Raw genomic sequence first — 135162 nt, forward strand, 5'->3', positions numbered from 1 at the left:
CCAAAGTTTTCAAAACTCTGTTTAATCCCAGTAAAATATGTCGTTTTTTATTAGAATATTTTTCCTCTTGTTAAAAGAGATTTTTCATACATCCCTGGAAACACCTTCATTTCTGTTGTTGAATCATTGTTTCTCTGTAAATGACCGAAAAGAACAATGGAACATTACGACACCATTTAATTTACATGTAAATTGAAACTTGATAATAAGAGTTGATAAGATGGAGCGATATTTGTAGTGCCGCGTGGCTTGCTAATTAAACCTGGATTAAGAAGACACGCGAGCCGAACATCTCGGACTCCACGAGACCTGTCAACGAGATCTGTCAAACACTGGCTCTTGGTGCCAAGGTCAATTTGTTTTAACATTATTCTAACCAGATTGTACAAACAATGCATACGAGGTGGTTAATGAAGCGTCTTTGTTAGGGATTCCGGTCGCCCTCCGCCCGCAGTGACGTATCCGGAATACCCGGGGTATGTGGACTCAGCTGCCGGTAAAACCGGAAGTTTGTGGATCACTGTAAACAAAAAACCTCGATATGTAAACGAACCGGATACATGTATTTGTTAAGCGTTTGCCAATCTTTGTTCTCGGGAATTATAAACAACTTAACACAGTTCGTCCATCAGATACTTGATTTACCAACTTTATTTACAAATACAACGTGTTCATTGTCTTTTTCTGTAACAAGGCTTTCTAATAGCAAGGTTCTCTAGAAAAATACATACAGTATCTCCATAGCATTACGCAACGTTTTAAAAAATGTGTGTCTCTACTGCATGTTTGTTTGCTTATAACTTCGTGATGAATAAAAAAACAAAATAGCATGTATCGGGATATGGGATTGATGCAATCGCATTGACTTAAATACTCGGACCCTTCCGGCAGAGCTCGGGGAAACATCATCGATGTTAGAATTTTTAAGTCTAGCTTACATCTCAACAGATTGTAAAATGTTTTGTATTTTAACCAAGTTTTTTTAAAAAAAAAAAGGGGGGGGGTTCTTTCTGTAATCATTCGATGTGTTTTTCCGAGTTTTGCCGGAAAGGCCTGAAAAGTTGCGATTTGGAATCGATGCGGTGAGTTATCACCCCTTGGTTGATGCGCCAACAAATTGGTGTACAGGGCTTTTTGAAATAATTATTTGATTTCTGAACAATCCAAACAAAGCTCAATACGGAGATCAAAAAGAGAGAAGTAGATCCATTACTTCTTCTAATATAGACATAATAGTTCAAATCGGAAAAGTGGCCATTAAGATTTGAGTTTAATTAGAAAAGTGACCTATTTGATCAGGTCTGGCACTTCTGGCTCTTGTTATCGGGCCGGCGTGCCGCTGCTCTTTGTGTATTGGTCAATACGGCCCCGGTCCGGTCACCCCTCACAATACACCGGCCAGGTAATGCGACCTGTTCAAATAGACATCAAAGGGGCCGCCGCAAGCCGATACAAACCGAGTATCGTGCGCGGAATAAAGAGGATATATAATGGAATTTTTAATCTGCGGGCTGATAATGGGGAAAATCAGTTGTACACACAGTATTTCAAGTGTCCTAATGTGTATATTTATATGTTGATGTTGAAACAATAAGATCAAAAGGCGGCTAATGGCGAGGCCGCTTAGGTAGGGTTTGCCGCTTATGTCCAAGATAAATATTTTAGCACTGGTATATCTGTCAGATTTACACAAAAACTTGTAAGCTTTTACATAGGGCTCCGGTTGTTTTGATCACCTAAAAGTGTGTGTAGAAAGTGTAATATATAAAGCGATTGAGTCACCAAAATAGGACACTTGAAAATATATCACCAAACGTATAAAACAAATTTGGTTAACATCGGTGGCTGTTGAAAGAGTATCTAACCCCTTGAGTTGGACTGCTGTATTAAGTTCTACCGAGTGTTTTGTTTACAATCAACGGTTCTTAGTCTACAAATGGTACGATCAAAACGAACTTGGAAGTACTCGCTTAGGAAGTCACACATGTAGATTATTTATTCGTCATTCATTTAACCATGTACATATGGACAGTTGAAACTTGTTCAATTTAATTTTCCAGTTTTTTTTAAAATACCAATCACAACGTTACTGTAATATTTTTTTTTCAATCATTAAGAAATGGGGTTGTTACTGAGTGTTGTACCTGGTAAACTCTGGTAGATCCATATTCAGATGTCATTTTTCATACACACAGAAAACCAGCAACCAATACACATGTACATGTTATCCCTAAAATTACTTACATATAAGCCCCAAATTACAGTTTACATGTTATCCCCAAAATTAAAATTTACATGTAAGCCCCAAAATTACAATTTACATAGGCGTCGGAACCGGGGGGGGCTAGGGGGGCACATAGCATGATAGAGGGTTCAGCCCCCCCCCCCCCCCCCCCACTTTTATTCGGAGGAAAGATTATTGTACCTAAATTTACCTTGAAAGATTGAGAAGTTAGATTCAGAGGTATATTAGCCCCCCCCCCCCCCCCCCCCCCCCGGATTAGGAATTTCATGATTTGTGGGAAAAAAATTGGTATAGGGAAGATTTTTTTTTGAAGTATAGGTATCTCCCCCCCCCCCCTACGGATTGGGATTTCTAGAATTAGTTTTTTTTCTCAATATTTCTGAGGATTACTCTAGCCTTGCATGTAGACCAATTAAATACTAACATTCTTATAGAAAGGGGTTTGGAGCAAAAATGTAAAGACAATAAAGAATAAACATTCGTTTTGTGTTTGCTCTTACGACTACCTTTCCTTCATAACATACCGTTAGATTACAGTAATTCACGCAGTCAATATCTGAGGAAGCGGCTCCTTTGTGTGGTTTTAATTAATCTTAATCCGATCCTTTAATGCTTGATCTTATAATCCATGCAACTATGAACATGCTCCAGATCTGTGAATCAAAGGTGCAAATGATACACCTAACGCCTTGTACAGAAATATGCATACATGTACATTCCGATACACCTTATACAGAAACTAATGATCGTGAAGTGGGGGGGGGGGGTGGGGGTGGGGGGAGGAAACATGCTACACTATTCTTAGTCATAAACATGGTATTGTTGATTGCAATTAGTACAAGCAAATGCAATTATCATTGTACTGTAACATGTTAAAGAAAATTACAACAGGAAATTCTATATACATTTAATGTTATAGTTATTTACAACGGGTACCTGTATGTACATGGTAATTACCACGTGTATCTACACACAGAATCACTACTGTACAATTACACATCGAGGTATTTCTGTACAAACAGATACATGTATATAGAATACCATTGCGAATAACTTCTTAAGACGCTATCTTGCAATTAATTGACGATTCAAAATCATATTTGGTTTTTTTTTAAATAGGTATAATTTTTATGTTTTTTTTAAAAAATCCCTAAATACGTGTTAATGCCATTCGATATTTTTCTGAAGTTTATTAGCAAAAAAACACAAGGACAGGTTTTTTTTGGAAATGTTAAATCTCAGAGGAGTTGGCCTGCAGTGATAGTCACACGAGTTCTGTGAAATATCGTCAGAGGTTTGGCACCTCAGCACTTGGCCGACGATATTTCTATTCTAAACTAATATACTGTCTGCTTTGTTTTCCACGCTTCTTACATGTAACAAATGCATTTGGCAAACAAATAATGAGATAAAAGCCGGGAAATTTCACCTAAACGTTTTCCATCATCGTCTGATGGAGCAAGGCACTTGCTCGGCTGTTACTAATCACCCGGCGGTAGGCGCTGGACATCTCTCAGTGCGCCGAACACACGGACGAGGTAGTTACCGCTGAATTATTAATGACAGCCAATGGCCGCCGTCGACGCGTCGCGATCCATCGTCCCTCCGGATCTACAGCTAGAAGTGACAGGAACGACATCGGCAGTCCGTTACTTTCTGATCGCCTCGCCGTAAATTGCGTCCTAACGACTTAGTGGAAATAATCTACATGGTTGGGTGTTGCTGTAGATATCAAGATATAATATTCGTTCGGAAATCCCTCATCACCTCGCCATATTGATTACGGCAGAGGGTGTCCACATGGCGCGGTTGAGATCCGTACAGTAATTGTCTTGATCCGGGCAGTTGGTCAGACTATCAGAGCTACGGTGCCAACCACTTAAGTAAAACTGGACAGTTAGAATACTATACTAGACATGCATGCACGTTATTCGGAATGGGAGGGAGTAACTAAAGAACTTCGTACATAACTTGATATGTTCATAGTCATTTCAGAAATATTTTTGTAAAACGGGATATATTTTAATTGAAGGAGATAAACTGAGAGCGTGTATGTGCCGGCTGTTTTGGAATCGTTAACCCATCTTATCATTTTATACAAAGATCAAACGAAACAGTGGCCGCTACATTGAGGAGAGGGTTAGAGGGAGATTACTTTTTAATTTCCGTTTGATTCCAACTTGGTGAGTTTTGGCTACCGATACCCAAAGACATTCATGCATCTTACACTTTGCAAACTTCTACAAGTGATAAATATGAAAATATCCGTAAATAAAATTCTTACGGACTGATTCGTTAAAACCCAGGGGGACACGAAGTCTACAGCGAATTCAGTGATTGATATCGATAATTAAGGATTTGGATGTTCGCTAAATAGCACGGTTTCGCAAGTTTGGGATTTTAGGAAAAGTTTTGAGTTAATAAGACACTGTGCGTCTGATTGTGTTTACATGATTTCGATTCTTGTGGTGGTTTTCCGAGCATCTATTTATTGATTGGGACTTGAATTAACATCTTGTCGAGTTCATATTGCTATCATTGCGATATCCAGATCCCCAGTATATAAAGAGGCGCTGTCGGAGACAGTGATTGGGCATCCTCCAGTCAGCGGTCCCCAGACAAACAGTGCTGCCTCTGTTCGGGTCCCCTGCTGTTTGACTCTGAACAGTCCGGCCTACGTTGTAGTGATAGCTATACTAGCCCTTTTTCTCCCCAGTCTGTTTAAATAGAGATTTGTGTACTTTAATTATTTTCACCTGTGATATACCTTTGGCAAGGATTACCATGAATTCCGCACCTCGTCACTTGAATGTTATTGTCAATATGTAAACAAGGACCGTGATTGTAGCGTTTTTACCTTGTAACATCTCATCATGGACACAGGTCGTATAATTCTTGTCATAATTCCTGTTGTTTAAGACTCACGGAATGGGGTTTGATGTGGATGCTTTTGTGTCCACTGTTGGCGAGGAGTTGCGCTGTGAGATATGCCGCGGGGTGCTAGATAACCCGCTACGGACCGCGTGCAGCCATGTCTTCTGTTCGGGGTGCATCCTTCCCTGGGTGGTCAGTACCGGGCGTTGCCCCAGGGGCTGTCAGCGCCTGACCCCCGAGGATCTCGGTAACGAGTTAGAATTACGAGACTGCATACTGAATCTGAGCGTTCACTGTGAGTACAGGGACAGAGGCTGTAAGAGGTTAGTCCGTCTGAGGGAGATGGGGGTACACAGGGCGGACTGTGACCACAGGCCCGTGCCCTGCAAAAACGACGGCTGCAAACTGGTCCTCAGCTCCAGGGAGATGGAGAAACACGTGACCGGGGACTGCCCATATAAGGAAGTGGGGGTCTGCCCCAAGGGTTGTAGCCTGGTCTTGTTACAGAGTACCGTGGGCTCCCACGACTGTGTGTCCGCCCTCAGGGCCTACATCGCCGGGCAGGAGAACAGGATCAACACAATGGAGACGGAGCTACAGAGGGCTGGGATGATGGCCTCCAAGAGAGAACGGGAGCTGGTGAATCAAATCACTCTACTCCAGAACGAAAATCAACTGCAGTCTCTGGAATTTCAACGGAAGTTGAGTGAAATTTCAACCAAGTTGAAAAAGAGCAGTAACAAATGCGCTGATGTTTCAACGGTAAGTTGTTATGTGAATTATTTATTTATCATTTGCTTAAACAAATAAAATCAATTTGCAACTGACGTTTCATGATCAAATTATCAAACGAATGTGTTGTTGAAAGTATCCGTATGATAGTACATGTATATTGAAAAATGTGTTGCATTTTCCAATTTGAGAGAGAGAGAGAGAGAGAGAGAGAGAGAGAGAGAGAGAGAGAGAGAGAGAGAGAGAGAGAGAGAGAGAGAACGTAAGAGCACCTGTTTGGAAGCACTAGTTTTAAAAATCATGAAATATATATATCTGTAGGTATAGATCTATTAGGAGGTGTTGAGTTTCACCTGCTCACTGCGTTTGATAAGACACAAGATCAAAGCTAGCAGTTTGAGATAAAACAGTCATTCACTGATTTCTCACTTGCTTGTGGAGGGGTCGTGTTTACAATTAAAACAATCACATTCAGATACCCCTGCTCTACATCCAGCCAAGATTTTACAGGGTAGCGTTGATTACAGGTTCCGTTGAACCTCACCAACTATTTCGGACAGGGGCCATACCGTAGATTGATTTTTGTTTTTTCTCTCGACAACCAAAAAGTGAGTGCTCGCATTAATCAAGTTGGACAAAGCCACATTTCTGGCTTCCCTCACGAATGCGGGTGGCTCGATTTTCACTTGAGCGATAGTGTATTGGCGCTATTGACATTCTTAAAGAGGCGAGACGGTCAACCGATTATCCATCAAATTTAGAGACTTGTTTATCCATTAACTAATATGAAAAAAAACACCTCTTAATAAATATAATTTTTCTGTATCTTTATACAAAGCTGCAGTATTTATCCGTTAATTACAAGTAAGTCGTAAATATTTTTTAAAAAAAATTCAAATACGATATCAGTTTTGGCAGAGACATAAATAACATATTCATGGCTCTGCTTTTGGGAATTAATTTTTATATTCTTCACGAACAATTGATGCAAAACATTTATATTTCAAACTTCTATAGCCTCAATAAGTCTGCTTTACTGGACTAAACATTTGGTAACTGGAAACTTTTCGTCGAACTTGAAAATGTTATTGCGAGTCATTTTACAGCGATCTAAAAACCGTATTAATTACGTGGTAAAATACGCTTTATTTATGAAGTATCGCAAATGAGGCTCGCTTTCATCAGGAATAGCTAGGATTGAACACTGTTGAATGGCGAAATAATGTAATATTTCAAAGCAACATATAACAGATTTTATACATGTATTTTAAGCATATACATGAATTATAGTGGTTTGTTTGGCGAGTCATGACAGTCAGACTCTTCCGTTAATTAGCTTCTTTTTTGTGGCCAATGGACAGATTGCGTTGAAGTTGATGTCACGTGGTTTGTTTCAGAACACGGACGATGCTGTTTGGCGGGCTCTGACCGTGACACTGCAGAGACAGGGCGGTGCCCTGGGCTTCAACATCATGGGCGGATTCACGGTGAGTCACGGGCGGGTGGCAGAAAAAGTGACTTGGGAGGGGGGGGGCTTGCTAAGGACTAATGACAGAGACATAAATAACTTATATATGTCTCTGATAATGAAAACCTCCCAAAATTAAATTGTCATAGCTTTAAAATTGGAACGTTTTGTAATTCCTATAAATATAATTGTAGTGTACAGATTTATTTTTTAGCCGAAATATTAGAGTTTATGAATGCATTGCATTTGGAGTCTCACTCCTTCCCATATCACGTGCACACCCAGAGCAGGGGCTATAACTCTACTAAGTCTCAGTTTCTACACATACTTGTGTAAGCCTTAAATATGTACCCATTCTCTCGGAGAACCCTACAGTGATATTGTACAATTGTAAAAGGATATTCATTCACTGGAGCCTTCTTATTTTGCTATTTACTGGCATCATTTCATTTAAATCTCTAATCTAAGTTTTGTCAACAAATGCAATCAAAATCCAACAATTAATTCCATTAATCAGGGACACCGGGGCCTTTGATCCTTGCATCAACAATCTGTTTTATCGGGGGACAAAAACTAAGTGGCTCTCAGAGTGGGTCCTTTCTGTGGGAGAGAACTTGGACGAACACAATGGACGGTCAGAGAGGGAGGGGGGAGGGAGAGGGAGAGGGGGTATAATCGCGACCTGTAGAGGAATTATCTTGAGTGGGTAATATATAGGCAGCCAGTAATGGCCAGGTTTTTATTGCTGGCAGCAGATTCAAACTTCAACACAAAGGGATAGAATCTATTACTATTCTCGGTATTATCAATAGAGATTATAAGTATAAATAGGAAAGGAGCTGATGTGTACACTAAGGCAGAGTGCATTGTGTCCAGGAATAAACATCAGTTTGTGGGAAACTTGGCCGATGCTCCTCTGCTGATTTTGGGGGTTGGGGATTGGTAGGGTCGAGTGGACCTCTAAATAAAACTGTAGTGTTAATGTTTAAAAGTAGTGTATGGAACCATAAGCAAGATGACACTGCCCTAGCTTCCTCTTCTTGTACAATTTGTTTGTATACAAGTCAAGACCAATAGTTTTTGGAATGGATTTACAAAATGATGAAACAATTTGATATCAAAATCCTATATAATATTTAGCAATTACATGTTGAAATAATTTTGAAAGTTAAGAAAATATAAATTATTTTGTGTAAAATTCTTCTGTCAAAGTGACAAATTTCCCCCCCCCCACCAATTTTTATGTCCTAGCCAGGTGACTACAATTTATGACTTGATTAATAATTAACACAGGGGTGATTTTCTATAGGTTTAACTGCATTTTTTTTTTTGGGGGGGGGGGGGTGGGGAGGGGGATTATCAAGGGGTCTGACTAAGAGTTGTTGGCCCTGTTGTTAATGAAGTAGTCACCACATTCAGTGTGATTCATCCATTACAGTCAATCAGACCTTCCTCCTAACCTCGTTTAAAATCCATCATCTGAACGCTGCGTTAATGATTCTATTTGTCCTTTAATGTTCTGTAAAATCACTTGATTTCTTAGAATTTTCATCACTGAATTCCATTTCTCTTGTTGGCACTAACCAGAAATTGTTTTATGTTTAGTCAAAACAAAAAAACCCGGAAAAAAATTGGGTTTTTTTATGCTACCTTTGATATGCAAAAAATTACTAACATTATTTTAACTGTATTGAGAAATGCATATCTAGTTGTGACAGTGAAAATTAATTACATGAGTAAAAGCACAGTATCTTGGTGCAAATGTAATATACAAGTTATAATGCCATTTGATATATGTAATTATATAATTATGTTGATTATTAGGTCTTCTCTTATATACACAGTCCTTGCAGTATAAAGCTCTAACACAAGGCAATCACTTCAACAAATTACAAAGAAGTCTCAGTCAATCAATAGTTGATGCATTAAAAATTTTAATCAAAATTATGCAAGTTTTAATATCCTGCAGAAAGCTTTTGCCTGTAGAGATCTAATAAAATCAAAAAACAATTTTTTATGGGAACATTTAATACTGTTCTAATTAATTGTTGTCGAAATATAGAAGGCTGAAACAAAACCACTGTGCTTGATGTCGCAATCTTTCTGCAGAATATTAGAACGTAATTCATCAGTAAACGGCTGCAAGTCATGATGGGAAGAGAAGACTGTCTCCCGTCTTCTTTTTGTGTCCAACTTGTCTGCCCTTTGTTTGTCATCTGATATAGCTCAGGGAATTATTTTAACAAGTTGATCAATGGTTCAATTGCCGATCACGAACAAAAATGGTCGTTTTGTTTGAAGCTGGAGACAGGAGGAAGAGGCAATATTTGCGATGTCCCCCGTTTTGGTCGCCAAGCAAGTCGCTCTGAATTAATTTGGCTTCACATTAACTTCCTCTGCAGGATCTGCTTTTATTTCGAGGGTGAAATCAATCCCTAATTTTTTTTTGCAGTAGAGATTAAGTTAATTCAGGAAAACCGCATCTCCCTAGAAACTTGACCAAAGTGCTGTGTTTTTGACAGGACAAAAGAATTCCCTTTGTGCCGTGAACTCATCACATAATGTTGACTGTTTTTTATGTGGGTGAATTTTTTTGTCAGCCGGAACCCAACAACAATGAGACAGAGAAACGTGGCGAGATGGCGGGAGGGGTGGAGGTTTCCAGGGTAACGGAGAACAGCCCCGCAGAAAAGAATGGACTCAAGATCCATGACATCATCACTCAGGTAGGGTATTTAATGACATCATTCATAAATGACATCATTACTTAGTTTAGGGAAAGTAATGACATCATCACTTAAGTTGAAATTTAATGACATCATCACTTAGATTAGTAAGATAATGACTTATCACTTAGATTGGGTAAAATGACATCATCTATGAGATGAGGAGGTTGGGGTGAATCTGATATCGCTCAGATTTGTGAGGGGATAATGTCATGAAAAAATAAGGATGTAATTATATGTTCTCTGATGTACAAATAAGTTAAGCAAGTGTAGAATCCCTACTGTTAGTACATCAGTAGTATTGTTACCAGTGAGATTACTTGGTACTTGAGACCTGATAGTCTTTAAGGTTTTACCAGTATCTGTAACAACAGTATGTCTGCCTATGTGCAGATACTGTGCCGTGTATGAATGTATATTGTGTGGTGAATCTCAAGCAACATCTACTCTCAGTGAAGTCATCAGTAATAACTTGTAATAACAGATAATTGATGCTAGGAATGAAGTCATTTCCTCAAGTAAATGAGCAACATAATGTAGAGTTGTGCATTTGTTGATATTTGACTTTGGGAATGTTAGAGTACAGTTGACATATTGCAGTCAAAGATGGCATTGTATAACGACAAACATGTCAATTTCTTGTTTACCAAAACAGTGCCCAAAATACCAAATTACACAGTAACTCGTTTTCCGGGTTAGCATTCGGTATTGTAAAGTATATATACTTGGAAAAGGATTGACTTTAGATTGGAGTGGAATAAACACATCATTAATATTGTTAATATTTACACCCTGTTTAAGTTGTGATCCTGGTTTGGTGAGGGTAACTGATTTCTTTATCTGCACTGACTCTCAGGTGTGAACTTTTGTCAGACTGGGGTAGGTCTCCTCCCCTCATTGCGGTGATTAGGGGGCCCAAGAACCCGCTACAGTGGCAACATTATGAGTTTAAAAGGTCTCGGTATTTGAATTTCCTGAAAAAAAATTAATTGTGTTCAATTTTGCTCTTATGGAAATAAAAAGATACCAGTAATATAAGGGTTGGATTTGTCAATGTAATTACGCTATTTAATGAATCCATGTTCCTGCTAATGTGTTCAGAGTTAGGGGACATTTGTCTGCATCGCTTCATAAATGGTATCAGGTATGTGTCATTTCGTCCCTCTTTAGTCCATTCCTTGATGAAATGGTGTTAAATAGGAGGAAGAGGTGGTTGATTGTTCTGAACAAAGATGAAGAATGTGTATTGTAGTATCAAAATTCTTAATTCGTAAAAGAAAAACTATAAATTTTTTAGAGAAATGTTAAACATGGAAACACTTCAAATTTTCCTTGAAATTTATAATTTTTCTTCATTTTTTTTTACTAAATTTTTTTTTTCAGTCTGAATCAAAATAGATTTTTAAATGCATTAAAGTTATATTAGTAAGATTTTTTTTTTCATTTGGAAAAAAGGTAAAACTGAAAGCAGTTTATAAAAAAGTGTAGCCTTTCCCGTGTAATATGTTATACTCATATAAACTTTTTGATATTTGTTTTAAGAAATGAAATTTGTCATTGACTTACAAATTCAGACATATAGAAAAAAAACAACTTTTAAGATTGTATCAGACTGGGCTATAGTTGTTTGCCACTATTAATTCCTTCTTGTTGGGGTTATTAAGAATCATTCACAAAAGAATCTCATAACATGAACAGGGCCAAGAGACAACCTGTGACAGAAAAAGATTGCATTTTCCTGTTGTGTAAAGAGAAAATAAAACACAATTCTGTCATTATGAACTGCACTCAAAAAAATTTGTGAATGGAATTTAAATTCCATTGAATCTAAGCCTCCATTCATACAAAACATAGAGAATTAAGCTGATCCAGGGCTCTTTCTCAGATCGGGCAGATAAGGGAATTTTCTTAAAGCCGCCGACTTTTATTTAATATTGACTGGAGTCGTAGACTTTTGACATATTTGACGGCTGATGTCTGTGAGAACAATAAACCATACAGGTAAAGTTGGTGGGGGTCTTGTTCAGGAACAGTGGAGGGTGAAATCGTGGGGACAGGTGGAGACGATCGACCCCCAAGGGTCAAGGTTACACACAGACGTACAGACCCAAGGTCCAAGGTCTAAGGCTTCAAAAGTTCCACATTGACATCTAACTAATATACAACTAGAATACACAAACAAACCTAATACATTGTATGCAGAGAGAGAGAGAGAGAGAGAGAGAGAGAGAGAGAGAGAGAGAGAGATTTTATGTTTTAATTTAAAATTAAACAGGATTGGAGAATTGGGAACTTTATCATTGTATGTCATCCTGCCATCTGTGAGTTTTCATCATCAGTGGATAGTAGTAAAGTTTAGTGGACAAGAAAAAGTGGGGGGAGGGGTGGGGATGTCAGCTACATGTATCGGAAGCTTATGCAGCTGTATTAAGATTTTAAACTGTTAGCTTAAAATCAAGCAAAATCAAAATATGAGTCGGTTTAGTAAGAAGTAAATCATATACATTAGATTTTATGTCTTTGAAACAAATCTTTCATGAATCTGTTCTTTTACAAGGAAAGAAAGTTAATCATTGTGATGATTGTGTGATGATAACAAAACGTATGCTGATGATAGATTCTTAGAATGACAGATGGTGGGAATCAAGAGAAAGAGAGATCTGTGTAGCCATTTCTGTTTCTATGGGTCTGTCTGTTGTGTTTCCCAGGAATTTATCCCAATCAGGTGCAGTCATCATAATTAGAATCTAACAAGATCAGATAAGATTGAATTTAATTGCAGACATGACAGAACAAACCATTTCCTTATGCTCATTCCTGTTTCCTTTCATCTCCGTGGAGACCAAATTTACCCAACATGCCCCTCTCCCTCAATGTTCCATAATTGGTCATAAAAATTCATGGAAGGCTCCGTAATTGATGGGGATTAGGGAATGACGCTGTTCCTCCCTCCATCTGTTCCCCGAGGCTGTCTGAAGGGGGCAGGCATTCTCTGCTGTAGGGGTCGCACGAGGTGATGACCCCAATGTCAGGTCATTGCACAGCCTCAATACACAGGCTCTTGACCAGGGGACCAATGAATGAATTATGGGTAAATCTGATTACAGGATGAGGGGTCTGACAGATGTACAAGGAATTATGGGATATCAAAGTAGACCTGTAATCACATTACTGGACATTAAAGGGCTTGATGAATGAGCTTTTAATTGCTCTGTCCTTGATGCCTTGTGTTGTTGTTCAGAAGAACATGACAAGAGGAGGACATTTTATACCCTGCTGCTGAATTACTGTTCTCTCTGGCCTTGTCGTACAAGTGCATGTCTAATTATTTCTGTGACAGTAGTCGATGAATTGACGTTTAGAGCTGAATTTTATGATTTTATTTTATTTATCCTTCAATAGCAAAAAAGATTTGAGTAAACGTGTTTGATATTCCTGAAGTATGAAAGCAAAAGCTTCAACCACAAAAATACAGAGTAATTTGTTACCAGAAGTGGAATCTTTATGTAAGAACTACATTCTCCCCATTTATAACAGCTTAATAATCTGTCATATATTGCTCTCTTATGGAGATTGAAAACCGACATGATAAATACATAGGATGATAAATACACAGGATGAGTTCATGATTGGGTCTCCAGGGATTACCATAGACAGTGGGAGCAGATCCCTGGCTTTATCCTGACTACCGAGTCTTACTGATGTTGACACAGACCCTCCGCTGACATCCGACATCACTGTCGAGTTTCTCGGTTGCTGCCTGAGTGAGGGGACCTTTGGTTGGGGTGATGCGGTGTTGTACATCGACTGATGACTTTATAACAGAGAGGGATCATTTACACAGGGCTATGTCACAAGTTGACAGTCTAATCCCAAGGTCTGGAGATTAGGATAATCTATAGGACGCTGACCTTAGCTCATCTATCAAAACAAAATGAAAGGTGGTGGTGGTGGTGGTGGTGGTGGGGGGTGTCTTCTGAAGGTATGCTGGTACAGTGTATCCACTATTGACTGTAAAGGATTCAGTACTTCTAAAACAAAATCCCCCTCTCTCCTCCACTCTCAGTTTCTTTCAGTAGCTTCATCCTATTCATGTATTCAATAAGAGTTTGTCTTTTTAAAGATTGACAATAATAATGGTTTATTGAAGCAGTTGGAAAAAGTGTTTACATATGACTTTTTTAAGACATTAAATTTTTCAGGAGTAAGATTTGCTATATATAAAATCAATTTTTGGTATTATTTCATTGCAGTTTTTTTTATTGCAAGATTATTAACAAACTGCATCTGTTTCAGTTTTAACTGTTTTAATGGATTTAAATTTAATTGCAAGATTCTAGGGACAAAGTGGTTCTAAATCAGATTTTTATTGTTCTGGTGAGCGTTTAGTGATTAATATTGCTGACGCCACATTGTCTTTTTATTCAGAGAAATCTCTTGTTTTTCACACATCTACTTTTTCAATGTGACAGTTATTTTTCAAGCTTTAATTGAAGACTTTATATTTTTTCATTATTGTGTGTCAAAGCAGTGCATTTCCTGGTATTTTCTGTGCACTAAATTTTAGCATATCTTTGATAAAGATGTTACGGCATAAGTCAGGTTTAGCGGTCGTTGACAGGACAGGATCACATGTATTTAATATCCAGTGGTGTTGGATAAGATGTCCGTCTGACATCGGTCGGCGACAGAGCTAATTCAGACAATGATACAGGGCACTTTGATATGACAGAACAACCATCAGACATTACACTTTCTTTGATTTAAACACAAGGAAATAATTTCAAATTAAAAAGAAAATTGTTTTCAATGTTTCCAGTGTATTGGTATATATCAAGGAAATGTATGCATTTACCTACAGAATTATCCCTGACTATAATGAACAATGAATTTCTAGATATTATGAAGAATTCAATATCTGTACAGTACATTTATATACATCGTATTATATATATTCCATATTGTTGTTTGAATCTGAAAAAAAGGACTAGGTATAAACAGAACTCTGCATGACAGTAGATTGACTTAATGTAAGGTATTGAACTTGTAACATGGAGGAGGTTTGTTTTATCGGTATATTGTTTGAGGTGAGACTGTTTTATCAACCCTATCAGCATCAGCAATATTGTTTTAAAGGGAAGTCACTCTTATAATCTTCTGAAACAGAAATATTTTCTATTGAAGTACTGGTGAACATATTTAAATAAACAAGAGAGAAATAGTTCTCTTCAAATAAATCCAGATCTGTAAACATAGAAGGCTATTAGTGAGGGGGTCTATCCAAGGCCTATTCTCATTAAATGGTGTTGATTTTACAATAAATGCTGTTTAACTCTGTATTATATCCTTATCAAATATTCATGATTCTATTGGTGGAGCTAGCAGATAGGTAGAGCACTTGTTGAGTCCCCGCCATTGTTTGGAACAATACTTTGACCACTTCAGTCCTTGGATTGTAGATGGGCCATCTTAGCATGGGGTGGACTAATTTGTTTTATATATATACAAACCTACGTGGAGAGCCCTCCAGATTTAGCGATGCCTTTGAAGTCTGTGGGATCAGAGTTTGGAGGGTGTGTGATGTAATATATAAGTGTTGTTGATGAATTGTAATGGTGGGACAGAGGGACGGGCTATAAACAGAAGACAACAATGGACCTTATTAATCGCAAGAAACCTTGAAGTTTCAAGGGCACTCTTTACTCATACACATAAAAGTAGCCGTAAAACTTCACCAAATCAGTATCAAGCAATTTTAAAATTCAGAAAAAACTTAACTGTCCTCAGAATAATTTTTTTTCTGGAGAGGCAGGTTATTGTAAAAGATAAGATAATATGATAGGGGTGATAAACTTATTCATAAACTGTAAAGTGGGGTAACTCCTGCAGTCCTCAGCATCATTGACATCACTGGATCAGTCTGTATCTGAAGCTGACAGAGTAAAGGGCACTAACTCCTACAGTCTTCAGCACTGGTTGTGTCATCAGTGTTAATGCATGCATGATTATAGCAGCTTCGTGTTACCGGGAGAGACCGGGGATGCAGCCCGATAATCTAAGCGTGGACAGCAGGTGCTTGTTGACACAAGACGTGTTAATCTCGTTACTGTGTACACGTTTATAATTAATGAAATGCACCTTATTACAATATGATGGATCGTCTCCAGGTAATATTACCTGTTTCTAATTAAGTTTGTTGACAGTGCATTGATACTGTCAGAATCTCCGAAACAGAACTTCAAACAGTCTGTGATTGAAATAAATCTGTTAAACATCAGAGGACGATGGTAAAATAGCGAGATGTCTGCTTAATTATAATTGATTTGCAGACAAAATGAAGCAAGAGTTTGTCTATTGTAAACATTTCACTAGGAATCTGTTTGTTAGAATTTTTCCTTTGTTACCGAACTGTTCCAGTAGAAAGTTTCATTTAAAAGTTTCTGACATTTCAAATTTCCTATTCATCATCTAAACAAACTGTGAGGGTAACCTGAGAACTTGTTAATTGACTTTGGGTGTAAGGAGAGTCCAGCCTGAATTTACTCTGACCTCTCACACTGTATCGCCACAATCACACAGTGTGTTTATTTACAGAAGGAATTTGACAGCCAAGTGTGGCCTTCATTAAAATGTTACATTTTGCTGAGAATGTTTATTCCTCTTCTGAAAATTCCTAGGTTTTGATGGGGTTGTAAGAATATCTTAAATGCTCTATAGAAGTGAAAGGTTAGAAATTAAGATAGATTGGTTATGTAACATGTCTGATATGGAATGAAATGATTTACAAGATAATTAAATGTTTGCTGTGGAGAAAATTAGCAAATGATTGAATGTGCACACAAATTAAGTCAATGAATTCTTCCTAGCTGGTGCTTGGTTGAATCTATATTGTAAAATCTGACACCCCCAGAATTTTAATAGAGAATTGAGAACTTCATAAACATCATATCTACACCAGGTGCTATAATAGGCTGGGGTAAAAACAAATGAACTTAGGATTCCTATAGAGAGAGCCTTGGGGAGATTTGAAAAGAATCAATACCAACACCTGTATTGGAGGTGCTGGCCCACGTGTAATTACCGTAAGGTGCTGGCCCACGTGTAATTACCGTAAGGATCCTATCGGGGAATTCTTGGCAGCTTACTGGAATCTCATATATGATTTAGCTGTCAATTCATCTATAGTAGTTTAGGTTTTAAATTCCATCATAAAAATTTTACAAATTTTTAGAGTTCTCAAAACATGTTACATTGTAATGATGGTGTGGAGCCAGGGTTGAAGTTCAGTGGTAGAGGCTTTAGATAGGAAGGTTATGGGTTTGACTCCAGTTAACGCTGTCTCCTCCCATGTAATACTGAAATTGACCAATAAAAAAACAAAAAAAAACCAGGACCTTTAAAGTCAGGGTAACATATAACTGTAAATGAGGAGGGGGGGGGGGGGGGTGGGGGGGTGGGTGGGGGGGGGTAGTTGGGGATGAAGATGACTTGGGTAGCCAAGGGTTTTACAGCACCATGTGCAGAAACTGAACCTGTGATGTACATGTAAATGAACTGAACACTGTTTATGATGACTCCATTGTTGAACAGAATATCCCAGCATCATTAGGTCTGATTTTGTTACATGATACTCTGCCTCCAGTCTGTCATAGACATTGTACAATATGGCAGTGTCCGTAGTTGGGTGGTTTCCATAGCAACAGCAGATCTTGACTTATTGACCCTGGTGTTTTTCTGTGATTTTTCCTCATTGAGGAGGGATAATTAATCTGCCTGCTCAGACACTGGAGAATTCCTTATCATGCTCAGGTTCCACTTGTATTGGTCAGACATCAAAGACCCCCGAAGGCGGTGAGGCTTGGAGGTGTCAATGTAATGCCAGGGACTGTGTTGCAGCTCCTACTGAGGACTGGAGGGGAGGGGGGAGGGGAGGGGGGCGCTTGGTCACTGACCAAAAGTACTGATATACTATATAAGGATACATGTGTTATATATTCAGACTATGTCTAGTGTCTATTACTGTGAAACTAATATAATAGAAGACAATCTTTTTCCTGCATGCTGACAATTGTTAGAGAGCGACCATAAGAAAGAAATGTCTAACTGCTAACTTATTTATTTTATGAGGGCTTAAATGTCTGGTTACTATACGACAAATTGAATTTTACAATTATGGAGTGGGTGCTACATTTTATTTTGGATTTTGTAAATGCTTGTAGATTTTCTAAGAATATTTCTGGCTATACATCTGGTACCCTGGTACTCTACCGATATGTACTCTACCGATATGGTAATCAAAGAAAATTACTCTCATGAATCACAATATAACCTATTTGATAGGGGCAACTTATTTTTACATTTTTGTGAAACTGAATCTTTGCCATACACAAACTTTATGATGAATGAATGAGCTGCAGTTCATTGAGACAAATGAAAAGTGTGATTACAATTAAGTGGAGTTCCTTGTTCCGCACCCCCCTCCTAGTTGCTGGGAATTTTCTAGGGGGAGATAAGGGGAGGGAATTATGATAGGGGGGATACCTATCAATGAACGCTGATTGAGAACCTCCCAGGGTCGTAAAGATTAGGGTAATGTAGCCAGATCCCAGAAATTTCTGTAACTGGAATACGACCTCTGACAGATCGCCATTTTGTGACTTATCTAACCCAGCTTCAGGAAGCCCTGTAAGTTTTCTGTGTGTCATTTCTTTGTTTAATGTTAAATTGACTTCCGAGACAAGATAACTTATAAAAAATCTTAATCATAATTGATTTTTGTTTTGCGCATTTTATATCTGTCTGATTCTTGCTGCTTTTCCCCCGCTGGGTTTCTGGGTTTACATTTAACAGGGTGTGGGTCATTTTCAGTGTAGAAGAATGTGGTTTATAGCTGAATGATAGTCATTCTTTGTCTGGTATCTGGTGTTAGATACTTTGTGTTTTTGGTGTAGTTACCGGATTGTGATGAACATCACTCTTTTTTATCTTGCAGAAAGTTATTTAGGTACCTAACATTTGGGTCTATAGAGTATAGAGACCAAAATAAATTCATTACATCAATTGTTTTCAGGGAAAGTTTTTATTAAAATCTATTTCATTTACTTATCTTCACTTAACTTACTTTTTCAACTTTACTTTTTTTTTTTTAATATAAAAAGTGTAGATAATTAAAAATCAAGTCAACCATAGATTGTATTGTTTTGATACTGACTGATCTAAATTTGTAGTAGTTCCAGAGAATGTAGAGTTACCTCCCCTTCTGTGACTCTCTTGACCATCTCATCTTTTCTGTGTGAGATTCTGTACATCTCTGGACAGCTGAGATATCTCGCGTGTCACATCTACAGATGGACTGTATTAACCTTTACCCTTGAGATTAAAATCACTGATAAAGCTGATTCACATCTCGTTAGAAACCTCCGATAATTTCGATGCTCGTATCAGACTCTGTAGAAGTGGAATAGAGTCAGAGGTGTAGTTGGATACAGGATGCTTATACATGTAGAGGTGCAGGGATGTGTGACATAGTGCTACATGTAAGTATAGATAAGTACTACCAGCTGGTTCAGTAGTGGGTTCCCGGGGTCAGGTGTTAAGATGTTGACAGAAAACATCATTATGACTTATCAGCTCCGGCCTCATCTTCTGTGATGGCCATTAAGAAGAGTAGCCATTGTTTACTTAGAAACAGAAAATTGTCTCAGGCTAATAGAAACAAATGATGGAGTCCCCCGCTCTGACATAACACATTCCTCATCCCTGTCCTTCTCTGGGGCTGGAGAGGCTACTCTAGGGGTGGAGAGAGCGTGGCGGGGCAGATAAAGGTGTTTACTTTTACGGACTGTTACTAATATGCTGTTTCTGTGGTAAGTTACTCAGTCCAAGGGATTTCTACTTCTTTACTTTGTACCATCACAGCTTGACATTTTAACTGTCAGATGTTTAATTTTCCATTAGCTATTTACATGTTCAGCTTTTGTTTAACTTTTTGTACAGTATTAATTCTCTAGTTCAAGAAATCTATGATCTTAATTGAAAAGTTTGTCAAGGGCCAGAATGTTTCACTAATTAGGGAAAATTGTGCAGCATTTATGTCAGTGAGTTAACTTTCATCTCCGCTGAAAAGTTCAAAGTGACTGTGGATTCTAACAACCCTATGTTTTGTCTATTTAAAAGCAGATTTCATCTTTAATATTCTGTATCATCAGCCATTCTGATCTGTAGAATCGTCACTCATTTTTATCATCTATTGTCTTCAGTCGAAAGACTTCAAAGGAATTTCCTGAAAATCTGCAGCCATAAAGAAAATTAGGTCTGCCGTATTAATGCTCCAATTGATTGCCATTTTCGTGTTGAAGGGAACAGTGCCATCCCGAAGGCCTGTTATTCTGCCCTGAAAGGAAATCTTTGAAATGTTTGAGTTAGATTGAACACCTACAACTATTGAACAGCCTGTGGTTCAGGTCACTGACAACAAAATTCAGTCCTTAGAACTTCGCCATTCTATAAAGCATTAAATAGCGGGGTAAAGGGTTAAAATGAATTTAATAGATTAACTAACCCCATTTGTTAATTATAAATATGTTGTACAATATTTTCACTGAAAATGAGACTATGATACATTATATAAAGTTTGATAAGGCTTATGTTGTACAGCATATTTATAATTTACTAATTATTAAACTCATTAAAACACTTTACACTGCTATTTAATGCTTTATAGAATGGCAAAGTTCTAAGGTAAGTAATCATAAATGTGTGGAAAATGTTTTTGTCCTGTTATTTTTTTCTCTTTTTTACTACATTTGAACATTTGATTATGTGAGCAACTCAACAATGAAACCCAATAAATAGGTGTTTAACATACAATGATGAACTCACCATAAGCTTTATCTGTAGGCACTGCTGTTAATGTGATTTTTGGTAGAAATTTATTTACATTGGAGGGGGAATCAGGAAATGAGCTAAAATTTCCATTTAATTGGTGCTAACTTTTCTATCAGGACATCAAAAGCTACAGAGCAGTCATAGAGCCAGTTTGGTTCAGGGCCCGACTGTAGCATGCTGTAATATGTCTTTTTTATCAGATATATATTGGGGATTGCAAGTTATGCTTACATAAAGATATAATTCATAAACAAAATGAAAGGAGGAGCCAGACCAAATTCATCATCTTGTGTAATATGCCCCATCATCGGCCTCTAATTTGATGGAATTTGTGTATTCACACAGAGTCGTTTATTACGGGGAATTATGTGTGAAAATTCAATTTCAGACTCATTTTTTCATTTGCATGCTTCATCTAGACAAATAAATGGAAGGTTTATGAAGACTCTGACAAAATAATTTTCATTAAGTCGAGAGAAAGAGTTAGCCTGCCTCACAGAATGGGGTTATAATCTGGGATCAATGAAGATTAGGACAGCCTCGGTATCAATGGTGATTACTGGGACAGCATCAGTTTCCCTGCATTAATGATACATTCTGATGACACATCACAGGGACACGAGAGGGGGAAAGGTTACTGTTAGTAGATACCTGATTGAAAACCAGCAATTAGATCCACAGCCCTATTTATACCGGATACTAGGTACACTCGCATGGAACAGCCATGATGTCATCAACTTCTGATTGTGTTTCAAATGTACTACCCTACCCTGCCTTAAAGCTTTATTTCTCTCTCCCTCCTTTCCTCTATTATAGCTTGTTGTCCAGTTTGGCAGAAAACTCTCTCTCCCTCTGTCTGTTTCTCTCTCTGTCTGTTTCTCTCTCTGTCAGTCTGTCTGTCTGTCTCTCTCTCTCTCTCTCTCTCTCTCTCTCTCTCTCTCTCTCTCTGACCAGTGAACTACTGTAAATGTCGCTCTGTCTGACTAACACTTAATAATCCAATTATTTAACAGCTTTCCCATTTCATTCTGGTAGTCCCCAAGGAAAAGAAATGGTGTTTTTTAATATTTTTATTTTGTAAAAAATTGAAATAATGACACATATCTTTTGGGCCGTTCTGGTGTCTAGAAATGTCACTGTAACTGCGAACCTCTTGTGGTTACTGTGGAAGCCTACCGCCTGATATTTCAGATTTTTATGGCTGTTGGATCCCAATTAAATGGTGGTTGATGAAATAATTGAGTGATGGAACATGCTCAATTATTGTATCTGAGGGCTCCAGTAAAAAATATCCTCTTTGTCTGGACACACATTGAAAGGTCTAACATTTCTCAATAAATGTTATATAGCTCACTATGAGGTAATGACCCGTTTTTAATGTCATTTGAAGTGTTTGACAGCATCATACATTATTCATTGTCTGTGGATTCTACCCTCTATCCCATATTGTCATCCTGTCTGTCATCAAACCCTGTCAGCTGATATAGTGTAAATACACATAGGTATAAGGTAACATCACAGCCCGAGTACAATCTATCCTTGCATTTCTCCATGCAGTATGTTCTACCACTAAAACTGCAAAGGTAAGGGATGTTCCTAAACAGCTGAAGAGATTTTAACAGAAAAGGGAGAAAATCTGTTTTGTCACAATGACTTTGAAAAACAGGAAAAGATTATAAGAAAATCTGATGAATGCAAATAAAGGAAGCGGCAAATGAAAGGAGTCGTTGGTTCATTGATAGCGTGAGAAGTCCTGGGGCTGTATGTGTTGGAGATTTCAGTAACACCCAGCAGACGGATTATGTCCCTTCTCTCTGTGATGCTGGGCCCTCTGTTTACATTTCCCACAAGCCCCTGTTGATTACCTGAGACGGTAATTTGTTTGATTGGCTGGACCATTAGGGTATCAGATGGATCATGTAACAGATCATCCTATTGGTTTATAGATCATGTAACAGATCATCCTATTGGTTAAACCGATTTGAGTCTCTGATCAGAGATATCTGTTTGGACTAAAGATTGTGAACGCTTGTCTGATTTAATCAGCTTGTGGTAAAACATAATGTCCATTCTGTAACACTTTTGTGTTGACCTCTGTTTATGTCTTGTCTCCATTGAGAGATTCCCACCCAGGATAACATAGCATCAACTGTAAATATTTCTTTGATCTGGCTCCCAAGTTTGTAAACAAGTTGGCAATATTAACGGTGTGCATGAGTGATGGACGTTTGGCTTGAGTGATGTCCCTTGGATTCCCTCCACCGGTCAGAGATGGGACCACACACAGGGGGAGGTCTTATCTAGGATTCTGATTGGTCAGTAATCACCCCTCCTGATTGACCACCAAGGCGTTCAGTCTGTAAAGTTTGTGTATGACCTCAGCACTGCGTTAATGGATGTGTAAATTAATGTTGTATCAGGCCCTTAAAAAGATAAAATAATGAGAGAATGGGGGATATGCTGAGGTGTTTCAGTGAATAGAGATGCCCCAGGGAATTCCTCCAATACTTGTAATGTTTACAGGATGAAAGACAATGAATTTGGTTTGTCTTGAAATTGATAAACTGTATCCAAAATAAAACTGGCAACTGAAACATTTATTTCCCTAGGGCACATTTAAATAAAAGCTTTCCTTTGAAAGACAAATAGTTTCCCTCTGTTATGAAGACAAATTTTGACTTCTTCCTGAGTACAGAGGTTCCGTCTTTGCCGGTGTTGAGAGAGAGATCAATATTCTACATTTGTTAATCCCCTCCCAGAGTTCACATTGACAACTTAGCTACAGGACTTTAATGGTTTCATTAATACATCTTTTTTCTGTACAAAATAATCAGTGGTAGCAATAAAAACTTGTAATCATCAGAGAACCTTCATTAGCCTCTGCAGTTCATTGATGAAGGGCTGGGGCTGTAACTCAGTGTTAAACAGGTCTTGTGTGAAGGAGGACCCATAAAGAGACTCAATTACTTCAGAATCAATAAACAACCGATCTATCTGATGTGATATGTTGGGTGTCCATTGGAGCAAAGACAGAACACCATCTAAAGGTGTTTAGGGTTATCTGCCATCAGGAAATAAAAAACCTGAATGCTTCAATTTCTGGCATTGATAATCAGCTGATCTGTGAGCTGTGTCCCGATGGAGGCAGGAGAATCCAATAATGACATACCTGTACACGCGCTGCCACCCCGCGGACAGGTGAATCACCGCCAATGTTTTATGTATCTGTGATTTCTCTATCTCCTTCTTCATCGCCATCCCATTTACATAACGGACCGCTGGAACTGACACAAGACTTAGATTCCCGGGTGCCCTGTCGATTTTAGATGAAGCTGTGATGTTGCTATAGGAGTCGGAGCAACCTACATCTCTCTCCCGGCGGCCCGATCAAAAGATTACTCTCTCGGTGCTCCGATTGGATTGGTCCTTTGGAATCTGTTGCATGATGTGAGGTAGCAGGTCTAGTCGGGCAGTGAGAGAGATTAAGTCGGTACATGGAAGACAATTGATTTTGGATGCCTTGTTTGTATATAAAACAGTCCTCACCATTCAAGACACCACAGTCTAAGTCAGGCCTCATGTCCACAAATATTAAGTGGTGCTTGATGCTTACTTGATTTTCACTTAAATAATACTTGAATAGACTTGAGCAGTCCTGAATTAAAACATTTTTGTCTAGGATATCAGAGGTGTGTTGTAGGAATGGAATCAAAGGTAGGACCATTTTTATTCTTTAGAAATAGAAAAGCACTTTTTATAGTGACTTTTAAGTTAAAAAAAATCCTTTATGCATAACAATTAAGTCCTAGGAAATTATTTTTGTATTATTTTATTAAAAGATTTTAGGATTTTAGAATAAATGTACAACTTTGTCAAGTGATAATTAAAAGTCAAAAATAAGAAAAGATAGTCAAACCGCAAAGAAATGAGTTAAAACAAGCAATACTTGATTTAAATGAAAATTGATTTGACCATTAAAGTTTCAAACTTTCATTTGAAGAGGGCCTATTCATTTTTACTTTGAATTATACATGCTATATATTTGTACTTTTCACCATTGTATTTTAACAATTTTTTGATAATCATTTTTTTTAAGGAGTTTGTCTAATGATTGATTATTGGAGGAATCACTTTTTGATGGGTTTTTTTTCTGGCACAGTATGTATTTGTATTGGTAGTCTTAGAGTTAATGAGGTTTGATGATATTATAAGAGAGAGAGAGAGAGAGAGAGAGAGAGAGAGAGAGTTGATTGTAACTCACTGGTCACTTACTTCTGATCCTCTGAGCTGGGATGTTGTTCTGGTGTACTTTGAGGATTATATAAGTCTGTAATGATAAACTGACCTAAAAAATCAATGTGTTTTCTGTGAAATAAAATGCAAATATTTTCCGATTTAATTAATGGCTCTGCTCTGCAGGCACCTTAAAGTTATCTGTTTGTCCGTCAATCCATCGGACATCACTTGTCCAGAGCTTACCTTTTCTCCTCTTGGCCCAATCTGACTCATATATACAAAGGGGTTTGAAAAAACAATCTGCAGTAACCTTGGACCTAGTTTCTAGGTCAAGTTTCTAAGTTATGGTCATAGCAGTATAAAGTGATTATTTTATTTAATAATGATCATATATTCTCTAACTTTTACCCCAATTTGGCTCATACTTTACCCAAAGAGTTCCTTTCGTCATTTAGTGTGCAATGATTTTGAACTAAGATTCTAAGTCAAAGGTCAACTTCAAATCATGCTTTGTTTTAAAAAAGAACAACAAATGTAATCTCTATTCCTACCTATATGTAATGCTCCTACTTAACAGAAAGACTAAGGTTGGGTAAAGAGTGGACAGTGACCTTAAGCTAATGTAAAGGTCATAGACAATCTCCTTGAAATCCAGTTTTGAACTGTAATTTCTCTCTCTTTGTCACATTTTTGCTCAAATTTAATCAAATAGAATATAATATAGAACTGTGCTCAGGGAAGTTATAGAACTGTGCTTAGGGAGCCTTAGGCTTTGGTGCTGTGCTGTGCTCAGGAAAAGCATTATACTTCTTATGCTGAATACTACGCTGCACTGTGATGTGCTAATAGGGGCTTATAATGCTGTGATATTGAGCTGGTGTTTATTTTGAGTGGAATGGGTATTGTTGTGAGTATATGCTAGATTAGATTTAAAACAGGAGTGTCCTAGCTGACTTTTTTTTTTGGGGGGGGGGGGAGAGTATGAAGTGATATGAGTACTGGTATGTACCGGTATTGGGGAAAGCACTGTGATACCAGTGCCTCAAGGTAGCTTTCGGTCGTAAAGTAGTATTCTTTGTAGATCTTGATGAAAAAGCTGTGTCGTGTGACAAAACATGTATATATGAAACGGAGATCCTCACAGAGAAATCAATTTTTAATCAAGACATTAAGAATGTGAAAAGGGATAATTGTACAGAAAACACAGATTGATAAAGAGCCATCATGGAAGCTAGTTGTCTTCACAGCAATTTACAGTTCAAGTTAATTGTCAGGCGATATTGATTCAACATAAAACTGCAGATTTACTTTTGCTTAAATAACAATAAATAAGACTTATTACAGAATAGGTGGGACTAAGGCTTTCCTCAGTCAATAGAAAACGCAAAAAAAATGCTTAAATGATGAGACAGGATTATCGGGACCTAACGAATGGAGATTAAGTCGGAGGCAGGAATTTGACCCCTCAGGAAAAGAAATTACATTTATTAGACAACAAAACTGTTTTGTATATTTTAATCCACTTTACATTCAGATTTCTTGGAATTTTTGTGTTATATGCAATGAATGGGATTTGGTTAACTGTATATGCATGCAAATACATATGATATCAGAAATTTGACATACAAAAATGAAATCATTTTATTGGTTTTGATGTTCTTCATCTCTATATAAAAGTTCAAAAAACAGACTGAGCGTATTTCAGAAAAAGTGGTTTTTGTACAGTAAATGGTAATATTTACAAGATATTTCTGTACTACATCTGCATTCTTGGATTTATCGAGAATGAAAAATTGATTTAGACAATAGCATTATGTTTTACAGTGTTTTTCATCATTTGTAATTTTACTCTGGTGCAAACCGCTTGAATATTGATTTGAAGGTTTAATCAAATCTATTCAAAATGATCAAACAGTAAAACCCAAGTTTTGGATAATTTTACCCAAAATATTGGTATATTTTGACTCTCATTCATATTTTGTGAATAATTACCTGATTAGAAAAGTTTTTCTTCAGGGTTAATGAGTATACAATAAATAGTACAGTAAAGCAGAACTTTATCAAATTGTATTTTTCAAGTGGTTAAAAAAAGTATTTTCCTCTACCAGGTGCATGTACGAATGAAATCCTTCATGGTCACTTGTTATATGACAGTGACATCTAAATGTTGGCCATTATTATATGACAGTGACATCTAAATGTTGGTCAGTTATTATATGACAGTGACTTCTATATGTTGGTCAGCTATTAAATGACAGTGGCATCTATATGTTGGTCAGTTATTATATGACAGTGACTTCTAAATGTTGGTCAGTTATTATATGACAGTGACTTCAATATGTTGGTCAGTTATTATATGACAGTTACTTCAATATGTTGGTCAGTTATTTTATGACAGTGACCTCTTAATGTTGATCAGTTATTATATGATGATGACTTCTATATGTTGGTCAGTTATTATATGACAGTGACTTCTGACTGTTGGTCAGTTATCATATGACAGTGACTTCTATATGCTGGTCAGTTATCATATGACAGTGACATCTAAATGTTGGTCAGTTATTATATGACAGTTACTTCTAAAAGTTGGTCAGTTATTATATGACAGTTACTTCTGACTGTTGGTCAGTTATCATATAACAGTGACTTCTATATGCTGGTCAGTTATCATATGACAGTGACATCTAAATGTTGGTCAGTTATCATATGACAGTGACATCTAAAAGTTGGTCAGTTATCATATGACAGTGACTACTAAATGTTGGTCAGTTATTATATGACAGTGACATCTAAATATTGGTCAGTTATTATATGACAGTGACATCTAAATGTTGGTCAGTTATTATATGACAGTTACCTCTAAATGTTGGTCAGTTATTATATGACAGTGACATCTGACTGTTGGTCAGTTATTGTATGACAGTGACTTCTATATGGTGGTCAGTTATTATATGACAGTAACTTCAATATGTTGGTCAGTTATTACATGACAGTGACTTCTATATATGTTGGTCAGTTATTATTTGACAGTGACTTCTTAATGTTCTATAGCTCTCTTTACTTGGTGATGCTGTTATGGCTTCAGGATCTTGAAGGTAAAAATAAACTTTGAAGAGAAAGCTGCTCATTTATCATAGGCTTGAGATTTAGAAAGGATGACAGGAAAAAAATCATAGGCTGCAAAAGGAAACACTTATTGAATCGTTGGCCTCATATTGGAGAGTGGGGTGCCCCTAAGCCATGCTTGACTTTTGCTGCGGCGTGCTGCTTTGATCAGAGTTGACAGACAATTGTGCATGCAGGTACTTAGAGCAAAGCATCTTTGTCATCATCAAGCTGTGATGATGCAGACTTAATATCTAAGGCAAAGCTGTTTTGAATATTAATATTCAAACAGTTTGAGTTTGTGAGCAGTGTTGTGTGATGGGGGGGGGGGGGGGGGGGACTTGCGCCTTAATAAACCAAACTAATTTTAACTCGAGAGTGCTTATAATGAAGTACAACAATTTCCCATAAGTCTCTCAATGAATCAGCCTTTATATGTATTTGCCTTATTACCTTATTAGTGCTAAACCAAGTAATTGTTGCAGTAATGATAGAGTTGTCTCAGTGATGATAGTATAGACCTTTCTACAACATGTTTCCAAGGACAACTGTTGGACCACGAGGGAGTCTGCATCAGATTAATGTGTCACTCAGGTCTATCCTCTTTTTGTGGTCACCTGAGAACCCCAGAGAGTTTTGATAGATAGAAAATGAGACATGTAGACGATTAGACATGTATATTTTATAAACGATTAATTGAATCAACAGGGAACCCAACCCTGTCTAGGATATACTGCTCAGCATGTATGATCAGATTCCGCACAATATGACTTCCGATCAGAGTCTGTGGGATACAACATCCAGAAAACTTGTAGCTCATTTCCAATGTTTCAGTATGGTCTCAGGAAGCGATCATGACAACCTGGCCTTTGTAGTTATGACTTGTTTACGGCCGGACATTAAACCGCTCCAATATCTCTTCCCTCAGGACTACTGTCTGCTGGCAGCCATTTTGTTATGAACTTTATTTTTTTCCATATTGGCAGATATTATATCATCTCCCTATAGACTCATCAGTGTATATTCTGAAAACCGCTGCTCAGATCGGGTTGATACCGGGGAACTTGTTTATTGGACGTATGATTTTACGGCCTGCCTTGTCGCTAGCATCAGGCAGATTGGAGAGAGACACCGTAGGAATTTGTTCATTAAAAATTATTATCATGATGACTGCAGGGGATGTATTTTTTAATCCAATAAAAACATCACCAAAGCAGCGCTCCTCGGTACTAGGAGAACTATCCCATGGTCCTCTAGGATTCCAATTTAGCCTGGACGGACTCCAAGCCCCGGAATTTTCCTATGAAAATAATGTTCGTGAAGTTCACAAAATTAAGTATATCTACCGATAGCTAAAGGGGCGTAGATTCATTTGGTTGATGAAAACGAAAGACTCATGGCACATTGCATCACAGACGATTCCATGCTCCGATTTATTTATGTCTTTCTTTATTATCGTCCTGGCAAATTGCTTGAAATCCTTTCAGCCGTAGATCCCGGGATTTTCCTTATTTCCTTTTTAATAAAAGATAACATTATTGGACCATTTGTGTATAGCTTTACAGAGCTTTAATGACTTGGTTATTCAGGAGTTAGTGATATTGGGCAAATTGTTTGTGATTTCCATCTCTTTGCCAGACCATTTGATGACCAAATGACCAGATAATGGAAAGAAAACAGTAATACTGCGTGCACTAGTCTTCTATCGCACAAACCAATATGGGGGACTGTCTGGTCACAGAACAGAATGGGCATACCTAATGTGTTCACCCATTTATGGAGACAGAATATGATCTATTTGGAAAAGATCTTTATGTAGATTTGTTTTTTGGTTTTGTCGCTAGAGGCCAACTTCCGTGATCACTTGAGAAAAGTATAGAATGCTTTTAAAATCTGTTCCTCTTTGGTCGTATAATGTGGGAATGACAACAAAAAAGACTTTCCTAATTGCGAGTGAAGATTAATCTGTTTTAGTTATTAGGATTTTAAGTCGATTTTCCAGACCTGTGGCCATAGGGGACTCATCTGAAAATTGTAATAGTCCACTGGACTGTTTATTGCTGCATGTAATGTCAAAGAAATTCATTGCATTGTTAAGTTTTCTTGTAACAAGGAGCTCATGGTGGGATAAAATAAACGCCAATAAAACAAACCACATTCCCCCTTTACTTATTTCTCTCCGATTCAGCTCAGCACTAAAGCTTCAAATCTCAAGCTAATTGACATCATAAATTTTACCACAAGAACCTGGTGGAAAGAAAAAAGCTCATTTCTGCCTGAAGAAATTCCCAATAAGTCAAGAAAATGCTGGATTTCCATCAGTAGAAGCCAGCTAAGTTAAAGAGGATAGAGCTTGGTGAGGAATTGAAGCTTGAGTAACATACGTTTACAGTTTGTCCCTCTGACTTGGTTAGGGTAATGGAAGAGTTTGTTCAATTGAAAAACAAATTATGGTCTGTATTTTACTTGCTGTTGGTGGACCCTTGGCACTAGGCAGAGGGGCAATAAGGCAGGATGATTGCTGGTTAAAATGGGGCCCCCCCCCCCCAGTCTTGTTCAGTGTAATTGCGACACCAATAAGTTTTATACTGATGTGTTCTGTCAAAGACCAGAAGTAATTTATCAGGAGACACTAATAAGAATAGGATTGCAATATATAGGAGCAATTTGGTCAAAATGATTTTAAGCTTTACATGTTCAAATGTTTCAAAATTTGATAGCTTTTGTGAAATATTGCAGTGTCACAAATGGAGACTTGAAAGAAATTAAGAACAGGTTTGTCTGAACTAGAGTAACGAACTTCAGTTAATAAGAATATGTGTATAATAATTCAAAAAGTGAAAATTAAATGAAATTCTGACTTGCTGATTTTATAATGTGCATGAAAATCAAGAAAACTTTATTTTATTATCATAATTGAAACATTCAAATTGGAAACAGGTTAATACTGAGTAAATCCAGAGACCAAGCAGATCTATTGGGGCAAAATGTGAAATTTGTTCTGTGTAAAAAAATCTAATGAAGGAAAATCACCATTGTGTTGCGTTTGTGGAATAGGTCTACTGGGGAAATTTGATATAAAAAACCAGAACATGACAATAAAAATACATGAAGTAATTGTTTGCCCGGAGAATGATGGAAGTACAGGCTCAAACTCAGATTTCTGAATTACTTGGTTCCTAGAATTTCAGAGGATGACAATTAATGAACATGGAAATTTAGTTTCTACTTGAATTTGGCATCATTGAGAATCACAAAGTAGGCAATGCCATGAATAGTATCAACTAGTGACATCTTTGTTTTTGTGTTGTGGCTACAAAGTATTTCATTATTTTGTTGGCTGCAGAATCTTATAATCTGAAAATAAAGTATTTCCACTGAAGGCGAGTTAATCATCATAAAATAGTACAAATTTTGTATTGATTGTCAGAAAAGCTTTATCACTTTGTGAGATCTGACAATACAATGTCCTCCCTGTCTGATATTACAAACATTTCTGTACCTCCAACATTCAGCTCAGTGTGAGGGAAAGGAAAAATCAGAGCAGGATTAATATCGGAGAACAGAAAACAATAAACGCTCTGATGGACAGGGAGATAGGGGTCTATCGGGGACAGGTGAGTCAGGGGGAGTCTTTGATGGGGGGGTTATCTGAGATCAGCAGCAGGGGTATAGACACCTCGCACAATTAATGGATCAATTGTAGAGTGGGGGGGGGGGGCACATACACCTCGCACAATTAATGGATCAATTGTAGAGTGGGGGAGGGGGGGGGGGGGACATACACCTCACACAATTAATGGATCAATTGTAGAGTGTGTGTGTGTGTGGGTGGGGGGGGGGGGGCACATACACCTCACACAATTAATGGATCATGTATGGGGGGGGGGGGGCTTACACTATTAATGGATCAATTGTAGAATGGGGAGGGGGGGGGGGCACATACAGCATATACAATAAATTGATCAATTGTAGAGTGGGGGTGGGGGGGCACATACAGCATATACAATTAATGGATCAATTGTAGAGTGGGGGGGACATACATCTCGCACAATTAATGGATTAATTGTAGAGTGGGGGGGGGGGGGCACATACACCATATACAATTAATGGATCAATTACAATTATAGAGGGGGGCACATACTCCTCGCACAATTAACGAATCATCTATAAGGTGGGGGGGGGGGGGGCTCACACAATTATTGGATCATCTATAAGAGGGGGGGGGGGGTCACACAACTAATGGATCATCTGTAGAGGGGGACACATACACCTCACACAATTAATGGATCAATTGTAGAGGGGGGGGGGGGGGGGCACATACACCTCACACAATTAATGGATCAATTAGCATCAGGGATGCATAAGGTGAGCTAAAACAATAAAATGGTAAAATGGATCAACAATCAGAAATGATGTTTAGATGTGGGGGGGGGGGGGGGGGGCTCAGACACAAGCAAATAATGAATCCGACCTAATTTAGGGGTGGATCTTATTCACCTCAAACAATCAATAAATCACTGAGCACCTGAGATCAGATTCCCTTACATCTATTAAAGGGTGGATCTAAAACACCAGAACCTTTAATGAATCATCAATCAAGACAGATGAGATATATAGAGGGGTGGACCTAAGTAATTGAAAATTATAGAGGTGGATGTAAACACTAAGGGGGGTGCATCAAATTACTGGGAAATATGGTTAAATTTATGAATTAGCAAACTCGACATGTTGTGAATTACAAATGAGAAGTAATCATTTATTGGTGCATTTGAAGTGAAGGGCCTATATGTTTAAGTTATTATCATAGTGAAAGGTGCTAAATGTGATTATCTCTAAATTAATTTTGTTTGCAAGTAAATACTGAGCAATCTGTAACAAGTAGGGAACAGATTAATCAGTAGAGGGAGCTAACTCTGACTGAGGGGTGAGATTAATCAGTAGAGGGAGCTAACTCTGACTGAGGGGACAGATTAATCAGTAGAGGGAGCTAACTCTGACTGAGGGGTGAGATGGAACAATTAGTGATGTAGAGGGGGTAATTGTGTAGAGATTCTTAGTGTGTTGATCAATTAGGGTTGAAGCATAGAGAAGGGATCAGATTTATTTTCACTAAGAAATGCAGGGATTTACAAGTGTTTAAGAACGTCAGAAGTACCCTGATTCAAACCCTTATGCTGTAATGTCTTTTCTCTGTGTGCAGTTCTTCAATGACAGGGCAATGCTGTTGTTGTCGGTGACACGAGGGGTCTTGTTAATATGAAAATTACCGTAAAAAATGTCATCAATTCCGCAGATTGCCTCCATATCTATCATTAAAATAACAATTTGTGAAATTTGAATGCTCCCAATATTGTGTTGCTTTACATTGATATAAAGCGATCTCTGCACACTGTCACAATCTGTTGTAATGAAGTAGATGGAGAGGTATGTCATTGATAATGAAGATCACAGGTTAAAATGTTCTGTCAATGATTGTCTATGAGGACCAACCCCCTCCAGTCATTTTATATTATTTGATCATTTTTCTGTTGTAACCTGATTACAATAGCAAGTTTTCTTAACTTCCAATAGCAATTGGAATTAAAGTTTTACATTACTAACTAGCGTGAATAAGGGAATGGTAAATATTCCAGGAGATTGGTGTATGTTAGGTATTATAGTGAAAAGACTGGCAGCCTACTTCAAGGTTCATATGAATTACAGTCCTCAGCCTGATAGAGAGATATGTATGACAGGTTAATAATTTTATATTTTGATTGGGTCGTGCTAAAACTGTATCTGTTGGTCAGAGATTGGACCGTTTGAAGCAATCCAATTACACCGGGCATTCTGAGTGACAGGACTCTAACGGTGCCCTCCGATCCACAAAAAAATCTAAAAAGGGGGAGAAGAAATGTTTTTGTTGTGTGGACATGTGTTGATCTTGCATTGTTTGCTCCTTGTTGTTGAGACGGGGTGTGAATTAAGTAAAGGTCCATGATTGGGGCTCTCAGAGAGCTTTAGGAGCCTGTTTGATTAAGTTTTGTGTAGACCAAGTTTGATTAAGCTCTGTAGGGATGGGGATGGGGGAATTGATGGGGCTAGAGAAGTACTCGGAAGGTTCTGGGCTCTGTTGTAGCAATGTTTGAAGGGATAAGTGAGTGGTTAATTCCGTAATGTAATGACGGAGCACGGAGCAGTCCGCAGCCAATGAGAGTGTTTTATAGAAAGATGATAAGTAATTCTTCTTGGGCTTTCTGACAGTGGTTTGGTATAATTTACTTAAGAGGGAAAATCAATGTCCTTTTATGTGGTGAAGTCTCGGTGTTACCCGATGGTAGACAGATTCGTGGAAGTGAAATGATTGGAGTTTATTAGGTATGGACTCAATATGTCAACACAACAACAGCTATGATCTATGTGGAGAGCTAATGACGGGTAGAATTAATGTGAAGATTAAAATTATAGGTACAATCTCTGCACATCAAATACAAACGGGTATGATCAAAGGATTTCATGTACCAACAGACTGCATGAAGTTGGTATTGTCAATCTGTAGAATGAGCTAGTCCAAGGATGTTAGGAATGTTGATCCACAAAAATGTGCTCCCACAAATTCTGATGATTCCATAGTATTGCATGTTTACTGTAAAAGTGGTTATTTATGCGTAGGGGAAATTTGCGGAAAGCTTAAAACCACATAAATACCCCCACCCACCCACTCCCCTTGTATGGTAAAAAAATCAAAACATTAGTGTGGCAAATCATACATCCGCATATTTATACCCCCGCAAACGAAGTTTAGGGGGGTATATTGGTTTCACCCTGTCCGTCTGTCCGTCTGTCCGTCTGTCTGTCTGTCTGTCTGTCCGTCTGTCCGTCTGTCTGTAGACGCAACTTTGTCCCCCCTATAGAATTTTTTATTACTGCATGGAACAGTTTGAAAATTTGTACATATGTTGAACACCATCTGAAGATGTGCACCTGCAATTTTTTTTAAGATCAGACAAGAATTAATGATTTTATGACAGTTTTCATTTTCCTTATTCTATATATTGTACACTAATGTTGAAAAGTAAGGGAGGTAATCCTTACAGATTTTATTAATTAATTAATAGAAAACACTCTAAAATATATTTATATAAATACATCCAGATGGAGTTTTTTGTCTTTATGTCTTAATTAATAAAAAAAAAATTATTTTTTATAAGTATTCTATCAACTGACAATGCAAAGTTTTTGTTTGTCAATGATAAATTCTTAGGAGCTAATGAGAACATCAAAGACAAGTGTGGCTGAATTCATTTGTCCCAAGGGAGCCATTATCTGAGCCATGGTTCAGATGGAGCATGTGTTTAGGGGAAATTGATAATCTGTACAATGGGTGATGGTTTTGGGGCTATTTTAAAACTGTTTCATGTAAACCAAAAGGTCTATTATTATAAGGAAATAAATAATATAATTATTAATAAAGAAGTTAAACTATTTTTAGAGGTTGTTTAAATTTATTTGTCAAGTAATTTGATGAAGTGACCCTATTGGGCATTAATTTAAATGAAATTCAAAATTACTGATATGATTGAAGTGTTTTGGCAATTTTAAAATTGTTTGTAATATTAAATTTTCTTTTTTACATATTTTTACATAGTATGGTAATTATGGTAATGTTTTGGGAGTTTATTAAATTTAACAAGCTCATCAAAGAAAATCATAGTCCTATGGGATCAATTTTCTGATATGGAGTTCAATTGTGCCATAGGAGAAAGTGAGGAAAATCTATGAATCTATCTATATACAGACCCTGAAACGTACTACTACACCAAAAAAGCGTGCGACTTTCGTGCGAGAAACGTTTCGTGTAAACCGTTTAGCGTTTCGTGTAAACCGTTTAGCGTTTCGTGTGAATCGTGAAGCGTTTCGTGTAAACCGTTTAGCGTTTCGGGCAAAGCGTGCAGCGTTTCAGGCAAAGCGTGTAAATCGTTTCGGGCAAAGCGTGCGAGAACCGTGTGAAACGTTCATCAGATTTCATTCGGAACTCTCTGACAATTTAATTGTTTCAAAATAGCGCTCGTGTTTAACATTACTTTAAACTGATTGGCAAAACTCCTTTGAGATATTCTCGTGAAAAATTTTTTTTTTACAAAATTGAATTTATTTTTAACAAACAAAAGAAAAGTACGCGTATTGAAAGAAGACTAGTTATAGAGACTATTCGGCTATGTACAACCAGTACACATAACCTCGGACATCGGGTAAGACCTGCACCTGGCTGAACCTGTCAATCAAACTCTGTGTATTCGTTTTCATTGGATGGTCACGCGTCTTTTTTTTTGCCAATAGCCAATAGAAATTTAATGACTTCAAGGTAGTCGGAATTGGTATTTGATGATGCACACAATTTCAATGATAGATTATTTAACATTAATTTTAACAAAATTAAATGTAATCATAGAAAAAAAATATTCTGTTCATTTCTATGAAATGCGGGAAGTAAATTCTTCTGAATCCCGATTAAATATATTTCTACAAGTTATTATTTTAATTATTTAAACACTGATAACGGAAAACAACAAGTAATTAACAAACTGAAATTTTCATAAAATGTACACATGCAATTAATTATTATGGGAATCTATATGCATGATACTTAATTCAAATAGATTATGATAGATAAATTGTACGCCGATATATTGTACGCCATCATGCGGGGCGCCGGTTATGTATACGAATATTGAGACAAAAATCTAAATCATTTTTTATTTTTTGTTCTTTCATAAATCCAAAATAGTAATGACAACTTTCTTTATTGTTTAATCCATTGATTTTTCTCTGTGATGTTATGTACGGAACATTTATTTACGCGAATGATTCGACATCGGTTGTTTTATAGCATTTTTCTAACTTATGTGACTAATTTTATTTTACATAACTTTCAAAATTTTCAATGTCAGTAATTACCGATTTTTTTTACAGTTAGTATGTTTACATCGTATTCTCTGAAACCAATAAAAATATTAATGTGAGAAGAAAAAACAAATCCCGCCGAATACTGAAAAACAAAATTATCAATGTAAATAATTACAGCTTTATTTAAAGTTAGTATTTTTATATTGTATTCTCTGAAACCAATAAAAATATTAAACTTAGAAGAAAAAACAAATCCCGCCGAATACTGAAAAATCGATTTCAGTTTGTAATCATACGGATTTTATTTTTGGTATTGAATATTGTGTTACGGTAACTTTTTTCTCTGGAATTTTTATTATTAACGGGACTAATAGGAATCATGGATATTTCTTTTGAGCAATAAATATAATTATAGAAGTAATATTTTTGGCTAATTCTGTGAATAAATAATTTTTTGCTTTAAATATAAGTACCAAATCAATTTAATTAATCAATTCAATACTTATGTACATATATGTTTCTAATATCAGTATTTCTATTATTTCGTGTTTTCTTAAAATTAATTCTTACTAATAGAGTCAGGGTAAAAATCCGAGAGGACCCGAATCGATCAGGATAAAAGCGTGTCCAAAGCGTGTGAAAAGCGAGCAAATCGTTTCGTGCGAGAATCGTTTCGTGTAAACCGTTCAGCGTTTCGTGTAAATCGTTTAGCGTTTCGGGCAAAGCGTGCAGCGTTTCGTGTAAACCGTTCAGCGTTTCGTGTGAACCGTTTAGCGAGCGTGCAGCGAGCGTGTGGTGTAGTAGTACGTTTCAGGGTCTGTATCAGTATCTATGAAAAGGCTAGGTCAGATAGTGTTGGTAATGTCCATTGACTTTTGGACTTTTTGTGACTTTGGGACACGTCATGACTTCGGAACATATTTTGAGTCCTGTATTTGATACATGGTGTGTTTGGGACAGTGTAGAGGTGGTCTGTGGACTTTCTGGGAGGCCCATTCGGTGCCTGTAGTAATGGAAGCAAGCTTTGTCACCTTGTATAGAGCAGAAGATGTATGGCTTGATCTCCAGGAGTTAAACGAGACCTCCAGCACCTTCAGTTAATTTATAAGGTGCTCTGTACTGCCTTCCTTACAAGATATAGCAATCAAGAAGTCTTGTTGAATTTGATTTAAACCATTAAATTACCAAGGAGGTCTAATACATTGGTTAAATGGTGTATTGGCTTCTGAAAAGCCCACCCATTTAGTTTGGTGTTTTTCTGTTAATTAATTTTTCATTGGACTATCAGAGTTTCTAATTTAAACTGCTTTATAAGTAAGATAATCCCAAGTGAATTTTGTGCTAAAAATAGAATCCTGTACTTCATGTGGTCCATAATCTTCTGATTTATTTGCACCTTGATTAGAAAATATTTGAATTTGGTGCAAAGATTCCATTTCTTTGAAGTTGATAAAAGGTGCAGGAGAAAAATTAAAGTTTAAGCTTCCAGTGAGACTTCAAAGGAGGGTCGATTTGAACTGTGGAGATTTGTGCATTTGATGAAAACGGAGCCCAGCGGAAAGCCAGATACAAAAAAGAGAAAATCTAATGGCTTCCAAAATGTCTTGAAATCTGTTGGCAGAAATCTGTGTGCTGGCAAATATGAGTAAACTGTAAAATTACTGTAGAGTGGATCACAACAGTATCAATGTATAGTAGCTACATGTACTATGGCTGTCTTACAGATGTCTGTAATAGTGTATATATGAATGTGTCAAATGTGTATGTCACAAAGTTTATCACTCTAAGCATTGAGTGACAAAAACTCCATCACTTCATGAGAAATACATAGAAGTGAAACACACAGAGTCAGCATGTCATTGATAATTGTACTGATAAACCAACGCGTCTTCACTAATGTTGTGTCACCTTAAAGTATGTAATTTGCAAGAAAAGACAATTCCCACATCCGTTTTCATATATTCTTTTTTTCACTTATATGATTCAACCATTTCTATACTAAATCACCCCCAGTGTTTATACAAAGATTGCAATTAATCTCTACTTGTTGCATTGTTGAATTCTTAATTGCCTCCGAGTTTCTTTCCCCTGGTGTTGAGTAAAACTTGTTTTTCTATTTTTTTTTACTGGTAATCATGCTTTTTATTAAAAGATAATTGATTTAAAAATAAACGCCCTGAAGTCAGTAGTTAATCTGGTGATTGTAATGATCGTCTGGCCTGAGGGCAGTCCAAGACAGTGAAATAAAAGTTAATTAATTGAATCAATGTTTTGACTCCAAACTTCCAGCTTATCTGCTCTGTTAATAAACACAGTGATAATTGTTTTGCAGATTAAAGTAATGTTTACATTTCAGGAGGTACATCTTAACCTTTTTCTGTGAAGATCAAACGGAATTATAGAATTATAGCACATTTAGGGGTAAGCTCTCCCAGGGAATCAAAACTCGGGATTTAATCCTTGATTGGTCAGAGAGAAACAGGTTATCTGGGGAGAATGAGGGGAGATAACTGGAGTCTGATCGGGGCTGATTACAGGGCACGGTCTTGTCAGTTCCCCACAAAAACAAACAAAGAGATGCAGCAGGATCCAACGATCTGTTTACGTGCTGTCACAGCAAGGAGTCTCACAGAGAGAGAGAGAGAGAGAGAGAGAGAGAGAGAGAGAGGAAGACAAAGAGAGAGGAGAGAGAGAGAGGAGAGAGAGAGAGAGAGTAGGATTCATCCTCTGAAGATGTGAGCCTTACATGCTACAAACTAGAGTTTTCTCTCTGCTCTCTAACATAGCTATTCCAAGTCTTTTAATGAGATAAAACTTGCAATAGAGTTATTTCCCTTTAAACATATAGCAATATTTAATAAAAAATCAAATGCCATAAAATTTCAACCTGTCATAGTTGTACACTTGTTGTGATTTATTTCATGAATGATGAACTTAAAACCTGCTTTACACAAGCTCAACTGCATAGGAATCTGTTTATAGATGCAGTAAATATTTTAAACGTTCTAAAATTACCCGGGTGATTAAGAGTTTTTGGAGTCCGAAATATTCAGACATATTGCAATGAAACTGAATTCTTGTTGGTGCCAACACAATCCTACAGGTTTATTTTTCTCCCTAAGAAAATTTTAAAAAGATTTGTCTATGAGGAATTACATGACAGACAGTGCAATGATCATTACTGATGTATAAACCCTGTTTTTTGTTGTTGATGGAATGACTTTAGAAATATCTGAGTTAACCTCGGGATGAGGGATTCTTGGTAATAGAGACGCATTTAAGAGGAGACAAGATTCGTTTTAATGTTTATTTGCTAACATTGGATTTCATTAAAACATGAATTAAGGTTTTTATTGAGGAGATGAGCCATGTCATTGGTTTTTATGGCTATTGAAGACTCCACTAGGTAGAGCTGGGGTCCCGGATTCAGGTAGTCTCTGTGATCTTACCCTCCCTAGTCCCCTCTGATCCCTTTATTGGGCAGGTCAAAGATTCACTCACATTCATTTCTGATCCAGGTGATAAAATGCAAAATCATAACTTAATATACACAGCGGTGAAAATCCACGGCTTTCACTTGGACAGAAGGCCAGGAGATTAGGATGGGTGGGGGATTCCCGGCACCGCTTTGATCTCGCAGGGAAACCGGAGGTCAAATGCTCGGACTAATCACAGGAATTTCATGCAGTACTTGAGCAGGGGAATCAGATTACAGATTTCAACACTTTTCATTTTCTGTTAATGATTTGTGGAGATTATGGGATTAGAGCTTCCACTATTACCAGTTTTACAGGATTATTCTGTTCCCACCTGCACAGGTTGATTTTATTTTGACTGGACATGTGGACTCGCTGTGGTCAGCGGTGTGTGATCGGTCCATTGTAATGACTGGCCCCTCTCTGGATGTGATGGACTGTAGGCAGACTGGGACACCTCGGACATTGTGTCAGCTCTAGACCAATACAAGCCTAGGTCAATGTTTACTCTCCGGATTGACACCAAAGACTTTCTCTCTGATGTCCACAAGCAGTAAATCTATTGGTCAACATTGTGATTTGGTCACACTTCATTGGCTGCAGGGCTCAGAATTTGTCAGATGTAGTCTGCTGAAACCGAAAAGTGAAACCCAATTTAATAACTATATGTGAAAAGCATTGACTATTGGACAGTCAGGGGTGGAACGTTTGTCTCTTTATTGGGAAAACAGTGATTTAATGTTAAGTGTAGGGACAATAAGCTGGTCAGTCCCGGCTAGATTTATGTCCTTGTTATAGTGATCTGAAGGTCGCTGAGAGACGGAGTTCTTCACTGGTCACTTCACAGCCCTTGGTCATTACTGCCCCGTGTTAGGTGATATTAATTACCTTAATTATGACCTGCATTACCTGACAGATCAGGTGTCATTTCTGTAATCACACTTGACAGGTACAAGGAAGCAAGCTGGTCCCTGATACAGGCAGGACAGGTACATCAGGTATACGACAGGTACATCAGGTATACCGCAGGTACATCAGGTATACGGCAGGTACATCAGAAGTTATCATAGGTAAAACCCGCTCCATCTCTCTACTCTCGCTGGGATCCAAAGAATGTTTACTCAAACTTTTCTTCAAAGATTTGTTTTATGACTTTTGTGCAGCAGTAGATTGCCAAGGTTTTGTGGAATTCAACAGAAATTTGCCTACTGCTGGCGAAGCAGTTCGGGACTTAATTGTTTCATTGGGGAGTTTTTACTGGAGAGAAACTTTGTTGTTGTTGGAAAGTCATTCAGGGATTAATTCTGGGAGATAATTTTGGAGAAAATTAGGAAAGTATTCCAACTAGATAATTCTGTGAGAAAACTGGTTTATCTAGATTGCTTTCTGGAGCTTGAAGATGTCTGGGGAGTAAAGGAATAGTGAGTGAAAATGTCCCTTTATTTGTGATTCTTTGTGTGGACTTAGTGGTGGTATCGGCAGTATATGTATAGACCTATAGGTAAATACCTGCCATTCAGTGTTCAAGTCCTTATCAATAAACACTGACTATCACTTTTACAAGAGAGTGTTGTGGCCTTTCCTTAAAGGGACAGTTTACCTGCGGATACCTGCTCACCTGAGTGTTTGTAGTAAACACCGGTCCACAACTCGGCAAACGAGACAAATTCATCACAGACTCTCGCTCCACGGACGACCTGACGAATATTTCAGCAGGAAATTTTAGTGAATGAAAAATCTGCTGAATTTCGTACCTGTGGATAACGAGCATTGAGGGAGAAGTAACGCAGAGGAAGGGTTTATGACCGTGAAATCTTCTGATCTCCCGACAAAAAAACAAACTTTGTGGTGCAGTAGACATCGCGAGAAGGGAGTGCTCCAGTTGTTTACCTAATGACAGCCTTGAGTCCATTTTTTGGACCATTCCAATTAGGACACAAAAGCACACCTATTGTAGCAGGTGAGGAGTCGGTTACATCCCTGTATCTTATCTACCGACCAGAGAGAGGCCTCAATTAAAGGGAGCTAACGGACTGTAAAATCGGACCTGTCGTAAATTTTAGGTGGAATCTGGAAGTTTAGACAAACAGAAGGCAAGGTAAACTCTCCCTGTAAGAGTTGGTGTGTTGTGAAGGGAGGGAGCTTGCAGGCAGCTAACGTAGATAAACATAGGTATAGAGAAGGCGAGATTACACGGGCAGCAGTTGGACTCGCAGGATCAGGGCTTCTGTGTTAATGTTCAGAACTCTTGTAAAACAACAGAATCTACTGGAAATTTCATAGCCTGGGATTTAAATCTTTTTTAATTTTTTTTAAAAGAATTTCTGTGCTGCAGCTAACAAAGGAGAGAGAACGGTAGATTAACTGGGGAAAAAAGTGAAATTTGAGAAATTGAGTTTTTTACCTAGTATGATAAGGCTTGCTTCCTGAGTGTTGTTACATAAATAGCCAGTGGAATAACATCGGATGTGTATGATACTGACGGTGATACAGGCCTGTACAATGCTGGAGAGTGAAGCATGAGGAGAGAAATCGTCCATTATTCTGTGTCCTTCTCTCACTCCACCCACAGAACTCAGAAAAAATTCACCCAGCAAGGAAATGTCGCCCCGTGTCCCCAGTTCATCCTAGCCTGTCCCAGAACTCTTAAACGGAGATTGATGCCAACCTCAGTGGATAATACTCGCCCCATTGCTAGCCCAACATGGATTTTATCATTTTAAAGGTAAGGAAAAGTTTACCAATGTAGGTTTGTAGAGTATGTGTTTTATGTATGCCTCATGGAGTTTTGGTATTTAGAATACTAGTGCGACATGCAATGTTTTGATGTTCGAGGACTGTTTGTATTTAGTCACGCCCTGTTAATTATCTGTATTATGAGGAAATTAAAAGTGATTGACAACTTACAAGCAAAGAAAATGCTAAGCTACAACCGTGGAATGTCATAGTAAACAGGAGTGACCGCCCTTGGTGAAGCAATCTACTAAAATTGTCTCCAACTGTCAAGCTGTTTGTGTAAAAACACTTAATGAAATTCAAATTAGATTGAAATTCTATTCCTTTGATGTGGCCATAAATTTAAATGCAGGTTTCTTAAGCTTCTCTAAGTTTCGCATGATTCTGTAGGAGTTTTGATATCTAGGAATTACATTTTGTCTGGCGTTGAGTTCGTGAGATATGATTTTGTTTTACCCTGAGTTATACGGCCCAGGAAGCTCGTTGTCAGGGATCCTGTGTAACTCAACTCACACTCCTGTTCTAGGTTTTCATGATTTAGGTACATACAGATCATTTCAGGGGCCCCTTCAGGGGAGATAACTCAGATTGAGGTTTACCATCCTTAATCCCGCAACATTGATGGGAATTCCACGTTAGATTATTCATGCATTAGTTTTTAAAACCTGTGTAATTCGAATTTGATAAATTTGGCTTGGGCAGACTGTTGCAGAGCGGGGAGGTGATCCCTGTGGGGAGCCCCCTAATAGATAGATCTTTTCTGTTAAATGTATCTTTAAGACATACTCTTATGTACAGGAGTCTGCAAATGCTTTCCTTCTTCAAAAAATCTTACTTCTTAAACAGCTGTTGGGAGCTGGGATGAGTCGGGAGGAAAAAAACAACAAAAAACTTGATTTGAGGGTGAACAGAAAACACAGAAAACACAGAAAACACAGCTCCTGCTTGAACTTATTTCTGGATTTAAATTTATTTGATACAAGTATATATAATTTCTCTATGTTATGATTTTCCTTTGTGTCCTGATAAATAATCAGTGAATGCTTTAAAAAAAAATTTAACAGGGACACTTAAAACATTTGATGGCTTTGGTTTGGAATTGGGGGTTAATTTGATGTATTTTTATTTGATTGTTGCATCCCGCCCTTCTTATATCAGACTAAAGTGGAAGAAAAACTAACTGTAAAGAAAAAACCCCAGCACAGCCGTTCCTAATTGATACCAGCAGCTAATGATGGAGAAATAATAAAAAGAAATTCCCCCTTATTATGAAGCATTTATTTTCATGCAGAGTTCCTCACCGCTCTTGTTAAGAGAGATTTTCCGCAAATGATGGCACAGTGTTTTTTTTCCCCGCTCCCTTCACATTTTTTTCTCCCTCGGACATGGGTGTTCGTTCTTCTAATTGCCAATCCTCGCCACGAATGGAAGCCAAGAAAAATTCATATTAATTAATCTTTATAGCAAGTCGTGTTTCTGCTCTGATGGGCTTTATGAAAACAAATTGTTTGCTAATTGTGGAGAATCAGAGAATCTTTGGTAACTGCAAATTCCCCAGTAGATGTGATTGGAATCGGCCCTCGTCTGTTGGACTAGTAGATCTGATGTCATTAAGTTCTAACTTCTGTTTTAATGACAGTCTGCATGAAACCCTGCTTCCAGCCAATTCATTAATTAACTCCCTGTAAATAGTCACAGCTAAGTCACATGTACTAATGTCAGTTGTTACTCTGATGAATGCATGGGGAGGAGGAATCAATCACAACTAAAACCTGCTAGTTATTTTGATTGATTAATTGATTGATTCAATAGGAGACAAGATTGTGACAATTCTATAATGGGAGTTGTCAGAAGATGTAGCATGTAGCAGAAGTGTCTTACAAGTCTGCATCTGTTGGTCTGAGATTTTATAAGCTTTTGTTGTGTCTTAAAGTTAACAGGAACTAGTGCTGTTATAATGGCAATTTGAATTTGACAGTCATAACACCAAAGGAGGAGTAAGCTCATTACAGCTAGGAAGGAGCTGAGCCCTCCTCCCCTCCCCCCCCCCCCCCCCCCCCCCACACACACACACACTGACAGATGGACGGCTACAGGTATCTGACAGCAGAAGATGCTGTCACAGAGGCCTTAATCTGTCCAAACAATGACGAGAGCTCCATAAGTGTGTAATCTGTTAGAGACCTGGCATTATTGATAAATATATTGACTGTGCAGATGTAACAAGTCGACCGAGTGTCATAATCACATTGTGTGTTTGACAAAGCATTGATAAGAGACAAGATATAGGAGGGCCGGTCCTTCACGGGGTGTATACACTGCACTCCGCACCGTGTTTACCCGAGGAAGCATTCAATGGCCGCTCTCTGTAATACCCTACATGGAGAAACGCTCCGTTTAAGTGCACTAATTGTCTCGTAATTGATATATTGAATGGTCCTGAGTGCAGTTTCTCTTGTGTCAACAGTGAAAAGGAAAGGAATTTCCTACACACAGTCACAGACAAGAGGGGGTGGCATACAAATTATTACATACTTTGTCTAATATTATTATCATGTATCGACAGCTGAGTAAAATCTGACCAAAATTAATCAGCCTAAGGCTTGTTTGAACCTGATTAGATTCAACTCAATCATTCTAACTTCTACCCTTGGTCCCAAATCATCTAACTCATGTGGTACCTGCTCTTGTCCTGAAGTGGCTGATTCTGTGGTCACCACTGGTTCCGACCAAGGACACAGTTATTTACTGGCTCTGTTAGGTGGTATATGACTACGTTACACTGTACAGATTAGCTGGTAGGTGTGGAGTCATGTTTTGTAACCGACTGATATAACAGTGAGCATCCTCTCTTTGTCTGAATTAAGTATTTCTGGATCCTGAGGCTGGCTGGAATAGCTCTGTTTACACTGAAGGCTCTGGTTCCTGCACAGAAGTCCAGGTATTTAGTGTTATCCTGAAACAACAGCAGAAAAATAACAAAAGCCCCTCTTGTCTGGGGAACAGTTTACAAACACTGTGAGGGTTGGAAGGGAAATGTAAACTGTGGCATATGTAGGGAATTTCTTATACACTCAATGTAATTTCCTCCATATATCCACTTGGGATTTATTTTGGGAAAGGGGGAGGGCTGGGATTAAGGCACAGAAACAAAAACGCAATAAAACTGGGCTGATTCAAGATTGATCAGTGTTGGTCAGTGTTGGGGCTTCCATCCTTTAATGGGCATTGACTTTTTTTTTTTTTAATGTTGATCATGTTTTCAACAGTTATAAGAGTCACCTTTATTAACTTGATTGTAACACATTGACCACTCTTGAATGAATTACTTTAACTAGTCTTGTTCTTGGAAAACAAGTGCTTGTTGAGCTGACCAAAAATCAGAGAATGCTGAATCCGAGGCCGTAGTCCGAGGTCAATCTGAGAACAGACAATGGAGCTTGATAAACCGGACCGTGGAACGGAGACCATTGAAGCGGCCGGCAGTAAGAGGCTTTACTGAGTACTCAGTACTTCTCTACAGTGTATTGGTTTGATTGAGAGTCATAGTACAACTTAGTGTGTGTGCTGGGCTAAGGATATTTAACCGTGGACCACTGTAATCCATTAGTCTCCACTCTTTAACATTCACTGCTCCGCAAGTCAAAATCACAGAAATCGTAGGGACTGGATTGGTCTGAATACTTTTGAAATTAAATTGTTTTTTTTCTGATGAAAGTAAACAATAACCCATAAAAACAAATATTTGTTGGCTGACAGAGGTAATGAGCTTAATTAGCCGGCTATTTAGATGTATTGATAGCTGTAAGACCCAAAACATTGATGTATTGATAGAAAAAAATGAAGCTGTTTGTCGTTGTAAATGGAGAGAATACAAGCATTAAATGGATATAAAAGTTCTTTAAGTGGCAAATTAAATGCTAAGAAGTGGACACAAATCACTCCGCTGTCTGATGTCATCTGTTGACGGTGTGATGTCATCAGTCACCGACGGAAGCTTGGTTTTAACTAACACATACTAAGAGTCCGTTCCATTATCACCGGATTGATAAGCACTTCATTACATATTTGTCACCAGATTATCACCAAACACGGCCAATGGTGGAAGTTCATTAAATATTTTTACTGTTTCTTAATTATGTGTGGGGAAAGAAAACTAATGTTTATTGAATCAACAGGTTGTGTTTTTCTACTTTCTGATGTCTGTGTTGACTTGCTGGGCCGTAAGTCCTGGCCATTCTTAGAAGACAATACAGAAGCGCTTGGTTTTACACCATTCATTAGAATTTGTAAGAGGACTTCAATAATCTTGGGAATCAATTTTCCTATTCAATAGACAATCATACTCGGACAGGAATAAAAAAAAAATTAATGAAGTCCAAATATTGGTTCTATTTACTTGGATTTTTGTTGAAGTAGTAAAATGAAACTTTTATTCTTTAGATTTAATGAAATAAAATTGATTTCCACCTTAGCATTTTTATAGAAATATCAGAGAAAGTACGAAGTAATTTGAAATCAAATTCAATTTATATTTATATATACTAATTATTTTTGCTTAAAATGTAAATATCTCAAGAAACAAATGAAAGCTGATCTGACTACACAGAGGGTTTGATTGAATTTTACACACTCTTCTGTAACCAGGCAAGTCTCAGCAAAGCAAACATTTCTCTTGCCTCCACTGCTCAGCCATCTTTTCTGTTAAGTCAAGGGTCTGTTAGTTTCTAACAGATTTAAAAACCCTCGTCCCAAACATGCTCATGTTGTATGGAAGAATGAAATGGCTTTGCACACTGTTTGGAATAAACAGGTCTTTTGAAGTCGCATTGAATGTGTCAAAAGTCAGAGTAAACCCGGCCGCGATGACATGATGAAAATGTAATGTTTACTTGAGACCTGCCGATCTCGGCTCATTCATGATTTTCCGTTGTTTTGAGGTTTGAAATACGGTACAAAGGAGAGTGATTCTGAAGTATACAGCAAACTGAGGTCTATTTGGATGGGTGTTCATTTGTCTTTGATTGTGTTGGCTTGCATTTGATCCCCTAATTTTGAGTTTGGTCTCCGATTGTCTGACGATGAAGTCCTTCAGGGGTCAGAATCGTGTCGACGTTGTTGCGAGGGAGGCACTATTTATAGAGCAAATTATTAAAGAATTCTTTAAAACAAACTCAAGTTTTGATGCCCCCGGTTCAGATATAAGACTTAATTTGCAAACATATAATGTGATGACTGAAAATGCATGATATTTAAATGTTTAGATGAATCACAGGTTTTTTTCTTTTTTTACTTATGTGCAAAACAATCTTGGCTGTTGTTGGCGATGCAGTCTGTTCCTTTCAGCAGCCGTGGTATCAAACAGAGGTATTGTGTCATGATGATGATAGCCGAAGCTGTAAGACACTGAACAAAATGATACATAAAATTAGTTCTTAAAGAAACAATGAAATGCATGTGTTGTTACTTAGCTAACCAAATTGTTTGTATATTAACAATAAAATGCATGTGTTGCTGCCAATCTCACAAAAGATGCAATAGTCTCACTATTTTATGATGGAGCTGACCTGCCAGAGTTCGTTCCCCTTAAACAGATACTGTGGGCCGAGGGAGGGTGTTATAATTACTTACGTGTATATCTCCGGGGAGATAGGATTTCTCAAGTTCACCCTGAGGTCACTCATCAAATATGGAGTCGGACCTGTTAGCTTTCACGGCCCAGCTTTGGCCGTTTGCCTGGACTGAGGAGGTACCCCCTGTGACCTTTGTAGCGGGGTTTAAATTGTCCCCTGGGTCTTATCGAGGTGTATGGGCTATCTATAATTTTGTGGCTGTTTGGATAAGATATAGCAGTAATGAACACATCCAGCTTATCAGGGGATCATTGAAATGTTTGTGTGCACAGGCAGACTGGTGGTGATAATTGAACAGAATACACACAGAAACAAGGCGGGTTCATTTCAATCAGATCCAAATCTATAATTAGCTCATGCATTGGAGATGAATATGTGCCTGTATCTAACTTTTAAAGAAAATTTTTTTGTGAAATCTTAGAACTGTTTGGCAAATTTGAAGTCATGATGTTTTTAGACTCTGAAGTATGTGTATGTATTGATTCATCAAGGAAAGGAAACTTTGATGAGATGAAGCTAGTGTATCCATGAGAGAGTGAAGGGTATCTCATGTCATGTAGCCTGTAGATGGTGATGGATGGAGTGATAGGGCCACTGGTTAGTGGGGGTCTATTGACGGGAGGAATCAGGACTTCCTCACCGGTCATCCATCACCCCCAGAGCCCCTCTGTTGACCTAACCCACCGGACAGGAGTATTAATTAGCGGGAATCTGATGGATGAGCCAGCCCCTACAACCATTGATTAACATGTTTCTCTGCTTGTACACAGAGTAGCTGTCTTGTTAAGTTGGACTCCAGATTGACCCTCTGAACGGATCTATAGATGGACAGATAGAAAGATAGATAGAGATAGATAGAGAGATAGATAGACAGAAAGAAAGATAGATAGATCTGTAGATAGGTGTCAGAGCCCAGAGATGTTGTACAATCCACTCCATGGCATCCATTGATTCTGTTCTTTACCAGACACATAGCACATATACTAGCAATTACATGTACCTGCGTGGCTTGGTTTACTTAAATTCACTTGATATGACATGTTTATTTGAGTTAAATAAGGACTCCAGCTAAGATAACTTTTTGACCCAGCGATAAAAAGGGGAAACACCATACCATGTAGATGACCCTGACCTTTGATGTTGACCCCTGACCCCTGGGTGAGATGATTTCTGTAATCATGAGGTTGTGTAAGGACAGTCCATCACTCAAATGTTGAGGGATTGATGGCTGACAGAAATAAATCAAAAGTTGTGTGTTTGTAGGTTGTCAGTGATCATTTACAGTATAAAGTTAATGCATCACCAATATAATGTAAAGAACTCTAGGATCAAGAGAAGTAATTTGTGTGGAATGAAGAGGGGGGACAAGGCAAAGGAAGGCACATGGGCAAATTCCTACATCATGGTCCCATGAATTTTGACTATGGCCTGGAGCCTCCATTGTAACAATGCTGGTAAACTCTTTTTGTTTCCCCCACCCAGCTAAAAGGTCAGACTGCCAAATCCACAGATTAAGGATACATTTCCGTGCGGAGCTGGCTTTTATCAATTCTGATCCCTGAACACGAGCCGTGTACATATACATGTCGACCAGATGCAGTCAAAATTTCTCAAATACCTTTTTATAAGAATAGATGATGGATGTAGAAAGTGGAACAACGTGGGCCAGCGGTCAGTAATGGAGAGGTGTGTCACTGATACAGCGACCATTGAGAGGCTGAGGGACAGATTACAGGGGCCAGGAACCCTGTACGATGTTAATGTGTGTTGTGGTGTCAGACAATTGTTCTCGGGGGCTCTGTAGCTCCAGGTCCATTGTTAGGCAGCCATCAAATGTAGATTGGATGACTGTAGACGGCCTCTAGCACGATTAAAATGATAGGTAGTCTACTGATCGTGTTTAAGTTTGTCCATCACAAGTGTATCCCAGCATAAAATATATTCCTTACTGAAGCGCAAGTAATGACCGGAAAATTGCCACCGAAAAAACGCAAAGGACACTGTTTTTATTTTCATCTGATATTTGAAAATTGAGAAGGGTTATTAATACTGTGATAAGACCACAAAAAAAAAAAAGAAATGAAAGAAAAATCAAGGTTTTGGATGGGGAACATAATGACAGATTTAATAGGGACAGAGCAATATATGCAATTTGTATATGAGATGACGTATATGTATGTGTGGAGATTTTATTATTTGTTGTTTTCTTATCGTGCACTTCCACTACTCGCAGTGGAGCTTTTGAAGTAAAACAATATTTTGAATATTTTTGTATTTCGCTGAATAACAATAAGCCAAGAGCTATCAGAATAAGGATCAAAGATTTCATTGAATAACTCATGATTTCAAAGAGAGTCATCAAAGTGTTTAAATAGTTTGATTTACACATATATTAGGTATTATAGTGGTGATGGGGAGGGGGGGGGGGGGGTAGCTAGAGAAGGCTAATATTCTATTCCAATGGTGATATGCAAAATCTAATATTAGTGGTCTTCTTTATGAAGATTTTTGGCATATTGTACAGAGGAATTCTTTGGGATAAGAACCAATTAAAATTACAGTGCAATGAATCCAGATGTTGGCTGGGAGATCTCCTGAGATAGTCTTATCAGTTAGTGGAGAGAGGTAGCCCTCACTGGGCCAGACACCATCATGAGGGTGATGAGGGCCGGTAATTGGGGATAATTAGGGCAGACAATGGGGGCAGGAGGGATGTAATAGCAACCCTGACCTTAATCAGGTCACGGAGGAGGGAGGGTGCAAGATAAAATAACTGACCACTCTTCTTCAGAAAGAATTGTCTGTAGTTTTGTATAATGTTTGATAATAATACATTCACAAAAGACAATATAATATGACAATTACAGTAGACCAGACACAGCAGGCTGAATGCTGACGTTGGATGTTTCCTTTATGGATCAGAATAGGAGCAGTCTGCCAAGTTTGGTCGATGTTGACATATTGTTTAAGAGTGTTGAGTTTTTGGCGTTTTACATCAGACATCTGGAGAGAGCTTCACCCTCCCCTGAATCCAGTGTATGTACTGATAAAGGAGAGGTGACTTATCTCCTCCAAACTCACTCAGGTGTGTCCATTTCTGGCATGGGCCCCTAATTGTTCCCGACAGGAAATGCAGCAGAGCCTGGTGCCTGTATTGTTGAAGCGTAATTCTGTCATATAACACAGTCTAAGTCACAGACAGCTTACAGCTAGAACTCTAGTGTATAACTTTGTCCACTAGTATACACACTAAACTGTATACACTAGTATTAACACTAAACACCTGTATACACTAGTATAGACTACACACTAGTATACACTACTAAACAACTGTATACACTAGTATAGAGACACTAATGCTCTACAATACCTAAGTCAGGGGACTCATGAAACGGCTGCCAGGTCAGAGGTCATGGCTGTCAGTTTGTGGGTTTGTTGGTCAGTTTGGAGAATGAAGTGGAAGTTTGTATCTTGTATTGGGAATCTGTTGGAAGGTACAGGTGTGAGGGTTAGGCTTACCTTAGTTTAATACTTTGTCATTTATTTTTTAGAGTTTTGTGGGTTTGTTTGTCTTTTTGAAAAATAAGTGAGCTAGCCCCTGTTTTATATCTTGTATCGTGAATCTGTTGCCAGCTCTATCTGAATCCTAAGATGGGGCGTTTGATGTTTTCAGATAGATTAATAGTCAGATACATCATAGATTCACCTTGATAGAAAAATGCAAGATCTGAAAAGGAGTTCAATTTTTACAACTTAAAAGCATAATCTCATCAAAGGGGGATTAAGGATGCTTCAGATAATAATTTCCTGTCATAAAAGTATATTTTATACTTTATTAATGCATATATCAGTTTGGTATCAGCCTTTGAACTTGTAGGTAATTTTGTCTGAACAGATAAGTAGTTCAAATATGACCTTATAATGACTGATATGTGGGGTGGACTTGTCTGTAGGGTCACTTGGAGAAGTTTCCTTGTTTTTTGTTTTTTTTTTGGGGGGGGGGGGGGGGGGTGATGATATGGGAGGGGTCAGGCAGACCAGGAATCTGTACCTGTGTGTCGCTAGGTGTGTATCAGAATTACCTGGTGCTGTAAACAGCAGCTTCCACAGGTGCGAGATGCATTTTGTCACACCTGTCCTCAAGTGTAAGATATCAGGTCACTTCACAGGTGTTTGCTCAAACCGACCACAGAAAACACCAGCCAAGTGTATTGAAGACATTACATCCCGATATAATGGGAATTTTTGCCCAAGCGTGCACCTTGAAATTTGGGCCTTGAAGAGAAAGTCTATACATGTTTAGGATAGGGCGAGTCTATAACACTGGGGAATGGGCCAGTCCTTCTATATTCCTCCACAGAAACAGCTGATCCATTGTCACCAGAGATTTAGAGTAAATACAGGCCAAAAGAGACGTTTCATGAAAATAAAAAATCTCTGCGTAATTCATTTTACTACCTTCTTTGATCGTAGTTGAAGATTTACGAGGTTTTTAGTGGAATTATCAGTAGGGAGCAGGTCGATGGACCGTGACCGTCAAATGTCAGAAACGCTGGGCCACAACACGGAGCTAGGAGATAGTGCCCGCTGATTGTGATCTCATTACCTGGGCTTCCTTATCATGCTAATGAAATGTGCTGGTCGCAGTGGAATGTTCCTGATGCATGCTTAGACCAGGAAACGATGTCAGATCAGAATTTAAGAATGGTTGCTAATTAGGGAAGGAAAAGTGGAACTTCTTCATTATGTAACATGAGTTTGACCATTCGTACAGGAAAAGATGATGGGGGTTTTCCCAGACTATCTTTGTTCAGGACAGTTATTGAGGCATAAGGAAACTGTATTAAAATAGATGGTGTCTTAACCTCAGTGATAATGAAAGCCAATATTTAATTGCACTCCAAGAAGTTTTCACCTGGTGATCCTGAGTTATGATAGCAGTAATTCAGGCTGTAAGTACATAAATACAATAAATACGATGATCACACTTTATCCTCCGACCTTGAGCCCAAATATATTATATAAACTTGATTTTTTTTTGGTGTTGCCAAGATTTTTTTTCTGATTGATTTATATACAGTTAATCATTATAAAGGAGAATCCATGAATTTTGTGATAAAAAAGGAGTATTTGTTCCGACTTATAATTGGGTAATTTTATACCCTGGGTGTCTTCTAATAATGTAATATTTGTACAGTTTAGTGGTAGAGATCGAGGTCAATGGGACTCAAAATTAACATTGTTCACTTTGTTAATGAACAAATACAGACATGAATATGCTGTGTGTATTTTTAAATCAAGATTGGAATAATTGAATGACAGACTTTTATTTGCTGTGAGATGCACCGAGATAAGATTAGATCTCGAGATCTACACTGAAGTGTCTCATTGTCAGCCGTGATGTGTTTTTTGCTGTAGACACACACATGAATGGACAGCTTTCTATTGCTCTCTCCATGGAATCAGATTGGGGGTGGGTCACCATTCATGATGACTGTCAGTATGCCTGGTCCTATCCCTAGCCCTGTCCCTGCCTGTCTCGCTGTCTGTCCCCCCGACGTATCACGCCGAATTAACAGACAATATACCATGATTGTGCAGATCACAAACCAGGTTTCTATTTTCCTGACATTAAGATCCTGGGTCCTGGTTTCTTTTGTCAGTATTGGGATTTTAATAAATGGTATATACATGGCTCTTTCAGCTTGCATGCATCTCTTGCTGTGGTGTTTAGATTTGGAGATGGTGATGTTATAGCTTGAGGTGTTTTTTTAACAAGATCATATAGCCCCTCTGTAATAATTCTCCCTGTGTAGCTGTGACACCCCACCACGCGAACTAATCAGGTCAAGTATCCCATGATTCCTATCCAGGAGAACTTTTGTCAGTGGTGACAAAGCCACAGAGTGTACATTGTTCACGCTGACAAATTCCTAGACATGCAGTACTTTAGTGTATGCATTTGATGTCAGATAAAGTGACTTTTGAATAATTTGTATGAAATTGAAGATAGGAAATAATCTGTGGTGTGCGTCCCGGGTCATGCTAGGATCACGGTCCCTAGGGGGATCATCTCATCATGCTGGATTAAGGGGTCAAAGGTTATTAAACATGCATACCAATAAACGGTCTTATAGCTATGCCCAAAAAATGAATAAAAACTTCAGAGAGAGTGAGAGAAAGAGAGGAGATAGAGAAAGAGAGGAGATAGAGAGGAGAGAGAGAGAAGAGAGAGGAGATAGAGAGAAGAGAGAGGAGATAGAGAGAAGAGAGATTTTGACTGTGCAAGGACCGGAGATGAATATTCTGATCCTTGGATTACTTTTTACAATAAGGCCTAAACAAAAAAATTGTGTGTTTAGGGTAACACTGATGAAAAAATTAGGTTAAGTAGGTAGGGATTTTTTTTTATTTTATCACATTTTTTCTGCATAAACCCGAGGAATTTTTGTTTGGGTCATATTTAAAAACAGATTTTTTAATAAAAATAATATAAAATTCTCAATCGGATAAACACAGACATCTAAAAATGTTAGGTCGGATTACCTTTATAAACACACAACTTTTTTTTTAGGCCTAACCTAATGGCACAGTGAGGCATCCACTTTTTCAAAGATGGAATTCCAGAGTGATAGACAATTACGCTGCATAAAATGGCCTGCTTATTGAAGTTAATTAGAACGAAACGAATGTCCTGTGTTTCCGACTTGGTATAGAAATATCTGGTTCAGATGTAACAGATTAGTAGGCTGTATACAGCATAGACCTGTCAGGGATTTTTTGTTGACAATGCAGAAACGATGATTATCTTGTCATGGTGTAATTAGTGCGTCAGTAAGAGACAATGCATCCATATGTGTGTAAACTGCAACTAGCAAGCTGTAGAGATGGCCAATAAAGAGGTGGGGTTGGAGTGGGGGGGGGGGGGGTGGGGGTCCTCAATCTTAATGTCTTACTTTACTCCATGGTAAGCTTTACATCCTGTAGCTAGAGCAGTTGTCCCTCGATTGTCTACGGTGTCCAAATTGTCTTGGACTGAGTGACCCATTGTTGATAACTTTTAATCTTCTCCAGATGTGTAGATCCGTTTTTTATCTGTCCACGTATTTACACTTGATCAACTTCCTAAAGACACTTGTAAGGCCTCAGTGTATTCTCTTGGACAACAGAGTTAAGAGACGGAGAATGTCCGCTTGGTAAACAGCATATAAGTACATAGACTGTCACCGGTCCAAGACTGAACGCGAGTTTATCTGTTGTTGTGGTCACTTCTAGAATTCAGAACTAAGGTATGATGACTATTATCCTCCTAACTATGGTCAGGGAGTGACATAATACGGCCTTGTAATGCAGATTTGGTGTGAGTAATTGGGCTGTCGCTTTGTTTGAGCATCAATTTTAGAACCAAAGATTTAGAATATAAACAAAACGAATATGATCTGTCACTATCATAATATCAAATGTAGGAACATTAAAGACAAAGGATTTGTGGGAACTTCAAAAGATGTAACTGTCAGCTGTGGTAATGCGTTGCCTTTTAAGTTCTGTCGGTGTCACTGCTTTGACGCGACATATAGGGTGTGAAAGTTAGTAAATAAATTGGAGCAACTTTGCAACTGTCAATCAAATCAATGCCATTATTTGTTGTTGAAAAGGAGAGGGTCTAATTAAGTTATCATTAAGAATGAATGAATTGATCAGATTTAATAGCTTCAATTTCCGATTTTATTTTCTCGGATGGTGACGTATTCACATTCAATAGTAGTAGAATTGTAAGCGTGTCTTTATTTAGATGCGTTCAGATAAGAAACAGACAGGATCAATATATTGTGGAACAGAATGACAGGTGAAGAATCGGGGCTGTGTTTGGAAATTGTCAAAGAGAATTCCTATCTATATTGAATCTGAATGTGTCAAAAAAAACTTTAAAAAGGAAGAGTTATTTCTCCATCGAACTAAAGATTGATGTATCAAACTGATGATATAAGCCATTGTCAACAAACATTTCTTCAGGTCTTTGTGTTGTTGTGGAGTTTTATATTTTTTGATAATTCAAAGAGGAAATTGTTTATCATATATAAAGCACATCTTGATATTTTTCACTTTTTTCAATAGTGCAAGTTTACAGTTGTTGTAATGCTTAAGAAGACATTTCCTCGTAACCTCTGTCACATCACATGATGGAGTCGGGGATCTGCTGTTGGACTTCAATGATGCCGCTCAGTACACCAACAAATAAAAACATTGCAGCACTTTAAGATCTCTTAGATGTTTTAAAATGAAAAGTGTGTTGAGTCTGTCGGTCCACTTCTGTATGTGTTCTCTGAGAGTTAATGAGGTACTGCGAGATTTGACAGGGCTCTTGTTTTGATCCTGTAGATAATAATTCATAAAGGTTGACCAGGAAACACATTAACAAGAGTTCATGAATACTCAAAAAATCCCGTCAAGTCACACCTCCCCAAATCTGGAGCACACGTCACAGGAAGACCAAACCAATTGTGACGGTGCTCATACAAACGCTAGGCTGACAGCCGGGGCCATTTAAACTTTTGGAGTTTTCTTCTGTTGTGACAGTTAGATAACATAAGGAAGCGAGGTCGTACTAATTGTTTGTATGCAGTAATTAGAGGCTTGATTAACGAGCGCTGTTAATTAAACGCTCTTTCTAGGAATATAAGTTGAAGTTGTTGCATGATATTGCAAAAAGGACAACTACTCCAAGACAGAAGGACAGTGCTATCTTTAGAAGCACAAAGATCAGATGCTCTTTTTAATTGGATTATCTGATGAGCAGTCACCTTAGACAAGAGGATTAAGGGATTATCACGGATCAGACAAAGAACTTGAGTTTGTTGCTTTCTGATGAGAAGAGATAGCTGACAGTTTGAGAGAGTGATCGGTTTAGCAAAGTTGTTTTTGAGAAGCATTTAGTAGTAGGGTGGCTGACATGAGAACATTACGTTGTGTTGGCAACCACTCTCTGTGTACAGTGATTTGAGGGGTTCTGTTACTGAGTGCAATATGAAGGACTTGGCAGGGATCCTGTGTTGTCTGGGACTGGGGGAGAAGAGCCACATCCTACAGATCAGGGATTTCTGGGAGGGAATTGTTCTCACCAAGGTAAGGCTCTTGTAATAACGCTGGAAGTTACTGGGGTTTGTTTATAATGACCACAAATATATTACTACTGTATACTTGTGATGTTTATGGACTTTCTGTGGAAGTTTCAAAGTTTCTGTGGGTATTTACTGCTGCTCATTTGTTGACTTGTGGTAAAGCTACATGTAGAGGCCATCATATTAGACACCAGTTTGATATAATAATAGAAATTGTATTAATTGGGACTAGGACTGTCCTTTTATTGTCAAAGTTCCTCTACTGATTGGGAAGTTATAGTGTATCTTTGGATTCAATGAATGAATACTTCATCATATGACTACAGCCCCATCCCATGTTTCAAGTGAAGAGGGCATCACTGTAGAAAGTTTTTGGAAACAGCAGCTGTTGCTTGCAATGAGGATATCTTGTAGTCTGTTGTAATGTGTATATGTTGGATGGATTGTGTATCTTGCCAATCTTAATTGATAGATTTCAATGGCACTATAACCTAGATGTTCTGGTCTAGTTGTGTCATATGATTTTGAATGGATCTGTGGGTATTTACAGAATGTGTAGAATTTGATCTCTCAGCAGAACACAAGATTTGATGTTATTGTTAAGTCTAGAGTAGATATAGTGATACCTTTGTGCACTTACAACAGGACTGGTAATGGGTAGTTTGTGATCTGTGAAACACAGCTGGTATTATCTGAGAGAGAGAGAGAGAGAGAGAGAGAGAGAGAGAGAGAGAGAGAGAGAGAGAGAGAGAGATGATTTAATAGAGAGAAATATGTCATCATTAATATATTCAAGGATTCACTTGAAAGTTTTCTTACTACATGTTCAGCATCTTAGTCTAAATAACCTAAATGATATTGAACAGTGAGCCTTTTAACTGTTCTAGTCTTATAAGAAGAAATAATGAAGGAAAAATCCCACTATTAAAATATATTTTAAAGGAGCACCAATTTAGTTTGAGACTTACATTTTCAAATGCTATAAAAATTTATTTTATTATCATGAAAAGATTATTAAATAAAGTAGGTTTTTAAGTCCTAATGATTTTCGGGATAATTTAAAAGGAAATGAGGAAAGAGATTTTTCACTTTTCAGATTAACATAAAGATTATGATTCATGACATTCCACAGCGTTAGTCTTAATTAAATCAGTGATACTGGTAGACACCTAGCTGAAAGGTTACGTTGAATTGCCGGATTACTTATTTTACTGGTACAAATTGTTTGGATATTTCACATTGCTCCTAACTGTATCATTTTACTGATGTAATGTCATTAGATATCTATAATTGTACATGGATATACCTTGATATCCTCACTAGAGTAAAGAAAGAAGATTAAGTTATTTCCAGTGGTATTCCACTGATCAATTGTACAAGTTGAACACCTGTATTTATACCTTTGCATTGTAAAGATGTTTTACAGTAATGAATTTTACCTCCTGAATGCCTTCACAGAACTGTCACAACCTGTGATGATTTCTTGACCTTTTGCTACTAAAATGTGATATCTTGACCTTTTAGTACCAAAATATGCACAGGTGGTGCTTCTTTTTTTTGGGGGGGGAGGGGGGCTGAATGTAAATATTTGGCAGTTTTGATAGGCTAGGATAATAAGACCCCCAAAAATTCCAAGCAGCTCAGAGAAAACATTCAAACACTCAATTATATATACATTATCAGAGAGATTGGGGGGAAGTATATAAATAATCATTAATATTGAGATGAGGGCTATCGGTGTTAAACGGCCTGCAGTCAGCAGATTTAGATGATGGGAGGAGATAGCATGCTGCCATAGATTTATTACAGGGCTTTATTGGTCTGGCTGTAATACACAATTATCTGGTTACCATATATATACAGACCCTGAACTCTGGAGCAGCACAGGTTACACTATTTGTTCAACTTGTTAGGTATGTGTATACTGTTTATAGGGAGGGGATAGTGGTATATGTGTACTGTTTATAGGGAGGGGATAGTGGTATATGTGTACTGTTTATAGGGAGGGGATAGTGGTATATGTGTACTGTTTATAGGGAGGGGATAGTGGTATATGTGTACTGTTTATAGGGAGGGGATAGTGGTATATGTGTACTGTTTATAGGGAGGGGATAGTGGTATATGTGTACTGTTTATAGGGGGGGATAGTGGTATATGCATGGAATTTAGTCTTGCTGAATTCTTTCTCTTTCACCAAGGTCAAGGTTATGGTTATTTCTCTACATTCTACAAGGACACAACAACACAAACAACCTCCAGTGCAATTTCTGCTTCAAAGGACATTCTGTTTATGTATATATAAAGACAGGGGTTTCTATATACATTGATCAAAACAAGAACTCACTTTTGTTCTAAAACAATTGCCCAAGGTTGGTTTGATTGTGTTTATGGTTTCTCTGTGGCCTGGCATGGCCCCGTTGCTTGTTTTCGTCTTTGCGGCAGCGATTTTGGAAATCTGCGACACCGCGGGGGAATGTGGTGACAATGGAAACTGTCAGAACTTTTGTTTTGTGTCAGTTCCAGAAATAAAGCAAGAATTTCAGGTCATTGAATAACGGCTTGGTATGAGGCCCGTGTGACATTTTGAGTGGAAGGTGTCAGTATAAGGGACATGTTGTCAGATATAGAACGCTGTGTACTGTTACCTTAGTATCACCAATACTGTATTCTCTCTTCAAAGTCACTGAGAATAAGATACTGAGGGAGAACAGGTGCTTGTTTCTCTTGCTAAAAGGATGACCTAACAAGTAGGCCTAACTTCCAATATCTATCTTCTTCTCTTGAGTCAAATGTTATAGGACAAAATCATTTTTAATTGTAATGATTTTGTCATTCCTAAGTTTTATAGGCTAATTCATACACTGCCATTATAACGGTGATGATTCTGCTTGGTAACCTGTGGTTTTGTCTTTTTACATTATTTAGTCATCACGGATCTTAGAACAGCACAAAGAGTTGTCATTCCATGTAAAGTGGAGTTTTATTGGCTATAATCATATCACTTTAATGGATTTCCCATTTGTAAATGTTCTTTTTAAAATTTTATAAAATGACATGAAGATGCCTATCGCCCCCTCGTCGCTTCAGGCGGCACACGCTTTGAATTCTTTGTCTCTATCCTTGTTGTGGGTGGATCTAGGGGGCCCAAACTCTGACCCCCACCAAGTCACCAGTCAGTCATAATGCTTCAAGTTATTTGTCTCTTCAAAATAAAAAGTTGAAATCAATCGGTGATCTTAAGGATGACGTTTACTCAGAATGAAAAAAAAATTCCACTGATGATAATGACAAACCATCTACTGTGTGTTATAGACCTTACATAGTAGTGTTATTCTTCACTTTCAAAAAAGTAGGTCAATGACCTACTTTTTGAGTTAATGTCCATTGAATATTTTTTGAAAATTTAAGAAAAATCCTTAAAAATATTACACTATGATTGAGAGTTTCTTAATTGTGAAAATAATACAAATTGCTTAACTCTTTAACAAATGAAATACAGTATATGAATGGTAGTGACATTAAATGGATACAAAGCATTAAGTTTTCATTCACAATTTTTATAGATATTCTAGTCCGAATTTCCTCTATCAGTTTTCAAATTACTTCCCATTTTTGATTCAATATAACAAAAAACTGAATGATGATAATGCTAAAACATTTATAGTATTAAACTAAGTATATTGACCTTTTTCTGTTGGCATAAAATGTATATGAGATCAATGATCAAAATTTTGAGATATGGTGTCTTTTATCATTTTTAAGCATTTTTAAATATTTTTGTAGTGTGTGCCATACGATTATCTAAACGAAAAAGCAAGATAAAACCAACAGAAAATATGCAAAATTATGTTGACTAACAGATAAAATCTTTACTTTAAATATTATAGTACTACCAAGATTATTTCAGTGGAAAACAAAATCTGAAAAATTAAGCCCGAATTTCCTCTGTTTTGCTAAAAGTCAAAATTTGTCAGAGCCTTATTCCATAATTTGGTAAACATATCAATTCTTATGTCAATAATAATTCATTTCATAAATGCTTTTTGTATTTAAAACAAATTTTACTCGTGAAATTTAACTACTTAACAATCCGGATTTGAGAACTCAAATCCTGAGTAAACAACGTCCTTAATGCAATGTATAATGAAGCATTACAATGCAAAAACTTCAGAGAAAAATGTTCAATTCATCTCTGACTCCTATAACTGAAGTTAAAAACCTTATAACTGAAGTTAAAGCCTTTGTAGATTTGATATTTTTTACCGTTCGTAATTGTTTTAATGTTATAACTGTCCAGTCATTGTTTTATGTATTGAAGAACCACCCATGTTAATGATCGTAACTCGTTGAACCACAGATATGATGGATGGTTGTAGTAAAGAATTCGAATCGGTGGACTTTAAGTGACGTCCCCTGACCAATGGAAGCAGAGCGCCTATGCCAATGATGGCCTGCTCCACATTCAAACATTTTACACTCGTACCTTTCATTTATTAAGTCATGATTTTATTATGTGGTTCTGGCCCTTTATTAATTATTCAGTCATTCTGGGGACATTAAACCTTTAGATTCTCTCTGTTGATTGGTTCAGCTTTGTGACCCTATGTCAAGTCTCTAATAGTCTTCATGATAACTTCTTAAGTATATTAAGCCAGCTCCTAGTAAACGGTTAGTACTCTTATACAATGTACATTAATGACCACATAAAAAAGAGAGTTTAACGAGGTTGTCTCCTGGTCTATTAGACAATTAACTCTCATTAACATGGGGTCAGAATTTCAAAGATTTTACACCAGGAAAAGTCAAAGCACAAGCTTCAAAATGATTAATGACCTTATCTACACTCTCCATCAAGGGAGACAACTTTTCCTTCTTCTGCTAATTAGCTCCCTTAACAGACTGTTTATATTTAGAGAATGTGCTGTTTAAATAAATATAAACCTGTCATTGGCCAAGAGAGTCATTAAAAGTACAGGTAGTTAAAACTAATGTTAAAAGTACGGGCTAGTTAATTTGGATCTCAATCTTTTTCCTTATTAAGGTGTTAGAAATAGATGCATGCTTAATTATAGATGGCTTTTATTTAATTAATTTTCATTTTTTACCACTTGATACCTATTAAAGGAATAATTGAATTGAATTGAATTGCCTTTTTAAGGAGATAGTTTTCATCTGATGCCATGGATTTTTGTACACCTTCAATTATGTTTTCAATTCATTCATAAAACCAACAAAAATGTGGGAATGTGTGAGAGAGAGAGAGAGAGAGAGAGAGAGAGAGAGAGAGAGAGAGAGAGAGAGACTTTCATTGAAATGATTTGTTGTATACCTTCAATTATATTTTCTCAATGAATTCATTAAAACAATGCAATGAGAGAGAGAGAGAGAGAGAGAGAGAGAGAGAGAGAGAGATGTGATGTAGTTGAGGTGGACAGGGAGGATATTATATTACATGGCCGTTTGGTTACTTTATCCCATTGAGCTGTCCAGATGAATAAACCTCCTCATCTCCACAGAATAGGGGAGTTCATTTACTCCCCAAAATCAATAGCTGATTTGTAGGAAATGACAAAGAATGAGCTCTCTGACACGGGGGACGAGTAAATGGAGTAGAAGAAGGGGATGAAGGAGAGAGGGATAATTCAGCCCTGGTAGGAAGCTGTAGTAAGCAGTCTGACTGTGATGAGGTCTATAGATGGGGTTTCTCTCGGAATCCAAGCCCGAGTCCAAGTGCTTCACGGAAAACAATCTTAGAGGATGCAATATTGGAATTATTACATAGTGAACAGTGGAGACATCAGTGGGTGTAGGAGATTTGTGATAGGGTCGGGTGGTGTATGATTGCATCCTGTGTGATAGATCTCTAGGAGTCAGTTGTAGGATGTAGGCACGGAGAGATGCTAAGACTCTGTAGATGCTGACTGTGAATCACCAACACCATTTCTGTAAAGTTTCTGATATCAAAAAGTAAAAGTGTCGGGATATGCCGGTGAATATTGATTGGAGTTACCTTTGTCTCTTAATATCACGGCTAACCAGGGGTTTATAGAAACCTGAAGTCACGCCACTGTGACAAAACGAACAACAGGTGTGGGATGGGAGACAGCAACATGTTACTGACGGTGATCGCATCGCTGAGGTTGGTCAATTATACCTACTTTGGAATCTTAATCTTGAGGTGTTTTTGCCTTTGGGAGATTGGCCTTGTACAGTTACTTGCAAGTTCCAATTTTCTATCTAGATTTCTAGTGGTAGAATTCATTCTTGTGGAGATGTCATAAACGAATGCAATTGTCTTGGGAAGATTTTGATGGGGATAGCAGCATGTTGGAAAATGCCAGCATGTATAATGATTTATATGGCAGAGAACTGGATTCAGCTTTGTAAGATTGTCAATAATCGAGTCTTATTGTCAAACTGGTGGTAGTTAGCATGTCATAAAAAAGGCTGAAAACCTAAACCAAATTGGAAAACAAAGACAATTTAGGAAGAAAACGAATGTAATTGCTCATCGATTCCATCATAGGATGGGTTTTGTGAACCACTAGCCAGTGATTGATGCTGCAATATTTGTTGCTCTCTGTCAAGATAAGCTTCTTCATCCCAATTGAATAGGAGCATTAACTCGGGGTGGTTGGGGGGAGGGTGTCCGATTTGTTTTATTTTTTACAAAATATTGAGGTTGTATGGAATATATGTTTGAACCAAAAGGTCAGTATAATTGATGTACCTCAACTCTTCTTTGAATTTTGTGAATGACAGTGGAGGTTTAAAATCACTTTCACAATCTGTGTCATCAAACTTTGAGAGGGTATTAATTATCTCGTTACAACTTTAGACTACCCATTAAGTCTAATTGGAATCTTTCTATTATATGAAAAAAACTCAGGTTATCAAATAATGTACATTTATGGTTTTTCATTTTAAATATAGAAAATACTTGTGGTGAAAAGATTGAGTAATTTAGAAAATGTGCGGATGGTTTGGAATATGAGAGGAATGTTTCCTGATTTGCATAGACTTGTGTGTGGTAACAGGTCCACATAGCTGTCAGCAGTAGATATCAAATCAGTCCACGTTTCTCCTTCTCTTTGATCTATAATTAACGCTATAGATACAATGGTATCATACACAACAGCTTCACTGCTAGTGGCCATAAGGACTGAAATGTTAGTTTAGAGATGTAGAAAAGGGAAAAAAAAAGGTTTGGAATGATTTCAGCAGCCATGTGTGTTGTGGATGGCTGGGCTGTAGGGGGTATGCATCGGAGCAAGATCTGTCGTGGAGATTGTGGCTACAGTGATGATGTCACTGATACAGTCCTCATTTATCATTATTCATTTTTTCCCCTCATTGAAAATAATGTATGACAGCCCTAAGGAGGCCGAACAATGAGACAAAAAAGGGGAGAGCCATCTGTTGATGGTCGTAGATATCCATCAGTTCTGATATCATCATTGATATCCAAGGTATATGTCCCCCAGTTGTAATGCTTACCATTGATATCTAAGATATCCAGGTATTGTAATGCTTGCAATTCATATCTTTAAGATATCCAGGAATTGTAATAGATGCTGATATCAGATATGCTGATATATTTAGTTAATTCTGATATATGTACATCCAAATTACTGGTACTAATTGTCTGAGAGTGTAATTTTTGCTATAGATTAAATAAATTGGATGAATCTTGGATAAAAAAGCATGGAGGTATCTTTAGCATGCGTATATTTTGATACTGATGTGTAGCAAGATGTGTGCAGGGAGATACAGCCAGTCTGTGCAGCATTATCTAGTAAAAACATGGAGGCCTGACGTTCCATGATGAAGGAAGGAACTTGTCGATTTATGCAACAGAGGAGATGATCCGCTGCATCAGGAGCATTCTGTAGGGTGTATTATGGTCAGTGATCTGTAATGTACTGAGTCAGTAATGTAGATTCCTTGAGAGACATTGACCACTAAGGGAGATCACTCTGTATAGATGGTATTGGACCCAGTGATACTAAGATCATTAGTTGATTCATATTGCTATACTATTACATCCACAAAGTGTAAAAACAACAACCTGACCAGCTCTCACAGAGTACCATATATTGCAGCCATTGTGTTGTAGCAGACTTACAATCAGTTTACCATCACAAGACAGTGCCCCCTCTCCCTCGCTGGAATCTGCCGTGCAGACATCCAGTTATTTCCCCAATTACATTACATACTGTTTTATTAATTTGTGTGGAATTGTTCCAATCAGGCCCTAATTATGATTGGCGCTAGTTTGAATTATCAGATTTAAATATAGAACAGAGCCCGTGCTCTCTCCTCTCTCTCGGATTTCTGGTGTTGGAGACAGCTTGCAAACTGCCAAAGAGTAATTGTACAAGAAATTGAATGCATGATTTGCAATGTTACTCTGCAAACCCTCTGCAAATTTGTCATAGCCAAACTATTTAGTATTGTGTTTAATCTCCGGGTTTCAGCATTTATCTGCCGGTGGTAAGGGGTGATGCGCTGGCTCCACTGCTCAATCTTGTTTGTGGTTATTACAAAGAAAGTAAAATTGATTTGGTGCTAATTACTGTATATTTATACAAGTTGTCTTGATGTTTGGTCAGTAGCCACAGAGGGGGCAAGTTCTCAGAAACACCTGATGTTTAATTGGTGGACCAGCAAGGAGAGTGCTTCAGATGTTGCAGAGGGATTTTACTGACACTGAGTTAGTATTAAGTGAATCTATGGTGTTACAACTCAGGTAGAAATAACTTTAAAAATATTGGAAGAAGTCATATTTTTTTTTCACTTTTTATTTTTATAATAGTGCATTAGTGTGTTCATCAAATAATTGAATTTACCAAATCGATGTGTCAAAGGCAACTAAAGAGTAATGAATAATTTATGAAATAGCATATATCAATTTGTATTAAAAAAAATTGTGTCAGAAATGTCAAAAGATCGACACACTTACTTCTTCCTTGACACGGGCACGGTTCATTAATTAGCATGAAGTGTTAAGTGAATTAACGTGCAGCAAATATTTGTACCTTGGTGTGTATTGATCATATTGGACGTGTTTTTAGCATTGTTACCATTTAAATTTTAAATTCTGTACCTTTATCATAAAGCATGTCATCGTAATGTCAAGGGGGTGGCTAATGTCCCGTATAGCTGGCCCCTAGGGGACCACAGTCAATAAACTTGGGGGAGAGACCAGTCAAAGGGAGGAGGGAACCAGCTACAGGGGAAAAGGACCAGTCAGAGATAGCTGGACTTGTTATTGATGACCTCATAAAATTAGCTTATACGTTATTAAATTTTAGTACATGATTATTAATGTGATTATCATATCCATACCTGTGATGAATTTTAAGTGAACTTTTAATTACGTTGTCTGTGTGTTCAATGAAGAACTCCCCTGAGGATCCGTATGAACTTCATTGATGAATCCTCGATAATTTCTGTTCTTGGTGTTTAGGATGTACCATCATTTGTTCATCGCACCACTGGGTGTTTAGCCTGTGTATTTATTAATGAGGTATGGAATGATAGGCTTCCATCTTACTGTAATGATTTAATAGACACTCTCCTGAGACCTTTGGTGCTATAGACGGGTCTAGGGAACCAGTAATTAGTCATTTATTGGCTGCCATTGTTTGTGGGGTTTGATGGTAGCGAGTCAGTATCAATGATTCATAGTTCTAAGTACCCAGCATAAGTAACTGGTGCTGTTATATTAGTAACCAAGGCATCCAACACCTGTCAGGAAGCTGTGAGTCAGTGGAACTCTGGGATACATCGTGGCTCCCCGCTCCGATTGGACAGATGCTGGTGACTGTGTAAATGTAGCTCTGTTGACTCGGGCTGTCAGCCATCTATACTCCATCTCTGTGTAGATTAAAGATTTATGTAACACTGATATTACCTGTTTGCCAGTCTTCATCACTCATTACTGTTTGATGGCCCTGTGATTACAGTAGCTTTTTATATAATAAGTTGGTGATATATTAGGGCATTATTTAATTTCACTTCTCGGCATATGTCCTCACACCTGCCTTGGATGCAAAAGGTTACCTGTTAATGTAATCAGATTAAATAATTTGCATGCAACATCAATGAAAGAATTCTGTTAATGTGTATTATACCAGTACTGTAGAATGACAAGTCAGTCTTTACAAGTATGGGTATGTTATATGGGTGTGAGAGTGTTCAGTCTTACAGAGTATATTTGTGGATACGAGAGTGTTCAGTCTTACATAGTATGTTTGTGGATACGAGTGTTCTGTGTTACAGAGTATATTTGGTTGCTTACCTGTAATGATGTTGTTTGTTCTGTGTTTCAGGTAAATGGTCAGGATCTGTCACAAGCCAGTCACGAGGAGGCCGTAGAAGCGTTCCGCGCGGCTGCTGAGCCAATCACAGTGGAGGTTCTACGACGCGTCAGCAAGACGAAGATGAAGAACACGCCCCCAGCAATGGTGTCCACATCTACCCAGACAGAGGAGGAGCTGTACAGCCGACCCCCCACCCCGCCATTCTTCACCTACCCCCCAGGGTAAGCATCGTCTTATAACCAAGTCTGACCCCCCTTCCCACCTCGCCATTCTTCACCAACCCCCCAGGGTAAGACACCCCCCACCCCACCCCACCCTGCCATTCTTCACCTACCCCCCAGGGTAAGCATCGTCTTATAACCAAGTCTGACCCCCCTTCCCACCCCACCATTCTTCACCTACCCTCAGGGTAAGACACCCCCCAAGACTCATATAACAGACACCCCCCCCCCCCCCCCCATGGTAAGGTATTTCCCATTGTAACAGTCTACCCTTTACCTGCTGGTAAAGATGTTGTGGGATATCATTGCCCAATAATTACTTTTTATTCTCTCACCAACCCTCAACCCCCAGCCTCACTACTCTCGCCAACCCTCAACCCCCAGCCTCACTACTCTCGCCAACCCTCAACCCCCAGCCTCACTACTCTCGCCAACCCTCAACCCAGCCTCACTACTCTCACCAACCCTCAACCCAGCCTCACTACTCTCACCAACCCTCAACCCAGCCTCACTACTCTCACCAACCCTCGACCCCCAGCCTCACTACTCTCGCCAACCCTCAACCCCCAGCCTCACTACTCTCACCAACCCTCAACCCAGCCTCACTACTCTCACCAACCCTCAACCCAGCCTCACTACTCTCACCAACCCTCAACCCCCAGCCTCACTACTCTCGCCAACCCTCAACCCCCAGCCTCACTACTCTCACCAACCCTCAACCCCCAGCCTCACTACTCTCACCAACCCTCAACCCCCAGCCTCACTACTCTCACCAACCCTCAACCCAGCCTCACTACTCTCACCAACCCTCAACCCCCAGCCTCACTACTCTCACCAACCCTCAACCCCCAGCCTCACTACTCTCACCAACCCTCAACCCAGCCTCACTACTCTCACCAACCCTCAACCCCCAGCCTCACTACTCTCACCAACCCTCAACCCAGCCTCACTACTCTCACCAACCCTCGACCCCCAGCCTCACTACTCTCGCCAACCCTCAACCCCCAGCCTCACTACTCTCACCAACCCTCAACCCAGCCTCACTACTCTCACCAACCCTCAACCCAGCCTCACTACTCTCGCCAACCCTCAACCCAGCCTCACTACTCTCACCAACCCTCAACCCCCAGCCTCACTACTCTCACCAACCCTCGACCCCCAGCCTCACTACTCTCACCAACCCTCGACCCCCAGCCTCACTACTCTCACCAACCCTCGACCCCCAGCCTCACTACTCTCACCAACCCTCAACCCCCAGCCTCACTACTCTCACCAACCCTCGACCCCCAGCCTCACTACTCTCACCAACCCTCGACCCCCAGCCTCACTACTCTCACCAACCCTCAACCCCCAGCCTCACTACTCTCACCAACCCTCAACCCCCAGCCTCACTACTCTCACCAACCCTCAACCCAGCCTCACTACTCTCACCAACCCTCGACCCCCAGCCTCACTACTCTCACCAACCCTCAACCCAGCCTCACTACTCTCACCAACCCTCGACCCCCAGCCTCACTACTCTCACCAACCCTCAACCCAGCCTCACTACTCTCACCAACCCTCAACCCAGCCTCACTACTCTCACCAACCCTCAACCCCCAGCCTCACTACTCTCACCAACCCTCGACCCCCAGCCTCACTACTCTCACCAACCCTCAACCCAGCCTCACTACTCTCACCAACCCTCGACCCCCAGCCTCACTACTCTCACCAACCCTCGACCCCCAGCCTCACTACTCTCACCAACCCTCAACCCCCAGCCTCACTACTCTCACCAACCCTCGACCCCCAGCCTCACTACTCTCACCAACCCTCAACCCAGCCTCACTACTCTCACCAACCCTCGACCCCCAGCCTCACTACTCTCACCAACCCTCAACCCAGCCTCAATACTCTCACCAACCCTCAACCCAGCCTCACTACTCTCACCAACCCTCAACCCCCAGCCTCACTACTCTCACCAACCCTCAACCCAGCCTCACTACTCTCACCAACCCTCAACCCAGCCTCACTACTCTCACCAACCCTCAACCCAGCCTCACTACTCTCACCAACCCTCGACCCCCAGCCTCACTACTCTCACCAACCCTCGACCCCCAGCCTCACTACTCTCACCAACCCTCAACCCCCAGCCTCACTACTCTCACCAACCCTCAACCCCCAGCCTCACTACTCTCACCAACCCTCAACCCAGCCTCACTACTCTCACCAACCCTCAACCCAGCCTCACTACTCTCACCAACCCTCGACCCCCAGCCTCACTACTCTCACCAACCCTCAACCCCCAGCCTCACTACTCTCACCAACCCTCAACCCAGCCTCACTACTCTCACCAACCCTCAACCCAGCCTCACTACTCTCACCAACCCTCGACCCCCAGCCTCACTACTCTCACCAACCCTCAACCCAGCCTCACTACTCTCACCAACCCTCAACCCAGCCTCACTACTCTCACCAACCCTCAACCCCCAGCCTCACTACTCTCACCAACCCTCAACCCCCAGCCTCACTACTCTCACCAACCCTCAACCCCCAGCCTCACTACTCTCACCAACCCTCAACCCAGCCTCACTACTCTCACCAACCCTCAACCCAGCCTCACTACTCTCACCAACCCTCAACCCAGCCTCACTACTCTCACCAACCCTCAACCCAGCCTCACTACTCTCACCAACCCTCGACCCCCAGCCTCACTACTCTCACCAACCCTCAACCCCCAGCCTCACTACTCTCACCAACCCTCAACCCAGCCTCACTACTCTCACCAACCCTCGACCCCCAGCCTCACTACTCTCACCAACCCTCGACCCCCAGCCTCACTACTCTCACCAACCCTCAACCCAGCCTCACTACTCTCACCAACCCTCAACCCCCAGCCTCACTACTCTCGCCAACCCTCAACCCAGCCTCACTACTCTCACCAACCCTCAACCCAGCCTCACTACTCTCACCAACCCTCAACCCAGCCTCACTACTCTCACAAACCCTCAACCCCCAGCCTCACTACTCTCACCAACCCTCAACCCCCAGCCTCACTACTCTCACCAACCCTCAACCCCCAGCCTCACTACTCTCACCAACCCTCAACCCAGCCTCACTACTCTCACAAACCCTCAACCCCCAGCCTCACTACTCTCACCAACCCTCAACCCCCAGCCTCACTACTCTCACCAACCCTCAACCCCCAGCCTCACTACTCTCACCAACCCTCAACCCAGCCTCACTACTCTCACCAACCCTCAACCCCCAGCCTCACTACTCTCACCAACCCTCAACCCAGCCTCACTACTCTCACCAACCCTCGACCCCCAGCCTCACTACTCTCACCAACCCTCAACCCCCAGCCTCACTACTCTCACCAACCCTCAACCCCCAGCCTCACTACTCTCACCAACCCTCAACCCCCAGCCTCACTACTCTCACCAACCCTCAACCCAGCCTCACTACTCTCACCAACCCTCAACCCAGCCTCACTACTCTCACCAACCCTCAACCCAGCCTCACTACTCTCACCAACCCTCAACCCAGCCTCACTACTCTCACCAACCCTCAACCCCCAGCCTCACTACTCTCACCAACCCTCAACCCAGCCTCACTACTCTCACCAACCCTCAACCCCCAGCCTCACTACTCTCACCAACCCTCAACCCAGCCTCACTACTCTCACCAACCCTCGACCCCCAGCCTCACTACTCTCACCAACCCTCAACCCCCAGCCTCACTACTCTCACCAACCCTCAACCCCCAGCCTCACTACTCTCACCAACCCTCAACCCCCAGCCTCACTACTCTCACCAACCCTCAACCCAGCCTCACTACTCTCACCAACCCTCAACCCAGCCTCACTACTCTCACCAACCCTCAACCCAGCCTCACTACTCTCACCAACCCTCAACCCAGCCTCACTACTCTCACCAACCCTCAACCCCCAGCCTCACTACTCTCACCAACCCTCAACCCAGCCTCACTACTCTCACCAACCCTCAACCCCCAGCCTCACTACTCTCACCAACCCTCGACCCCCAGCCTCACTACTCTCGCCAACCCTCAACCCAGCCTCACTACTCTCACCAACCCTCGACCCCCAGCCTCACTACTCTCACCAACCCTCAACCCCCAGCCTCACTACTCTCACCAACCCTCGACCCCCAGCCTCACTCTTTGGTCAGTTTCTGTCCTACCGGAGATTATGATGTTACAGAAAGGATAACCCTGTTATAACTATGAGGGAATTAATTTGTTCATCATCTACAAAGATATCCCCTCTCTTTGTAATTATCTCTGGTGCTTATTGGGAACAGAGATTATTTGAAGCTTTGTGGAGTCTGAACAGAAACTAAAGAAAAGGGGGGAAATTATTATAGATGATTTCATCAGGGGTTAATTGAAGCAAGGGAATGAAGCCTAACGTCTTATAATCGTTTCTTAACCACCCTCCCTAAGAACTTTAGAGTCTAGTAATTATATTTTATAACCAGCTTTTTGATTGGCACTTCGGTGCCGTAACTTGGGAAAAGAGCTTAATTACCATGGTAACTATAGGTCGGAAAGAACAGATGCCCCTAGCGTTTATGTTCAGGTTTTTTAATGTATAGAAAACAGATAAAATTTGAAGTTTTTTGCATGCACTAAGAGAATCTTTCCAAGCCCCTCACGTCTGTTGATGAGGTAATGGTGCTGACTAGAGCCGCCAGAATCAAGACTTTGTGCCGGACCAGATTGAAACGTTTTATGTACAGATTATCTTCTTATTATCGAGATCAATCACAAAAGGCTGCCAGATTCCACCTTTTTTTACACGAGGCTTATCTGCGGAATTGGTTGTATGTGTTCATCTAAATGTTGACTGATGGATTTCAAATAACATGTTTTTATTTTGTTAAGAAAAATGATACATGCATTTTAGTGGAAGGAATTTGTTCAGATTTAAATTTTTTTTATACATGCATCAAACTTTAGAAGTAAAAAGATTAAGTAAGTATGAAAGAAGACATTTATTGAAGGATTGATGGGTTCCTCTCTAGATGTAAGTAAATCTTGGCTGGAGCCTGAGGGATCAGAGATCCTTTGGGGGCTTTAACTTTTTGCCAGAATCCAGGAGAATTGAGTGCTATACAAACAATGTAGGGGAAACAACACACACGGCTGATGTTTGAATTAAGAGATAGCAAGAGACTCCCACAGATGCTGTATAAGCCTTCTATCAACTCCACAAACATTTTGCCTCTTTTATTTCAATGTTTGCTGTGTTCAACCCAATCTTTTTCATTACAAGTTGTTGAGGGAAATGGAACAGTCTGTGATGCTGAAGAGCCAGTCCTGACAGCTTCATACAATTTTAAATTTGTGTTTTTATTAATTTCAAGATTTGACATACTCATTCATTTCTGGTCCTGTCAATTAATTGGAAAACATGAGAGAGTTTTTTTTATGCTAGATTGCTGTAGTTATCGTTGTTTATAAGACAGGTGCAACAGGTAGAGTTTACAGGTAGGCCTGTATGATATAGCTACCTGACATTGGCAGTACAATTATCAACCATTAGTCCACAAACGAATGCATTAACTCATAAAACCCCCACATCAAAGCATCCAGCTAAATGTTACATTAACTTTCATTTGACATTTTTATATGGGATTCCAGATTCAGCCTTCTCCTGCACACAAGGTTAAAAGCTTTCTTTCCTCGGTGCTCCATTTCGATGATGTTGGTCTGTCTTCTTATTTCGCAACAAAAGTGGATATAATGAACTTGTTGCTTTATCTGAGTCAGAAATCTGTGTACGCTATTGTAATAGGTATTATAAATGCTGATTAGGCGGCCGGTATCAAATATTACATCAGAATCTTCAGTATCTCCAGTCCCTCTCTATGATGTGTAATTACATTCATCTTATCACGATGACACTCAGGTTAGAGAGAAAGAATTCGTAAGATTTGAATAGTTGCGTTTTTATGACATTTTCTCCAGAAAAATACATAACCCAAGCAGAATAGTTGTGTGATATTCAGATAAGAGTAAATGGATCAGTAGATATGTAAAACTCCAAACCTCCACAGGCTGTTGTAACAGACAGGGGGAATCAAACAAAGCGGGCTGGTCGGTTTATTCTAATGGCCGTAGTCTCCAAATCTTTCCAAAAGGTTAGGTCCCTCAGTTGCCTTTTCACTTAAACTCATTTATCATATTTAATTAAACAGACATTCTGAAATTTGATCTGTCTAGTTGTTTCAACACAACAGAGGGCTGTTATCAAGGACAGGGAGAGAGAGGAAAAGGGGGACAAGATATTTCTCCAGGCCTGTACAATGTAGGTTTTTGAATATTATATGATCAGCTGAGAAAGGTAATGCACTCAGAGGCCCTAGAATTATTTACATTGCACGACAAATCACATAATATTTCAGATAAATTAAACCTTGTCAAAAATCCTTGATGTGATGATTTAATGCACGTAACACTGACCTGGATTCTTAACACTGTCTCACTCGTACAAAAACCCTGGGTCCCTCCCCCCCCCCCCCCCCCCAAAAAAAAAAAATAAACCCCTGGGTAACCCTGCACTGTCATGGTTACCAGGACTCTACATGGCCAGGGCAGGCGCCTTACTTCCTGTTAGAAATGCAATTGTCAAATAAATTTAAAACTAGATTTGTATCTTTTATTTCTCTCAATGTTTCCCACACCGACAGATAAGGCTTAATGGAGGAAAGTTGTTGCTGATTAATCTGGCTGCTTTTACAGTGGAGGCAGTCTCGGCTGACACTAGCAGTGGCATGAGTGATGGGGATTAATTTACAGTCCAAAATATATTAACCCAGGTCCTTATGTCATGAATCGAGGCAATGGGTGTAGCTGTAATGGGGTGCTGTGTTAACATGTATGTCTCATGGTTTCAGTAACTTGGCTGTGAGGTTGTACTAAGTTTAGATGGTTTGTGATCCTGCGTGTCCTGTCTGTTATTTTTTGCTTTCAGACTGTTTGTAGGTTGTATGTGGATGGTATCTGCTGTTCCTTAGCTTTATCCCCGAGTACAATGATATGATGCTTTGTCCTTTGTTTGTCTGTCTGTCTGTAGATTCTATATTTTATGTTTTCTGTTTGTAGGTTGTATGTAGATGGTATCTTCTGTTCCCTTAGCTTCTCCCCGAGTACAATGATACGATGCTTTGTCCTTTGTTTGTCTGTCTGTAGGTTCTATATTCTATGTTTTCTGTTTGTAGGTTGTACGAGGCCGGGACCCGCCGCCCCATGGCTTTCTCCCCGAGTACAGACATGGGTCTCACCGACATAGAGATGGCCCACAACATGGATTATGACGACCCTTACTTTGACGACAGAGTAGGATACGAAATGGAGTATGAGGTAACTATCAGCTTCAGTGGACATTGTCCGTGGATGCCCAGTGTAGTCCAATGGCCAATCAATGCTTTTACATGCAGCGTTATTTTAACCTTCGCAAAATTGTACAATCATTTGCCTCTCTGAATTTTTTATGAAGGATATAACTTGGTGATTAAACTTAAGGCCAGCTGATTGATATTTAGGCTATTTTTCTGTTTGTATTGTACATTAATAAATTGTATAGTAGTTATTTATTCAAAAGCATTGCAAACAAAGAACGGAAAAACAAGTTCTCCTTTAATTGTCTCGTAGCTGGGAATAGATTGAGTCACTGGAATATGTTTTGACTGATGGTTTGGTGCCCCTGTGCCTGAATGATTTACACAATATCGGCCTGCTACTGATATTATGAGACGTCTGAAGAAAGGAATTATATTGCTAGTGGTATCAAACGACCACAAATAGTATCAAAAGATAATTGTTTAATGGCGCTTTAATATGGCTATTTTTCTGCTGTCATTGGGAAGAAAGAGTTGGTGATTCTGTGTTTGACTAATGGTGTTTAATTGGACTAAAGTTGACACTGGAGCGTCAGATATCAAAACTCTCTCACTCCTGAAGTCTGCTAGAATTACGCCTGGTGCAGAATTACCGCAGATAGTGATAAATTTTTATTGCATTTAATAAGGCGCCTTTTTTGTCCCCGCAGAAATCCATTTTTATTGCAGTTGGATTGTTGATTGATTGACAAGAGCAGTCTACTTTTTTGGTGCAGAATCATTTAGTAACGAGCCTGGTGAATCCTCCTGTGTCTTTATCCTCAGCAGCCATTACTGAGTCAGTATGACAATGGTATTATGGCTGGTATTGAAATGAAATATGTTCATTTGCTCCACTCTATTCGACTTATTTACATCATTTAGCCTCAATGTGATGCCGTTTTGTGGAGATTTCTGGTTTTGGGGTCAGGGGTAATGACCTTGGTGCATATCGATGGTTAGATGCCCCTCCCTGTTAAGACGGATGAATTACCAGTTTCATGCGGAATCGCAAGATAAATCGGAGTTAGAGTCAGCTAGGGTTGTGGGCATTGGTGTGATTTAATGTGTAAGGGTTTTACTGTTGCATGTCTTTTTCTAGTCTCCTTACAATTAAATTCACAGCTTGTAATTGATTACTTCAAGATAAATGGGGGTCTTTGTTCAGTGGTGAAATAGACACCTAAATGCTCGTTTTAATTCAGATGTTTTTTTTTTCAAAACTCATTCAAAAAATTACATTTGTCAAAGACAAGTGAAATGTTAGCTCTCAGATACTCTGTGCCTGGTATAAAACAGACACTGAAGGGGAACGGGTGCTTGCTTTTTGTTGATGCAGCACAGAAACTAAACAAAACACAGTAAGGTATGGATGGGGCAGATTGTACAGATGGGGTTAGGAATGTATGTAGAAATAAAATTTTTTAATATTCTTTTAATTTTGGAGGTTTTTTTCAAGGTATAAGAAGGTTGATATACAATTGTAAATATGACCTACATTTTGATCTAATTAAAGGGTCAACCAGTTCAAATAGGTCCTCAGATTTTTGTTTGGTCCAAAAAGCGGTAGTGCTTCACTAAATATAGATCAAGACATAAAAGTGTTCAGCAAAACTGTTGAAAGAGAAAAGGCTTCAATCCAATCTACAAACTCAAATAAGTTCAAATTTATTTGAAAGTAATTCAAACAAGCTCTCTAGATCATGTTCCGATGGTTTGAAGTTGATGAACTCCCTTAATCCAGGATATTTACTGACTTGAAAGTTTGTTTTAATTACAATAACCCTCTCCTGTTTCGGTCCTTTGAGCGGCCCTTGTTGCGGTGAATTATCAACTCTGCTGTGTTTACTCTTGGGATCGAGCGACAGCTCTAGAGCTCCTACATCTCGCACCGTGTACAGAAGAACACACAGAGGCCCTGCCACTGTTGACAGAGGTGTTTTATTAACACTTGGACCCTCTCCTAAACAACTTGAGCAAACACCGTCTATTGATTGCAATAGATATTGTTAATTATTAGCCAGGCCATTGACAGGCTGATAGCAGGCTATTACACTCCTCTGTTTTAAAAAGAACAACATCAAAAGCAAGCAGAAGTAGCCATTACAGATGAAGGGTCTTCATTTACTGTGAGAGAAGGGTCTGTTTATTTGACAATCCTCGGGAACATTGTCTAAAAAAGCAGCAGATCATCTTGTATCAAGTCAAAACTGAGTGTGTCCTTGTTGTTTCCATATTCTTAGAGACTTGCTGATCTGAGAAAAATGAAGGCAATACAGAGTAAGGTGGTGAGGTAGCTGACTGTTATATATACGTGTATGGTATAAACTTGTCTTGCTTTGTTGATGTGATATGTGATGAAGTCCTCTTTTTTCTGCCTACAGGAAGTGATCCTTCACCGATCGGTGGAGCACCAGAAGTTAGGACTGACCTTGTGTTATGGTTCCCTAGAAGACGAGACGACAGACATATTTATTAGTGAGGTAAGTGGCCCCCAAATCCTTACTCTCATTGAGAAGCTTGCTTATTGTACGATTCAGTGAGTATAGAGTTTTCTATCATTCGTCCACAACATAATATAATGGTGACATTATTTACCCTTAGTTTTAGCTATTTTCAAGGGTAGGGGGGATCAAGTACTGCCCTTAGTTTTAGCTATTTCCATGGGTAGGGGGGATCAAGTAGTACCCTTAGTTTTAGCTATTTCCATGGGTAGGGGGGATCAAGTACTACCCTTAGTTTTAGCTATTTCCATGGGTAGGGGGGATCAAGTAGTACCCTTAGTTTTAGCTATTTCCATGGGTAGGGGGGATCAAGTAGTACCCTTAGTTTTAGCTATTTCCATGGGTAGGGGGGATCAAGTACTGCCCTTAGTTTTAGCTATTTCCATGGGTAGGGGGGATCAAGCACTACCCTTGGTATTAGCTATTTCCATGGAGCGGGGGTATCAAATACTACACTTGGGGATCAAATGTCCAAATCATTGGTTCATGTGTCCACCCTCTATTTCCAAGCAATCAGTCGCAAAGCGATGATGTTACCAATCAGGAAAAACTCTTTCTGGAGAAGGATCAGCTGTACCCTAATACTGGACAACAGTCACTTGTTATTACAAGACACAGAGCTCCTTCCTCGATTACACTAGCTGCAGTCTGTGGGAGGAGGATATCTGGGCTAGATTTGGTCTGTGAGTGGATTGTACATGTTTTCTGGGCTAGATTAGGTCTGTGAGTGGATCGTACATGTTTTCTGGGCTAGATTTGGTCTGTGAGTGGATTGTACATGTTTTCTGGGCTAGATTTGGTCTGTGAGTGGATTGTACATGTTTTCTGGGCTAGATTTGGTCTGTGAGTGGATCGTACATGTTTTCTGGGCTAGATTTGGTCTGTGAGTGGATCGTACATGTTTTCTGGACTAGATTTGGTCTGTGAGTGGATCGTACATGTTTTCTGGACTAGATTTGGTCTGTGAGTGGATTGTACATGTTTTCTGGGCTAGATTTGGTCTGTGAGTGGATTGTACATGTTTTCTGGGCTAGATTTGGTCTGTGAGTGGATTGTACATGTTTTCTGGGCTAGATTTGGTCTGTGAGTGGATTGTACATGTTTTCTGGGCTAGATTTGGTCTGTGAGTGGATTGTACATGTTTTCTGGGCTAGATTTGGTCTGTGAGTGGATTGTACATGTTTTCTGGGCTAGATTTGGCCTGTGAGTGGATTGTACACATTTCATGTACAAGGTTGCCATCAGGTGTCTGTCCTTGGGAAGAAGTCGGTAGTCTGGGGGAGATGATAGCTTGTTATTGCAGGGAAACCATTCTCCAGAGGTGGAGGCGAGGTCAAGAGAACCATTAAGTCAGGCGATGACGTCTGTAATATCCTAGCCTTCTGTGTAATACTGATAGCCGGCCCCAGGTAAGGCTTACCTGGTGTAAACTGATCACCATAATAAGAGCTGTGATAGATGGTGGGTCCCTGTATCCCAGTCTGTGTACCACTAGCCTTGTTGATGGGGGGAGCACGGGGTCCCTGTGTTATTAATGAGTTCGCTCCTCCCCCCTCATCCTGATTAACGACCCTCAGGTCAGTGATCAACCTTCAAGGATTGAAGATATTAAAAAACTCCAACTCGGCTATTAAATTATCTGATTACTTCTTGCCTCTAACAATTCACTACAGAAATATGTATGTTAGCAGACACTCTGTCAATTAGAAAAATGATGTGCATATAGTAAAGGAGAGGGATTGTTGATGCTTGATATTGGAGAATGCAGAGAGGGGCTCCATTATTGATGAGTTTTGTCTCCCTCTGAGCCTGCTGCACACACTTTGTGGTTGTAGCTCAGCATCCTTCAGGCCTCGGTGTGTGACTGATGGAGCAGGAAGCAGTCATTGGCGGGGAGCACCTGCCGTCAGCCCAGGGCACCTGCTGCTGGAAGCTCCCTCTACAGGCTAACGGCCTCAGATTATAACGGCCTCTGATACAGTGACAGGTCTTTTGTTTCTATTAGAATTTCCTTTATTTTGGTTTTGCTGTGTCAGATAGGCTAGACTCTCTTGAGAGCCCCTCAAGTCCTGCTGATTTATGATCCAAGTATCGGCTTCTCATGAGGGACAGCGCTCCAGATTTGACACTCTGGGGGAGAGAGGAATTCCATGAACCAATTTGACAGGCTAGCTGTAAATTCTCTGACATTCTTGACAGGTTGACATCTTGGGAACCTGGTGATGCATGTCGGAACTGACCAGGACTGGAGGAGAGGCGGAGATCGTGCCCCTCACCCACATAAATGTTGTCTGTTGTTAGTTTGCTGTTAGAACTTGCCACAGAGAAAGAAATAACATGTGCTCTTGTTTATAGAAAATTGCCACGAAAGAAAGGAGCATGGGCTGAAATAATGTGTTTCTGATCATGTAAAATTAATAAAGGCTCATTTTCCTTTAACCCATTAGATTGTTGAGCTCCTTAGATTGGTGAGCTCCTTAGATTGGTGAGCTCGTTAGATTGGTGAGCCCGCCTGTGTATTAGACCCTATGATAAGTTGTGACTGTAGGTATACACCAGGGGGGCTCAGCCAATTAATTTAATATCAAATTAAGGCTGCTAATTGGTTTGATTATCCTGTGTTGAGGCAGAAGATGTGTATTGGTGATGTAACGGTTCTGTCTTCTGAGCTGTGCTTCCTAGGATAGCAACATTAATAAAAAGAACATACCACATTACTGTCAATGTTCAATGTACAACTATTTTATATATACAGACAAGTTGGACCTACACTTGCTCTCGGTGACCGGGAGGGGATCAATATTTGTGTCCCCAGGTCTTTGTACCTTAATTAACTTCCACCCCATTAACTCCTTCCATTATAAGAAATCTATAGTTCTTATTGAAAGCAGAAATAACTTATGACATTCTGTTTAGAGAGTTTATTAATTTCTAAGGGGCTTTAAACGACTGATTTCTTCCTTATGTGTTGATTGAGTTATTATATCACTCAGACTTTGTAAGACTAATGAACCCTCTCTGCTGAGAGTTATTTATATATATGAAGGATGGTGTATATCAAAATTTTTTTCTGACTCTTTTTGTTGACTATTTTTTGGGATAATCTTTACCGATATTGAAATATCATGAAAGCAAAAATAGGAAATTATAAATCTGGGTGTCAATCTATAGAACTTGCCAAGCTAATGACCTTTTTGTGTTAGGGTGCTAATCCATACGGGTCTGGGATAGATTTGTGAGTACAAAGAATGTTCACTCAGATTTTGAATTATGATTCTGTCAGCACTAATAGCAGAACCAAAGATAAAATCAAACAGCACAATCATTCTATAAATCCTCTGTTTAGAGATAATTTATTGCACTGAGTGGAAATAAGATAATTTTTTTCTACCTCCCAAGACAGGAGAGCAGAAAAAGGCCATTTCTAATGGATTTATACTAAGGGTCTTTTTCCTGTTTTACTGGGTGAGAGGTCAGTGAACTCGGAGGATTTTATGAATTCTCCATCATGATTCTACAATTCCTTATCAGAATAGATTTTTGCTCTAAGTAAATCAATCATGTTTTCCACCCAGCAAAGTTTTGTAGACTGTAACAGATGTAGATGAGGGACAAACCTTACACAGAAAACTAATACAATCAAGTTCTTAATGAGGTCTCTTTACTGATTGTTGATAATACTGACGCTTTACTGATAATGGCCATCTCTTGTCCTGCACAGATTAGTTAATCCAATCCCAGTTTCTGCAGAGTTTTCTCCCCTGGAGACCGGGCCCACCATTGTTTTGTAAACACATGACTAACAAACTCTTTGCTGGTCCTTCCAACATGGAGAAGTTGCTTTAATTCATGAGGATGCATTTGCTAGCTGTCTTTGAAGTGAGATAATAGAGTTAGTGAGATTATCATCATGTATACACCAGGCCTCAGTATTTCCTAAACACCCCACTTCTTAATGAGCGGCCTATAATATAGGCTAATGCAATAATCAATTTCAGGCCTCTTTGAAATCAAATCATCCGCCTGATAAAATCTGAGAGGAGAGAAGTGACCACGTCATTTTGACTGTATGGCATCTGTCTCAAACTTCACGCTGGGGTCTTGACAAGCGCTGGTCAATATAACGGATCCTGGGTCAGGTCTGGGGGTCAGAGTGGCCTGAGAGAACCAGCAGTTGTTGTCTGTAAACATCGGGAAAACACGCTCTCTGTTTAAATGGGAATCTTTCTGTGAGCAGTATGAAACTCAAGTGGGATTTTTTTCAGGATTACATTATACCTCATCCTAAGGTAAACTATGATATCCTAGCACTGTCTTCTCCGTCAAGCTCTGACTGTGTACAATGTAGGTTTGTTGTGTGTTTTGTGTATTGGGGATATAGTGCTTGGCCACTCAAAGTTTACATCTCCCTGGATGTACTCTGTCTCCCACAAAACAGCTACAGTACGGGGATTATACATCTGAGTGAACTCGGGGTAGATAACAGCTCATTATTGTAGGCTCACATTTCAGTGGAAAATGATATCAAATTGAGAAGAAGCAGATCTAAGTGGGGAGTTAATCTATCCTTTGTTGTCGGAATTTCCATTACACGCATAGACTCTGAAAAAATAAAACCCTGCACCAAGATCGTAAACAAATAACCCCCAAAGCTGATGTAGAATAGGAAACCTAGAGTGTTGATGTTGAAGATTTCTTAGTGTGAATTTCACAGTGTGACATTGTGAAGATGAATCTAATGACCCCATTACCTGAAGCTCCAGCCATTGATTTGATTTTTATTGATAAAATTCTGTTGTTGCAGGGCCGTGGACTTTTACATCAAGTTTAATGTTTCTCTCTGTTTGAAGTTCTCACATAAATTTTATAACTGACGTAATGTGCCCAAATAAAATTCATAAACACTTTACATCATCTGCTCCCTAAAATAGCTCAGGATCAAGTAGAAGTGGGTGATTTAAAACAAGATCGTAATAACAGGCAACATTAACTGATGGAAGTTTAAATACTAGATTGATTAGTCCTCATGAATGGGAGTATTCACTTTATTGTGGGTTCCAAGTTTGATTCCTCCAGAAAATTTTAAAGGACTTATTTAAAAGCATGCAGAGATCCCCTGACTGTTGGGAGGTAACTGAAGTTGAGATGTTTTGGAGCGAGATGTTTGAGATGTGTATCGGTTTGGTGCATGCTCTCACAGATCAATGAATAGTTACTGCGATCAGCACCTTGTTTTTGAAGCCCAAGATTGGAGAAGGTTGCTGTTTAAGAAGGAAGGCATCAATTGCTTTTATCTGTCTCTCTCTTGTTCAGTTCTCTCAGATCAAAGGAAAGTTTATCTCGGAGGTATGCCAGTCTACCTCATCATCCGACAGCTGCAAACTGTTGTCTTCTCAAAAGTTAAGGAGTTAAATCGAACTCGGACATGTTGTGGTCGGTACAGAGGTGAGACAGTGAGCTTTGATTGGCTCAGTCTCTCCTTGACCAGAAATGGACGGATTGCTGTAGACTAGCTCTGTAGTGTGTGGTAGAAAACAAGAATGTTATTGAAAAATCTACATTGCTTCTGCTCTACACAATTTGTCAGTAATAATCTCTGACAAAACAATTTGCAGGAGTTATTTTAAAGCAAACTTCTTATTGCAGATAGAAACATTCACTGCTTTTGGCAGATCCCCGATCTCGCTTGGCAATGTCGACAAATTGCTGATTTTCATTACGTCAGTACTTCTAAAATTCTCTACAACCCAAGAGTATAAGCTTGAAGATGAAAGGGCTTTTTCTCTAAATGCCCCACAAAATGGGATTAGTGACTGAATGACAATCAAGGGAGGTATGTACAGAGAATTAGACGGCCAAGTCCAGGAGTTTGCTGTATTCTGTAACACTCCGTAACACAGGGGCTAGAAAGCATCAGCCCAGCACGCTGCAACAGTTATTGCATGCTGGGATTGCTAGAACATGCAGTTGATTGGATGCATAAGCTGCCATGCCTGCAGATACATGCACTCGATGATGTCTGGAGATGTATGATGTCACAACAAGTTTCTTTTGATTGGGTTTCTAAACAAATCAGCAGCCAACTGCACCTGTATCGCTGAACAGACTATGAAAGCTAGAATGTACGAGCCTATATTTCATTAATCAAAAGATGCATGAGAGTAATTATCGTTTGCAGAGGTAGAGGAAACAGGTTTAGGGGTTAAAGAATCCATTTTTACTTGTATGTGTCAGACAATGACAGCCATTTCTTTTGATGAGGAAGAAAAATCTGAAAACGATGAAGCTGCGGAATGGACAGGTGTTAGAAGAATCCTTTGGGGGGGGGGGGGGGGGGTAACCTTATACTGTAACATTGCTCTACAATTCTGGTGGTTTACTGGGGTTTACTGGGGAGGGTGGTGGGAACCTCTCGCTGCCAAGCATTAAGTTGCTATCATTATTTAGACATACTAAGGTAGACATCAAAGGCTCTGGTTACCCATCAATGCAGGAGGAGAGTAAGAGAGTCGTAAATCCAGGTCATTAGCACCATCAACTGACTTCTGGAAGGGGGAAGGGGGAAACTTAATGGAATCAAGATTAGATAAAACAAAATCTGCAGAAACGTATGATAGAGGGAATGTTGCAGAGACTAGAAATAAAGTGATGAATTGACCCCATGATGATCCAGTGTTGTAGATTTTTTTTTTTTTTTTTCAGGTTGAGGCTCACAGTATAGCTGCTCAGGATGGACGGATCAGGGAGGGGGACCAAGTTCTCCAGGTAACCAGTCAACAACATATAACCCGATTTAACCTCTCTCCCTAATGTACAATGCCATAAAGGGCTCTTAATCTCTTGGGCCTGACAATGCTACTATCATTTCATGATGATGAATTTAAATGTAGATAAAGAAAACTTATGTTTCATTGATTTCATTACAAGCAGGCTTGTCATTTCAATTTTCTGCCAAATTTCAACAAAGTTTTGATTAAACGATGACAAGAAAGATTTATTTGGGTCCTAACCTCCAGCTTAGATCAGACGATTTTATCATCTGAATCTACAGGATGTTTAACAGTTCATATCTCCTATCTGTCTCGTCAGACACATACAAACAAATGGACATGGATTTAATCGGGAATATAATTGATATTTATCATCAGGATTCATGCAAGATTACCTCTTCATTTTCTAACTTCAAATTTTATTGGATCACTTTATGGTGACCCGTTTTAAATGGGGGCTTAGAATTATATACATTGATTCAGGAAAACCAGCCATGGTGAGATTATGAAAGTACAAGGGTGCATCTCTTAGTGACAATATTGACATTAAATGTAGCCATTAAAATGATTTTCTGAGCAGCCTTCCTTCTATACCCACATAAAGCTGTTAAATGATGTTGCGTAAATCTTTCCTCCAAAGCTATTGTCAGGGAAAGGAAATCTATAGTCTCCAGAATAGGTGTAGGCTGATTCTCTCTGGCGCAAAAAGAAACGATTTTGTGCAATTTCCTGTAATTTTGCAGACACTGAGTGTGTTTCTTATGCTTTTAATTACTGACGGAGGTGAGATTTGTTTGATGCGACTGTTTAAATATAGATAGCATTTAGGACTGCAGCTAGTGATGTGTGATTGGACAAAAAATGAAAAAATGCCATTAAAATTTGACGACTCCATCAACACTCCCATTATCTGACACTGCATCAGTGCTGGAGAAAGATTGTTAGGCTCATGTCAAACTGGGAGACTAAGATTATATTGAAAATTATGAAATAATAATTCCCCGAAACACCGCTATTGACACATGGACAATTTGTGGGAATGGTGTGTTGCCACGGCGGCACTGGCGTCATGTGTGTGATGGCTGCCCAATACAACAGACAAATCATTGTGGAGGGTCTGGGCACACTGTGACAGAGTGCAGCTAATGCAGAATGCAGTGAGAAAACACAGCCGTAATACATCATAATTCCATTCACTTAGGTGGCCATTCAGATGGCTCTATTCATGTGTTTGTGGGTTTTATCCCCCAGCTCACTATAGAACAAACACATAGTCTTAGATTACTTTGGGATCGTTCCTGCTCTCTTACATGCAATAGTCTCCTAATTACTCCTAACAGTGCACATCATAGACAGTATTACCTACAGTTGTTGGAATTTGAACAAGTAGTAAATGGAGAAATGTCCATTATATGTAAAGAGTTCAGAAGAGCAGGCATGTGGTAGCGATCAAAATCCGTACAAAAATGTCAGCCATGCTAAAAACTGGGTGAAAGAACTTAATTGTTTTGGCAGGAAAGAAGATAGGGGAGCAATCTGCAGCAGCTCAACTTACATGTATACACAGAAACCAGTCTAATTTTGTCTTCAGTAATTATTTTTTTCTAATTTTAGGTGAATGGGGTGGATGTTCGGAGCAGGGACCAGGCGATTCAGCTGTTCTCAGACCGAGGGGCAGACATCAGGCTTCTGTTGGCCAGACCACACCTCCAGGTAAATACAGGGACAGTCAGGTCCACGATGACTTCCTGACATTAGTCTGAGCAGGACAAAAATAACAGTTTTCTATACACCCCTACATTTTGCAACAAGGGCGGTAGATATTCTGAGCGGTCTGGTATTTGTACGTGAAGCTGTATAGTTGTGGCCCTAGCTGTAGTTCCCTGATTCTCAGAGAATGGTGAGATATGTCAAGTCCCCCATTATGTGTCAGTGTATCGGGTTGTTTCTCTCCAGGAGTTCAGATTGTACTGGAAACAGACCTTGGCTGGGATAGCACTCAGGGACTATGGTTGTATTACTGAACCCCAAAAGCAACAATTAACTGGCTCTGCTGTGCTCCTTCGTATGTTCACATCAAGGTATCCGCATTGTTGACACAAGGCACCATGATGTAGTAAGCTTGTACACGGAGACTGTGTAAAGATTGAGGTATCCCACATCAAGGGGCTCCAGTTCCTGGAGAAAACTCTGGCACAACTCTGACAGAATAGAGGTGAACCCTGGCGTTTGTTTAGGCTTGATATAAACAGTTGTTTTAATGTCTTTCATGTTTTAGAGGGTGAGATTAGTGAAGGAACAGGTGTTGTCTGTAGATCTCTGTCCGTTGTGTGGTACCTAGTGGTGTATTGTTGGTCGTGACTCCCGGTCACCTAGAGCCGCTAGCCCGCTGGGCCGTCAAGAGTCGGGAGATCAGGTGTTGTTCAAAGTTAGGTGTAACTGATAGACAAAGAGCTTGTACGGGATCAAGGTATTAAGATAGGCCGTGTGTATTCCATTAGACACCTGCTTCAGAGACTACATGTGTACTGCCATAGAGACAGAGAAAACCCATCAAGGGGGGGGGGGGGGGGGGGGATTACATTCATCACCCCGAAACATGACATTGTGTCAAACACAAAACACTAATTTGTAGTTGGTGAAAAACAGAATGTTTTGATATCAATATCCTTGAGATTTTAAAAAATTTCTTGTCAATTATTTCAATCGATATTATGAAAGTGAAACATTTATTTCTTGATTGATTCAGCTGTGCATTCTAAAAAAGATAAATATTTTTATGGAAATGAAACAGATGGCGGATTTACAGATAAGCTAAGCCGAGTCAGTAGATAAAGTTTGTGATCTCCCACACACCTGAGGCAAACGCTTGCCACAGTGCATCTATTACTGCTACCTTACGAAAGAGCTGAACTTTTTACAATTGTTTAAAGTGCAAAAAATCTGGCATTATGTCCTTATGACAAAACATAGAGCAGGTGTTTGGATGATGAGGGAAGAGGCATGGCCTGTGGAAGAGATCCCGAGTACCACCAGAGAATTACTAGGTCGTCTTGACCCCATTCTGACATGGTAGTTATGTTTTTATAAATCAGGAGGTTTCTGTGTAATGAGACTGGCAATGAGTTGCTGTGTGGCCCAGCATCAGATGATGACAGCTTCTGATAGGAGGAGAATTAACCCCTCACCCCCAAACCTCCCTTAGAGATAGACAGAGAATTAACCCCTCACCCCCCAAACCTCCCTTAGAGATAGACAGAGAATTAACCCCTCACCCCCCAAACCCCCCTTAGAGATATACACAGACCTAACCCCTTAACCCCTTCCCCCAGTAAAGAATTAACCCGTAAACCCCCCCCCCCCCCTTTCTCATTCACTGTACCCTTGAGAAAGAACATAAATAATCAAATATTAAACTTATGTTTTGTGTATAGATATAATATGTATGATTCAGATGCATAGAATTAGGCCCTGACTTCCACTGTTGACTAAGGACATCTGCCTGCTAACTATTCAGACCTTGTAGATACAATATGTAAGATTCAGATAGGCATAGAATTAGGCCCTGACTTCCACTGTTGACTAAGGACATCTGCCTGCTAACTATTCAGACCTTATAGATACAATATGTAAGATTCAGAAAGGCATAGAATTAGGCCCTGACTTCCACTGTTGCACTGTTGACTAAGGACATCTGCCTGCTAACTATTCAGACCTTATCGATACAATATGTAAGATTCAGCTTCCATGAAATGGCTGCCATTTGCTACCACTGGTGCAAGTGGAAACCGTGCCTTCTGTACTTGTTTGCCCCTTGATGAGTTTGACCACAAAACTCCAGCATCTTCATGGCCGATTAACACTTTCCAAACAGCTTTCTGTTAACATGGCTGACCTGGGAGCCGGAGATCAAAGGGACGGGTCTATCTGTTGATTGCACTACATGGTGTGGACATGCACATAATGGCATCGAGAACACACCTCTCTGCATTCTCCTCCGACACTTTATCTCTCTGTTTTGCCTTTCATGCTGGGTTTTTCTTAGCTCTAAATGTTTACAGTCTGTTTTATGTACACACAATTCTCCTGTACTGACAGAATCTAAGTGATCAGCAGGGGTGTATGTAAAGCTAATGGTGCAAACTGTAGCACCACTATAAACCAGAGTCACTAGATCGTCTCAGACTGTCCCATTGTCATTTGTCTCCGACTCTTTGATCTGTCAGCAGAAATTAATAAACTGTAAAGACCCTGCCCTCCCTCATTAGCATGGCTCAGTGGCTGCTGTCAGTCGGTGTATCACATGTGTTGTACATTTCATTGTTGAAACCTTATTAGGTGAAAATAGATAATACATTATTTGTAGCTACTTTATTCTGTTTTCTAACAAAGGTGCACATATTGTAATAGACTATTCCCCCTCAGGATTTAGTTTGACTGAAACAGATTGTATGTGTATTGTCTGGCAGTAATTATGCTTTATAGATTGATTTTCAAGTTAATGTGATTTTATTATGAGACAACTCATTTCTTTTTAAACACAAGTACAGATGTTTTTATCAGGGGGGTCAATCAAAGTAGGTACATTTATTGGAATCACTTGATCTTAAAATGTCTCGATTTGCCCTATCTGTGCACGTTTTTTGTTGCTCCAATTTTAAACATGACTTAGATAAAGCTGTTTCATCTGTAACATCAAAGAGATGTCGGTAATGATCTGTTTTGACATGGCCATATGGGGCGATATTACAGATGACTTTAATTGTTTGCCAGGTAAGCGCTGCGTCACTGCTCTAGTGGAGCTCTCCTGTCTTTGTGATCAGCTGATGATGTCACTGCTCTAGTGGAGCTCTCCTGTCTTTGTGATCAGCTGATGATGTCACTGCTCTAGTGGAGCTCTCCTGTCTTTGTGATCAGCTGATGATGTCACTGCTGACTTAATGTGTTGTCAGAAATCAGTGATGTTTCAGATGAATGCAACTACTTAAAAAAGTGCTTCTTTATTTGGTGCATGGTGACATTAGCTAAGTAACGAAATTGTGTGCAGTGCGGCACTTTTATACAGTTGATGATGATTTATCTCCGTTTAAATGTCTCTGAGTATTGCGACCAATGAGTGAAGATTTGTCTCCCTTTGTAGCTGGATGATGGGTTCATGGAAGACCAGAATGTGAGTCTGGATGATTTACACATGGACATCCTAGAGAAGCATCACCGTGACAACATGCAAATCATGGCGTCCATGTTGGCTCGGGTAGGTTCCGCACGGCATGTGTACTCTCAATGTATCCGGATGTATTCGCTACATGATATATCCCCTGTATATTTATATACTCCAAGATATGTTGTATAGCTGAAGTATAGCTGAATTGTGTACTCCCTTGTATATTGGTGTAGCTACAAATTAACACCCTGTGTATACTCCTGTGTGTATTGTATAGCATGACTGAGTTTGATCCAGTGTGTGTGTGTACCTTATTACTTCCTGTTGTCTGTATGTGTGTATTATTATAACCTCCCTTTGTGTGTGTTTATATTACCTCCCTTTGTCTGTGTGTGTGTGTACCTTATTACTTCCTGTTGTCTGTATGTGTGTATTATTATAACCTCCCTTTGTGTGTGTTTATATTACCTCCCTTTGTCTGTGTGTGTATTACCTCCCTTTGTATTGTGTAACCAGCCCCTGTCTCTAACAGAGTCTGTAGTAACCCAGTTTGCCATTTATTCAATGCTTTGACTCCCAGGAAACTGCCATTACCATTAAGCTTTTTGAGTAGAATTCTCCAAATTTATAGACCTGCCTGGTCATTTTAAATGAAAGAGATAAAATATAATGCAAATGCACGTCAATCTGAAGATATTTTGTATCTTTGTGATTGTCTTTCATTTATTTTTAATTATGAGGTTAATGAATGCCATAATTGAGCAGGGTAATTAGTCATGCCTTTAGATGTTGTGACAGTAAGGCTTAATGGCGCAATACTAACATTGATTTTTGAGATATTGCATGTCATCAAAGAAAATTGTTCAGCTTCAAAGTGGCCCAGTGAATCATAGCATCATTAAAATTACTTTTTAATGAAAAAAAAGAAAGAATTATGAAAACAAGCATAACAGGGCCTAAGGACTTGCCTGGGGGGTAGGTCACCTTAGAAGTAGACAGTAGTATAAAGATGTATGCATGGAAACCCTTGCTGCCTCCAAGGAGCTGTATAACAAATGACTACAATTATGTAAACAGGTTTTTTGTTAGCATTGTCTTTTGTTGGGTGTATTTGTTCAAGCCTCATTATCTTTTCCCTTTGATCTGACAATGCCAGAATACGCCTTTTTTTTCTCTCCCTTTCTCTCATTTTGTCTTCCTTTCTTAACCAAACACATTTTTTATTATAATTCCCTCACTATGAAAACAAAGTAGCAAAAAATTGCGAGCTCTGTTTTAACCACAACTCTGAGAGATTGTTATTATGAGCTGTGATGTCATTTGTTAAAGTGTCAAGTGTGCAGGGTTTACACTGAGGCAGATTAGCTGTGTGTTAACTCCTGATGACAAGATATTCTACTTAAGTCTCACGGCCGAAATAATCCCCCAGTTCTGCTACATGGAGGGGACACCAGAGAAGCTTATTGACTCCGAATCAATGAGAATGTGTTTTATCCTCCACACATCAGGTGTCAATTATTGGAGAGAAGTTGGTGTACAAAGTCTTGTCAGTGTGTCCAATCAATATCCTATTGCAGGAGAGAGTTAACTGTATCAGTAGGAACTAAGCCTCCGTGTAGATCTGTTGTGTAGATCTGAGGACTGGAGTATAGAGCACTCTATCTGTAGCTCCAGCTGTGACTTCTGTAAATGTTGCTGTAGGGAATCTGTGAGTTGACAAGAGTCTCTTTGTTGACAACAGTCTCTTTTCTTTGATCAGGGTCACATGGAGGAGGAAGGGGGAACCACCGACACGGCCACCACCGAGAACTCGCTCCACAAACACGAGAAAGACAGTGGGGTGGGGCGCACGGACGAAAGCACGCGCAACGACGAGAGCTCGGAGCAGGTGGGTCATTATATTGTCTTATACATGATATTGTCTTATACATGTAATTGTCTAATGCAGAGAATTGTCTTATACATGTAATTGTCTAATGCAGAGAATTGTCTAATACATGTAATTGTCTAATACAGACAATTGTCTAATACAGACAATTGTCTAATACAGACAATTGTCTAATACAGACAATTGTCTAATACAGACAATTGTCTAATACAGACAATTGTCTAATACAGACAATTGTCTAATACAGACAATTGTCTAATACATGTAATTGTCTAATGCAGAGAATTGTCTAATGCAGACAATTGTCTAATACATGTAATTGTATAATACAGACAATTGTCTAATACATGTAATTGTCTAATACAGACAATTGTCTAAGACATGTAATTGTCTAATGCAGACTATTGTCTAAGACATGTAATTTTCTAATGCAGACAATTGTCAAATACATGTAATTGTCTAATGCAGACAATTGTCAAATACATGTAAATGTCTAATGCAGACTATTGTCTAATACATGTAATTTTCTAATGCACATAACTGTCTATATGCATGCATGTACAGATTGACACAACAACAATACTAATATTCAATTAGTCGATGTTTTGAATCAGATCATTTCACGCTCCCCCACCCCTTTGATCTTGAGACTCGTCAGTCTGGTAGGGTTTTAGTGCACAGGTTTTCTCATCTTCCTATCATTGTTAAGTAGCTATCTCTTATAGAAATCAATATTTGTTGGTATTATTTACTGAGGAAAAAGACGGCAGCACCACTAAAAAGTCACTGTAAAGCTGGACTGCTTATGATTTCTTTTTGTTAACTTTTTCATGTATCTAGTTTTGCTGCAAGCAAATGCAATTTCCTGTAATTTTGTAAAATAATGGAAAAGAAGATAATAGCTAAACACTTTTCTCTAGTAGGTGTTGAATTTGATTTATGGAGACAAAAAGAATGAAGGGAAAATACAAGAACAGTTTAAAGTATTTTATCTTTGGGAAGCATGTTTGATGTTGGCTTATTCTTGTTTTCAATCCAAATGAGCTGCACTTTTTCTCCAATGACAGTTAAATCTGGCATATGCAGTTCAGAATTGTAAAAAGCCATTTTTATAAGCAATTTTTTTTTCAAGCTAACCCCCACCACAAACTTTTTTTTAAAATGAGTAAAATTCTGACACAATAAACCAACATCCTTAATTGTTCATTGACAGCGGAATTGCCTGATACTTTTGAAACTGGTAAGCTTAAGTGATATCGAGTGACAAATTACTAGAAATAAGAAACGTAGATAAATATCTACTGTGTTAGTGTGCGACTCCCGGCCAACAAGATGGATTTGCATGTTAAATTAATAAGATAGCAATCTTGGATTTATTTACACACAGTCTTATTCACAGCAGTTTTGAACTGACAAATATGGTTCATTTAAACTGGTGATCTTAGGACTGAGTTAGCATTGTTGTACCAGTAAAGAAAATGACACACAGTAATTCAGCAATGTCATGTTTATGATCGAGATAGATGAACTTTATTTGAGAAGATACAGCATATCTTAACATTTAGATTCCAGAGGAATTCAGTTTCAGTTAAGCCTGTGATTTAAGTAATTTTGAGACTTATATTCTGCATATTACTGTGTGCATACAAGCTACAGTAACTTTGTGTTTTTCTGTTCATTGATTTAACCTGATGTCTTTTTTTTTTCCTTCAGGATCCAGACACAGAGTGCACTAATTCTCCGGCCGCGACGTCCAAGTTCCGACGGAAGAAGCCGAACTACAGTGATGACAGTGTGTTGTCTAATGAAGTGACCGATGTCACGGACTACAGCAACGAGTGTGACAGTTTCCGGGCTCACTTAGAGAGCAGGTGTGCTAACGAGATGGAGGGCTCGCCGCACAAAAACTCAAAGAGAAAGGACTCAGTGAGCAGTATTGAGCGAGAACTCGCCCTTCTGAACAAAGAAATGGAAACTATTCACATGGAATGTCAGGAAATGTGTGACAAACACACAAAGGACCTAGGCAAGAATCAGCTTCAGCGTGAAGCTTTGACAATTAAAAGTCCAAGAATTGTACCCAGAATGGGAACAAGGCTAGAATATTTAAAATATGTGCAATTATATGACAACCCAAATTCTTTGGATCGTCGCGACACCTTACCCAAACAGGTTTCTCAGCAGACGAAGACAGCGTGTGACAAAGACGCATCTACCACAACAAGTGCTTACAACACGGGAGAGAGCTGTCGCAGCACGCCACTGACTCTAGAACTGAATCAGGCTTCAGACGAAGGCGACTTCAAGAACTCCATGCTGTGTCTGGCTCCCTCCAACACAAACGTCTCCGCGCTGAGTGACACCGAGAAACAGACACAGACCCCGTGCGGTCAGAACGAGGGGTCCAGTGATGAGTACGCTAGCATCGGGCCAGGGCTCGAGGCATCCGCAAGTCTCCGCAAACAGAACTGTATGGGCGAGTCCCTTCAGGACCTGTACATGCAGTACGCCGACGTTATGTACACCAACCAGGCCAACCTACAACACACCATAGCCATCCAGCAGAAACTGTTCCAGCAACAAATCGAGCAGAACCCAATGAGGAGCAGAAAGAACAATGGCGTCTCCCAGCAGCCTCCATCTTCTGGTGCTAGCTCGGTCAGTGGTCAGGTGGAGAATAAATCCAGAGACAGTCCGAATGTCTCTAGAGACAGCCCCAATATTACCAGAGACAGCCCAAATGCCACACCTCCAGACAGTAGCGGTCAAATGGAGTGGGTGGTGAAACGTCGGCCAGATGGTACACGCTACATTACACGCCGTCCAATGAAAAGTAAGCTTCTGAAAGAGAGAGCAAAGAAAATCTCAGAGGAACGTTGTGGAATGACCACAGATGATGATGCAATGAGTGAACTGAAATTCGGACGTTATTGGTCAAAGGAGGAGCGTAAAAAGCATATAGAAAAGGCACGCGACCATAAGCGAAAACGCGAGTGCATGATGAAAGCTAAAATGGAGACACTTAAAGAAGCTGAGGAAAAGAAAGAAATAAACATTGTGGAACTCAGTCATCGAAAGATGATGAAACATAAAAACAAGAAAGTGTTAGACAATTTTGTGACTGTGCAGGAGATGCTGGCTCACGGAAGTCGAGTGACAGATGGGAAAACGTACAACCCGCTGCTGTCCGTGACGACAGTTTGATTCTGTCCGCGCTGTAGTAAGCGAGGATTATTTGTGATATACAACATAAACTGATGTGATGTTTTAGAAAGAGATATTTATGTATTTTAAATCATGTTCCATGAAGACTTCTGTTTTCAGTGAATATTTTTTGTTTTGTTTCTGCAGTGAATGTTGACTTGGCTGTGAGATTTAATTATCTGTTGTGGATGTATGTAAGAGATGATTATTGTTATAAAGTCTGCAGGTTGCATATTGCAGCTATAAACACAAGTGCTTTAAGTCATAATGCTGTCATCCTTCATGTGATATGTATGTAGCTGTACACCAGGCCTGCTCTGGTTGATCACTTTGTTATTGTCAGGGGTATGCAGCAGGGATCCCTCCTTACTCCACAATTCTTCATGTTTTATATTCATTATTTGTAAAGTTTCATAACAGTTAAATTATTCTGTTAAGATTTGACAATGTCCTGTACTAAAAGTCTGAGGAACATTGCAATGAAACTGTACATCATATTACACATAAAGGGATTATGAGTTGTAAATTGCAATGTAGATATACATATATTTATCAAGGAGCTGTATTGGTGACAAGCTAGTGTTTGTTGAACCATAGAAGGAATTCCAATTCTCACTGTCTGATAGTCCCCACTAATGAAGATTCTGCCTTTATTTCTGTCTAAAGAAAGGCATTTTTGGTGAATTGTAATTTTCATTTGCCAGAGAATTCCAATGTTTTAAAGTAAAAAGCATTTATTTTAATTTAAGTTTAAGAATTCCAAAAGAGGTAAAATCTGAGCGTATAGACTCTAGTATGAGGTATTTGTCTATACCAGTGATCAGGTGGTCATGTTGTCATAGTAACTGTGTGTTGACATGGTAACTATGTTGAGATGGTAACAGTATGTTGGCATGATAACTGTATGTTGACATGGTAACTATATGTTGACACAGTAACTATATGTTCAAACAGTAACTATATGTTGACAGGTCACGTTCTGTCCAATCTTGTGCTTCATTATTCTGTTTCTGACTTCAGTGATACACAATTAATTCATGTCAAATAAATTATTGTTTTATAAACACTATCAACTCTTGTTTGCATTGTTTTCATATGGTATTTTAAGAGAAAGGGGTGAATATGAGAATCAAGATTTATGTAAATAAGTAAAATAAAAGCATAAATGATCGCTGTGCTTTAAATTTTGAGGGTGGATCCTGATAAATGGTAGGTGGACGTTTTATTGTTTCCCAGAGAGGAAAGTTCTACACATGGTCGGGCTTTTGGTGGGTCTCTTCAACTGTCGAGGGACGGAGCTGACGTTTTTAGTGGATTTATCGTGGGTGGGGCGAGGAGGGTGCTTCTGACAAACGTACCAACATCTTTGTCACGTGGTACAAAGGGTCTTGTCTGGATTATTAACCATACTTGCATGTACATTGTTCAGAGTTCTGAGATAAATGTCCGCCATTAACGCTGGAAACGTTACAGTCTTGACACGGGGTATTCCAATCACGGAGAGAGATGGACACACAAGAAATGTTATCGATATTTAAGAAGATATTTCACATAAAATTCATAAAAAAGAAGAGAATTATTAAATAGTTACAACATACATGCAGTCTGGTGTGATTGTATAATTTTGAGAAATATCGCGCAGGTTTGACAAAGACGTAAACTGTCTGATGGAATATATGTTAAGTTCATCCTTTTCCTCATTATTATTTTGTCATACAACGAAAGACAACTCTGATTTCTCAGTCAATACACAGTTCCAAGTAAAATTTAGACATACCTTCTATAAAAATTTTATTTACCGAAAAAAATCACGCTTTTAATCTGAAAAATGAACCTGACGACCATTTTTGATTTAAAAGTTTAATTAATGCGTCGCCAAATACACATAAAATTATGTCATTAAACATTTTAAAACATGTTTATAAAATTGCACTTGATTTTATTGTTTTAATTTCGATGAACAGTACGTTACTATAGAAGTGTCCCGTACCACCTTTAACATGTTTAATAAAACAATATCTGTCATGCATATAAAGAACAGGGGCATACAAGGCGTTGTATATCCCCCACTCGGAGCAATGAAGGCGAAAGCATTTCAATTTAAGTTAGAATATTGACTTCTGACTTGTATGCATTGTTTTCATTATAAATTTCACGATAGAAGTCAATATTGTGCTTTCATTCTATAAACACGACAGGTATATGTTTCCAAATTAAGCTGCACATCGTTTTTTTGCCTAAATCTTGTATCATTCACTGTTCTTAATTGCAAAATTAGGTATGAATGGGTCCTGTCTCCATCCTAAAATTACTTTTATCTAAAGAATAAGTTTATTTTGATTTTTATTATTGATTTATTAAGATGGAGTCTAGACCCACAATGAATGGGTTATATCCGAAGTGCGTTCAACAGCGCGAGCGCTCGCCTCCGTGAAACTCGCGAGCGCTCGCTTCTGAACGATCACGTAAGCGAGAGCGATCGCTTTTATAAATATCAGTAATAAGAAATCATTCTTTGATTATTATGAGGTGATAATTTCGGTCGGGGCGTGATCAAATCCAATTTTTATTGGATCTTTATGATAGATTTGATCACACCCAGACCAAAATTATCACCTCATAATAATCAAAGAATGATTTCTTATTACTTATATTTATATAATTTTTAGCCATTGTATGTTTAAATATATAAATAAGCAAACCCCGCTGGCATCCAAATTAAACGTCATTTGAAGTTATTGGACTATATTTACATTCTACTGTGTTTTTCCATTAAATTCCGTGATGTTTAAATGCCTCTAAATGCAACAAGTAGTCAAAGGTCAAATTGACGAGTTTTATTATGACGTCACAAACGTTAAACGCTGTAAACTGCAACGTCACAAGCGAAAATCAAAGTTCACGCTTGTGGCTGTTACTGTGGCTCTTCCATTAATAGTAACTTACCCTTAGGATAAGATAGGAATTTTAAGGTATGAATCACATTTGCAGACAAGGCAAGAAATTAAAAAAAATGTAAATATAAGCATTAAATCATGATTTTTTGAAGTATACACTCTCATAACTGCAGCGGTGTGTGCATACAAATTTTCATAACGCGCTAACGCGCGTTACTCAATTTGTATGCACACACCGCTGCAGTTATGAGAGTGTATACTTCAAAAAATCATGATTCAATGCTATAGTATAGTACAAAATCAATTCGTAGTGTTATCACAGGCAAAGACACTAAAACGTGTAAAATAAATATATACCAGGTACCTGTGTGACGGTGCCTATTTACGAGCGGTGTTCAGCTTTAATCACAAAATTAAAACAATCCAACAAGATGATTGATCTGTACACTACATTAGATTGAATTTGTTTTGTTCTTGTTTTTTATTTTGATTTTTATTAATTTTTTTTTTTTTTTTTTTTTTTTTTTTTTTTTTTTTTTTACATTTTTTCATTTCCGAAATATTCCATTCTGGCATCTGAAATTCAATAGTTCGTCAAATTCAACCTACACGTACAATTATGCATACTAGTATACTGCAACCCCGCCCCCCCCCCCCCAAAAAAAAAAAAAACCCACCAAAAAACAATGTTATGAGAATGCTAATAGTATGCATCCTCTTAGGGTAATTTAGCTCCCCTGTGGTATTTTTTTCAACGTTAAAGTAAAGGTTGCCTGCCCTCCTTCTCAAGCCCTGCAAAAGAGCGGTACAGTAGCACAGTTACCGTGAAGGGGTTATAATGGCCCTCTTCTTCGATCGCGTGAATAACTAGATAGGCCTACCGGAAAATTAAAGTGGTAACGTTAACGTTATGGGATACCTCCATGTTATGACGTACTATATATGGAAATAAACAATAAAATTAAATAAGTGTAATTTTATAGGTAGTCCCCCCCCCCCCCCCCAAATTGTCACCTAACACTGAGCGTGGGTTAGAAGGTTTACTAAGAATCTGTAAGTCATGAGTTCGAATCCTTTTTCTGATGTCGTTTGTTCGGCCTTATCCTTATTTTCCTGACCACATGCCGGTTAAACCCCCCCCCCCCCCCCCCCCCCCCACACACACACCTAAAAAGTTATATCATCGAGTATATTGATAACTGAAATTAAGATACAATTAAGTGATATTAAACATTAAAATTTAATTATAACATTAAAAACGGAATACTTGAATAGTTATCAAAATTTATTATAATCATTATCTGGGACCGAAAAGACTTGGGGTCGAAATTGTTTGACGCCGAAAAGACCAAACATTTGGACGTGTATAGAAGCAGAACAGACGACATTTTGGAAAGAGGAAAGGGAAGGGTGTTTTTATCCAATTAGGCTTGGTAGTTTAAATGGTGTCCGTCTAAGAAAAGAAATATGTAAGTGGTTTTTTTAATGATGTGATTTGCTTTGCATTATGCCTAATATTCCCTCATATGATTCCGTCGTGCTACAGTCGTTTTACAGGTAACGAATACTATCAGTATATGGTTTCGTCGTGCATCCGACTATTATTGTCGGAATTCCAAATGTTTTTATTTTTTGTTTTAATCACGATTCTTTGTCCTTCTAAACTGTGGTATCAAACTTCCGAAAATATGAATTAAGGAAGTATTCAACACCCCTCCATTTTCCTAGTTTCGGTATCGAATCAAGCGCCCTCTATCACTTCTGACCAAATATTTTGGGGTAGATCAATTTCGAAAATACACAAGAGGCACAAAATGTTACTTTATGAAATAAGGCCTAATCTTTCATGAAAACACTTTAATTTGTTTTACGGTGCGACCTTAAGTAGCTTTGTTTTTCTCCAATAATTTTTCCAAAAATTATTCGATACTTGCAAATATTTGTTACCGGTAAAACGACTGCACTTAGTCTTGTAAGTAATAGTATAAATACCAGTGCATTAACCATGCCACGGGAAGTTTCTAATTTCGTCTGTTCTTGAACAGTATCAAAAATTAATGCAGCACACGGCATTGAACCAAGTTTATTTCACTGAACATTTTCTTTATGTGATTATGTACAGGAATCAAACTCGGAACTCATGCAGTCAGAAAGAAGCTTTACCACTGAGCCGATAGCATACGCAAGGTCCATATATCACTGACCACCACACATGTATTCCAACAATACAGGTGAGTGAGAGAGAGAGAGAGAGAGAGGGGGAGGGGCAGACATGGAGAGATAAAGAGAGAGGGAAAGACAGAAAGATTCGTTAGATGTACACAGAGAGTGACAGAGAGCACACAGGTGTTGTTTAATTTGTTTAATAGCGAGTGCAGGTCGCTGACGCGAAGCGAGTTCTACTAGCTAGCAAGGCATGTGTGAATAGAAAATTCGGACTAGTTGCACATTGATTCAGTGGATTTTTTGGCGTCAGTTACTCAGACCAGTAATGCCCTGTTTTATCAGACCAGCAGTTCTCTGTAAATATGGTTTCCCATTTCACACTCTCACGAGAACGATAAAAATAATAAAAGACTATGTACAGGCATTGTAAATATACTGCTAACTGGGGTTGGATACCGTTAAGGACAATACGGTACAATACCATGCGGCATTTTTGAAAAGATAAGGTTTTTTTAACGGTATGGTACTAGACCTTATAAATGAGAATGATGATTTGTTTTTTCAATAAATGTGGTTTTGACCTTTTGGTGTTATAATTTATAAAGATCATATATATACAAAAACATTTGAGTTTACAAACCATGCTTATGCTTCATTTATTTAAATTAAAGATTAACAGAGACATAAATAACAGAGATTAGCAGCTGATCGGAATCTCGCGAAATCCCGCGGTCCCTATTGTAAAGTGTTCCCAGTATAAATCATGATATCTTTCTAATAAACAGTTATATCGAAATATAAACAGCTAAAACCAATTACCAAAACATTTAAACTATTATATTTTCATGAGTTTATGTCATATCAACAATATTAAAAGAGGAGTTTTAGGAGGCAGTTGGCTAACCGTTGTCCGAGATTTCGCTGATGTTTATAGCTGGCCAATATATTTTCTATATATTTATCTTATTTTTCAATTTTTTGTTTCAAAAATATCTAAAACCTATGCACATTTTTCATTAAAACAATATAATTTTGGTTTAGGATTATTATCTCAGTTCACTAAAATGTAGTTCTCAAAGTAAGGTTGGTCCCGTACCATTTTTCAACAACAAAACGCGCTAATGGCGGAGTTGCCAATCTCTGTTATTTATGTCTCTGAGATTAATAAACAAATAAATTGAATCTGATTCTCATATGTTTAATAAAGTAACATGTGTTTTCCCCTTTTCCCTGGCAAAATAACTTGCAATGCTTGCAAACACCACCATCTGATTTCCTACTGAGACTAGACAGCCGAGTGCTTTACCCGGTTGCCAGCCATTGTTTGGTCGCACACATATTGACGAAACATGGGAAATAGAACGCATTAAATAAAAAACACTTTTGCGCTATTTTTCTTTTTAATTTACATTTATTGTCAGAATAAAATTTAAACACTATCATTGATTATGTATTTTTTATAATTTATGTATTGATTTATTACTTAAAGTATTGGCAGTCGAATGAAGTATCGTACTAAGAATGATAAAGAACAGATTTCGTTAATTAGCCTATCCTTTTAATACGCAGAGAATTCGATTTTAGCGAGTCTGAATTCGTTTATTGTCCCCCTGCTGCAACGCGGAGCGGGGACATAGAAATGCCGGGCGTGGGTCTGTGTGTCCGTGTGTCCCTGTTTCCGTCCGTCACACTTTATTGTAAGCGCTCTCATGCCTACAAATTTTGACGGATTTTCATTAAATTTATACCAAATGTTTATACTACCAATACTTTGGTCAAGTTCGAAAATCAGCATTGGTCGATACATTTTGTTGGAGTTATGGGACTTTGACCACAGTAATGACTCTGTTTTATCCATAAATTGACCTTGTTAGCACTCCTATTTCTCAATTCTATTCTTGTTTAAATTATTTTAAACGTATAAAAAGCTTCAAAGATACAGAAATACCGTTATTAGTACCGGTATTAAATGAGACGGTATTTTACTGGCATTTTTAAAGCAACTACTCAGTACATTATTGGTACAGGGTACCGGTATCCAACACTACTAATAACACAACGTTGATTCCATTACATAAGACTAACGGAGTTATTGTCCTTTTGAGTGATGCACAATGGATTTCTTACACATTGATCCGACAGAATTTTTTGGCGTCAGTAAATTTCGACCATCAATGCAATTCCAAAAATGCTTGGCTTTCTCATATTCTCACGAGAATCAAAGTTAAACTTTTGAGAAACAGATAAAATGTGTAATTTCAAGAACATCATGCTTTTTAAGTAAATAAAACAGTATATATTTCGCGTAGTTTTTTTCAGGGTAGTTTTTAAAGAGACATACGACACTTGACTGACGTGAACTTTGAAATCACAATTAGGGGAAATTACTGTTACTTTAAATTTGCTGAAATATAAACACCAAAATCTTTTCAAAATCTTGCAGAGCTAACGAATGGGGACATTTCTTCAGAGATAGGAAACAGTTGTAACTTGCTCTTATTTGGTTAAATGCTCACATTTATTTTTATTCACTATATTTACGGTAATTTCCAGGAAGTCCGAATGTTTTTTAAAAGGGGACGTGGCAGCCTCATTCAAAAAATCTTCACATGCAAAAAGAAAAAAAATAATTCTCAAAATCAGGAAAATTCTAATGCGGGGTGAGGAATAGGGAGTGCATAGTATGCATAAATTTAACTCTTTAGCTGCTCAATGTTATCTTTATTTTCACATCCATTTATTACATGCTCCGAAGGGGGGGGGGGGCGGGGGGGAAGTACTCTATGATAAGTAAATTTTTTACATGTAAGTTTACTGCAGAAAAGAGGAAATAAGCTGCAACGAACATTAATATGTTATAATCTTTATATTATTCAGCAACATAGTATCTGAGATAAATTCTACTTATAAATAAATAAAAATTCTTATAAATTATGAATTATGAAAGTCTACTGAAAAAAAGGTATGTTTTATTTTATTTTGCATTCAAATTCATTTACGTTACGTTGATACTTTTATTTTTTATTGATTTATCATAATTCATTATTTGATGATTTTGATCACATGCTGCGCTCGCCCCAACAGCGCACCGTAAAAAATATTAGATAAACCTTATGTAATGTTTCTATGGGGAGAGTAGTCATTAAATCTTTTTTAGACAGAGAGACAAACAAAGACATAAAGATACATGTTATGTTAGATGTACATAGGGGGTGACAGAACAAGCAAGTGCTTTAATTTGTTTATAGATAAACTGTGATTTTGGAATGTTTCTAGGAGGAGGATGGTCAATCTTTTTAGTCAGGTATGAGGATTTCTGATGAAGATTTGATTTCTGAAAAGGGTGAATGGATAAATAGCAATGGTGTGTCAGAGTAATTGAACATTCATGTGTTATAGAAGAGGAGTGAGCTACACCAGGCTTGAACTCGGGACCCTTCAGTTTAAAAACCAACGCTCTACCGACTGAGCTAAAGGGTTACCCCACTAGCTACAGTCCCTGAAACGTTCTACTTTCCCACTTGAATGGTCACCAGGGCGCACTCTGAGCGTACGCTGAGCGAACGGTGAGCGCACGCTGAACGGAATTTGGTGAACGCTAATGAACGGTGAATGATGTGCGAACTCAGAATGCAAACGGAGCGCAAAGTGAACGGTGAACGCACGGTGAACAATATGTGAACGCTTTATGAACGCAAGATGAACGGTTTATTCGGAGTGTCTTGGGAGTTATCCTTACATTGTATTTCGTTTGTAATCAGGATAAAATAACAAAAAACCTACATGTACAGTGCTGCTATCGTAAAAGTTGACAAAATTATTCAGACCAATATCTTGTAAACTGCATACTATCCTGCAAATAATCTCTATCCTATCCTATAACATATCATTTATATTTACATTGTATTGGAATAAGAGTTAATTAAAACGAAATTTGATTCAGAAAGGGATTGGAAAATGCATCTTTGTTTCTCAATAAAATAGGATATGTTAAAGAAACCGAATAATATCCCTTTAACTGAATGATTGAAAGGACGGACTGAAACTAAATTCAACTTGTGTCCAGAGGGATGGAGGGGGGGGGGGGGGGGGGGGTAGTAAATCCTGGATTTACTAACTTCAGAGATTCTTAAGGCATGCGCCCAATAGGGGTTAGCAAATCCTGGATTTGCTAACCCCCTTAGTAAATCCTGAAGAATTTTTACTCAAGCACATAACATAAGAACTTAGATCACACCATCTGCAAATGAACATTTACATAATTATATTTTGAATGAATAAATCCACTTTGTAAGAAATACATGACTGAATGTTTAAAAAAAAATCAATATCTACAGGCATTTAGATTTTTTTTATTGTATACTTTTGTAATGTAGGTAAAACTAATTTCAGTTTCCACATCATCAATAAACTAAGGACATTCAGTAATGCCCTGATTTACATTGACTGTGTTAAAATCAGGGTTAGTGGATAAATTAGTAGTGACTAAGGCTACTTTTCACTGTTTCTCTAAATTCCAAGAATTAAAATAATTCCAAATTCAAATAATACTCTGTTATCAGTTGATATTCTGCTATCTTTTTAGGTTTCATCCTCATTGAAGGTAGTAACAATTGGTCCATGCAGTTATGGAAAACCAACAAACAGTCGTGGTATAGTATGTACATTTATTCAATTATGAAACATTAATAATTTATACAGACAATCAATCATTATTATACCCCCGCTCCGAAGGAATAGGGGGTATACTGTTTTACCCATGTGTGTCTGTCTGTCCGTCTGTCTGTAACAAAAATTCTGTCGCATTTATCTCGGCAACTATTCATTGCAGATGCTTGAAATTTTAACTGGTGGCTTCTTGGTACTTAAGGTATCGCTGTGTGTGTGTGATCTATTAACAGTAAACTACACGGTAAAAGTTTACATGTAATGAACACTAATTTGAACACGTATCAAGTGATGCATTAATATTTATTTGAATATGATGTGCTTACTTTTTAGGTTTTATCCTCATTCAAGGAAGTAACAACTGGTCCAGTTATGGAAAACCACCACATAGTCGTGGTATAGTATGTACATTTTTTTTATTACGAAACATCAGCAATTTGTACAGCTAATCTCTCATTCTTCTTTCAACACTGGTATGAATCTGGTGAATTGTTTAATATATGTTTACATTAAGTACAAAACAGGAAGTAAATTAAAGTGAACCTTCTCAGACACTACCTAATCAGTTTAAAGGTGGGAATGTTGATCATTTTAATCACATTTTATTCAGCTAATCTCTATGTATTCTTTCAATGATTTGATAACTAGATTTTATGTTTACATACAAATGTGAAGGTTGATTCAACAAAGTGTCGTTGATACTACTACATTACATCAAACAGTCTAACAGGTCAAACAGAGTGAAAAGGGGAACAACTCAATCTCTTTTGTTGCCAGTTTTAATATGAAAAGAGTTATTCCCCTTTTCACCTATTCCTAAATCATTACATTCATGTTTAATATAGATAACAATGTAAAGAGTACTCAACTTTATCCATTACCTAGTATGAATATAAGTAAAATACAAAATAATTAATATCCTAAAAAAAATTGATTCAATACTAGTATAAAACTCTTTGAATAACTGCATGTACCTGAAATGATTGATTGAGACACTGCCAGACAGACACAAACACATGATGATGCTTGTTCAGAAGTCAATTTCTCTCCCAAGATATCCCCTACTTAATTTCTTTCTTATCATCAACTTTAAACAGAATTGATTATCAATCCATGTTAATGTGTCTAAAAACTTTCAATGGTTGATTATTTAGTGGGATGGGTTAAATAATGACGGACCCAAAACAGGGATTCGATCAACGGGTCCTCTGAATTTTAAGTTTTCTCAACTAACTGAGCTATCTGGCACCGTCATCCCACTGTTGTGACCGTCACATTTGTAAGATTTTCACCCATCATTGATTTAAGTAGCTGAACAGCTCAATCCTTAACTATTTCTGTTATCAGCATTTGTTCGGTATTTATTTTTTACATGTATGTTCTCCTGTTTGTCTTTTAGGTTAATGTAATACATGTACATGTACTGTTGTGTAGAATTGTGTGGTCTCTTTTTAGGTCTATAGAGTATGGTTTTCAAAGATACAGTAGACAAGAGAAAGAAAAGAGGATTAATTGTATACGGTATAGTATTCATGAATATTATAAACTGTTCATAAGGCAGCTAACCTGTTCCTTTCTTGGTTACTCAGGTGACCTATTGCTATCGTAAGTTCGTTGTTGTGTGTCATTCATAGACATTATATTATACAGCTCTTAAGTGGGTATGTGGGCAGTAGTCATTGTGTTAGCCCTATGGTAAGAACTAGCTGTTACTTGAGAGCATAGCAATTTCTTACCAAGAGATTAACAAAATATGAACTGCCCTCATTCCCATTTAGTGATTTTTTTTGTTCAAACAAGGGAAAACTATCATTGTTGTAATGTCAGGGCTGGGATATTGTCAAATTATTTGCTCGTGGAATTGTCAAATAATTGGCCAGGGTATGGGGTAAAGCATGGGCCATAAGCCAGTAGTCAAAGACCTCATGTATAATTTGGTTAGTTCCTGTATTGCACACATTTGATAATGACGTGCGCATTGTGTTTTGATAACAATTATAGTCTGTTCTCTTGCTGAACTGCACTGCACCTGTACTTTTTAATGCATTTTACGTAGTAGAACTTACCGAATGCAGCAGTTATGGGCCATAATTACAAAATATGGAATAGGATCAACCAAAAGGCAAAGATTTCTGCCCGCCCTCTTCTCTTAAACAGACCTAAAACTTAAAAATGGTTATTAATTTTAAAGTAACATGATCCAATATATTGATTTAGCATTTAAAAAAAAATTGTATATATTGAAACAAATTTTTCCACAGTCAACTTCAGTAGATTTAAAAACCATAGATAAAAGTTGTTTGAGCATTGGACTTATTTTTTGTGTTTATTCATCCCCGGTACCAAGAAAAAGGATTTATTGAATATATATATATAGATATAGAATATATATAGAGAAATTATATAGTACATGTTTAAAGGAGAGAGATGGATAATATATGGTGAGAAGAGAAAGTGAGAGGGAGATACATGGAGAGAGATACATTTAGAGAGAGAGAGAGAGAGAGAGAGAGAGAGAGAGATCAACAGTCCATATTCAGTAGAGAATGACGTGCACGCTGTAAGTTTTCTGAAGGTCATCTCTAAAGACTTGTTGATCAAACTCACTCAGAGATTATACTTTTACATTTTAAGCAGAGAAACTCTCTCTCTCTCTCTCTCTCTCTCTCTCTCTCATACACTTATCAATCATTTTTGTCCCCCGCCGCAACGCGGAGCGGGGACATAGAAATGCCAGGCGTACGTCCGTCCGTCACACTTTTTTGTAAGCGCTCTCATGCCTACAAATTTAGACGGATTTTCATTAAATTTATACCAAATGTTTATACCACTATTACCTTGGTCAAGTTTGAAAATCAGCATTGGTCGGTACTTTTTGTTGGAGTTATGGGACTTTGACCACAATAATGACTCCGTTTTATCCAAAAATTGACCTTGTAAGCGCTCTCATGCCTACAAATTTTGACGGATTTTCATTAAATTTATACCAAATGTTTATACTACTAATACTTTGGTCAAGTTCGAAAATCAGCATTGGTCGATACTTTTTGTTGGAGTTATGGGATTTTGACCATAATAATGACTCTGTTTTATCCAAAAATTGACCTTGTAAGCGCTCTTATGCCTACAAATTTTGACAGATTTTCATTAAATTTATACCAAATGTTTATACCACTAATACCTTGGTCAAGTTCGAAAATCAGCCTTGGTCGATAGACTCGATACTAGTATACTGCTTGACCGGCGGGGGACCCAGGATTTTTTCTTGTTGGGGGATATTTTTTTCTACTGTTTGAGCATTCTATAATCAGTACCATAATAATGAACCATCATTTATCTCTAAAGAGAAAATGTATTATAACTTTAAAGTAACATCTGTTTTTAAACTAAAGATTTGTTAAAAGAACTATATATGATATTAGTCAAATTTGGCCCCCATAATTCGCTATTTTAAAAGTGATTCAGGTACATTAATTTGTTGTGTTATTTTATAAAAGAGTTGACATAAAATATGTTTTTCCCCTATTTATTTGATTTTCATGCACTCACTGGCAGTATATGACGTCAGAAGTGACGCTATTTTCATAATTCAATCAAAATCAGTCAAAAATTGACATTTTTCTTATCTTTTTTCGACTGGGAAATATAGAGCGACTCTTTGAACAAGAACGAACTTTTTGTCAATCATAAATACTGGGGAGATACGTCTTTGTTGAAAATATTTTGTTTGTTCAAGCAGTCGCTCAATGTTTCCTTAAAGAAAAACTGCTTCAAAACAAGCCGTTTTATGATAAAAATGAGAAAATGGCGGGAAAAGGTACACTTTATGATGTCATATTTTTAAATTGTGGGCACTAAAATCAAAATGAAAATTATGAAAAAACTTCAAATGTATATTTGTACAAATAAAATAAAGAATTACAGTAAAATGACAATGTTCATTTTAGGGGGCCATTTTAGGCTCAAACCGTATATAGTCCTTTGATGTTATACATGTATCTATAAAACTTTTTAATTGAAAGTAGTTAATGTAATAGACCATGATTGACATTATACTTTTTACATGCAGGTAATGATATAAAGACCTAGACCCTCCAGACCATGGACCCAGCAAGTACAACATATAAAGTACATCAGTGCTCTAAGTGTCCAGAGGACACAGAGTACTATTGTGAATCATGTCCATGTGATCTGTGTCAAAAGTGTAAAGAAAACCATGTGAAAAACCTCACAACAATAGACCATTATGTTGTGTCACATTATGAGAAATTCAACAACATCCCAACACAAGAGATTTGTGTGAGACATCGTAGCCATGTTTATATAAAGTACTGTGAACCTTGTCAAGTTCCTGTGTGTTATTCTTGTTTTGGACATAAATCTCACAGATTCCCTGTTTCTCTCTTTCGACAAAGTAAGCACAAGATTCTAAGCTTACGAGGAGCTTATAAAACAAAGCAACAACATAGAGGAACCATTCACACCATCAGAAGTGAGGCTCTCTTTTACAGACCTGTTCTCCTGCCACGAATCACAGATGACATCAAAACCTGTCGCACAGAATTCTCCCGCTATCAATCAGAGATGTTAACAAAGGCCCAGACACTGAAGAAGCTCATTAACTATGTGGTATATGATCTATTGAATAATGTGTTATGTGACTTTAATTTCAAACACAGATGTTTAAAACAGAAGATGGAAACAAACAGATATATTGTCAGCCTACAGAGATATGTACGCATGTATGAACAGTCAACATTCAGTGCGCTACAATTCCTCTCCTCCATAAAGACAGCCCTCCCCCAGATACATCTTACACTCCACACCAGCCAGCTCTCCATGACTGAGTCACTCAACAAGGAGGACGTGATGGAGTCACTGAGTGCAATCCAAATCACAGAGAGAGGAAACCGACGCGTAGGAAACCAGTGTCTGCTGAAACTGACGTCTGGTGCTGAGTTCCATCAATCTCTCACACTGACAGGTGTTCATGGTTGTTATCACATTTCCTGTGTGACATCAGACCGGGTCTGGGTCAGTGATTGGGATAGCAATCTCATGTTGACAGACACAACAGGTGTCCCTCTACATCGTGTGGAGGATTCATGGAGTGGTTTATATAGGTATGGATTACACACAGTGAACAGTGAGAGTGAATTGATTTACATAAATAGGAATTATAACATTAAGAAACGATCAAAGGATATGAAAACAACCAAAACATTGATAAAGAAAAAAATATTCTCTAAATGGAGACCACGGTGTGTGTACTGGTCCCCGTCCACTGGGGATCTACTGGTCGGGATGTATAGAATGAAAACATGGATAGGCAAGGTAACCCGGTACAACCAGAGTGGACAACTCACACAAACCATACAGAAAAACAACACAGGACGGGGACTGTATAGACATCCTAACTATATAACAGAGAACAACAATGGGGATGTCGTGGTGTCTGACTATCACTTGTCTGGTGCTGTAGTGGTGACAGAGCGTGGAGGAAGACATCGTTTCTCCTACACAGGACATCCATCAGGATCACGACTAGAGCCACGTGGAATCTGTACTGACGCGCTGTCACACATCCTGGTGTGTGATGATACAACCAAAACAGTACAGATGATAGACGAGGACGGTCAGTTCCTGTCACATCTACTGATAAGACCATCAGGGATATTCTCACCATACAGCCTGAGTTATGATGTCAACACTCACCGTCTCTGGGTCGGATCACAGGACAACAAGACGGTGGTTATATACAGGTATATCACCAGAAAGGACGCTCTGACAGGTAAGTCTGGCTCATTATTGTTTACAATTATATAGAAGTATAATATATCGTGTTTGAGACATGTATATGTACACACTTAACAAGTTGTCAGTGGCAGCTTATTTATCTTTGTTCAATAAATTTATGTACAAGTATTTAACTCTTAATAGCTTGTTAGATTTAAAAACACACAGGAATATGCTATTAAATAAAATTAATTATTTAGATACATCTGTGTATTATTTCAATTGATTAATGAATTAATCACAATCACATGTCATTGTAATTACAATGTTATTGATAAACTGTTTTAATTAATACATCTAGAATGTGTGTTAGTATACAAAAGCAGACAACTGTTTTAATAAGATTAATTAATTTTATTCACTTATCATATAAAGCAATACATGTGTGATGTTTGATTTATTGCAGACACTGCTGATAAACTCCACACCAGCCAGCTCTCCATGACTGAGTCACTCAACAAGGAGGATGTGATGGAGTCACTGAGTGCAATCCAAATCACAGAGAGAGGAAACCGACGCGTAGGAAACCAGTGTCTGCTGAAACTGACGTCTGGTGCTGAGTTCCATCAATCTCTCACACTGACAGGTGTTCGTGGTTGTCATCACATTTCCTGTGTGACTTCAGACCGGGTCTGGGTCAGTGATTGGAGAAACAATCTCATGTTGACAGACACAACAGGTGTCCCTCTACATCGTGTGAAGGATTCATGTCGTGGTGATATATTAACTGGTAATGGAGGATTCCACACAGTGAACAGTGAGAGTGAACTGATTTATATAGATTGGAAAAATAACATCAACAAACTGTTAAAGGATATGAAAACAACCACCACATTTATAGAGACAACAGACTCTACATGGGAACCACTGTGTGTGTACTGGTCCCCGTCCACTGGGGATCTACTGGTCGGGATGTATAACTATAGGACAGAGACAGGCAAGGTAACCCGGTACAACCATAGTGGAAAACTCACACAGACCATACAGAACGACAATACAGATCTGGGACTGTATAGAAAGCCTAACTATATAACAGAGAACAACAATGGGGATGTCGTGGTGTCTGATGATGATGATGCTGTAGTGGTGACAGAGCGTGGAGGAAGACATCGTTTCTCCTACACAGGACCTCCATCAGGATCAGGACTACGGCCACGTGGAATCTGTACTGACCCGCTGTCACACATCCTGGTGTGTGATTATAGAACCAACACAGTACAGATGTTGGACAAGGACGGTCAGTTCCTGTCACATCTACTGACAAAATCACAAGAGATGGGTGTACCATACAGCCTGAGTTATGATGTCAACACTCACCGTCTCTGGGTAGGATCACAGGACAACAAGGTGTGTGTCTACAGTTATATAGACACACAGGACGCTCTGACAGGTAAGTCTTTGTCTTAACAGGCAGTGTTAATTATTTGTTAATAAGAGAAATCTGGATTTATTGTATATTTCTATCATTTTTTGTTATTGTTAAACTTGGTTTAATTTTAATAAGAAAAAAAAATGGATTTGTCTTTAAATACCAAGGAAAAGAGTTACATGTACAGACAGATATTATGCTGAATATGGATATTTTTGTCATTACTTATTCAATAAAATCAGTACAACTACATTGTAATTATTATACCTATTAATTAATAGCTAATTAATGCCTTGTTGTAGATGAGGAAACACACTCCTCTGGTATGGAGGCCATGTTTAGCTCCAGTGATGGGGAGGCCATGCTAAGCTCAACACCAGCCGTAGAATGGAGATAGCTTGGATATTGACAGGTTGTAAATGTTTCTGTACAAATCTAGTCTGCTCTCAAAACCACATATGTTCTTTGTCACTTTGTTCAACATCTGCAGCTGAAATTGAGCTGTGTATAATTCACATGGACTGTAATACTGACTCCTGTTTATTTCACTCTTTGTGATGTTAATTAAAAACATGCATGTCTGTCTTTTGATGAATGTAGACTAAAGTTCAGTGTGTATAACTATTCAATTGAAATGATAATCTAATCAATTTGATAATTTAATTTTAGCCCGAGCCTATTTTTGCAGCCAAATGACAGCTAATGTATTAATTTTTATACCCCCGCTCCAAAGGAGAGGGGGTATACGGTTTTACCCTTGTGTGTCTGTCTGTCCGTCCGTAACAAAAATTTCTGTCGCATTTATCTCAGCAACTATTTATCGCAGATGCTTGAAATTTTTACACAATGTTTGTTAAGGCATGCCATATCGTGGGATGTATTTTTGTACCAATCTGATGTCAACTTCCTGTTAAATGACGGCTTTGCTTATTTTTTAACCAAAATTTTCAAAATAATTTTCGTGAAAGATTTCTCAGCAACTGTTTATCGCAGATGCTTGAAAGTTTTACACAATATTTGTATAGGCATGCGATATCATGGGATATATTTTTGTACCAACCAGACGTCAACTTCCTGTTAAATGACAACTTTGTTTATTTTTAGTAAAAATTTTCAAATAAATTTTTGTCAAAGAATTCTCAGCAACTGTTTATTGCAGATGCTTGAAATTTTTACACAGTATTTGTATAGGCATGCCATATCGTTGGATATATTTTTGTACTAATCGGACGTCAACTTCCTGTTTAATGAGTACTTTGTTTATTTTTAACCAAAATTTTCAAACAAATTTCCGTCAAAGAATTCTCAGCAATTGTTTATTGCAGATGCTTGAAATTCTAACACACTATCCATATTGTGGGATATATTTGTGTATCAATCGGACGTCAACTTCCTGTTAAAGACGATTTTGTTTATTTTTAGCCAAAATTTTCAAATAAATTTTTGTCAAAGAATTCTCAGCAACTGTTTATCGCAGATGCTTGAAATTTTTACACAGTGTGTGTTAAGGCATGCCATATCGTTGGATATATTTTTGTACCAATCGGATGTCAACTTCCTGTTTAATGAGTACTTTGTTTATTTTTAGCCAACATTTTCAAACAAATTTCCGTCAAAGAATTCTCTGCGACTATTTATTGCAGATGCTTAAAATTTTAACACACTATTTGTTTTGGCATGCCATATTGTGGGATATATTTGTGTATCAATCGGACATCAACTTCCTGTTAAAGATGAATTTGTTTATTTTTAGCAAACATTTTCAAACAAATTTTTGTCAAAGAATTCTCAGCAACTGTTTATTGCAGATGCTTGAAATTTTTACACAGTATTTGTATAGGCATGCCATATCGTTAGATATATTTTTGTACTAATCGGACGTCAACTTCCTGTTTAATGAGAACTTTGTTTATTTTTAGCCAAAATTTTCAAACAAATTTCCGTCAAAGAATTCTCAGCAATTGTTTATCGCAGATGCTTGAAATTTTTACACAGTGTGTGTTAAGGCATGCCATATCGTTGGATGTATTTTTGTACCAATCGGATGTCAACTTCCTGTTAAATGAGTACTTTGTTTATTTTAGCCAACATTTTCAAACAAATTTTCCTCAAAGATTTCTCAGCAGCTATTTATCTCAGATGCTTGAAATTTTAACACACTATTTGTTTAGGCATGCCATATTGTGGGATATATTTCTGTACCAAACGGATGCCAGCTTTTTGTTAAATGTCGACTTTGCTTATTTTGCATATTCACATCAGAGCGGGGGTATCACTAGTGAGCATTGGCTCACAGATATCTTGTTTTTAGATATATCAGTTTTAATGAAGTTTATATGGATAGTCTCCCTTACATAAGAGCAAATTATTTAAGCAATACAGTTTTGTGGATGTTGCAGGATAAAATTGTAGTCAATAAATGCTATTTTTTTTAGTATATCCTTTAATATTTTAACACCAAATCTATTCTGCTATATTCACCAGAACTTAATTTATTGTCTACCAACAGGTTTTCTGTGTAAAAATTAATTTATGTTGGGACCTCTCTGAAATACAATCTTAATTGTTTTGTTGTTTAAGCTTGCGAGAGGTGTGGTGGTATTTTATAAACATTTGAAAAATTTACATTTAGGTCATTGGCTCAGTAAGGGTATATGTTTGTGAATGATTGTGAAACTTAATATTCTCTCTCTCTCTCTCTCTCTCTCTATATCTCTCTCTCTCTCTCATTTAAACATTTGCACCTAATGATATACTATGATGCAACTTGTAATAAACATGTGTACAAATTCTAATTAATTTTAGATACCAGAAAACTATATCAAGTATCAGCGAGAAACAACATAATTCATGTAAGTAACTTTTCTCTATATAAGCTGCAGGTAATGTATATTATTAAGAAGGAAATGTTAACAGGAGCACTAGCAATCATATATCAATGGATTGCTCAATGTTTTGATATTATTGTCTGTCTGGGATTTTTACTAGATAGGATCTTGTACATGTAAGCAATTACACTCCACCCAACGAAGTTGCAAGGGGTATAATGTTTTTGACCAGTATGTCAGTCAGTCTGTCCGTCAGTGCTGGTTTTTTTTTGTAAGCGCAAATTCTCTTTAATCGTTGCAAAGAATTTTATGAAACATTGTGGATAATTAAGACACAATGTGTAGATTTGCATATTACAAGGAAAATGTGATTCCATTATTTTTATAAGAACTTTTGCCGTTTTAAACTTAGAATTTTTATCTTATATTGAATATAGTAATACACAGTTTGTAAGTGTAACTCCTCTAAAACTGCTCCATGGAATTCAAAGAAACTCTTTGGGCATTTAAGACAAGATGTGTAAAAGTGCATATTACCAGAAATTCTGTTTCCATATTTTTTTTTTCTTGAAAATTCTTTTTTTTAGACTTATTTTTTTTTAAATGTAAAAGACAAAGGAATAGATGTGAACATTTGCAGGAAGTTTTGAGCTTATAAGGTTTTGCAAGTTATGGTTTTTGCCAAATTATTTTCTGTATTGGGAAGCGTTGGGTGTGTGAGCTTACATTGGAACTAAACTTGATTATTGATTTACTTTAACTCATTGTGAGACAGACAGGCACCAGGGTAGAATTATTGTAATGTGCAATTGATTGATGGAGAGAGAGAGAGAGAGAGAGAGAGAGAGAGAGAGAGAGAGAGAGAGAGAGAGAGAGAGAGAACTAAACTTTAAAAATTGATATATTATGTGAACTATGTCGTATTGAAGATTTATAATTTAGGGTGAGACAGACACTGGGGTAGATTTATAGGATATTTATTTGATGGAGAGAGAGAAAGAGAGAGAGAGCACTAAGTTTGTAAATTGATATGTTATGTGGACTATGCCGTTTAAATGATTTTTAAATTTTGAACTTTTTAAGGTTGTTAAAGATTCATATAAATTTATTAGTAAAGTAAGAATATACAAATGATATTAATGAATGACTTATCATATAACAATTATAAAATCTGAACATGTATTTAAGCTAACTATTTCCTTTACAGTTGACTGGTTTCCTATAGACCGTGGACTGGTAGAAATTGGTGTCAACATGATGAACTCACCATAAACCTCTCTCAAACAGTGACTGTCATGGGTTGGATCGTCTATCGACCCTTGATGGGAATGGACATATTAACTATGGACTTTCTTTATTGTGGAATTTACGTTAAGTGGGTACATGGACATATCTCTCTTGTGCATCAAGTACATTTGGTAAAGAATACAAACAGTGAAGTGAATAACATTTATTTAAACATCTGAAAATAAAGAGGTCATTTACTATCGTCATAGGAACTTGATACATGCCACATACTGTACATGTACATGTATATGTACATCACTTGAATTCGTTGATAAAAGATCATAAAGATGAAAAGATATGTAAGTTTACTGTGTATTTTTTGTAATGATACATATAACCAATAGCCGACTAATGATTTTATAGTGATACATAAACCAATAACCGACTAATGATTTTATAATGATACATAAAACCAATAGCCGACTAATGGTTTTATAATGATACATAAACCAATAACTGACTAATGGTTTTATAATGATACATAAACCAATAACCGACTAATGATTTTATAATGATACATAAAACCAATAGCCGACTAATGGTTTTATAATGATACATAAAACCAATAACTGACTAATGATATTATAATGATACATAAAACCAATAACCGACTAATGATATTTTAATGATACATAAACCAATAACTGACTAATGATTTTATAATGATACATAAACCAATAACCGACTAATGATATTTTAATGATACATAAACCAATTACCGACTAATGATATTATAATGATACATAAACCAATAACTGACTAATGATTTTATAATGATACATAAACCAATAACCGACTAATGATATTTTAATGATACATAAAACCAATAACCGACTAATGATATTTTAATGATACATAAACCAATAACTGACTAATGATTTTATAATGATACATAAACCAATAACTGACTAATGATATTTTAATGATACATAAAACCATTTACCGACTAATGATATTATAATGATACATAAAACCAATAACCGACTAATGATATTATAATGATACATAAAACCAATAACCGACTAATGATATTTTAATGATACATAAAACCAATAACTGATTAATGATTTTATAATGATACAAAAACCAATAACCGACTAATGATTTTATAATGATACTTAAAACCAATAACTGACTAATGATTTTATAATGATACTTAAAACCAATAACCGACTAATGATTTTATCTCCTCTGTACATCATTATTGCTGAGTGTGTTTTTGATTCAGTTGTTAAGAGTGCTTGTGTTTTTGATGTTTTACCCTGGTTTCTTTTTCCTCAGAAATAAAGAATGACTTATCTTGATGTTGTTATTATGTCTGAGTGATTATATATAGCCTTAGAATTTGATGCAGATTGATCTAATCTCTCTTTGTACAGTAAAACTTGCCTATAAGGTACTTGGATATACAGAAACGGGGGTAGTTAATAATATATAACATATTTCCCTTTCAATCTTATTACAACTCTTTTTTTGTCATGACGAAAATATGGAACTTAACATTAAGTCGCCTTAACTTCCTTATGAGCAAGTTTCCTGTATGACTACTTTGGTTAATGTTTTTTCTGCTTAGGACAAAAATCCAGACAAACGACATGGGTATTCTGTTGAACCTTGTGTCATGTTGTAAATTTTGAATTTAGCGGATGGCAGTATAAATACAAAATTTAGAACATGACACTTAAAGCATCTTTAAAGGAGCAGCAATTGTATATATGGTTTAAAGACGAGGTTCTCAACCATTTTAAAAATACAAGAGGTCCAGGGGCTTAGTAACGCTAGTCTGATATACTATAGAACTAACAATTTAAAAAAACAAAATCCAAGATTTGACTATGCATACAAAATAACGCGTACAAAGTGTGTCGAAGTGACCTACTTAAGTGACTACCTTTGTCCAAGTTCTGAAACAGATTTGATTTTCCTTGACTTCTACATCAAAGAGATAAATGATTATGATTAAACATTTATGGCAATGAGTGGAGGACTGTGGCCTGTTTTAGGGTAACATATTTAGAGATAATAAAACGCATCAACCAACAAGGTTTTATACCATCGAAGACAATAATTCAACTATGAATTACAATAACAGTCCGAAATTGGGTCACTTTGACCTACTTTTAAATGGTCAAATCGTTCTATCTTGATTTGAAACATGACACATTGATATAGGGGTGAAAGGCGGGGCATCGTTTCAGGGATTTATATCTCACTTGAGATTGACCACAAGAACTTGAAAACACTAGGATTAAGTATAGGTCCCCTACACTGCCCTGGTATCCTTTTGATGCGCACTTTAAAGATTAAAGAGATAATGGTCCGCCTTTCACCCCTATATCATTGTGAAATGCTAAAATATGACAAAGTTCGGGTGAGCTAAACCGACCCTGTTCATTGTCATGGTTGTATTCTTCGAAGGTTCACGTAAAAACATGGCTGAGAGAAAATAATTCCAATTTCACCTGATGATTTTCGCTGTTTTTGACTGCTACATATAATAATTTTTTATGGGAATAAAATGGCAATGCTGGGTGTTCTATTGTCGCATATTCGTAATAATACGATGTCTTTTTAATTTTCGATTGATGTTGTTTCCGGGGGAGTGAAAAGGCTCGAGGATAAATTTTAAAACACGCACATGTTCAAGTTCGATGTAAACAAATTATCCTGCCACACTGGATTGGCTTAAGGTTTTATTGTATTTGTATCGTTTTATGCGGCCTTTTAAATTACTTTTATTAATTTATCACGGCTTTTATATCATACTACGTTTGCATATCCCTTTATACGATGCATATAGTTTTTCTATTTGTATCAATAAGACTACACGTAGGATAACATTATTTTCATAACTAAAAACCCGTATAGACGTAATTCATTTCTATCCAACAAAGACGCATTTATAACTCTTATCCAGGTGAGCTTTACTGCTTCGGAAGTCGTCAATGCTCGTACAAATTATTGAGCATTAATCATTTTGATAATAATTAAAATATGTCGATAATTAAGTAAAATATAATTTTCTGTTCGAGTACTCTCAGTACTTTGATGAATTTCCTTATTGGCTGCTAGCTTCTACGGGCTTCGTGGCTGCTGTTAGTGGCTGCTAGCTTCAGCCTGGTTAGTTTCTGCGCGTAAATATTTTTCTTCATCTTACTCCAAAAATGTGTATGATTCTAAACTAGCACGCTTGCAAGTCAAAGTGATGGGGAAGTCTTTTGCCTTTTTTCTACAATGATGATTGTCAATCTACTTCTGCAATCAATATTCAGTTCATTCTTGTCCTGTTTTTTCTTTTTTACCTTCCTATTTTTTTGTCAAAAAGAACGTATTTGTGTGTTTGATTTTAGTTTTTAGAAGGGTGTTATTAGAATCTTTGATTTGATTTAGATGAATGGTAAAACTGTCGATTCTCTTAACCTTATGGCGATTTATTACATAATCATTTTATTATGAGCATGTCTACGAGAAAACCATGCAAAAGGTGGTGGGAGCAAGGTTCTCTGATCAACTTCATATTTTGTGTGTAACAGTGTGCATCTATATGAATTAATTTGCCACAAATTTTTTTTTGATGTGGTCAGTCTAAACTTGGTTCTGCAGCACTGTTACTAAAAATAGCATTTTGACCCTTTTAAGAATAAAATTTTGTATAATTTACCAAATTAATGTTAAGAATTCTGAGTTTAGTTTAAATATGAATTCAAAAAGTCATTTAGAGTTAACACTAACAAGGTACACTTGTGTAATTCATTTTGTCAGAATTCCCATATATTCTTTCTGTTAAGTGCAGATAGGTCACGAATCTGGCATGTTTCCAACTTTTTGTAAAATTGTGAAAATATACATTTTTTAAATGCTTAAAAGTCTGAAAATGGCACTTTAAATTCACTAAATCTGTTTTTAGTTATAAAAGGACATTTATCTTTACAATATATCAAAAATCTGTCTTTGGACTCTCAATAATAATGCAAATATATTGTCTTAAAGTTGGACATTTTTCTACTTTTAAAACTCTCCAGAATCTGTAGTTTGGCATAAGCTTTACATTGTAACATGTATATTATGAGGAAAAAACCAGACATATTTGTGAGCCAAACAATATTTTACTGAACTGAAGAATTGCTTCAACACATTTCAGTTTTTTTTTTAAATCAATGCCATTAAAACACGAGAAATCATGGGAAAATGGGAATTTGAATATACATGTAAGCTGAATTGGACTTATTTGCCAGTGCTACACATTCACTGGCGTCGGAAGCAAATTGAAAGTGGGGGGGGGGGGGTGGGGGGGGGGGGGCTAGACTAATTCTTAGAAATATTGGGAATACCTATACTTCAAAAAAAATCTTACCTACCAAAATGTTTTTCCCCAAATCATGAAATTCCTAATTCGGGGAGGGGGGGGGGGGGGGGGGACTAGTATGCCTGTGACTCCAACTTCTCAATCTTTCAAGGTAAATGTAGGAACAATTATCTTTACTGCTAGAAAAAGTGGGGGGGGGGGGGGGGGGCGGGCTGAACCCTCTATGATGCTATGTTCATAATGTTTAGGTCTAACTTTGCAAAAAAAAGTGGGGAGGGGTGCCAAGTCCCCCCTAGCCCCCCCCAAAAAAAACAAATAAAAAACAACCAAAAACCAAACAAAAAAAAAACCCCAAAACAAGCAAACAAACAAAAACAAAAAACAAAAGGATCACCTCCATGAAAAAAAAAATGATTAAACATATCTTTGTTGAATTTAACAGAATGTTTTTAAAAATGTGGAAGTGGTGTGGTATCAATTGCCAATGAATGTCCATCACATTAAAATATCATAGAATAAGGTAGATTTAGTAATTATTTTTGTCCGACAGTATAAAGGATTGAACTTTTATTGTTTGAGAGGTAGAGGGACCCAATATCAAGCCTGAATTACGCTTAAAATTAGTAAATAGCAGCAGAATATCAGCGTAATATAATATAGAGACACATTTTATTAGCATTTCATTTTTTCAATTTTTTTAATCACAAGACAATAAGAGAGTGTAAAAATGTTGACTTTTTCATTAGACTTCTTCATAACTCTGGGACCAGGTCTTCTTATGATGGGTTATAATTAAATAACATCCCAAAATAACAATCCCACAAAAACAAGTTATGATGTCTATTCTAATATTTCTAATATACTTTTTTATACCAGTAGTTTATGTTTATATTCATATGTGGTTTTCGCAGGTTGAGATCCCCGGGGGAAAGGGTAACCTAACACCTCATTTTTTCCTTTACAACTATATTTTAATTTTAAGAAAAGGTACAAACTTTAATTTTTTCCAAGAGGAGATCAATTGCTAATAAAGAGGTAGGGAGTAGACCTCTCTATTAATTTCAGATGTACTTACTGTGTTACATTCTCAAGAACTTAAAAAACCCTGGCTCCCTCCCCGTCATTTCAAGATTCCATGAAGTCTAACCTTAACATCTAAAGGGTAATTTTTAGATGGCCAGTGAAATGTACACGTACATGTAGAAATGTGATGTCTATTGCAACAGACTCCGATGATAACGAGGCATTCCTTGTGAATTCCGAATTATTTCAACATAGAAAGAATAATCTTAGCGTGACCAGGCTATGCTCAGGTCTTACCCCATTATAAATTAAATCTTTGTAAGAAATCAGTTCTCGTTTTTGTGGATTTTTTCGAGTAAAATATGATAATCTGTGAATGAGATTATCTTGGAAAATTTCCCCTTCATCTATTTTAATTGTACTTCTATCATAAGTTTGTATATTTTGATTAAAATTCGTCCAAATGTGCTGCTTAATTGGGACAGAAAATAGCAGTTTATAGACTAGATACAAGTCTCCATCAAACTTTAATATGTATGTGATATAGTGAATAACACTAACAACATGGGGCAATTTTTGTGCAATTAAAATCATTCAATATCATAACATATATTAACAACACTCACAGCATTTCTCAATACTTACACATGTAGCCTGAACTTGAACTTGTATAGCTTTGTCAACATTCTGACTAGTTTACCTTCTCTACCGAAGAGCGCAACAGGGGAGACAATTCTAACAGTAGTAATGAAATGCAAATGTAATGAATAAGAATTCTATGAGAAACAATGATATCCACTAATTTTTTTTTAATTAAAAGCAAAATAGGGTGGGTTTTTTTCATGTTTAATTACAAATATTGACTTCAGTGGATTAAAATCACTTGTAACATAAAATTTCAAAAACCAAAAAATTTTTATTTTATTTGAAAATGGTATGTTTTTGTTAATTTATTACTTTTTAGTCCTTGAGAGTCCAAAGATGGATTTTATATATTTGTAACATTACATCAAACAGTTTCTTATTAACACAAAATTTCAAAAAATAATGTGCCATTTTCTGAGAAATTCTTTCTGAAAAATTGACAAAAATGTATAATTATCATTTCTTTGCATCCTGCCAACATTTACACCCTTGGGACTTCATGGTGTAAATAGATATATGAAAAAAAATATGCAACGATTAAAGGTTTGAACTTCCTCTTTAAAAATATAGTCTTATTTTTTTTCAAACATTGTTTATACATTTTCTAATTAATTACTGAATTTGACAATTTTTCTCTTAACTTTTCTAGATTTTAGAGGATAATTAACCAGAATGCAATACTGGCCGTTACTATAAATAGAAACATCCAGTGCAAAAACAAACATCATATATCTGACTCTAGATGGGTATCCTTTAAACCTATGATAAAATTCTGTTCATTCTTGAGACTTTCTGCCGCAGCTTTTTTCCATATTTGCATGGTTTTCTCGTAGACATGCTCTTAATGAAAATCCGTCAAAATTTGTAGGCATGAGAGCGCTTACAAAATTGTTAATGGGCGATTCGCACGCACCACGAGCAATTGGTGTATGCTTGACGTAAATGTGACGTACGTTTACTGTGCGTTCAATTTATATGTTGATGGTGAGCACAAGCGACTTGCAGTCAACGTACGCGTAATGCAAAGGACAAGTGCTATCTCCTTACGTCATCCGTGCAAGTCAAATCGTACGATTATTTTGAGTGAAGCGCAAGTGGAGCGTACGTTCTCAGATCTCGCAAGGAAACCGTGGTGATTGTTGTGCATCTCCAACAGCCACCGTGCGTGCTTACGGGAAGCGTACGTCATTCAAAAATCGTTAGATGTACTTGCGTGTCTCGCACGATTTTCCTTAAAATCCGCCCTTAGACCACCCGTAAAAGCACGTACGACCAGTTGTGACTAAGGCTTAACTTAACGTATTGGACACGATACTATTTACCAGAGGAAGAGAGAGAATGGGCAATAATTTTCTTTAAAATAAGCTACCTTTATTATTCGATCAATATTTCCATCATTTGCTTTTCCAAATTTTTCAACTAGTGTTCTTTGTCATTCCCTTAAAAAATCAATTAATACTTGTTAAAATATATATGATAACAGAATTCCCCCTTCTTCTCCACACACAAGTAAATAGAGAAATTCATACTTTAGATGCTAAAAACAACGCTGCCCTATTATTTTACTCAAATGATGCTATCATGGTCATTCTAAGTTATCCCACTTTGACTATTTGCTTTGTCAAAACCATCCCATGCTGTGGAGTTTGCAAACTCAAAAATGCAACTAAAGTACGTCATGCGCATGCGTACCTTGGCATAGATCAGTAAGAGAGTTGGACAGAGGAAGTTTCTGGGAAAAGCCTACCAATTATTTTCCCATAGAACTCTATACAAACAGTACTTTATAAGGAATAAGGAATCATTCTTTGAGTATTATGAAGTGATAGCGTGATCAAATCCAATAAAGCCCTAAGAGCTTTATGATAGATTTGATCACGCCCCGACCGAAATTATCACCTCATAATATTCAAAGAATGATTCCTTATTACTTATATTTATATAATTTCAGGCCATCATACGATTAAATATTTAAATATAAATAAACAAACCCCACTGGCGCCTCAATTTGGCGTCATTTGTATTATGAGTTATATAGTACAAAATCGATATGTAGTGTTATCACAGAAAAGACACTGGATAATGTAAATATACTGTAATAGTGACAGTCAAATTTTTGGTATCATTTGAAACGTCAATTCAAGACCTTTCAGGAAATGACCAAAAAAAAATATGGTCTCGTGGCGTTTATAGGTCAAATTTGCAGTTGTTTACAACTTAACGCGATCGGCAGTAAATGTCACTCTACATAAAAAATCAACCCCCACCCCTGTAATTTTTCCTAGTGTTGCTATATTCTTTAAAATATTCCCCAATTCCATCATTTATTTTAAAAACTTATATTTTTACTACAACATGAGAATTGTCACTGGTTTGGTACTCTCATTCCTTCTGCAGAGCGGGGCAGTCGGTGACGGACAGTCTATTTATAGACGGGTCTGATGGCTTCATCAGTTCATACATTAATACGCGGGAGTCGTCGTTGGCGTAGTGTCTGTCAAGCGTGTTGTGATTGTTGCTGAGTTTCTGGAGTTCTTCTTCGATTCGCAGTGTCTCCATTCCATTGGTCTAGAAATAAAATATTCCACAAAGTGGCAAAAATGTACCCAATATTCATATCTAACCATTAAACATTAAACAAAAATTTACTCTAAGTTTAAAAAGTATTGCTTTGAGGAAAGGGTTTTTTTTTTCTAAGACTGCATAATTTAAGTCGTTTTGGATCTGTTTGTGCCACTTTTTACAAAATTCTTCTGCAAAGCATCTATATGATTATAACACATAATGCTGCAATTTAGCATGACAATAATACCTCTAGTATAGCCTCTCGAAGGTCCTCTATACCAACTTTTGGCGATCGTGGTCGTTCCTTGCATTCAGAGTTATCAGGACTTTGTTGTGGACTCCACTCACTAATCGCACGCCATATTAATAATATGTAATTTTTTAAATTAAAATGTTTAAGAGTTGTATATTAAAGCATCATAGGGCCTAGCACAGGGACATCGTATCCGCTCTACTCTCTATGACATATATATAATAATACACAAGGGAAGAATCGAAAGTAGGACACGATTTGTAAACAATGTCAAAAACAACTTACTTCACAAAAGTCACGCAAATCCTCGCACATAATGTTGCAAATGTTGTCAATAAACACGTTCACACTCAAATATTCCTAATAAACTCGGTAAAAAGCGTTTTTATCCCATTAAAACCGCTGTCTGCTGCAGAAACCCAATCTCTTCGCCCAAGAAAAGATAACTCTGTACTTTCTCTCTCTATATGTTCAGTAGTGTTAGTAGAAATTTCGGCGGTAAACTGTAAAATGTCTTGGGAAATTTTAAATATTTTTTTCTTCTCTAAAATGTTAATGGAAAACTACGTTGGTGTTCACATAAAAAAAAATTATATTATTTTTTTATTCAATAATTAAAATACTCATAATTCATTTTTTGTCTTTGCAATTATTCCAATTTAAACCTTCAAAATTAATTGTCGTTGCCTAAGAATTTCAGCATTGTTTTAATTGTCAATATCAAATTACTAGCCTATACTCAGAGTATAGAATATTTACGTTTCTACAAAAGATTAAATGATAGGAAATATATTAATTTGTTTTTTAAATTACGCTAATTAAAGTACATGCCAAATATATCGGAACGCATGTTAACTTATTATGCTTACGGTAGTAACATATACGACGAAAATTTCCCCCGACATTTTACACAGTTTACTGCCGAAATTTCTACTATCATTACTGAACATATATAGAGAGAAAGTACAGAGTTATCTTTTCTTGGGCGAAGAGATTGGGTTTCTGCAGCAGACAGCGGTTTTAATGGGATAAAAACGCTTTTTACCGAGTTTATTAGGAATATTTGAGTGTGAACGTGTTTTTTGACAACATTTGCAACATTGTGTGCGAGGATTTGCGTGACTTTTGTGAAGTAAGTTGTTTTTGACATTGTTTACAAATCGTGTCCTACTTTCGATTCTTCCCTTGTGTATTATTATATATATGTCATAGAGTGTAGAGCGGATACGATGCCCCTGTGGGCCTAGTAAAAATAAATTGCCTTTATTTGTTAGTCAATGTTTTAAGAATTGTTACTTATTCAACCTCAGATGCAAAACGAGTAATTATTTTCTGTCTTCCAAATTTCATTCTGCAGTAAAAACACTAGCATTATGCTGATTCTGTAAGTAACTTTTCCTTCAAGAAAATGATGTTCAGATGAACAGAAAATTAAAAAAGAAAGCATTGACTTAAGTTTCTGGTAGAGACAAATGACCTACAACTACCGACAACTGTAATATACCTCATACACAGTACCGAAATAAACCACAGGGTTTTTAGTTCAATACACCAATAGGCTACAACAATGATCTATTTTGTTCATTGACTCACGTGATGTTTGAAACAGGAAGACCTGCATGCTGCTGAGAGGAAACGATTGTTTGTAGGAGTACATGATACCCGACTTCTTCTTACTTAAGATTTTTGACTGAATCTGAAAACAAGGAGAATAAATCGTTGATCGTCTCATAGTTACACAGTCTAAATTAATTATTCTGTTTAATGACATTAAAATGATTATCAACTTAATAGTTTCCCCAAAAATGCAACTGATCTTCAGACTCTAATAAATAAAGTTCTGACTGAATTACAGTTAAACCTTTTCGATGCCAGCCTACAGAGGAAGAGTTATCTCTCTTTGTATACCTACCAGAAGTAGGTCATTGAACAGAAAGACCTCTCGCTGCAGTTTTATCTTTTTTATTTGGATCGTGAACCTCAAACAATTGACATTAACACACTTATCGGCGATGGGGAAGAGCCAGTTGCTAATAAAAAAGAATCAAAATGTTTGAATTTATTTTAATTTTTTTTTACAAATATTTGACAAAGCACATCTTTATTTGTACAACACACATTTGTACACAATTATATATTATATATATAATAGCCACATCTCATTGATACATTTACTACAGCTTTGGACAAGAATTACCGATATAACTACATCTTTATTTGTGCTGCACACAATTATAGACAACAATAGACATCTACCCAGGGTACCAATGTATGCAGACAACAATTTTTGTATTTCTTTTTTTGTGTTTGTTACACACAACAGGAGACAACGTTCGCCTTAGAATTCACTTCATTTCTATATAAAAGCAGTAAATATTTATTAAAATTAAGACATTCGGTATAATGAAAGAAATAGTGCCTATTTGGGAGGGTAACTGTTGAAATTGACACCCCTCGAAAACCATTGTCAACCTCCGCTTCGCGTCGGTTGACAATGGTTGTCTCGGGGTGTTTATGTCAACAGTTACCCTCCCAAACAGGCAATTTTAACCCTTTAACTACTAGAGATTTAAGAATTTTTATTAAAAACTGACAACTAATTTTCAGGTCAATTTTTTTTTATGTTTTCTAGCTACTTTTACATAATATAACATATATATATATATTCTAAAAGGTAAAATGTTAAAGTATCAAATTATGCAAAGTTACCTGACGTCTCTGTTGCCATAGCAACTAAAGGCGTGCTTAAATAGAAACGAAGGCTTTTTTTCTCACTTGTGTCCATATAATATATTCAAATTGCAAAATAACTTTAACAAAGTTGGAAATTTTAATTATACCCTGTTTACACGAGTCAGTTTAGACTTTAACTAAGACAACTTCAATCTGGTACGTATGTAATACTTTAATTCGAACACCCCCCCCCCAAAAAAAAAAAAAAAATTAGGGAGTTACTTGTAAATCAACTGGTCCGCCTGTTTGTCTGTGCAATATCGTGTCTGGCCAATATCTTTCTTATCAAGAATCACTGGAAGTTCATACTTCACACAAATATTGTTATGACAAAAATATGTGACATGACCATTTACTCAAGGTCATTTGGTCATGATCAAGGTCACTGACAATATAAGTTCGTAATTTGTGTCAGGTGCATATCTTTACTATGGAAAATCACTAGAAGTTCATACTTCACATAGAGATTGTTATTACCAAAACTAGACTCTTGTTGCTATAGCAACAAAAAGGTCTTCCGTTCTTCATGAATAAATCTGTACAAAAGATCAATTTCTCTTGTAAACAGAAAATGGATATAATTTATACTGTAAAGGACTTCCCCAAAAATACAAAAACACAAAGACAATATGTCAATTTTTGAGTACTTTCTGTGACGACCGGAAGTTACGCCGGATCATACAACACATAGTAAACATACATTCATACATTGCCTTGTCTTTCCTTAAAGTTTGGATGTTCAAGTTTTTGTTAGTTATAATATCTCGTTGAGAAAAGGTTTTTGTGTCGGGACCGGAAACGAACGAACGGTGATTAAGAAATTGAAAATACGTATTTTAATACATTTACCTATGATACGTTATTGTTCATCACATTAAGTAAAATGTTGAAAAAATTTTAATGTAAAAAAAACCAACCTTTTATTGCTTGAACACTTCGAGTGAAAACCGGAAGTGACGTACGACCAAATGGAACCCGTTAAACATATGTTCATTCAAATGTCCATTATCCATACAAGTTTTGTGTCTTGATCTCTCACAGTTTCTGAAATCTTGGGGGTAGTTTTTTTTTTAAAAGAAGGCTACCTGAGATATTTGAGATGTCTCACCGGAAGTAGAACTTTTTTTTGTTTTTTTACCTTTTGGGATGACCTCTTGTATTTTTATAACTAAAATGTTACTTCCATGTTAAATAACCAACATGTTTTTAAAATATCAGAATTTGGTGTACTTCCTGTGACGACTGGAAGTTACGCCGGATAAAACAAAATAGTGTTAACACGTGTCCATACACAGGTCTATAATCCTACAAAGTTTGGTTGTTGAAGTCGTTACCGTTTTTGAGATCTCGTCGATATAAGTTTTTTTTGTCTCGGGACAGGAAACGGACAAACGGAAGTGTTTAATGAAATTTAAATTTGTATATCTTGTTTACTTTTCTGTTTTACATTATTATTCATCGAAGTAGCTAAAACTATCAAATATAAACAGTTTTACGCATAAACAGTTTGATTTGTTTGAACTCTTCCGCTGTGGACCGGAAGTGACGGAAGACAAAATGAAACTGTTCCAACACATCTTCAATCAAATGTCTATAATTCGTGAAAGTTTCGTGTCTTGGTAACGTACAGTACCTTAGAACTTGCGGGTACAAATTATGTTTTAAAAAAGCCTCCTGAGATAATTGAGATATCTCACCGGAAGTATAATTTTTTTGTTTATTTAACATTGTATAGATGTCATATGTAAGGATCTATACTAATATCTTTATTCTATGGAAAATAAATTAAATACGTAAAAACAAAAAAATTTGAAGAGCTTCCGGTGACGACCGGAAGTTACGACGAACAAAACAAAAATGTTTAAACACATCTACAACTATAGTTCTATCATCCCAAAAAAGTTTGGATGTTCAAGTCTTTACCATTTTTGAGATCTCGAGGTGACAAGCTTTTCGTCACGGGACAGGAAACGGACAAACGGAAATGAATTTAGAAAAAACCCAAATCACAAACTTCTAGATCTTTTTCATTTCAATCATCACTAAAAATTTTAGGAAAATCTATCCAGACATCTCTGAGATATTCACGATACAAAAAGGGGAAAAAAATAATAATAATAATAATAAGAAAGAAAGAAAGAAAAAACCTAACAATCACTATAAGGTCTTCCGTTGGAAACAGAAGACCTTAATAAGTGACATGACCCTTGACTGAAGGTCATTTCATACAAGTCAAGGTCACTGACAAAATAAGTTCAAAATTTGAGTCAGGGGCATATCTTTGTTATTGAGAATCACTAGTAGATTGTACTTTAGTACTTTGATTGAAACTTTGCATTGCATCTATACTGATTTTAAGAAATTTGAAATACGTGTAACTTTGGTTTTATGCTTCTCACATCGTGAACTTTCAATTAATTTCGCTTTAAGTTGCTTGGTTGAACTGTCTTCATGATATACTCATAATATTAATTTCTACATTCATACACAGGTCAATAATTTTTTTCAAGGGGGGGGGGGGGTCCGAAGGACAGAGGTGGGGGAGTCCAATGTCTATTTTTAATTTCAATTTTTTTAATAGTGATTGTTAGGTTTTTTCTTTCTTTCTTTCTTATTAAGGTCTTCCGTTTCCAACGGAAGACCTTATAGTGATTGTAATGTTTCTTATTATTATTATTCTTATTTTTTTCCCACGTTTTTCTCAGAGATGACTGGATAGATTTTCTTGAAATTTTCAGGAATAATAGGAAATGATAAAGTCTAGGAAGGAATTTTTTATTTTTTCAAAATTTATTTCTGGTCGTCCGTTTCCTGTCCCGCGACGAAAAAAGCTTGTCACCTCGATATCTCAAAAACGGTAAAGACTTGAACAACCAAACTTTGTGGGATGATAGACCTGTGTATGTAGATGTGTTTAAACTATTTTGTTTTGTTCGTCGTAACTTCCGGTCGTCACCGGAAGCACTTCAAAAATAGTAATTTTACGCATTTAATTCATTTTTCATAAATTAGTTATATAAGTATAAATCTATACATAGGTTATCTATGCGATGTTAAATCAACAAAAAAATTCTACTTCCGGTGAGATATCTCAATCATCTCAGGTAGCTCTTTTAATACAGATTTTGTACCCGCCAGATCTCAGAAACTATAAGTGATAAAGACACCAAACTTTAACAGATGATAGACATTTGATTGAAGATGTGTTTATTTGGTTTCATTTGCCTTCCGTCACTTCCGGTCCACACCGGAAGAGTTCAAACAAATCGAGCCGTTTATTAGTTTTACTGTTTCCCTTTGGCATTTTTAGTTTGATAAATGAAAAATAATGTACAAAAGGCAAGTATACAAGAAATATTTCATACAATTTACATTGAGCACTTCCGCATGTCCGTTTCCTGTCCCGAGACCAAAAACCTTATTTCGACGAGATCTAAAAAATGGTGACGACTTGAACAACCAAACGTTGTGGGATATTAGACCTCAGTATGAACATGTGTTAACACTATTTTGTTTTGTTCGGCGTAACTTCCGGTCGTCACCGGAAGTACTTCAAAATTTTTGGTATTTTTTCATATATTATTCATTTTATATAAAATGAAAATATCAGTATACAATCTTACATATGTCATCTATATAATGTTAAATTAGCAAATAAATTTTACTTCCGGTGAGATATCTCAAATATCTCTATGTAGCTTTCTTTTTTTACAAATTTGATGTCCGCGAGATTTTTGTCATTGTAAGTGATTGAGACACGAATCTCTCATGATTGATCGAAATTTGATTGGGGATGTGTTTAACGGATTAAATTTGGTCAACTGTCACTTCCGGTTCTTACTGGAAGGGTTCAGACAAATCCTGTTTTAACAAGTTTAACTGAGTTTCTTGGGTGTTTCATCTAGCCTGATAAACAGTGATGTTCGTTAAGCAAATGTACGAGAAAAACCATCTTTTGTTTTCATTTATCACTTCCGTTCGTCCGTTTCCGGTCCCGAGACAAAAAATATTGTTTCAAAGAGATCAGGGATGTGAACAACCAAACTTTAAGTAAGATTGACTTATGAATGTACAAATGGTTAACATTTTTGTTTAGCTCGGCGTTACTTCCGGTCGTCACAAAAATTACTTCAAAAATTGATTTTCTTTTTCATTCCGTTGTTTTTATTAGAAGTAACGTCTGGATATATCATTCACAATAATTATCATATCCACTTTTTTTCTATGTGAGAGAAGCAATGTCTTACAGTTGAATTGATACATGTATATTTAAACGGAAGACCTTTTTGTTGCTTTTGCAACAAGTGTCTAGTTATTATTATTATTATTTTTTTCCCCTTTTTCTCCCGTGAATTTCTCAGAGATGTCTTGATGGATTTTTATAAAATTTTCAGGAATGACAGAAAATAAAAAGATCTAGAGGTTTTTAATTAAAAATATTCTAAATTCACTTCCGGTCGTCCGTTTCCTGTCCCGCGACAAAAAGCTTGTCACCTCGAGATCTAAAAAACGGTAAAGACTTAAACATTCAAACTTTGTGGGATGATAGACCTATAGCTGTAAATGTGTTTAAACACTTTTGTTTTGTTCGTCATAACTTCCGGTCGTCACCGGAAGCACTTAAAAAATAATTTTTTTTACGCATCAATTTTTTTGTATATTAATAAATATATAAGAATAAATCTATACATAGGAAATCTCTGCGATGTAATATCAACAAAAAATTTCTACTTCCGGTGAGATATCTCAATTATCTCAGGTAGCTTTTTTAAAACACATTTTGTACCTGCGAGATCTCAGAAACTATAAGCGATCAAGACACGAAACTTTCATGGATGATAGACATTTGATTGAAGGTGTGTTTAACCGGTTTCATTTTGTCTTCCGTCACTTCCGGTCTATACTGGAAGAGTTAAAAAAATTGAGCTGTTTATCAGTTTAACTGTTTTCCTTTGATTTTTTTTAGTTAGATAAATGACAAATAATGTACAAAAGGCAAGTATACAAGAAATATTGAATACAATTTACATTGAACACTTCCGTTTGCCCGTTTCCTGTCCAGAGACCAAAAACCTGATTTCGACGAAATCTCAAAAACAGTAAAGACTTGAACAACCAAACTTTGTGGGATGATAGACCTTTATATGTACATGTTTTTAAACTATTTTGTTGTGTTCGGCGTAACTTCCGGTCGTCACCGGAAGCACTACAAAAATTACGTTTTTTCTTTATTTATTTCTTTTACATGGAATGAATATATCAGTATACAATCTTAGATGTGTCATCTTTATAATGTTAAATTTTCAAATAAGTGTTACTTCCGGTGAGATATCTCAAATATCTCTATGTAGCTTTTCTTTTTACAAATTTGATGCCCGCAAGATTTTTGTCACTGTAAGTGATTGAGACACAAAGCTTTCATGAATGATAGACATTTGATTGATGATATGTTTAGTGGGTTTTATTTGATCAACTGTCACTTCCGGTTTTCACCGGAAGAATTCAAATAAATCATATTTTTAACAAGTTTAACTAAATTTCTTGGGTGTTTCATGTAGCCTGATAAACAGTGATGTACGCTTAGCAAATGTACGAAAAATACCAGCTTTTTTTTTTATTAATCACTTCCGTTCGTTCCGTTTCCCGTGTCCAGACAAAAACTATTGTTTCAAAGAGATTTCAGACTTGGCAGAAATGTTAACAACCAAACTTTGAGGAAAGATTGACTGATGATTGTACAAATTTTTGTTTAGTTCGGCATTACTTCCGGTCGTCACAGAGAGTACTTCAAAAATTGATTTCTTTTTCAATCTCGTTGTTTTACATGGAAGTAACGTCTGGATATATCATTCACAATGATTTTCATATCAACTATTTTCTCTATGTGAGAGAAGCAATGTCTACGGTTTAATTGATTCATGTATATCAAAACGGAAGACCTTTTTGTTGCTTTTGCAACAAGAGTCTAGTTCTTTATCTTATTTATATCAACGACCTTATTCCAGCGTTACAATCTGGTAGCCCAAATATTGTAACACAACGGCACAGTAAACGTATACTGTCGCAACAACTTTTGTAAAACAGACCGTTTTCCCTGTCACAACTTGCAAGCAAATCATTGTTTGCACAACAGACTTTACAAAACACATGGTTGCCCTAAAACCACAGTTTAAACTACACAGTGTCGCTCTAACACACCACGCCGTTGTAACAGGCGCACGACGTTTGTGTAGCGTTTCGTTGGTGTTTTGGTGAAGTTCTGTTAATGCGACGACACATTTTACGCGACGGTAAACGCGTTTTATAGAGATGAACCCGATCCGGGTATCTACCAAGATGTATTGAGTGTACTAACTGTTCTTTCTTCCTTTTGGACTCATTCTTAAAATGAGATTGTTTGATATGAAAATGATAGATTTTGTTTTCTCTATACTTGCATCGACAGATTTTGTCTGAGTCTAGTAGGATATTGGTGAATTATAAACATGATTCAGGGATAAATCTGAAAACTTGATAAATTGACTTTTTTCTATGGATAAACGCTTAGACATTATCAACGTAGCATGGATAATTTATAGAAATCATAAACACCAATATCATTAATCATATATTCAATGTACACATTGTTTAATTGGCATTAAAATATATTATTATAAATCATATACTAATATATAATGATAAATTAGCATTATTTATATAATTATATAAATTTATACTATCAATACATGTACCTACTTTTCCGCCTTGGTTATCCCTTGCTATTTGAAGTCGAAATTTAGATGCTTTTCATAATTACGTATTTCATAATTTGTTTTGTTTTTTCCAACATGTTACATCTATTAATTTACATTGATTGTATTTAGATATTAAACGTCCGGTTTGAGCGGTTGATTTTTCGGTATTCCAGATCAATTTTTTTTCTCTCTGTGTACATCCCGTTCTGTTTGTACAAGCGCAGGAGAGGAGTTCGATTGTGAAATTTGTTGGAGCGTTTTGTGTATCATAGAATACATGTGAAGAAAATAATCATCTCAAGGCAAGT

At 37.7% G+C, this 135162-nt stretch overlaps 2 protein-coding genes and 1 pseudogene across 7 annotated transcripts; 2 read left to right on the forward strand and 1 right to left on the reverse strand.

The window, feature by feature from the left end:
• Window positions 1-4780: 4780 nt before the first annotated feature.
• On the forward strand, window positions 4781-96657 carry LOC128161767 (E3 ubiquitin-protein ligase PDZRN3-B-like). 2 transcript variants are annotated; one of them, XM_052825156.1, is made up of 11 exons: window positions 4785-5881; window positions 7249-7338; window positions 9920-10045; window positions 68461-68672; window positions 75896-76037; window positions 78439-78537; window positions 85261-85323; window positions 86943-87041; window positions 90469-90582; window positions 92252-92380; window positions 94094-96657. In XM_052825156.1, the coding sequence occupies exons 1-11, from the start codon at window positions 5174-5176 to the stop codon at window positions 95582-95584; spliced, it is 3273 nt and encodes a 1090-aa protein (XP_052681116.1). In that variant the 5' UTR covers window positions 4785-5173; the 3' UTR covers window positions 95585-96657. The 2 variants fall into 2 exon arrangements, with proteins under 2 accessions (XP_052681117.1, XP_052681116.1); XM_052825157.1 differs by lacking the exon at window positions 90469-90582 and having other exon boundaries at window positions 4781-5881.
• Window positions 96658-99822: 3165 nt separating this feature from the next.
• Window positions 99823-117899, forward strand: LOC128159835 (uncharacterized). 5 transcript variants are annotated; one of them, XM_052823035.1, is made up of 11 exons: window positions 99823-99950; window positions 100604-100712; window positions 105233-105304; window positions 105479-105517; window positions 105649-105716; window positions 106771-106836; window positions 109385-111106; window positions 111518-112501; window positions 112783-112892; window positions 115286-115332; window positions 116516-117899. In XM_052823035.1, exons 7-9 carry the CDS (start codon window positions 109417-109419, stop codon window positions 112875-112877), a joined length of 2769 nt encoding a protein of 922 aa, XP_052678995.1. In that variant the 5' UTR covers window positions 99823-99950; window positions 100604-100712; window positions 105233-105304; window positions 105479-105517; window positions 105649-105716; window positions 106771-106836; window positions 109385-109416; the 3' UTR covers window positions 112878-112892; window positions 115286-115332; window positions 116516-117899. The 5 variants fall into 5 exon arrangements, with proteins under 5 accessions (XP_052678995.1, XP_052678994.1, XP_052678996.1 ...); XM_052823034.1 differs by lacking the exon at window positions 105479-105517; XM_052823038.1 differs by lacking the exon at window positions 100604-100712 and having other exon boundaries at window positions 99830-99950.
• Window positions 117900-124855: 6956 nt separating this feature from the next.
• On the reverse strand, window positions 124856-127180 carry LOC128160673 (IQ motif and SEC7 domain-containing protein 1-like; annotated as a pseudogene).
• Window positions 127181-135162: the final 7982 nt, after the last annotated feature.

The sequence above is a fragment of the Crassostrea angulata genome, chromosome 8 (genome assembly GCF_025612915.1).
Source record: "Crassostrea angulata isolate pt1a10 chromosome 8, ASM2561291v2, whole genome shotgun sequence".
NCBI lineage: Eukaryota > Metazoa > Mollusca > Bivalvia > Ostreida > Ostreidae > Magallana > Magallana angulata.

Coding starts and splice junctions, on each gene's coding strand:
- LOC128161767 (XM_052825156.1), top strand. CDS start 5,174: ATGGGGTTTGATGTGGATGCTTTTGTGTCCACTGTTGGCGAGGAGTTG. Junction 85,324..86,942: donor AGGGGGACCAAGTTCTCCAG/GTAACCAGTCAA, acceptor TTCTAATTTTAG/GTGAATGGGGTGGATGTTCG. Junction 90,583..92,251: donor TGGCGTCCATGTTGGCTCGG/GTAGGTTCCGCA, acceptor TTCTTTGATCAG/GGTCACATGGAGGAGGAAGG.
- LOC128159835 (XM_052823035.1), top strand. CDS start 109,417: ATGGACCCAGCAAGTACAACATATAAAGTACATCAGTGCTCTAAGTGT. Junction 111,107..111,517: donor CAGAAAGGACGCTCTGACAG/GTAAGTCTGGCT, acceptor GATTTATTGCAG/ACACTGCTGATAAACTCCAC. Junction 112,502..112,782: donor CACACAGGACGCTCTGACAG/GTAAGTCTTTGT, acceptor GCCTTGTTGTAG/ATGAGGAAACACACTCCTCT.